The following is a 138,618-nucleotide window of genomic DNA, read 5'->3' on the forward strand; positions in this document are numbered from 1 at the left end:
ACTCTGTTTTTTTTTATTTTATTCTTCTTTTGCTCCTTATATTATTTCACTGCAAACTCATCAACTAAAAGCCAATATATCCGACGTGGGTCAGGGGACATCCTCATTGGCCACGCGATCCGCCAACGTGAGCCACTCACTCCAGATATCCACCGGAGGAATCACTCGACGGTCTCCACGTGGCAGGCGGAGGGACTCATTACAGATCCTGCGGGCCCACGTGGCAATGGAACAGCCAATCGGAGGCCGCCCCTCCTATCCTTTAAGATAAGCCCATGCATACATTAACTTGGTTTCTATGTCCTCGGATTTTCACACACGACGCCTCAATTCCCTCCTCCACCTCTCACGAATCAATCACGAGAATGGCTTCGGTGTGCGCTTCCTCAGCCATTGCTGCTGTGGCCATCTCCTCTCCGAGGCAAGCTCTTCTTCACTCGGCCTGGAATCTCATAAGATCATGTTATAATATATGTTCATCATGATGTGTATATCTGTATAATCACAAGGCAATGAACATCGTAGAAGGCCAGGTGGGATTGGCTTAGATCTCAAAGATAGAGCGATTTGCTTGGTGCACCTAGTCTTAGGAATGCTGAAAATCTCTATTTTTATCTTTGGAGTCCCTAATAATGATCGTTGCGCATAATTCAGTGGCCAAAAGAATGGATCTTCTTCATTCCTGACCGGCAAGAAGTTGAGCGTGAGAAAGTACACCGCACCGGCTGCGGCTGCAGGAAGATTGGCCACCGTTTGCGCAGCAGCTGATCCCGATAGACCTATCTGGTTCCCAGGAAGCACTCCTCCTCCGTGGCTCGACGGCAGGTTCGCTCCTCGATTGTGCTTAATTTATGGCCATGTTCTATTGTCTCTTCTCTGTTGTGTTTACAACCTGCTTTTTAACAAGAAGTCTGATTTGCTGCTTTGAATCACTCTCTGGGCAGCCTCCCGGGAGACTTCGGCTTCGATCCTCTTGGTCTCGGTAAGTCATAGGAGAGTGTCAATCTAAAGGCATGCATTCATGTTTGGATCTAATTGACTATCTTATAATGAAACCAAAATTTTCCATTGACAGTGCATGTAGTAGAGATCCTTAAGAAAAATTAGGCAGCTTAAGCAATTATTGGAACTTTAGTAGGATCAAGTGCTTCCATAATTGGGTTTTGAACACTACTAGGTTGTCCATAAACTTAATTACTCAGTAACCTTTATACTAACCTCATGAAAATTTCCCGATTTTAACAAAGAGAATCATGTCTAAACGGATCTGATGATGACAGCGTCTGATCCTGAGAGCTTGAGATGGAACCAACAAGCGGAGCTGGTCCACTGCAGATGGGCAATGCTAGGAGCCGCCGGCATTTTCATTCCCGAGTTGCTCACGAAGCTTGGCATCCTCAACACTCCTTCTTGGTACACCGCCGGGGAGCTAGAGTACTTCACCGACACCACCACCCTCTTCATCATTGAGCTCATTTTCATCGGCTGGGCTGAGGGCAGGAGATGGGCCGACATCATCAAGCCCGGGTGCGTCAACACCGATCCCATCTTCCCCGACAACAAGCTCACTGGCACCGATGTCGGGTACCCCGGTGGGCTCTGGTTTGACCCGCTCGGGTGGGGGTCCGGGTCGCCCGAGAAGGTCAGGGAGTTGAGGACCAAGGAGATCAAGAATGGGAGGCTGGCCATGTTGGCTGTTATGGGCGCTTGGTTCCAACACATCTACACCGGCACCGGCCCGATTGATAACCTCTTCGCTCACCTCGCTGATCCGGGTCATGCTACAGTTTTTGCTGTAAGCTCAGCTACACCCACATCTATACTTAGACTGCTCGTTTTATAAGACCTTTGCTAGAAAAAAAAGACGGTACATGTTTTGACAATTCTTGTGGTGGGTTATTGCAGGCTTTCACACCCAAGTGAGGAAGAATTCGAGAGAGAACGAATCGAGGATGAATTGGAAATCCTTTTGCAAAGGAATGAGGGTGAGAGAGGTGTGATTATGTGAAGGAAGATTGTGTAATTGGGAAAGAGAACTTGTATTGGCTCTCCTTCTCTAGTCTATAGAATGGTTGTGCAATGTACAAATACCTCTTTGATGAAGTTAGGCCTTGACATTGATGATTAAATGGTAGCGAAAACTCTCTATGCATGGTGGTACACTTTTCTCTATAGTAAAATGAAGAAGCTCGCATTTGAACGAGCATTTCATAAACCATACAAAAAAGCAAATTGGGTTAACATGTTCCACTGGGACAAGTCACCCATGTTTATGTGACAAAAATTAATTTGTTATACAACCCGTTTCATCAAATTTATCAATCACTAGTTTATGGGTGAAATTATGATCGACCTAGCAAGCCACATCTATAACATGCTAAATGCCGTGTCAAATAAATGTAGATCAAAAAAGACTTCTGAAGTGATTCCCAACACACCTTCAGATTAATAAGTTACCACAAGATTGAAATGTTTTAACCCGTTAGAAGAAAATCTACATATTAGAGCACCTCAGCTATTAATGTGTATCTAAACTTCCTTGAGCTCCATTTTTCATATGAGCACTGATAGGGAATCCGAAAAGTTGGCCGAAGACTTGATCCGACAACGCTCATGGCAAGGGCCATCGTCACATGTGAGTAAGCGCGGTCTTTTTTCGGAAGATGAAATTGGGGAGTTTTAATCATATTTAAAGGGCTAGGTCCGCCTCTTGAGCTCAGCACATCTTATAAAAAACAGAAGAAGAAAAGTCAAAAAAGGAAATATTAAGAGGAGGTGAACGTTCTTAATATAGTGAAGAGAGAAAAAGGAGCGTTCGCACAAAAAAAAGAGAGGCATTGGGCGACACTTCAGAGGAGAAGAGGCAATCCAAATTCGAGGTGAAACTTCGTTGGAATTGGCTGAAATTTTAGTATGTCGTTCGTGAGATCATGATTTACAAGTTGATCGGTCTTGTTCGTTGAAATCCTTCTCCAAATTCTCTCTCAATTTCTTGTGTAGTGGTTAGAATTTTATTGCTCCTTTTGTTAATTCACCTTTGTGGTGATGATATATTGTTGTATTGGTGATGTGTTGAACCTCTAATTGTGTGTGACTAGAGATGAACTATTCTGTGTCCTGCTAATCTTGGTGATTAGCGTAAGTTTTTTGACAGGTTTTTCTGCTTCGTTTTTAATTTTCAAGACTATATAAACTGGTTTGGGATTCATGTTATTGCAAAATTGTAACCGGTTGCTGCTGAAGTCGATTTGACATTAGTCATTTGAGTTATGTGAAGATATCGATCCCGGACAAATTAAAGTTCTCAGTGAATTATTGTCTGTCTCTTCCCGACATTGGGTTACCCAAGAAGCTCTTCGTTCCCACTTCCCCGGTTCAGAACTCTCTCTCTCTTAAGCTCAGTACAGCCTGGATGGCCTAAAACTATCATATATTTGTTCACAAGCAATGTGAATGGCTTTCTTCAAAGAAAAGGCACTTCCACTCCGCGTGGCTCCCATTTTGATAGTGTGTACATTTCCTATTTGATAAATCAAAACATAGATTCACTGGTCCGCCGCCGTTGCCGCCACAACTTTGAACCCATCATCCTCCCGCATTTTCCAACCGTAACGTCCATCCATACCTCTCGCTCAGAGCAACCATTCATTCCACGGCTGCTGCTAGAGGCCCCAAACCGGCACTGCCTCACACTCGCACGATGGGTTATTACAAGAATCCTGTGACACCTAAAAAATAGGGAGTAACTGTCAATGCCACTCCTCCACTACTTTAGTGCGTACAACCACCCCTCTACTTCTGTGGGAACGTGTGAAGGAGAGAGAGACAAGGAGGGAACAGTTAAGAGTTAATGTACTTTGGGTTATTCCTCTGTTTTTTTCTCTACGTTCTGGGTGAAATAGAACTTGGGGGTCTGGGTTATCTCTTGTAAGGGAATCTTGGGTGTGCAGTATCTCTGTGATCGTGAGAGTTGTATTGAGAAAAGATTCACGGTTGAGAGTGCGACCCACTGTTTGGTGTTTGTCGGGTTGAGGGGTGTGCATTGTAATTTCTCCTGTTATACAAGTGAGTTCCGTGTGCTTGCCCCATGGATGTAGACAGACTTATCTGTCGAACCACGTAAATTTGTGATCTCCTCTTTATTTTGCTGCACTTGTTTTGCTTATCACTTCGTGCAACGTACGTACCGGTTACGTGAGGTGAATTAGCGCAACAATTGGTATCAGAGCCGACGGTTCGAGAAGCCTGTGCTGCACGTGATCGACGTCAACGTACGTGTTTCAGCTTTGTGCGATGGCTGCATCAACTTCTACAAAGTTCGAGGTGCCAAAATTCAACGGATCCAACTATCCATTGTGGAAGCTGAAAATGCAAGCGGTGCTGGTGAAAGATGGTTGTGCAGTTGCTCTTGCCAGTAAAGACGAAAAGCCGACAGAGATGAAAGATGAGGATTTTGCACAGAAAGATCAAATGGCAATGGCGGATCTACTTCTGGCGTTAGATGATTCTGTCCTCTTCAATGTCTCTGAAGAAACCACCGCCAAAGGCTTATGGGAGAAATTGAAGAATCTCTACGAAGGGAAAACAATGTCAAACAAAATTTTTCTTCGTCGGCAATTATACAGTTTAAAGATGAAGGAAGGCTCCTCTTTCCAAGAGCACCTGAACAGGTTCAACACCCTATTGAGCAAATTGATTTCCATCGGCGTCAAAATCGAGGACGACGAGAAGGTAACACTTCTTCTATGTTCTATGCCTAATACATGGGATTCCTTGATCATGAGTCTCAGTACTGGAGTGGATCTTGACATGGATTCAACTATAGCTACGTTGCTGACGGAAGAGTCTCGTAGAAAAACTCTCGAGAGCACTTCTGGTAATGCTATGATGGCCAGAGGAAGATCCATGGACAAAGGTTTCAGTGGGAGAAAGAAGTCAAGGTCCATGTCAAAGAGGCGAACTTTGGGTCCTTGTTGGAAATGTGGACAAAAGGGTCACATGCGTAAAGATTGTAAATCCAAGGAGAATCAACAAAATCGCAAATCTGATTCCCAAAATGCATCAACATCAACAAATTCCCAAGGAAACATCGTTGAAAATGCAGACTTACCTGAAGATGGCGAGGTGATGACTGCAGTTCCAATAAAGAGCGTGCAACATCAATGGATTTTGGATTCGGGCGCTTCTTTCCATATGACACCACATAGAGACTGGTTCCATACGTATTAGTTATGTGATGGAGGTACGGTATACATGGGTAATGATAACTCATGTCAAATCATGGGGATTGGAGATGTTCGTGTTACCATGCTTGATGGCATCACGCGTACAATATCTGGTGTACGGCATGTACCAGATATGCGGAAAAGTCTACTGTCGCTGGGAAAGTTTGATGAAAATGGCTATAAAATTATTCTGGAAAAGGGACGAGCTAAGATCGTCAAAGGAGCACTTATCGTGGCGAAAGGAGAATTAATAGGCGGTTTATACAGGCTAATTGGAGAGACCATAGTCAGTGAAGCCATAGTTGCAAATGCTGTGACAGAGTCGACAACTATCTGGCACAGGCGTTTGGGACACATGAGCATGCAAGGACTGAAGGTACTTCTTGATCACGGTCTTCTTCCTGGTTTAAAGACTATTAATTTAGAATTTTGTGAAGATTGCCAGTTTGGAAAGTTTCATAGAACTCCCTTTCGTCGTTCCACAGTAAGAAGTCAGAATATTTTAGACTTGATACATTTTGACATTTGGGAGTCTCCTGATGAGTCTTTGGGTGGTGCCAAGTACTTTATTTCATTTATCGATGATTTTTCCAGAAAAGTTTGGGTTTACATCCTTAAAAGGAAAAGTGATGCTTTTGCTTCTTTCAAGAAATTTAAAGCTTTGGTAGAAAATCAGAAAGGAACAAAAATAAGGTGTTTCAGAACCGATAATGGAGGAGAATATATGCTGCAAGAGTTCTTAGATTTTGCAACGAGCATGGCATTCAAAGACATTTCACGGTCCCCAGAACTCCACAACAAAATGGAGTGGCCGAGCGTATGAATCGTACGCTAATGGATCGTACTCAAAGTATGTTGTGTCTTGGTAGTATGAAGCGAGTTTTTGAATGAAGCTGTATGTACGGCATGTTACATAGTGAATCGTTCCCCAACAACTGCTCTTAATGGACAGATTCCAGAAGAGGTATGGTCTGGAAAAACTGTTGACTATTCTTTCCTCCGTACTTTTGGTTGTGATACTTATATGTGGGTTCCTAAAGAGCAAAGGACAAAGCTTGAAGCGAGGTCCAGAAAGTGTATTTTTCTTGGCTATGCAGAAGGTGTAAAGGGGTACAGATTGTGGGATCCTACTACCCACAAAGTCGTTATCAGCCGAGATGTCGTCTTCAATGAAGATTCGTTGCAAAAAGACAAAGAAACGCCAAATGCTGACTTGTCACAAATATTTGAACTTGAATCATCAAAAGAAGTTCAAAATCAATTTGAAGAACATTTGACTGATACTGATGAAGCTAGTGGAGATGAAGCTGATAGAGAGCATACAGACAGAACTGGTAGTGAAACTCAGGGTGACCAAGGACCTCATAGGAGGACTACTAGACCTCCAGTTTGGCTAAATGATTATGTGACAACTTTCGCTTGCATAACTGAAGAGGGAGAGCCTTGTACATATCAAGAAGCTTGTGAGTCCAGTAATGCTCCTCAATGGAGGGCATCTATGGAGGAGGAAATGGAGGCTTTACACAAAAACAAAACCTGGGATCTTGTCAAGTTACCTGAAGGACGAAAGGCTATCGGTTCCAAGTGGGTCTACAAGTTGAAAAGAGACAATAACGGAAATATTGAACGATATAAATCTCGTTTAGTGGTGAAAGGTTATGCTCAGAAATCAGGTATCGATTTTAATGAAATTTTTTCTCCAGTTGTTCGTCTAACTACTATTCGTACTGTGTTGAGTGTGGCAGCTGTGCTTGACTTAGAGCTTGAGCAGTTGGATGTAAAAACAGCCTTTTTGCATGGAAATCTTGATGAAGAAATTTTTATGACTCAACCTGAAGGCTTTATTGAAGAGAACAAGAAGAGTTTGGTTTGTCGACTGAACAAATCGCTTTATGGCTTGAAGCAGGCGCCAAGATGCTGGTACAAGCGATTTGATTCTTTCATTATGAGTTTGGGGTTCAAAAGATGTGAAGCAGACCATTGTGCCTATGTTCGCAATCATGGTAATGGTGGCTTTATAATCTTGTTGTTGTATGTTGACGACATGATAGTTGTGGGTACTTCGAAAGAAGGTATTGCATACCTCAAAGCTCGTTTGGCTAGGGAATTCGATATGAAAGATCTGGGAGCCGTAAACCGAATTCTTGGGATGACCGCACTCAGAGATTGTGAAAATAGGAAGATCTGGATAACTCAAAAGAGCTATGTGGAAAAGGTTCTGCGGCGCTTCAATATGCAGAACGCCAAACCAGTTAATACCCCACTTCTTATTAGTTGTAAACTGTCTTCTGAACAGAGTCCTAGCACAGAAGCAGAGAAGACAGAGATGGCTCGAGTACCGTATGCGTCGGCAGTAGGGAGTCTTATGTTTGCCATGGTCTGCACCAGACCAGACATTGCGCAAGCAGTGGGAGCAGTCAGCAAGTACATGGCAAACCCGGGTCGAGATCATTGGACTGTGGTGAAATGGATCCTTCGGTACTTGAAGGGTACCTCTGATATGGCTATTCATTATAGTAGCCAAAATTTACAGTTGGTTGGATTTGTGGATGCAGATTTTGCAGGAGATCGTGATAGACGAAGATCTACCACTGGGTACTGTTTCTCTTTAGCTAGTGGAGCAATTAGTTGGATGTCTAAGTTACAATCTGTGGTGGCATTATCTACTACAGAGGCTGAATACATCGCAGCAACAGATGCTTGTAAAGAAGGCATTTGGTTGAAGAGATTGCTTGATGAGCTAAGAATCAAACAGAAAGTCATCACTATTCATTGTGATAGTCAGAGTGCATTACATTTGGCCGTTAATCCAATGTTTCACTCTCGTACGAAACACATTGATGTCAGGTACCATTTTATTCGTGATGTAGTGGAAGATGGAGTTATCTCTTTGCAGAAAATTCACACCAACGACAACGTATCAGATGTGCTGACGAAGCCTATTGCGAGAGAGAAGTTTTTATGGTGCAGAACTTCTCTTGGGCTTGTAGTTATCACTTGATTGGTGATGGTTGGGCAAATCGGAGCTGTGAAGCCTATTCGAGAATAGTCTTCAAGTGGGAGAATGTGACACCTAAAAAATAGGGAGTAACTGTCGATGCCACTCTTCCACTACTTTAGTGCGTACAACCACCCCTCTACTTCTGTGGGAACGTGTGAAGGACAGAGAGACAAGGAGGGAACAGTTAAGAGTTAATGTGCTTTGGGTTATTCCTCTGTTTTTTTCTCTACGTTCTGGGTGAAATAGAACTTGGGGGTCTGGATTATCTCTTGTAAGGGAATCTTGGGTGTGCAGTATCTCTGTGATTGTGAGAGTTGTACTGAGAAAAGATTTACGGTTGAGAGTGCGACCCACTGTTTGGTGTTTGTCGGGTTGAGGGGTGTGCATTGTAATTTCTCCTGTTATACAAGTGAGTTCCATGTGCTTGCACCGTGGATGTAGACAGACTTATCTGTCAAACCACGTAAATTTGTGATCTCCTCTTTATTTTGCTGCACTTGTTTTGCTTATCACTTCGTGCAACGTACGTACCGGTTACGTGAGGTGAATTAGCGCAACAAATCCGACTTATGGGCATCTCCTATGCCCACGATTCCCTCAATTAGACTCACGGCACATGATATAGAGCCACATTTACTTAACAGGTGCGCGCGATTAGATACATGTTAGGACAGTGCATGTTAGAGCTCTTGCCCGAGAAGCAGAACTGCCAGGAGCAAGACCTTATCCAGCGCAATGCAGCATCCACTGAGCCTTAACCAGGGGACTGGGAAAAGTTGGACAAATTGGACAGAACATCTTGTTTTGTCGCTGGTTCTGGAAATACTACATCAGGCCGCACCATTAACGTTTTGTTCTTTCCTTTCTTCCCTAATGAATCCCACAAGCACCGTCAGTTTGAATCACAGGAAGAGCTTCCGCGCACGTAGTTTTGCCTTTCATTCTTTAAGCACTGATGCATTCATTCAAAGGTAGAGAGCTACACAATATTGACAACATTTATCCGAAACTATGAGGAAAACAGTGGTCACTGTATGTTAGGAGCCTCTGTTTAAGAAAATCCTAGCTAGTTACTAAGATTATACCATCATCATCATCATACAAGAATCTGAATTTGCAGTATTCGCATCTGATTACATCCTAATAGCATACCCCACCTCCTTCATCCAAGTATCTTCCCAATTTATATTACATAACTTAATCCCCTAAAGGAAAGCGAGAGAGAAAAAAACGAATGTATCAGAGACGAGGGTTGCTCTGAGAACTACTATATAATGACCGGAAACATAAAAGTTACACAGAAGCCGCCCCCGCCCCCGGCCCACTTAAGACGGAGGAGCAGGAGGAGGACGCCTCACCGAGAGCTGGACCGGCAAGGGCCGGCCCGTGCCCGTCCCTCCGCAGCTGCTGCACGCCATCCGGCCGGACCCGGCGCAGGTCCGGCACCCGACGTCGCCGTCCGACCACCGGGAGCACATGCACGCGACCCGGCCCGTGCCGTTGCAGCTCGGGCACCGCGGGAACTGGCCGGCCATGGGCTTCTGGTCCATGACCGACTTGACGAGGACCGCCCCGGCCAGCACGCTCAGGCCCGTCGCCAGCTGAGTCAGCACGATCGGACCCATTTCGCCGGCGGAATTCTCCGGACGGCGGCGTTGGTGGTGGCTGGTGAGAATCGGAAGAGGAAGCACAGAGATTTTCTTTTGCCTTCTCCGGGTGGCTGCTCGGATAATAAAATAAAATTTCGGGGTCTAATTTTTTTAATATATAGGGGGGAGAAAATATAAAAGCGGTTTTTTTTTTTGGTCATATGAATTAAAAGTGGTTGCGAGATCGCACACGTATCCGTGTTTTCGCTTTGCGAAGCGCTGGACCTCTCGAGATTCTCCTCTAGATTTACAGCCGCCCGCGTTGTATTTTCGTGCGGCCCGCATGGCCAAGTGAGCTTCTTGGGCAACGGGTGGTCAAAGCGAGCGGCTCTCGTCGACGGCCAGGATCGCGTCGCGAGGAGCGCCGGCGGACGGTCCACATGGAGGTGGTGGGGGGGGGGGGGGGAGGTTTCGCTGCAATATCCTTTTCGCCTGAATGAATTTATGTTTTGTCGGGGAGGGAGCTGATGATGTCTTGATCCTGCCCATGACTTCCACGCCTTTTATTTTGGCCGGGGAAAGAGGAAAAATCAAAGCTGTGTTTTTTTTACGTCTTTTTTTTTTTTTTTATTATGAGTTTCGGTGCGGATAAGGTCACAGGATTTAGGGAGGAGGATAAAAGGATTTGGAAAGCCCGGACATGTCGGGCCTAAATCACCCGGCCACGGATGACTCGAATTTTGTAGATATTTTGCAAGGTTTTTCCCCCGCCCATAATTTCTAGGGAAAAGTTTAAGAAAAAAAAAAAAACGCACGCCCGAAACTATACTTTACTGCGACACATTTATCCTGAATTTTTGTCGCTGATACAAATAATCTCGAATTTGTACGTGCGTGACACATTTACCCTCCATCAAGGTTTCATTAATTAGTACTGTTAAAAATCTGTTTACATAAACGACGGAAGGCAAATAATACTGATATTGCGTCCACGTGATTTAAGTGAAATAAAAACGACGTCATTTTGGCTGGATAATTATTTTTTTGTATGATAAAAAAGACGTGTTGAATTTATCACCGCAGCAAATAGTTGTGCATTTTTTTGTGTACACATTTAAAATATCATGTTAAATTTATATCGTTAATAAGACGTCATTAGTATCAAAAGATTGATGAGAGGCACAACTTCAAATCGCAAAACGTCTCACTTTAAGTCCCGCTTGAACTCCATGGGACTCAGCTATTAATTAGTAGTTTGATTCTTTGGAGACATTATTTGTCAATCTCTTACTTTACTGAGTTATAGTACGCTGTAAATCTTTCTGAATTGCACGACCTCTCATTCCGAGCAATCATAAAAGTCACGATGAACACTCGGTGGATCTCCGGTCTTTCTCCGGTCAATCGTATGGATTGATCGAGTCAAAGATTGTAGGAACTAGTTGCGTCAAAATTCAGGATATCTCGAAGAAAATTAATTACTTTAAGGAGGAGATATAAGAATGCAATAGAAGCCAAAGCACAATAGACTGCACATGAAGTAGAAGACAACCTCAAAATGATCCTATTCCGACACGTCTCGGTGCCGTGGACGTATTGCAAAGGTGAAGGCCGTAAGAGTGCTGTTCCGTTACGGAAGTTGAGGAACTAATTATATCTATAAAATTATTTTTAAGGAAATTAGGAGCACCAATGTGGAGATGGCCGAGTTGGTCTAAGGCGCCAGATTAAGGTTCTGGTCCGAAAGGGCGTGGGTTCAAATCCCACTCTCCACATTATCTTCTTCTTCCTTTTTTGTGTGTGTTTTCTCTTTCCTTACAATATTAGGTCTCATTAGACAAAACCACAGCATGCATTAGTGTGCTCTTTAAAATTTTCAATTTTATCGGTTGCATCGAATAAAACATATATATAGTATGTTCAATGGTGCACTATATAACTTATTTAGCTTGATTCGTTTTGACATATCGGGATAAGTACACTGAAAATCCTAAAATTTGTCACGAACGCGCAATTGAGTTCTAAAACTTTTAAAAAGTATAATCAAGTTCCACAACTTGTTACAAAAATGCAATTGAGTCTTGAAACTATAAAAAAGTGCAATTAAATCTTATAACTTGTCAAGTCAACTTGTTAACATTTTTTGTTTATTAAGTTTGATGGAGTTAATGGAAGGACTTGATTGCACAAACTTGACAAGTTTCATGACTTGATATAGGATTCAATTGCATTTAAGTGACAAGTTTTACGATTTCCAATACATTTATCTCTTGATTTATCCTAACCAAATTGACATTTTAAATGACCCTTGGTTTATGTCGGTTCAGCAAATTCAACTTGTAAAAAATTGAATGCGCGTCTCACGTTGCCATCCTTAACGTAAGCTAGTCACCACTCATCATCTACCTTCCTTGAAGATTAAATTGTAATGAATGAATGATGTATGTAAGATCGCACGTGTCCCTTGAGAATTATCTTTCTCAAGTGACTGTAAAAATAAAGATTTTATTAGAAACGTTCTAAAGTAACTTTTTAAATTTAATATTTTGAAAATAGAAAATGAATATGTTTTTAAGTAACATGCTTATTAACAGGACCAAACTCTGGGAACAAAATTAGGTTTGAGTTTTAATTTGTATCGATGAATTTTTGTTACTTAATAAGAACTACAGAGAGGGTTAAAAAAAAAGCAAAGCAATTAGTTAAAGGTATACTTGTCGAAATGGGTCATAAACGTATTTCTTAACCAATATTTAATGACCTGAGTTGATACATGAGTTAGTTATATTCGGTAAAAGGGTCATAAATGTATTTAGAATGGTAAAACCCAAAATATTATCAGTGCTAAATGGATTCACAATTTATTTAGACTTAACCCAATCCACCTCTGTGATTCTTTTTCGTGCTTGCTCACTTTTCGCTCTCACCTTAGTTGGGCATGAGTTTTTTAAAACTGAGTTAAATATGGAGGTGTATTAACAATATGAGTCGGACCGGTACGAGTGATTATGGTTATATTGCATGGAAATGGACCAAACCGGGTGAAATCATTCAATTTGGGTTGGCCCATTTTCGACTTGAGACCCGACCCACTATGTTGACGGGTCTAGCAAAAGGGTATAATCGTCCGCGTAAATTTCGCAGCTGGCGCCCGAGCTCCGGGGTTCGAGGCGTCCCTGACCGGAAAGCCGAAGCAGAGAAAAATCTCCTCCTCCTTCCCGAAACGTTTTCAGGCCAAGAGTTCTGCACTCACGCACGCACGCACGCACGCACGGACGCTCGCCCGAAAACCCAGAAGCCAGGAAGAATCGAAGAAGAAGCCCGAGACAGAATCGCACGAGATGATGGCGTGCAGGACCGCCCTCCGCTGCGCGCTCCTGACGGAGCCGTGGAAGCCTTCGCTCGCGACGCCCGCCTCCTTCTCCCTCTCCCTCTCCCTGGCGAGCGCCGCCTCGTCGCCCCCTCCGCCACCGCGCAGGCTGGGCTGCGGCCACAGGCCTCCCTGGGCTCCGGATTCCCACGCCGCGAGGCGAGGCCGTGAGCTGAATTGCTCCACCGGTAACGGTTCCTGGTCCCCGCCCGAGAACTCGGAGGAGTACGATCAAGAAGAGCAAGGTCCGCCTCAGGAAGCCGTTCTCAAGGCCATCTCAGGTCCGTCTCTCGTCCGTTAGGGTTGTTGGGGATGGTGAGATTGCAGATTGCGTAGGAAGTTGCGGTTTAGCTTCTGGCTCCGGTTTTCGTGGGAAAGCTCGGTCTTTGATGTAATCTGTAGGAATTATTTATCTCATCGGCTTCTAGAATTTTCTGTCGTTGTAGAAGGATTGGGAATTTGGGAGTGGCACTGGCATCGATCATCAGTGTTTTCTGCTCAGCAGTCAACATTTGCATTCTCATTGTCGGGTTTCCTGATTAGAAAGACGTAGTCATGTGTAACTATGCTATATGCTAAATGGAGAACAAGAATTGGATGAGGGGCGGCATACTTGTTTAATATGCTATCATGAAAATTCAGAGGTCTACACTTTTCTGCGTGATCGTAGAATTTTCTAATAGTTGCAGCATTTACTTTCAGAGGTTTCAAAGGCGGAAGGGAGAGTAGGGCAAACAACAAATGTGGTTATTGGCGGTACAGTAAGTGATGATTCGACCAACGAATGGCTTGCTTTGGATAAGAAGGTAATGACCCTCATTTCCACCAATTTAACTGTTGAATGTAGATAGCTATGGTCTTTTTTGGCATCTTTAGTTTTCCAGAGCAGTCCATACTGCTGTGTCGGAATTAATCTATCCCAGTGAATTATAGATAATCGCATGTGAATATTGAACTATTAAATTTTTTGGCAGATTATGAACCGGTTTGAAGTATTTTTCTGATCACACACATAGGACATTAGAGGCAATTGAGTGAGGATGGTACTCTTTGTATCCGTAGCTTCTATAGAGCAAAGATTTATTCTTGACAACAACTGGGACACTGCTTGTATGGTGGAAACTGCAAATACCTAACCATAAGAAGAAGTATGATGCTATAAGAGCATGTATTCAGATATGAAGCTAATAGCAGCATCCTGCTTAACAGGTTAACACTTACCCGACAGTTAGAGGGTTTACTGCCATTGGAACTGGTGGTGATGATTTTGTGCAAGCTATGATTGTTGCTGTTGAGTCTGTCATCCAACAACCAATTCCCAAGGTACTCCTTATTTCCAAGATTTGGAATTTGCAATGAGATAACGACGTTGATGAGATAAAGTTGACACAAGCATCGGATTTTGGCAGTTCGGCTGTGAATAAGTATTTTAGTTTTCTGTACAGTTCAGTTATAGTTTCATGTAGTTTGAACTGGGGAAGTTTTTAATATCTTTATGGGATTTAGATGCATGATGCAATTTTTTGGGAGCATCTTCTTTCTGACCATTCAGATCAAGTTTTAGTTAAATTATAAGGGGATATTGGTCCTATAACTTATGCCAATTGTGCAATCAAGTCATTTAACTTTTGATCTAATCAATCCTGTCCTTTGAATTGTATGATTTGTGCAATCAAGTCTTTTCACTACAGAATACTTAATCGTGCTGACGTGGCTGCTGACATGGCGCGTTTAAACTTTTAAAGAAAGAGAAAATGGATCGAGAATTTTGAACATCAAAATAAAATTTAGGAATTTGAGGAAAAAAATCCGAGAGAGAAAGAGATTGAGGGAGGGAAGGAGGTGGCCGGTGCAGCCACCACCAGCGAAAGTCCACACCACCACCCCTGCTCAACCCCAGCAACCCCTTTCAGAGGTCACACAACCCAAGCTAGGGTATCACGTGGCCAAATCTCACGAGACCCTCACTTGAAGAACAAATTGTCTTTCAAGTTTTTGAGATTCTTGGCTGCAATGAGATTATGAGAGTCACCTGTACTTCGTAGCTTCAGAGGCCATTGAGCATATAGGAATGTAGTGAAAAATGAATACGCCGGAGAGATTTACTAATTTGAGACTCAAATATAGATTTTGGATAATATCCATGCCCCCCTCTCTCCGCTATAGCGTGTCCAAGGCGAGATTTAGCCGCGCGAAACCCTCACTTGAGTTGCGTGACCTTGTTGAGGGCTTGCCAGGGCTGAGCTGGGTTGGTGGTGCCGTCCGTCGCCAGTGTTGGCTGTCACCTCTTTCTCTTTCACAGTTTTTTTATCTCATTTTTTTTTCTGGATTTTATTTTGATTATTAACTTCTTCACCATTTTCTTTTTTTTATGTATTTGTGGTTGCCTTGTTAGCTGCCGCGTTATCATGATTAAGTATGTTAATCATTGACAAGGTTCAATTGCACAGATCATACAGATGAAAGGACTCAATTGAACAAAAAAGTTGAAGGACTTGATTGCACAATTGGCACAAGTTGTAGGACAAAAAGTGGAATTATCCCTAATAATAAAAACTGACATGGCAAAATCTTGGTAGGTGTATTGGAATAGTTTTATAAAACAAAAATAATCATGTCTACTAATGATGATGAGCGAGCTTGATGTGATTTAGCACAAGTGTTAACTCTCTTGCAATGAAGACGTTCGTCTTGTGTATGTTATTCCTCCCTCAGTTGTGTCTCTGCGAAGTAAATTAATAACTCGGTACTTGTTTGGATGTGAATATGGGTTCAACCTTTATTTATTTCTGGGGATAATCTAGCTTAAGGAAGAGAGTGACAGGATTGTGTTGCTTGGGAGTCGCATTCACAATACATTTTACTGGTCAAGTGTTTTTGGAGATATTTCAGCAATCAGTCTCAAGATAAGGTAGATTGTGAATGTCATATTAAACTTACTTGACATATAAAAGATAATTGGAATGGAAATGCACTGGTCAGATGAACTTATGATGCAGTAATCTGGTGTAGTGCAGATATGCACAAGCTATTCTGTTGCGATGATTGTGGGTTATAAAGGAAATTCAGTCTTGCAAAATGCTGTAGGGCCTGCTGCCATTATACTGACGAAGTAGGGTCCTTAAGAGCAATCTACAATTACTAAACATATCCTTCTATTCTTGCTAAGTATTCAGTGAACATATCTTAAAGAAGCATGTGTTTTTTGCCATCTTCTTGATTTATTAAAGAGCAACCTACAATTAAATAGGCTCAAAGATGAAACTAGAACTACGCTTGAAGGTCATCGGCCCATCTTTGGAGGCCAAAGTCTTTTGGCTTATAACAAACTTAATTGTCAATACAGCTGATGTTTGAGGGGCCCGGAACCCTGGGCCCCCTTCATTCGTCTCTGGTTCCATCTGTTGTTTTGGACTCCATGAGGTCAAATAGTATTTTGTTTACTTAAGTCTATATAAAGTCACGATGGCAGATCAAGCATGCTGTTGCTGTTTGTTATCAACCCCAGAATTTTGTGATTTTAATATTGCCCTTTTTAATCCAGGCCTTGGGTCTGTTGGGACGGCATTATCGATGTAACTTTGAACTCTGTTTGGTCATTGATTGATCGTTCATTTTCAAGCATTATGTAATTTATCTTCCCAAGAAATGATAACTCAATATGATAAACTAAATCTTCTCTAATTGTGCTCTGCAACAGGGCCGTGTGAGGCAAAAGTCTTCATCAAGGGGCAAATATGTGTCTGTAAATATAGGACCTATTCATGTTGTTTCAAGCGAGCAGGTCTCTCTCTCTCTCTCTCTCTCTCTCTCTCTCTCTCTCTCTCTCTCTGTGTTTGGGGGAAACTTTTTCTAAGTGAAATTAGATTAGGCATGGATGTTTGAGTAGGATCCCATACAAGGTGCGCAGCCTCAATTATGCAAAACAGGCAGCATTATACCGCTATCATACTGCGGCCGTTACTAAAGTTTAGTGTGTTAAGAACAGTGAATCCATATTGCAATTTTATGGATTGAAAAAAGAGGTCCATTAGTTAAGTGGGTGAGTCATGCGTATGTAACAAGCATTCTATTCAGGTCAAATAGCACAGTGTCTTCGAGAGGATGTGATCGCCAATTCACCATTGGTAATTGAAACCTCAGCAAATTTGAGGGCTTTTACAAACTTAGATGAAGCTTAACGGCTATCTTTAGAGCACAGTTGGTCACAACTTTGCCTAGGCATATATGATTGCCTTGCCTTAGACTAGAAGAGACCTTATGTTTGTTTGGTGTTCGGAGAATGCTGGGTTTAGTCTAGTGTAATATAGCGATTGAATGCCAGTGACACAATGATTGAACATGAAGTTTTGATGGCTTCGCAGGTTCAAGCAGTATATAATGCAATGAGAAGAGATGAGCGGATGAAGTACTTTTTGTAGTCTCCAAGTGTATAGTGCTTTTATGCTTTCAGGCTGAGTGTAGATTTTTAATCCTTGATTTTCGTACCAAGTCTATTTAATTGGTCCATTTTTGCTCTATCATCTTGTGATGATATTTCAGATTGATTCAGACTAGGCCAATTGCATGTAACCTCAGTTTATTTGGAAGGACTATTTCGTCCCTTACATGACTGCATACTATTGGAGAGACTGTCGTCAGCGTCTGCCATGTTTTTTATCGGCTTCTTTGTTGCTGTTATCGCAGAATCCCTGTTGGGTATAACCATATCGGTTTGGAGTTACTGATGATGTGAATTTGAGTGAATTTGAGTTTACTAATTTCAGCATGAATGGTAACTGATGACGTGAATTTGAGTTTACTAATTTCGGCTTGAATGGTCGACACTAGAAGCATCTAAAGAAAGAGTGTGGTTTGTGAGAGAATTTCCAAAACTTACACACGCAACTATTCTGACGACATCATCAACTTGATAAATTATTGCCCTGCATAAAAATGGGGCAGGTTTTAGTTTCTCTGCGCCGTGATGTTGGAATGCGAAGTAGCACTTTTGCAGGAAGTAGGGTTGAACAGTTCATAATTGAGTTCATATTTAGCTATCAGAATTCGTTTTCCTTGATACCTCCTGATCTCCAACTTATGCTGACATTGTTAGCATGTGGCCGTGTCTTTGGCTGGCGTGGTGAAATCAAGTTGTTGAGGAAATCGAGGTTGGTGATAATTTCTAACCCTGATTACCCATTTCCTCCTCCTCAATAGAAGGAAGGTTTGGTCGCTTTGCATGCCGTCGCAGTTTGGTAGCATTAGTCACCGTTGGTTAACCTTCTACAGACCCGAAGGCACGAGATTACTACTTACTTCACCAAAAAGAGAGTGCGTGAATATGCTTCTTCTGTTTTCTTGATCGAACTAGAGAAAATTTATTGTCAATCTTCATGAGAAATCAAATTAAATATGGTAATGAAGTTGTGCTGGGGTTTAGTAGTTGGAGAAAATGCTGCACAGATGCCTTGGCAATAAAGGTCCAAGCATTAAGAAACCATATCCGTCGTTGTTGATCGTCGGCACCTTTGACCGAATTTTGTAAAAGACCAGTCCTGATGTACCATCAGTGACGCAGACCAACCACTTTCCACTGCGGGCTGATTGGGACGGCCGGGCCAATGTCCAGAATTGCCTCCACCAGCACACCACCCTTTTAGGCTTCAGTCTCAATGTATCTCCAATCACGCCGCGAGATTGAATTTTGTAATCCCAATATGCAGTGGCTGCTCGCCGGGCTCTCAATCTTCACTGTCAAGGAAGTCAAAGATGAGGTTCCTAATTACTTCAGGTGGATGTTGGGTGCTGGGTGAGAGTTGCTGTACATATTGGTACCGAAAGGTGAATGATCCCTAGTGCAAAACTTACGTGAAACTGCGTACGTGAGGCTAACTTTAAAGTGGTTTTACTACTTATCGAGCCCCTGATATCTTGGTTGTTCGGTTGCTCTGTTTCGTCAATAGTCCGAGACTGTTCCTGCTTTGACCTCAAATTTTACATCCTAGTAGTAGTAATTTGGACTCTAGTTGTGGTTTTGTCAGTCAACCGTCCGGTCGTGTGGAATCTTGAGCAAGAAAAGTTAACTTCTCGTCGAGTTTTACTGTTTAACCAATCGTTCCTCACTGTCAAATACCACCGGGCCATGGAACAGAGTTAAAGTAGCTGTTGGCTTGGCCACAAGCAATAAAGATCACATCTTTGTACGGGAACCTGGTGTTGCCTGCATTAGGATATGATTTTCGGAGAGTGGTAATTGAGGCATGAATTTTAACAATAAGCTCCTCCAATTAATATAATATACGGTCCAATGGGTCGCGGATCGTCCCTTCAAGATTGGCCCTTCTCGAGTCCAAAAAGATTCCAATTTTACTTTTCTTGCAGAATGGGTGCCTCGCGAATGGGCCCTCCAAACATTTCTCGACGTCCTAAATTGTTCAAGCAGTCGCCGTCGTTCTTTAAGAGGACCACATGCATTCTTTAATCATATGCAATTAGATGTTAAATAGTCGCAATTTGTACATTTCGTAGCCGCTGACTTTGGACCAACAGAACTCCCTTGATTGAGACCTTCATGACGACTATATCTCTAGAAGCGAGCAGAAGTAAAAACAGCAGAAGTAAGAAAGTAGAAACGTTCCCGAAGCAAGCAAAGCTTTGGTCACAGATTTGACTGCCAGCGGATTTGACATTGTGAATTCGCTCAGGGACTCGACAACCGTGGATCCCAGAACGATTACACACAGTCATTATCTCAGTCGTTTGTGAACTTTAAATCTCCGAGCTATGTGGGGAAAGAAACATGGAGAGAAGAAGGGATTGAATGTTAGAATTGACGTACAATCAGATTGGCTCAGTACTCTGTTCAATCTTCCTTGATGTGGGACATAACTTTCGTCACCGTCGGCGCTATTCTCCTTGTCACTTCTCTTGTTTATGCTTTTATAAGTGCATCACCAATCGCAATAATCACTTTCCATTACCACCTTCCACTTCGACTTCCAGATTCATACCATTTAGACTTGGCATCTTTCCTTTCGCACGCCACTCTCTCTCCTTTTCTTTTCTTTTCCCCTTGACAAAGCTAGGAGAATCATGGGAAGAAACAGTGAAGAAAGCGTTGTTCTTAATGGAGATTTGAAGGTAACCCATCTCTCTCTCTCGCACTCTCTCTCACTCTCTCCCATCATCAAAACTCCTGTCTGTCATCTTTTTGGTAGATTTCTTGATTGTTTCATGAACATACTCGAAAAGGGGTTTGATAAAACTTTCTTGTGCTCTTAATCAGGTCATTGTAGATGGTGATGGTGAGCTCGAGGCATCGCCAACAAGGCCGTCGAGTCAAAGCAGCAGTAGCAGACCGACTAGCATGGTCATCAAGGCAAGCTTTTCTTAATCCATTCCTTCGCCATCTTGACCGAAACCAATCTCTGTCTCCTAATTTCTTGTTTTCCATTTTCATGGCGATCAACAGAAAGTAAACAGTGTGATTCCAGCTCACCTGGTCGCGGAAGCCATATCCACGCTGCGCGGGCTCGACCTGAGATGGTCAGGCCCCATCACCCCGAGCGAAATGCAATACGTCGAACAGTACATCCTCACCAAATATCCCCAGTACTCGAACGGCCTCGTCGAGCCTCACGCCCTCGACGTGGACAGTCTCTCCGCCGCCGACGACCCCGACGCCGTCGCGGCCTCCGACGACAAGCGCAAGTCGCCGAGAAGGGATTCCTCCTCTGCTTCGCCCTCCTTCAGTCGCAGCTTCTCCGATCTCGACCGGACCCAGCTCGAGCCGTCCAGGCTCCTCGACATCCTCACGAAGAAATCGTCGCCGCAGGCGAACTTCATCTCCATCCCCGAGATCCAAGCACGGAACCGAGCGCTCAGGCACTGCGGGCTGACGGAGGAAGATTACCTCGTCCTGTTCGCGCCGAGCTACAGGGACGCGATGGTGATGATCGGGGAGAGCTATCCCTTCGCCCGGGGGAGCTACTACCTGACCATCGTCGGCGAGGAGGACGACCCGATCAGGGACTTCGCGGCGGCGAAGGAGGCGAAGGCGGTGCCGGCGCCGGCGACGTGGCTGGACCTCCGGATCAGGGGGTCGCAGCTGAGCCAGTACTTCAGGAAGAAGTGCAAGCACGTGCCGAAGGGGCTGTTCGCGTACCCGGCGGCGGTGGACGGGACGAGGTACTCGATGCACTGGATATCGGAGGCCCACCGGAACTCGTGGCACGTGCTGCTGGACGCGGCGGCGATGGTGTTCGCCGACGACCACCACCTGGCGCTGGCGCTCCACCGGCCGGACTTCGTGGTGTGCACGCTCGAGAGCGTGCACGTGCAGCCGTCGAGGATCACGTGCCTGCTGGTGAGGAAGAGGTCGTTCGAGACTTCGCTGTGAATTAATTTGACTGCTGGTGAAAGTAAACGAGGGACAAACATATTGTCTTTTTTTTTTCCCCAAAAACAAATTATATAAATATCCGAAGAACTTGATTTTTATATTTTGTATTTGATGTATTAATGAAGTAAAGATCCGGAGCTTCATAATTTTCGCCGCATCTCTCAAATATCTATTCGGACCATAAACAATTTTGTGGACAATACTCAACATAGTTACCACGAAAATTACAATTTTTAAAATCAATACTGTAATTAAGCAAAGCTTCTTTCGTACGCCCAATTTCCAATTTCTAATCAACAAGAAACTTTCATCCAAAATTTAATGATCGATATTCTTAGTCTAGGGGAAAGTCCATCTTGTTGTGATAAAATAAACAAGAACAAATAAGTTTTAGCTAACATAATAAAAATACCAATTGCCGTTGCACTACTACCTACTCTAATTATTTCAAATAGCTAAGAAACAAATATGTAAGGAATAGAGATGTTCCAACCCCTGAGTTATAAATTACAAAGAAACTAATAGATTTAGATAAGAAGCAACGTAAAATAACCCAAATTCGATACCAAAATATTCAATTTGATAACTTGACGAAAAATCCTATAAGTTGACTCGACAAATTCTACGTGACCATCTCAAAAAAAAAAACACACACGAAAAAGAAAAAGTTCAGAGTCTGTCAGACAGCTGCGTGACCATCTCAGGCAATTTGCATCGCCTGGGAACGATCCTCTACAGCACGGGCAGGTCCAGGGAACCCACCAGAGCTGTTAATCACGCTCTGATCACACAGCCACAGTTCATCCACCAGACTTTGGTTCCTGTCTCCTTAGGTATCAAGGACACAGAGGTACGAGCCTATAGAACAGATCCTGTTCAAGTAAGGTCGTGCTCAGTCTTCGCTTCCTCGCTCCTTAAGAACCGTTCCACTTGTCAGTTCTAGCTCGATGTGGGATATCTTTTCTTCCGCCAAATCAGTGCACACGCCTACATAGTCGAACCAGCCCATGGGCCTAGTTTGTCTTCGCTCGCGCTTCTTGACACGGGCCTCGCACAAGATTTTACTGGTATTGCTCCGGCAAGTGGACGGACGACGCACAGATTTAACTTAATCCTTCCTACATATCTCTTTGATGCGACCGTCGGTCTCAACGCTCATGTCCTAAGATCTCTTCTGCGAATGCACTTCTCATCGTTCAGAAGTCAGTCATGTTGGGAAAAAATGTACAACGTTAATTGGAATGAACAATTTACTTAAAGTAATTGTTTGATGCCGACATTAGCCCGGACCTGAGAAGTCAGTATCGTCTGTTACGTTTTGTAGGTTAAATTAAATTCTTAATGAAGCATATTACAAAGTGTTATTAGTAACAAAAACACATTCTAGATACTTCGCCTATATTAGCTTAGAAGTGGTGCTGCTTCTTACAAAAGTTAGAATTGTTCTCTAGAGAGCTCATGAAATAGGTACAAACATAATACCATAATAGTGCCGAGTAAATTAGAACTTCTCGCTGAAACAAGAGGTTGATATATGTGCGGTATATTCGATTATATTATTAGAGTGGCAAGTTTAAAGCATAGCTACTTGAAACTTTTATAGAATTTTGAGGTACTTGCACTAAATAAAGGTTTAACTCGAAAGAGACCTTTATGTATGTATATTAGTCTTGTGGAAATTTTGGCCGTATATTTTTAATGTTTTATTTCAATTTTGTTTTACAAACAAAGTGGGAGATTGTTACCTTACCAAAAAAAAAAAAACACAGAGTGGGGGATTGTTGATAGTTTGATCGTAAAACAAACAACGAGATGCCCTGTCCCACATCGAAAGGATGTGAGTGCGCATGTAGACGAGATTTGACACTAATCAACGATTATTATTTTTATTTATTAAATTTCCAATTTATTATTATAATATAACTCTTTTGTCCTGTTGAAACAGTATGACTGTTCGCAATAGAGTGACGGTTATTTTTTAATAATTTAATTTCGAATTTTGATTTTCTGCCTAACTTTAATTAGGCTCTCTTACAATCTTTGGAAGGTTGTGTCTTTTCGGACATAACTTCCTCATATTTGAAAGGTTGTGTTTATTCAATACATATAACTTCTTCAACATTTTTGTTCATTATAAAAACAACCATTTTCCATTTCTTCCAAAAAATATACAGACACATTTTCTGATTGTTTCCCTTGAGAGACCCTAGAGAAATACTATAATTGCTATTTGGTATTCTCATTGAAACTTTATTGTATCACGGGGGATTTTGGTCGATAACCATTAGCAACGTTATGGGGTAAATAATTCTTTAAAGAAAGTGATATAATGCCTCAAAGTTTTACTTCATTGTTTTTCCCGATTCATGTTGATATTTTCCCAACAAGTCATTCATGCGACAATAGAGCATTGGGTCGTGGATGGTTTGTCCCCGTGTTCGAAAGTTCTGCCAAGATTGTTTCGAACTGCTAGTGGGTAAATAAGTTGGATGTCTCGAAAAATCGTCTACTTATAAATTGAGTTAAGGCCATGTTGCAAATTGCCCTTCTGCCGAGTGAGATTTCACGTTCGAGCCTCAGAAAACGCGAGAAGTTTCCGGGGTCTTTATGAAGATCAGGACACGATTTCCATCAGCGGGGATGGTCTGCTATCGGGACCAAGAAAGCAACGACGACGAACGAGGTATGAAGGGGTCGTACTGCCGTTGGCGCTCAGAGGTACCGTCGCTATTATGTCCTTCTCCCCAGCTGCGCCTGTGACTTTGGTGGGCGCTGGGTAGTAAATTCGGTGTACGAGTCGGGATTCCCAAAGTAAAGCTTTCATTGCACTGGGGTCCAGCCATCCAAGCTGTCATTGCTCTGCGACACATGGTTTTTGGTCATCACGGGTGGTGTGGTCCAGCCATCCAAGCTCAACTCTTCGCAAATTCGCTAGGGGGACTCTGGTAGCAAATCTCGAGTTAAAAGGTAGGTGAGAGAATGATGGTCGCTGCACGCTTAATTTTTCTCATTAGTAGGGATGATCGATTTCTTGATGATCAGGTTTTACCTAGGAATCGGGAACCGAACCAAAAATGCCGGTTCCCGGCTCTTGGAATCGAAAAATGGTACACTTCCCGGGCGAGCCAATAGAATTGGTCGCAACAGACGAAATCAAGCTTGAAGACGATCAATTAAGCCTCACTCAAGCTCCACCAAACTCAACACAATCAACGAGCTAAAACCCAACCAATCATACACACGAAACTCTCCCGCAAGAGAGCCAAAAAAAAGTGAAAGAAGAAGCATATCTCACGAAGGGTCAACGTTCGGCAACAAAAAGAGGGACCGACTTACTTTTCAGATTTTTACATGCATTTCATTTAGGCAATTTAACGAACACAGACATGATTAGATCGAAATCAAGATCTAGGCGCAACATCGAAAATGGAATATGAAGAACGGCAAGAAAAAAAAAATAGAGCGTTGGATATTTACCTTGATGAGATGCGATTGCAATCACGATTGGCCAAAAATAGAGCAGGGAAGAGATGCCAAACTCGAGACGGCGAAATGGAGGTGTCGAGCGAGAGGAATGTGAGCGACTTAGGCGAGACGGGGGCGTCTAAGAGTCAAGTGAGCGTAGGTGTTAAGCAAGAGGGAAGCGAGCAATGCAGGCGAGAGGGTGGCGTCCATCGTCTAAGAGTTGAGTGATCATGAATTAGGGCGAGAGAGTGATTGAGAGTTCGTGAATTAGGGCGAACGACTCGGGTTTATGGCTGGAGGGTTTATGAAGGATTATGGCCTTTTAGTTTTTACAGATTTGTAAGAAATAAAAAAAAATCGGTTTAATCCGGTTGAGCGGTTCCACCTATCAAATCAAGAATCGAACCGAAAATCAGTGATTCCAATTTTTTGGAAGTGAGAATTGGGCTGGTGCCCCTGGGACCGCCTCGATCCAGGTAGTTCCTTTTGCTCACCCCCACTCGATACTATAACTCGACAAAAGAAATTATTTATTGGGCTTTTTATCCCTTGGGCATTAAGCTACGACTCGCTCATATAGAAACAGAAAGGTTTTCCGCTGGCAGGAGGGATGGGATCTCGTTATCTTTATTTTAGTTTTGTCTGCTCTGAAGGGGGGAAACGCATCAATTTAAAAGACTAAATTGTTATCACATGACAAAGTAACGGTAGAAAACCAGGACCAACGCTGAAAAAGATACGAAATTCGGAAGACTAAAACATGGAATTTGGCGAAATCGAATGGGAAGATGTTCCAATAATCCATCGTGCAAACACCCGTCGCAAAGCGAAATTTCAATCCTCGGAACACGGATTACAGGGTTCGCAAGAAAATCAGGACACATTAGAGGCGTCACATATTCGCCCATTCGATTACTCAAACATGTCTTAAGGACATTAGGCAACGAAGTTCTTTTCGATTTTGGAGAACAGTTGTCCGATGCGCATGTGTTATGTCAGAGACAGCGAGCGAGCGAGCGAGCAGCGACGTTGGCGAGAAGTACGAGGAGGCTCCAGACCTGTGTGCAGATGGGCAAGACTAGACTACGGCTCGACGCTCATTTAAAAGCGTCGCTGCTCTTCCATTACTCCTCCCGGCGACCTGCGCGCCTGCACAGGCACGACCGACCACATCGAACGACCAAACCCCATTGGCACTAAATAGCGCCCCAACTGCCCATCTTAAAGGCTTCACTTAATACCCTCCCGACTCCACAATTAGACTCCGCCCGAGTGCCCTTGTCTTTATCATTTTGGTCAAACTGTAATGTCCGATCCGAATTATCAACTATCTGCGGCCGATGAACAAAAGATTGGCAACCATCTAATCCTGATCTAATTCGCAGCCAGCTCGTTCAAACTGCGCTGAGTTTGATTATGCAGTCGCCGTTAAGTTTGAAACTCTCGGGAATGGTCGGGACAAGCAGGCGAAAATGGCTTCGGCGCTCTCTCTTGATATGGCGGGAACGTTCCGGGTGCATATTGAACAAGAACGGTTTTACAACCTTGTGGGCTTACGAGGGTTAGGTGAAAGAGTCAAGTCGAGTTATTTATGGCGTGTATAGCATGTGTTTTTTCCGGCGTTGGTCAAATGTCGCACTCATTATATGCGAAGTTACCTTAGATAGATGTCGCACATGCTATCGAATCCGAAAACAGTCGGTTCGAGTTGCCCGGCATAGCCTCGAGATAAAACCGCATCTAGCAAAAGCTTTTGCCTAAGCGGAACTCCACGAGATTACATGCAGATTGCGGACCAAGGAACCACTTCCTCTGCACGTGAAAATGTTGCTACAAAACAGACGAGACGACAATATACATGAAGGCGTCGTGCCTTGTCATCTCTCTACTCTCATCCGCAGCCGTCGGATCATCGCGTGGGCCCCACACACCGATCGGGCGGCCCCAGTTCGATTCCCCAGCTTCAACAAACTCTCATTAATGCCCCCCCACATCATCCCCTTCCCTACCGCACTGTGACGAAGCATTCTTTATCGCTCGCGTCGCATGCACACGCTCTTTCTCGCTCTCTCGCGCTCGCCATCTTCGATCCCCCCGCCCCCCCCCAGTTTCTTCCTGCGCAGCGCCATGAGACCCGGCTTCTTCCTGCTGCTCGGCGTCGCGCTCGCGTGCTCGGCCTCGCTCACGCCGGGGGCGGCGGCGGCGGCTGCGGAGGCGTCGCCGGTGGCGCAGCACTGCGTGGGGGACTTCGACAAGGTGACGTCGTGCCTGGACTTCGTGCAGGGGAAGGGGGCGGCGCCGTCGAAGCAGTGCTGCGCGTCGGTGGGGGAGATAAGGGAGAGCGACCCGGCGTGCCTCTGCTTCTTCATCGAGCAGATCCACAACGGGAGCAGCCCGATGATCAAGAGCATGAACATCCAGGAGTCCCTCCTCCTCCAGCTCCCCTCCGCCTGCGACCTCAAGAACTCCAGCATCAGCGACTGCCCCAGTAAACCCAATCTCTCTCTCTCTCTCTCTCTCTCTCTCTCTCTCTCTCTCGTGACTGGTTTTGCGTGATTACCATTTGCCCTCGAAGGCTCGAAGTTCAATGAGCATGCGGCGGTCGGACGTAACAGATACTGAAATTTCATTAAAATCCTAGGAAAGAGAAGAGTCTGTCGTTTCACTTGAAATATCTTAAATCATATATTTTTGAGATACTTTTGCCTTGTCTCTTGGCATCTTTTTTACTTCCTTAAAAAAATGAAAGAAAGAGAATTATTGCTCGAGAGGTTGAAGCTTATTGCGGAAAATGATGACACAGGCATAAGGTGCCTAGTTAAAGATCGATAACATTTTCTCGAGTTAGGTTAGCTCGAGGGGGCGACGCCAGAGATGTCGCGACTCTGTATACCGAAATTTGTTTATCGAATGATTTGGTGATTTCGCGTTGCTTATTTAGTTTGGTGAAATTCATGCGCAGAATGATTGTACGTGAATATGCGTACTTGGTATTTGTATTAGTGAAATAGATTGTAGTCGAGTCGTGCCGAGAAAATGTCAAAGTGCGGAAGCCACGGGATTTTAAAATGTAATCACTAAGTTTGTCCAAGCGCTGTCGTTTTATGAAGAAACATTCGATGTGTTTTGATGAATAGGCGAGTTTGGAAGATGTGTCCCGACGACGATTATGATCAAATACGTGCTATTAACTCTGGAATTCCATGTTCACATCTGCAGAGCTTCTGGGCATACCTCCATCGTCTCCGGACTACGCGATATTCACCAACGCCTCTTCGTCGACGGCCGCCCCGGTGACCGCGGGAACAGGAATGCCGTCGTTGCCCCAAAAAGCCAATGACACCTCGAGCGGAGTCGTGCACAGGTGCATGAGCGCCATGGCGATTCTCGCGACCGTCCTTTTCGCCTTGTTTGCCCGTTGGTTCGAGGTTTGAGCGGTCGGCGATGTGGTGAAGGTTCATCGATCGCGGCCTAGTTACAATTTGTAGTGAAGTTTGGGATTCCTCGTCCTCGCTCTTCTGTAGAGTTGGGACAATCTCTTCTCGTTAATTTGTACTTGGTTTAAACATGCTTTTCCTTTCTGAGTTTGGTGTTATTGACCTTGTTCTGTTTTGGTAAAGGCAATTCCTGTCCTATTCCTATATGCTAATGTGGACTTCAGTTGGGTAAAATTAGCCACGAAAATGATTTGTGAACCAAAATAATTTGTTAAATTCGGGTCGTGAAATTATTTTGGGTGGTTTACATTCTATTCCCCGAAAAAAAAAAAGGGTACAATTCATCTTGAAATATTTTTAGAGGAAATTACAAAACATGATCCATATATTATCGCCATTTTTTTAGGTTTGATTCTCATAATTTGTGCAGCGACAGATTTGATTTGATCCCCAAACTAATATTCGTTCGGATTTCAAGACAAATTTTCATGTTCTGATCGAAAAATATGACCAAGGACCGGAGACGATGTGGACTAAACAAATCAATAATTGAGGAAACATACAAAAATGGTATATGTACTATTTGTCCTCGTTCAACTTCAATCCCCATGCTTTGTTTTTTTGACATTATTGGTCGCCAAGGTATTCTTTAATCCTGATATTGGATGGATTTAGTAATTTTCGGTCCATATGCAAATAAAGATCGTGTCAAAAGTTTAAAATAATTTACACACATTACAAAAACTAAAGAGATAACGGCACAACTGTATAATATGGCTCTTGAACTTTTTAATTTGTTCAATGCGGCATTTGAACTTTACCCTAATGTGCAATTGTATTCTTGAACTGTTAATTTATTCAATGTGATCCTTAAACTTTTAGTACGTATCCAAATTAGTCCGTGGACCATATGAAAATATCCAGTATTATCCTTCTATTAATTTAAGTTCATTGAAAATATTTAGTTCATAGACTAGTTAAGGACGATATTGCGTATCGAGCTAAAATTCATGGATCACGTCGAACAAATTAATAGTTCGGGAACCAAAACGAACATTGGTCAAAGTCGAAGAACCGTCTATAAATAATTACCCTTTTTTTTAAGCACCCAAATATGGGAAAAAGAACTTTGCCGTTATTATCAATTTTTTTTTCCTTTTTCGGTACAAGAATTATATCAATTATTAACTCGAGCAATTCTGGCCAATAAAAAGAAAAAAAAAAAAGAAAGAATTTACTGGAGCAAAAATTGCATCATCCTCACAACGCGGGGGGGGGTTGTCTTTGCGCGCTCTCCAAGTCTCCGCTAGCTAGGGCAACAACCAAACCAAAAGAGCCAAAAGAGCTACAGCACCAGCAGCAGCTCCCTCCCTCTCTCTCTCTCGCATCGGAAATCGGAATCTCGAGCAGAACATCTCCGGCCATCGCCATGTCTCAGGTGAGCTTCTCCTTCTGATCCCTGTCCCTTTCGAAGGTCCTAATCGAGCCTCGTCGTGCGATCCATTCGAACGGTCGAATCTCCCGCTCCCCGCCGCGTCGATTTCGAGAGAGTAGGTTTTCGACTGATCCTGTGGCGAAAAATTGGACGTTGCGCAGGTGGACAACCGCAATTCTTCAGCCGTCAAGCGCGCCAGAACGGACGGTACCCGAGTTCTCGCCCCTCGTGAACGTTGTTTTTCTTTTGTCGCGTTGGTTTGTTACTGCTGCTGCTGCTGTTGCCTTTTGCTGTGCAGGGGGAACATGTCGGTGTAATCGAATTCCTAATTGGTGCTGTCTCGTTCTTTGTTTCGTCGTCTGTGTTGGTACTGTGCGGGGCCTTGTGGCAAGAGGGCGGAAAATTTTGTGTTCCATGTTAGAATTAGCGCTGGTGAATTAGCGGCGGGTGTTTCTGAGGATAATTGTTGTTCCTCAGATTTTACTGATCGAAGCTCCGGCTTGTCTCGATCACGTTCTCTCTAGTTTTAGTCTTGTAATCTAGTGTTGGGTGCACAAAAGGGGCTGCTGTTTAGTGTTAGTGTTGTCTTCTTGAAGTTGGTTCTTTCTGATTCATGTCAACCTAATTTGGCTTTGCTCGATGTTCTGTAATGGATTTCTTCGAGCTAGCTGGAAGTTGTTGGCATTCGTACGTGAAAATAAGCATTTTCTGTTTGTAGGTAGCCGCAGGGAAGATGATTGGACTTGCCCTAGTTGTGGAAATGTTAACTTTTCGTTCAGAACAACGTGCAACATGCGAAATTGCACTCAACCAAGGCCAGCGGAGCATAATTCGGTGAGAAACTTTATATTCCGCCCGAGTGTTTGCTAAGTAAATTTTAAGGCCTCTTCTTTTCAGTCGGTACTCATTTAGGTCTGCAACTGTAGTGTTTGGCATTTATTCTGCCGCTATCTGAATATCACTTTGTTCTGTTGCGCCATATATATTAGTGCCGATCGTCGTCAATAGACATATGATAGGTTGAAATAGCTTGACGATATTGATTATTTTAGTCACTTGTATGCTTATGTCTGGTGACAGTTTGACTAGTATTTGCAAATGAAGTTACTGATCTAGTACTTTGCATGAGTTGCGATACTAATGTCCTGTCAGTTTGCCTCGTTGTAGCTCTCCTGAGATTGTTATCAGACAGTTGAAAACAAGAGATGTGTTCGTTTTCCCTCTTTTGTTTGATTCTGCACGTCCTTTGGTTTGATCATGAGTATGCCATTTCTAATTGTAATGTCTGTTTATTCCATGCAGAAATTTGCCATGAAGCCCATGCAAGCACCCCAGGGTTTTTCCTCCGCATCACCATACATGGGTCCTGGGTCTCCTTCCTCTATGTTTATGGGTGTGCCACCCTATGGTTCTTCTATTTTCCATGCGCCCTCCATTTCTCCATATGAGGTACCTTTTCCTGGGGGCTCTGCTTATCCTTACAATTATGGCAGCCGTCTTTCTCCTGGCAGCCCTTACAGATCACTACACCTATCTGGACCAGCACCATATTCAAGTGGACCCATGATGGGAAATGGTATGTTCTGTTTCAGTGCGGTCATCATAATGGTCAAGGTTCCTACTTAAAAATGCCTACTTGAATCATGAGTATGCCATTTATGTTTTTGTGATTCTGCAATTTTTCATCTTACATTTTACACAACATTTCTCAATTGATTGTTCTGGCTCCTTTAAGATATATTCCTTTATTATTTGTTGGATATATTGAGTATGGAGAGTTTGGAATCATACAGGAGTCCATGTAAAGACACAACTTGAACCATAAATGATTCTTGTCTATTGCAGTTTGTCGTATGCGCCTTTGATGTCTGTTTTTTTTTTTTTTTTTTGTCGGTACCTTCTATGTCTGGTTGGATGCATGATAATGTTTACATTGTTATTCCCCCACTCTTATATTCGGCAGTTTTTGCTTTCCTTAGGAATGTATGGTATGCCCCCTATGATGGAGCGATACGGATTACGTTTGCCCATGGCACCTAGTGGTATGGTATGTATGAAATTTCGCCTGATACTGGATGACAAGTTATCTCGTAGTTTATTCGTATTCTACCACGGGTGTTAAACTGTTTTATTCACGCAATAGAACTCTATATTTGTGTCTCCACACAGGGACCAAGGCCAGGCTTGTATCCAGATGATAAAACTCAAAGAAAAGGTGGAAGTTTGTTTTTTGAAACTTTTCATCAGATCAAATACAAAAGGGTTTCTGGCATTCGCATCTCACAAAATATAAACGTGGTTTTAATCATTGTAGATGCAACACGAGATGATGATTGGACTTGCCCGAAATGTGGAAATGTCAACTTTTCCTTTAGAATAGTTTGCAACATGAGGAAGTGCAATACTCCAAAGCCTGGATCCCAGGTCTGTGCTACATTTTCTATCAACAAGGTGTAAATACCTGATCGTAAATTTCTGTCATGTCAAGTTTACTATTGCCTGTCTCATTAAAATTATCTCTTGATTCCATTTGGATAAAATTCAATATGGTGTACTCCTCTTGATTTGTTTATGTAGTGCTAATTTCTTTCCTACCCATATTGCAGGTTTCAAAGTCTGATAAAAGTTCGAGTAAGTCATTTTATTAGCAAATGCACGTACTTTTTACAATTTTTTGGTAACTAATGAATGCATAACATGCTCCAGAACAAAAAATGCCAGACGGAAGCTGGAAGTGTGAGCAATGTGGAAACATAAATTATCCGTTCAGAACAAAATGTAATAGACAAAACTGTGGGGCTGACAAGCCTGCTGAACCTGAAAAGTCCCCTTCCCAGGACAAGGATGAAAATGAACAGGTTTGTTATGTACACTTGATATGTGTGTATTTGTTGTTTGAAATCATTGTTATCTTTGTAAGCCACCTTTTTAGTACATACTTAAAGAATGCAGAATATTATTCCTTTTGTTTCCTACTCCCAATTCCATATTGTATTGGTGAATTCTTCGAAGGGCTAATTGCCAACCTTGGCCTTGTGCCGCTGCTTCAGCCCTCTTTTAACTTTTTATATCGAATGGAACAATTCTTTTATGCCCTTATTGATAAGCAGTTATCTACTTTTCCAGTGAGTACTAGGACATACATGAGGGTTGAGAAGGTCCAGAGTTGTCGTCCAGCATTGCCCAGTATGGTTGTCTCAAAGTCAGTCTTGTTGTCCTCGTGTTGCAGTTGTTTTCAAGTTACTCAACCTTCCCATGAAGTGTGCAGGTCATTGTAATGGTATGGTTTGTCTTTGTGGATCTGTTTGATGAATAAGGTGCCAGCCATTTAGCATTGGACGTATTATCGAGGTTGGTTCCAGTTGTCGTAGGTCATTATGCTCCTGCAACTAAGTTCTCATTTCCAGTTGGTGCAATAATACCAATGTACACTTGGTCTTTGTCGCTGGTTAAGATAGGGGTAGGGTGTTACTTCTTTTCCTTGGTTCAGTTATTATTTATGTGGTGAAGTATTTTCATTGTCGAAAGTCTGGAATTTATGAGTTTCGAATTGTAGTGAAGTCATTTGTCTCTAGCTATTATGACATTGAAGTCACCTTTACGGCAGTGCAGTGTGCTGATATTGATAATTTCTGTTAGGAAGTGGTTTGTGCTGCATCCAATGCATCAATGCTAGGCTATCATGACCTTTTCAAGGTTTAGTCGTGAAATAATAGACTTGATCGGGGCCAACTGCTAGTGGTATAATTCCTGTTTCAATGTGCGAAACATATCTTGCTTTTGTGAGGATAGTTACATGTGCTGCAAGGGGAGTCTTGGAGTTTGAGGCTATCCTCTGGGTATAGTGGTTCCGTCACTTTTGCGTTGCTTCAGTTTCAACTTGTTTTCTTTCTCCTATGGTAAATATGCAGAGTGGTCCCGAACACTATTCTTGCTACAGAGGTCAATTCTACTTTACCGAAAACAACAGAAGGGTGTCATCCATAGTGAAATCTACTATAACAGAAGCGTAGGGTTTACTTTGCTATGGATCTATGACTTTCTGCAATTTTCTCATTATGGTTTTGAGCTGTACTTTTTCGTTGGTTGCTTCCAAATCAAGTCGTTGACGTGCATGCATGCGTGAACTGACCATTACACGTCTTATGAGCAATTTTAGATTTTTCTGCTTAAGCTATTAGCTCTCTCTACCATGGCTTTTTAGCTTGATGGATTGCAATCACTCATCAGTAATTGAGGCCATTGGTTGTATCTAATGAAACGGATTAGGATATTGCTTTGTTTAGGTCAAAACCTCCATTTTATTTTATAGGAGAAGGCTAAGCGTCTTCTAATCTGTCTTTTAGCTTGACTTTTAGAGTTAGAAAATTTGAACTTATGATCGGGCATTTGAAATCTCTTTCGAGCATATAAATAAGTAACATTTAAAGTTGCCTTAATTTCTTTTCGTAAAATTTTGTCGGGAACTCTAGTACCTGGTTCGGGGGTTGCCAAGCGAGTGTATCGTTGCTGCACCTTGAATGTCGTTTCTACTCTTTTCGCGGACAGCCCAGTTTAAGTCGTTGGTGAGGACTTGCTATGCTCGATTAAGCAGCATCAGGGCGGGGCTCTTAGACTGGTGAGCTAAGCACGTGTTGGTTATGTATATGAACTAGAATCTCAAGTTACGGTTATGACGCCACTGTACCATTGCAGCATCTGGTCATGAACATCAGAGGATTAAGTAATATGGGAGGATCTACTCGTGATTTAAGTTCTAATGGGGTCATGTCAAGTGGAAATCGGAACGTGGCGTAAATGGTTGCCCCAGGCGTAATTGCTGGCTGAGGGATTCCTCCTAATAATTGAGAAATGATTTCCTTGAAAGAAATGATAAAGTTGGGTTAATCAGAATGAAATTGACGGTGAAGTTTCTTGTATACGTAACGGGTTTTCTTCGAGCGAGTGGTACAAAAGTGGAGCATAGCTCGGCCGAGGAAAAACGTGACTGGATCTTTCTTTTCACTGATTCCGTCGGTGTTCTGAATCCAACACCGACACCGGAGACTTGGGTTGACCAAGGAGTCGATGATACGACGTGCCGAGGTTCCTCGTTGGATAAGAAGAGGCACTTCGAAAAACCTCGTTGCTTTGCAAGCTCACGTCAGAAGAGAAACTTGGTTTTTCGACTAAGTTTTCCGAATTTAGGAAGAATGAAACCGCACGAGGGCACGTGACAAGCATGTGCTAAGTAATCATTCAATGATGACTCTTCCGCAAAGCTCGCTCGTCACACCCACAAGAAAAGGCTAAGAAAATGACGTGGAAGAAGCCAGCCATTAGAAATGCTTGAAGACACAAGATTTGCTAGCCAGTTGACTGTGATGTCTCTCTTGGAAAGCATGTAGCCCAGAGAGATATGCCTATATGGCCTATAGGTCTGCAGGTGCGTGTCGTGCATCACGCATAATGCTTTCATTCCACCATCCATGCCCCACCGTATTCGACAAGTACAAAATTGAGACTTTACACCATGCGCAAGCATAAACACGACAAGTTTCAATTCGCACAGTCTTTTCCAAGTAAAAAGTGCGTAAGCTAGTTCCAACATTTGCAAACAACTGAGAGTACGAGACATGTTAACTTAGCGATGTTTTTCCCTTTTTTACGCAAAGTTTCATGGAATTGGTGCATTTAGGTCGCTTGATGGCCGCAGGAGCTTCCAAAGTATATATTCACCCCATCGCCAAGTCAAAATGGAGCTGACTGACTCTGTGCTGGCACAAGAAAGATGACAACATGCTACAATTACCTGCAAATATAACGAAGTTAAGCATGCACACGACCGCATTTGCATATGCAATGAGAGAAGTTCACTAAGTTGTGGGCTCACCTGAAAATGCAGTTTCAAATGCCCACATGTAGTTAGTTCAGTTGGACAGAATCGAAGCTAAATTCATGCCGTGCCTCCGAGAATAGGCACTCTTGCACACCGTTGCCGCCAAAGTTGATGATGCTGCTCTCATTGTGAGGATTCAAGATGTTTGTTTGGGATTGCTTTGGCCGCTGTTCAGCATGCCAGTATCCGGATGAAGCCAGCCTAGAGCTTTGGCCAAAAGCATACATCGCTGGCTGATCCGCGCTCACGCAATTGTTATTTGTATGAAAAGAATGCTCATGTGATGTGGGTTTTTGTCTGATTGGACCATGAGAATCGGTTGACAGAAGAGAGAGAGCACGTTGAATATTTTGCGATGCGTCCAAATTGGGAGATGCCAGAGATTCCCCTAAACCTGTCCAAAGTAGCAAGTCCAGTCATAGCTATGGGGAAGGAAACACAACTGCTCGAATAATTTTAGTATGACCGTCAGATTCAAAATCATGTTGAAGTAGCACTCTATGACTTTGCTGTCTTGACCAGTTGACATTTCACAATACTTTGAAATCATGCATGCATTAATCTGCACAGTCCCATATCAAACAGTGCGAATGTGAAGCTCCTCAATCATCTAGGTGGTTTCATGGGAAAAAAACAAATTTAGAAAAGCTTTCCGAAAGTTTACAGAACTCTAATCTGAAGATACTGACAAAAAAGCTTTGAGTAGAAGCAAGTTGCCAGAGCAAGCATCCAAGTTCTGTCCAATCAGAATCATAAATATGGTCTCTGCTGAGAAAGTGTAAGGTCTAAGTGCATCTGCAGAGCACATCCAAATGACACGAGGAATAGTGATCTTTTTCCATCGATAGACCACATTAATGTCAATTAAGGAACATGGGTTTGTAAATCAATCGATAGTGTAATCAGCTAGAACATGTCTAATTTACAAGATAAAAGCTACCAGCATAGTTGTAAAGCATTAAAAGATAGCAAATCATACCTCCGCCAATAGTTTTGACTGGCATGCCTTTTGATGATAGAAGTTCGTTACAACCTTTACCCAATCCAGTGGGCTTGAGGGTGTTTTGTATCCCATTGCTTGAGATGGTGATACAGTCACCAACACCCCCGACTATTGGAAGCTTCGGACCTTTCTCTATGAGCTTAGTAGCCTGTGTATCTGCCCATTTCAAACCATCAGCAGACCTGGTGTGGACAGCTGGAGCTCTGCTCAAGACTGGATTCAACTGCTGCAGCCCACCTGGATAAATATGTACGGATAGCACGTCATATTTATGCAAGGAACAAAACCAATGTCACCTCGTGCATGGCATGTGGCATTGATGACAAAGGTGCTTGGATGCGTTTGACTATAACCCAATATATCTAGCACTTGCCATCTTATCGATGCAAGCTCAATCAAACAGAGATCATACGGACAAGATAAGATGAAAAGGAGACACTGGGTCCTTGTGCACAGCATATCACTCTTAAGGATAGAAAAATAGACTATAGATTAAATCTTCAACAATCAATCGAAATCAGTACCAAAATCAACTGATATTGCAATGCAGGTTCAGTTCGATATCGCCATCAAAATGCGTTGTATCTAAAAGTTCATAAACTTCTATCCTACTAGATTGGAAGTTGCACTTTAAACTACTGATCCGAAGTCCCACGTCTGGGGCCAATCAATGACAAAAGGACTTTAGGAGAGCAGACATTCACTTAGGCCCTCCAAACTCAATTTCAAGCAGGATAGAACTTATCCATTACAGGGATGCAGGAACTGTCCAAAATGAGTAGTATTTATTATCATATAAAGGATAAGGGGAACATCGTAACAATATTGTCAGGTTAGGTTACGCTGCACTCGGTAAGCTCATCAAAGTTAATACCTCAATCATATACTCCAAACCAATAGAAACACCAGAGGGTTTCCATGTGAATCTGGCATCTACTTAAGAAAATAAAAAGTAGTAGAAGGGCGATGGTTCAGAAATTTTCCTAAAAAATAAAGGCCGTCAAGCAGAGGGGGAAAAACATTTGAAACAAAGTCACAGATCATACGACAGTCAAAAGCTTCAATATGAATGCAGGTTCTATTTTATGTAGAGACATAAATAAGAGCAATACAAGTGACGGCTCAGAAAGCTTTCCTGAAAAAGACACGCCCTTTAAACATGAAAATATTTGAATGCGGTCACTGGTCATACAACAGAGTCCAAAACAATGAACTCAACCATTTGGACAATAAGGTTATCTGAAGGATAATCAGATTCCAATTATAGTAGATGGGTCGAAATGACGATGCAACAGAAACACCAAAAGCATACATTACAGTACCATAAAATAGCGCAGACAGTCTAGCTGGATTCAACTGGGGCACATCTGGCTGGGGCTTGCGACGTCTTGCATTGTGATCAGATAGGCGCTTGCGACAGCTACGCTTCTTTTCATCAAAGTCAGATAGCCCATGAAACCTTGATGTTAGAAATTAAGTTGTAAGTTAAAGCTCAAACCATTCGAAACTGAATTGCTACTTTCTTCTTGTTATTGATAGAGTGCACGAAGGACCAAATACAAGTGATCGGCTACAGAGGCATAAGGAAACAGAAGTCAGGCAATTTTTATGTCTTTTGACTCACTATCCGAAGACCATAGGAAGCATTACCTGCTGCATTGCTGACAAAACCGACGCTCTACACCATTGACAATGACCTTAGGGCATTTAGAGTGACTCTCACAAACTCTATGCTTGCGGTGGTAATCTTTAGCTGAGGAGAGGTCAAGGTTACAGCCTTCAACCTGGCAGCGTGGGGCAGATGTACCCTGACAGTTGGACTTGTTTCTCTTTGCTGGAGTATCAGGTGACTTCATGACCAAAGGAAGGTCTGGGGTCTTCCCATGGTCCTTGTCAATAGTATGTTCAAAATAGATTCTTTTACCGAGCTTTAGACTGAGCAATGGCTCACCAGAGCAGACTGAAGACTCGAGCGCCGGTGGTGACATTCCGGTAAATTCATTCATTGCCAAATCTTTCTTGCCACTTTGCAGAGAAAAACCGTCACGTGCCTCCACAGAGAATTTCGAGACTTTCACTTCTTCTGTGGATGAAGAGTTGACAGAAGCTGATTTCGAGCTCTTAGACACTGAAGTGTAACCCGGATCGATGCTGGTACAACTGCTGCTGCCGCCGCCGCCACCACCATTCTCATACAGAAATAAGGATCCGGGGTCGATCAGTTCCTCTGCCTCAATTCCCCAATCAGTCGCTCGCAGTGGCTTAGAGGTTTCGGTTGCTTTTGAACTGAACATCACAAGATTCTCCCATTCCCACTGCAGAGGAGGTTTTGCATTCCACTCCATCAGCGAGATTGGACTCATCAACTACTTTCGGCGTAACCTCCCTCCTGTCGATGGACGGAATAGCAACGGGCACCAGATCTGCATCCATTAGCCCATACGCGATTAGCTGTCTCTTTCGCGAAGCAAATAACAGGAAACCAAGCAAATATTTATTCATGTGTTTGCAGGAAAATAGCGCATCAAAGGTACCAAAAGAATGGTCAGACAACACAGGAAGCGACGGACGGAAGGAGATGTTTACAAACATCAGAGTATATATTTATTGAGTTCCCCGTGACCCTTATCGAACTCGCGAGATGCTTATATTCTTCAGCCCAATCGGGGAACTGCGGGTCGCAGCTAACGACGCGCCTAACAAAGAATCAAAGTCTCGGTTACGGAGAAACGTCGACGACGACCATCACAGAGATCTAACGGGGGGAAAAACACGAACGGGTCATCCCCAGAATCTCTGAATCAATCGGAAAAAAAAAAAACGACAAGAAAAGATGGTCAACCCCCATAACCGCAACGACAACGAGCAAATCCCATCGCTCCTAGGGAAAAAAAAAAAAAAAAACAGCAAACCCGATTCGATTCCTCGGCGACAACCAAAAAAGCACAACTCCCCTCCTCTATCTTAACCTACTGTTACTCCTCCGGCCGGCATCACACGGAAAACACCGCACAAAAATTATCAACTCGACAGACCAACGAAACCGAACCGTGAACAGATCCTCCTTTCTACTGGTCCATGCTCCCAAAACAATCACTACAGCAGCAACGACTCCACCCGCGGGACTTTTTGATCATACAATCAATACAAAAAAAACAGAAGAAGACGAGCGCACAGCGGTCCTTTCACTCTGCGCTTCTTCCTCTTCTTCTTCTTCTACTACTATTTTTCTGCAGATTCCAACAGAAATCTTTCAACCGGAGCCAACGCCGCCGTTTTCTCGCAGCTCAGGAATTTCTCGCGGCCCCCCAAAAAAAAAAAGAGATAAAGAAAAGAAAGGGAGAGGAGGAGCAGCAGGGGAATGATAAGATGGAAAACGAAAAAGCTAAAAAAAAGGCGGACTGCAACTTTTTCCCCTCCCCACTGAATACCAAATCCCGAACTCGCTCGCTCGCTCGCGCCGCACGCTCGCTGTGTTTCCGTCCATCAAACTGGGACGCTCCCCCCCAGATTTAGCAACCTCCCTCACCATTACTCTCCCTCTCTCGCTCTCCATGGATTTATTTCTCCTAAACCCCCCCCCCCCCCCCACCCCCCCCCCAAAGAAGAAAGAATATGGCGGCTAGAGTGGGAACCGCTCGCTCGCTCGCTCGCCGGTCCGCTTTACTACCCGGTTTCCTTCCGTGTGTCCTCAAATCCCGAGGAGAAACAGATCGGGGAAAGGAGCTTGCTTTCTCCCGGGTGGGAAAAGAAGAAGAAGAAGAAGGGATCTTACCGGAGGAGGAGGGGGAAGGGAAGGGGGGGAGGGGAGGAAGCCTTCGGGGTCACGCGGCGGAGTGCTTGGCCAAATGGAGAAAACTGAACCAGATATAGAAAGAGAGAGAGAGAGAGAGAGAGGCAGAAAGGACTGAGAGAAGAGAAGGGAGAGAGAGAGAGGAGGGTCTGAGTATGTGTGTGGGGGTGTGTCTCAGCTTTTAGGACTGGGGGAAAGCACAGAGAGAGAGAGAGAGAGAATGAAAAAAAAAAAATCATGGGCACTCCCCACCCGCACTGTTCTCGCACACACACCACCGCACACGCACCAACCCCTCCCCCCCTTCCTTCAATAACCACAAGAAAACAAAAACCCGAAAAGGAAACCCCACGACACAAAAACCAAAAAACAGAAACCGAAAAAAGAGACGGCAGACGACGGAGGAGGCGGCGGAGGGAGGGAGGGAGGAGGCAGGTGGTGGGTGGGTGGTGGTGGTGGTGTTTTTTACTACTCCCCCACTTGCCCTCTCGCTCTCTCTCGCGCAAAGCTCACTGGATACAGCCTTGCAGTTTTTGGACGCTTTGGGTTTTCTCTCCTTTTTTTTACCCCCCTCCCTCCCACCACCACTGTTCACCCCCCTCCCTCCTTTCTCTCGCTTCTCCTCTCCTCTTTTTTTTTTATTCTTTCTCCGCGACGACTCAGACCGAGTCGACTCGGGTCCAGGGTCCGTTCCTTCTTTCTTTTCTTTCCCTCGTTTTGTTTTCTTTTGCCTTCTTTTTTCTTTGTTTTGCTCGCTCGCCGATGACTTGGGGTCAAAGTCGAAATGCAGCAAGCCAACGCTTGTAAGATTTCCGACCGTGGGGGGTTATTTCACGACCTTTCAAAGCACCTTCTCGTCGCATTTATGTCGAGTCGAGTCGAGTCGAGACGAGACGGCACTTTCGTCGATGGGGAGAGCAAAACTGCGAATGAATGGAGAGCGTCTCGTGAGCTCTACCCGAATTCTCTAAACCGCGATTTAAATCATTGCATTACAATAATTTTTGGACCCGGAATCATGAACTCCAAAGCACAAGGGCACATGGGTTTTTTCTCTTCTTCTTTTTCTTTTGGCGGAAAAACAAAAACGGAACAAAGCAAAATCGCGTTAAAAATAGCAATTTTGGGACTCCACCGGGCAGCGAGATGTTTGCTCTTCTTCTTCTTTTTTGGACACAAAAAAGGAGATGCCTTCAGGCTTTGAGTCATCTCAGGAGCAACTTGGACTTCTTTGGTAGGGGGGGATTAAATTAAAGGGGCGAAAGAAAAAGAAGAAGAAGGAAGAAGGAGGAGGGGTTAGTGGTGGGGGATGCGATCGAGACATGATGAACACAATTCAGTAATCACCCTACTTTAGGGCGAAAGGTGGGGCTCCCTCGCTTTATTAAAGAATGTCAATTCGGCATGAATTATTATTATTAATTTTATATTATATGCGTATATAGGCGGGGGAGGAGGGGGGGGGGGGGGGCGGAAATCGACCCTCAAACTGCTTAATATTAAAATGGCATGTCCCATGTGGAACGAGGTTGGCACTAAGCTGAGATTAACATTAAGATAAAGACGGCCACCACCTTTGATGCGTGATCGCGTGTCGAATCGGGCGGGTCCACGTGGGCGTGCTAGGCCTTAGATCTTTTGTTTTTACTCGCCCTTTTGCTTTGTACTTGTTAATAAGCAAAAGCTCCCCACCCCCCACCCCCCCACCCCTTACTAAAAGTCGGAAGGAAGGTAAGCAAAATGATGCCGTATGATTCGGCCCGGACGGCTCCGAGAGAGGAACTTGCTTTGATATGCCTTAAATTGGATAAAAGTAAAAGGGCGAGAGATTCTCGGACAAGGGGCTCCTGCCTCCTTTAGAGTTTTAATCATTTGTTATGACATATGGTACCGTATGTAAAAATTGACGGACGGGGGCGGGGGGGAGGGCGCGAGTCGCTTTCAGAGTAGGATTGCTGCCCTCGTCTTGATCTTCATCTGCATGTGCTGCATCATCTTGTCCCTCAGGAGCCTCCTCAGGATCTTCCCCGAGGGAGATTTGGGGATGCTGTCCACGAACTGCACCGCCCTCACTCGCTTGTAGCCCGCGACGTTGGAGGCGACGTAGGCGATTATGTCGTCCTCGCTTTCCTCGGCGCCGGGGTTCAGCACGACGCACGCCGCCGGGATCTCTCCCGCCTCTTCGTCGGGAAGCCTGGAGGACACATTTGTGCGTGAGGGAAAACGGTCGGGCCTTTCCACGACTAAATTAATCGTTTTTTTTCGGGAGTTAGACATGAATGGGGAACCGATGCGACAGGTTGTACTTACGGAACTACCGCTGCATCGTCGACGGAGGAATGAGTAAGGAGAATTGCCTCTAGCTCAGCCGGAGCGACCTGTAAACATATGGCATTCTTATAAACACTTTATCTAACTTAGAAAATACTAATGGAAGTTGTGATCTTTCCTACTGGCATATCACTGCTTGAACTTAATGTCCCCGAGACAGAAACACAATCAGCAGAGTGAACACATTCATATGCATAGACATTCATTTACGAAGGTCAATATATAGCATCAGCCAAGTTGAACCGTAGTCTTACTTGGAAACCCTTATACTTGATCAGCTCCTTGATGCGATCGACGATGAAAACATCTCCGTCGTCGTCGATGTACCCTATATCACCCGTGTGGAGCCACCCATCCTTGTCTATGGTCCTCGATGTCTCTTCCTCGTTCTTGTAGTAACCTGAGAACAACATGCTCAGATGCCTGGCATAAATGGGAACCTAATGTGTTGGTATGTTCTGAGAAATTAATCGAATTGTACCTCGCATCACGCATTGGCTTCTGACGCATAATTCCCCAGGCGTGTTCTTAGGCAAAGATCGGCCGTCCTCTGGATCGATGAACTTGATTTCCAAATTTGGGAGGACAAACCCCACTGAATTTTTCTTCGCGATGCCGTGATCTTTTCTCGGGTCCCCATGGGTGAGCGTTATGCAGCTGTGCTCGGTTAGCCCGTATGCCTGGAAGCGAAATAAAAATAAAGTAACTTACGCGCAGTATGATCGAGAAGGAAAGCAGATTAACACATACGCACGTACATACATACATACATACATACACATTTCAAAATGACATTGCTTGCCTGTAAAACAGACCTTAGAATCTCATTGCGGACCTTAATTCTATTTCATCTTAAAGAGAATAGCCACACAAACTGATCGAGTCCTCGACTTATATAGCCAGTAATCAGTACTCACCTCTTGAACCTGGACTCCTGGGAACTTATTCTCGAAAGCAGAGAGAATCTCCGGCGCTAGTGGGGCCGCTGCAGTCATTATGGCGCTGAGCTTGAGCTTGCTGAGGTCGAACTCATCTACTATTGTGTCCTTTACCAGAGACAATATAATCGGAGGCACAATCGGCGCGAAATTGACCTCATGTGTGATGAGAGCATTGAGAAAGCTCCGGAGATCAAACCGATTCATGACCACGACCTTCCCCTTATTCTTGAGGCTGGCACAGCAGATTCCGGTAATACCATATATGTGAAAGAACGGAATCAGGCCGAGTATTGTGACGTGACCCACCATTTCGGGCGGAACGCTGAAGAGCGTGGAGCACAGGTTAGCCACCAAGTTCCTGTGAGTTAGCATCACGCCTTTTGAGATCCCCGTGGTACCCGAAGAGAAAGGGAGGGCACACAGATCGTTGTGGTCGACATCTTCTTCAACTGTACTGATGCTTGCACGGTCTCCTGCTTTGAGCAAATCATCCCAGTTTGTGGCCGTATCTATTTGCTCTCCGCCCAGCACGATGACCGGAAGGCCAAAGCTTTTCACCTGTTGGGTCAGAGTGAATGGAGACTAGACGAAGTACAAATTCTGCTATCTATGAAGGATGTGTACAAAAACACTAACACGAATTGTTCTGTTTAGACTCGAAGTCCACAGATAATCGGTCTTTGCCACGAGGTGGATATAAAACTCAAGGAGTTCATGTCAACCCGGCAAGGACAATGGTGCATTTGCTGTAAAACGGGGGAAGATACAGGATAGTGCAACACAGTGTACAGATGTTAGCGTTCTGTCGGAGAAGTCTACCTTTTCATAATTTGGTCCATCTGTCACAATTAGCTTGGCGTCGGCAGCCTCCACCTGCTTCTTGATTTCCGAAGCATGCATCGTCGGGTTGGCACCCGAGAACACAGCACCGGCTGCCATTATGCCGAGAGCAACGATTCCATAATCAGCGACATTCGGCAGCACCACAATGACCACCCTCCCCTTCCTCAGACCGAGCGACCTTAATGCTCTAGCGAACCTCCTGGTGTCCCTAACCACCTCGGCGTAAGTGTACGATCTCCCCGACACGGAGTCCACAAACGCCACCTTGTCAGCATACAGTTCGGCACCACGGAGAACGAAATCCGGAAGGGTGGAGTTCGGGATAGGGACTGCAGGGTACTGGCTCCTGAAGATGTGCTCTTCGCCGTGCGCCGCGTCCTTGATGTAAGTGCCCATGGTGGATGTGCCCATTGGGAAGGGAGTAGCGAGCTGAGTTTCTTATAGGGAAGGAGAAACGCAAGATAGGCATGAGTTTGGCATGATGCATTTGTTGGTACAAAGTTGTTCGTTCACGGGGGAGTAATGGGTTTCAACCAAGCAGCTTCTACACTCACCTGAACGACATCCTAAATTCAGAACTGACTCGGACAACTTTCCAGATTCCGCTGAATCATGCTTGCAGTTGTGGGAAAAGTTTCAAGAGTTGCAAGTGCGTGTATTCCGTGGAAAAACGAGGAGGACAGAGGCTAAAAAGAACATTTGTTTGTTCTTCCCAACCTCACCTCGAATGTGAATGAAGGGACATTGAGTCGGCAACATCAAAAGACACCAAAAAGAACAAAATAAAGTGGTAATGGAGAAGAAGGGCATGTTATTTTGTGTGTCTTTCTATTTAGGAAGGATTGAGGTGGCCGGGAAAGCAGCACTCCGCATGAGTTTCACTCGCGCAAGCGCATAATTTCAGCACAGTCGCTACTGCTCCTCGTCGAACCAATCTTTGTCCTAGTTTTGCTAGCTCCTACTAGTTTCTAAAGCTCTTGGCATCTTGCTAGTGCGCCTCATCCCCAGAATATGATGGTTATCCATATTATCATCAAATCTATTCTCATGTCACGACAATGCAACTTTTAGAAATTGACCATTTGAGTTGATGATGCCTTTTCAAGCTTCTAAAGAATATCAAACCTTAGAGGTGAGTACAATTTGTTCCCAAAGACAGCTACTCAAGCTTCCCGACAGATTTCGTTCGCTTTCAACGACAACGATCCAGGCAATTTGACGGTGAAGAAAAGATTCGTGCGAAGTTCCTCCCAAGAACACATCTTCTAAAAGGAGGAGAGAATACATTCAAAACAAACTTCCGTCCACACTTATCTTTTGGCTAAAAAAACAAAAGAACTCTCCACAGCTATCCAAATTACTCCTAAACTCATCCAGTCTACTCTGAGTGAAAGGTCTCTACACGTATGTTATTGCTATCTATCTTCGGTTTTCACTTATGCTTCACAATAATTCAGGTTTTGCCTAGATTATCATGTCCTCAATCATTTCAATCTTCAACTTCCAACATTCCGAGTAGTAAGTCAAAACCGTCCATGAGAACCTTCGTTCCAAGAGAGCTATGGCTGATTGGCATCAAAGATCTAGCATAGTAAGAGCTGAGACAGAGCTGAGACTGAGAGAACCAACGAAACAACTGGATGTATATTATTCAGCTTATGGGTTTTCCAAAGCAACTGGGTCAAGTACATGCAAAATCAGTTCCCTACAAACTAAGAGAGAACACATATGACATGACCCGACACAACACGAAGTTATCCATCTGCCTTCCTTAAAGGTTGCTTGTCTTATGCCATGCCCCCAGTTGTTGCTGTCCGGATAATTTGGAAAAGAGCCGTTCCGCAACAAAAGAATCAACACAAGTAGCGTGTAAAGAAAGAAACCATGCATAATCAAGACCTAATAAATAATCATGAACTGCAACCAGTGCGTGCAAAAAGATTGACTTTGTTCAGACGGAGCGAGCAATAACTAAGAAACACAGATGATTCACCAAACGGTCACTAATAGTGGGCAAGGGAAGAACAGCGGTACATTCCATTTTCCTCAAACATCATCAGCTCAGCCTGTGAAAACTAGTTGACCGGACAGAAGAGGTGTTGCCACCTGAACGACAATCGAGAGCATTCATGCCAAAGTAGAACGTCAGTAATATGCCTAAAACCGCATCGCTTGTCACGAGTCAAACTTCGAGAAGAGAAAATCTAAACCTTGATGTACATTGCAGTAAAGGGATGAAAACGAACACCTCCAACCTAGATGTACATTGCATGAAAGGATCAGACCAACCACCACCACCCCCCCCCCCCCCCCCTTTCTCTCTCTCCCTCTCTCTCTCAAATTAATGAACAGAAGCAAAAACATGCAGATGATCATGCCTATGCACACACATTGCTGTTAACTCTATTTCTGGTCAGATTTACAAAGCATATAAGGATCAAATTGCTTTCACGAACAGAACATCGAATGTGAACTTACATGAGCCAATGACCACAAATATGAAGAACCCGAGCAAGATAGGTCCCACAGGGTAGTCCTGTCCCTTCTTGACGGTCGTCTCAGGAACAGCTCCTCTCTTCGTGATGTTCTTCTCAAACCTATCCACCTTCCGATCCGCGAAACGCCTCGATGTCGTCTGCACAACCATATCAATGCCACGCAATTCAAATTCATCGCCGCAAAAGAACGGCGACCTCATGAGCCACCCACCCCCCATTTTCATGGATCTACCAGGAGCTACGGACCAAAATCTTCCCAACCAATAAAAGAACCCGCCTTGGCCACATGCGCATCATTTATCGTTAAGGTCACCGCCCGCCCTCTTGCTCATCGAATTTAACAAAATCAAAGCCCAGACTCAATCGATTTCCTCATCGCCCGACATGCACTGCCGATTACTAACCCAACGGAGCGGAGATACAGCCGGCATTCAGCCACAAAATGCCTCAAACCTATCTAATCGACTCAGAAGGCATTCAATCTAAAGAAGGCATCGATCGATCGCACCCTCAAGCTACGAGACCAAAACCGTACGACTACGTAAAGCAACTGATGTCGCAATTGCGCATCTCCCAAAACGAAAAAGAAAAAAAAGACCCTCAGAAATTGCATGAATTAGCAGATCAAAACCAGTATGATCAGAGAAACCCACTGAAACAGAGAGAGAACGAACAGATGTTGATCTACCATGATTGCAGAAGCTGGAGAGCAGCTAGAGGAATTGAAGGTGAAGGTGAAGGTGAAGATCTTCCTGGCGAGATCGACCTCTCTCTCTCTCTTGCCTGCTTCGTTTTCCTATTGGTTTTTTGTTGAGGGATCGGACTCGTTTCCGCGCATTAAATAGCTGCGAGCGAGACCTCTAGAGATCCGCCGTCCGCTCCCTCGTTTGGCGCCTTCAAGCGTTACGAATGGGATTAGGCGAAGGACGGTTAATTGGGGGACACGTGGAGCGCGGTGAGTGGGTGGCACGGGGGCGTAAATGGCAATTATCGGTGAGCTGAGATGGAGTGGGCGTTATTTTCCATTTTTTAATCTTCCTAAATGGCAAGTTCCGTAAATACCAAATTCGAACTGCCCTGATTTATGAGCAAAATATTCGGTGATTTTAAGGAGTGTCGTGACATTTGCTGACGTGACGTGTATTTTTTTTTTTCTCTTATCCGGTTAAAGCTTGATACATGAACACTGATCTGGAATTAAAAAAAAATGGGTTAATACCACAAAAACCCTAAGCTTGCTGTGACCAGTGGCACATTTACCTCAAACTATTTGCATCATAAAATCCCTTCACAGAAGCCAGGACACTTGTGAGGAGATTTACTGCACTTTTTTGACATCAAAACCCCAAACAAGTACATCTTGTTTTTACCTGAATCTTACACAAAACTTTTAATTTGAGGATATATGTGAAAATTTTCATCGAATTAAAATTTTAATATTATTTTTTTATTTTTTCGAATTTTTATTTATTTTTTTTTTTTTCCTTTTATTTTTTTTCTTTATCTTCAACCTCGGGGCCCGCGACGCCGGATGGGAGCGGCGAATATTTTAATCAAAATATTATTAATAGGACCGTCCGCTGATCCGGCGAGGCGACCCGCCGAAAAATATATTTAAGGGCGCCTATTTTAATAAAACGAGGTCGCCTTGCCGAGTCGAGCGAGGCTGGCCTCACGCCGATTTTAATAAAATATTTTAATGCGCGATTAATACCGCGAGGTTGAAGTGAAGAAAAAAAGAAAAAAAAAAAAATAATTAAAAAAAAATTAAAAAAATAATATTAAAAATTAGTTAGTAAAATTGATTACATTGCAGGATCGATGCGATGTCAAGGTAAAATGTCAAAAAGAAAATATATTTTTTAAAAAAATAGTTGAGAATGTGTCATTGTTAAAATATATATTTTTAAAATATTTAATAAAAATATTAAATAAAATAACAAGAATGTGGATTTTCTCTCTCCCCATATGAGAATCAAGCTTGGCTGTCATCACCGCCCAAGCCGCGCGCACCAGATTTGGCTCTTGGCATTGCTAGATTTGATCCCTTCGCCACCCAAGAAGCCAAGGAAGCCGTGCGGCGGCGGAGGAAGCACGGCGGTAGGCTAAGGAATGTGGCCATGGCTCTAGATTTGGTGACAGGCGAAGTATGGCGCGAGCGACGATGAAAGGGGTGACTCTGTTTGCGAGCCATAGCAACGAAGGAGGGGTCATTTGGCCATGGACCTCCTGATCTTCCGACGCACGCGCTTGATCGTGAGCAACTACGAAGGGGTTGGTTCTGTTTGCGAGCTGTAGCAACAAGGGAGGGGTGGCTCAGCCATGGACCTCTCGATCTACCGACGGACAAGCCTAACCGTGAGCAACAACGAAGGGGTGGGTGGAGAATGATCGTAGATGGAGATTCGTGTTGCTCGGCCATGGACGGCCAACGACTATTAGCAGTCGTAACTAAGATGGTGGCTTGACCATGGACCCATGGTTCCATATCTCACCTCGTCAATCATGGACGAGGGGCAACGAGAGAGGGGTGGCTTGGCTATGGACCTCCCGATCTACCAATGAACGAGCTTGACCGCGAGCGACGATGAAGGGGGTGACTCTGTTTGCGAGCCGGCGACAAGAGAGGAGTGACTTGGCCATGTATCTCCCGATCTACCGACTGATGAGCCTAACCATGAGCAACGAAAGGGGTGAGTGGAGAATGACCAAAGATGGAGATTCGCAATGGCTTGAGTAGTCGCGACTAAGATGGTGACTCAGCCATGGACCCATGGCTCCAAATCTCACCACGTCGACTCGCTCACTGGCTAGATCTGGTTCGCTCCGTCTTCCCATGATCGACATGACTCTGGCCAGATCTAAACCGTAGCAACGAAGGGAGGAGAAGGAGGAAAAGAGAGAAAAATTATATTTGTATTATTTTTTTAAAATTCCCGATCACTGTCCATGTGTTAAGCTCTAACTGGATATGGGAAAAAAATGCACACTACATCAACAAATGATGTAGTGCTTTGAAATTACCGAATATTTTCTCCTTAATTTATTGCTTAATTTGACCTTTAGCGAAAGAGAGAGAGAGAGGACGTCATTCATAGTTCACAACAGTCCAAAATGGTATCTTTTTCCTGTACGACAACACCATATTATTTTTGTTCGTCTTTTTGGCTTCACTAAAATCACGTCGGATCCAATTGTCCGTTGTTGTCCACATCGAAGTCTTAGCGCGCGTATTTACAACTGCAAATAGTATTTGATTCGTTTTTTTACCGAATCGGTTTAACGTAAATACGTTTGTTTAATTTTTGATTAGGCACAATTTTATCAAAAATTGTTCTGAATCGCTGGAAAAGCAGAATCGAATAAAAAAGTAGCTTCGATTAGAACAATTTTGAGAATCAATTTTTTTCATCTTCCTTTTCTTGGTTTTAATTTAGCTTCGATGTCGGCCGAGGACCGCTCTCCGGATCGACGAGAATAAAATATTTTAATAAAAATATTATTAATAAAAATATTTTCCGACTATGGCTGACGAGGCCATGGCCATAAAAAAGAAAAATATATATTTTTAATAAAAATATTTTAATAAAAATATTATTAATAAAAAATATTATTTTACCCGCCATGGCCTGGGTGACCAGGCCATGGCAAAAAGAAAAATATATATATTTTTAATAAAAAATTATTAATAAAAAAAATTATTAATAAAAAAAATATTTTACTAGGCATGACAATGATTGGCCATGGCAAAAAAATAAAATGTATATTTTTAATAAAAAATTATTAATAAAAAATTATTTTACGGCCATGCAGTCGATCAGCCATGGCAAAAAAAAGAAAAATATATTTTTAATAAAAATATTTTAATAAAAATATTTTACAGTATATGTTGGCGACGAGGCCATGGAAAAAAAATAAAAATATATATTTTTAATCAAAAAATTTTAATAAAAAAATTATTAATAAAAAAATTATTTTACCGACTATGGCCCAAAAATAAAAATGTATATTTTAATAAAAAATTATTAATAAAATATTTTAAGATTCTGACGGCCATGGCCTAAAAAATAAAATGTATATTTTTAATAACAATATTGATGTAGTTTTGAAACTGTCGCCAAAAAAAAAAATATTTTCTAATTAATTTATTGCTAAAAAAAATTTGACCTTCATAGCGAAAGAAAGAGAGAGAGGAAGTCATTCATAGTTCAAAACAGTTAATAAAAAGTATCTTTTCCTGTACGACAACACCATATTATTTTTCTTCGTCTTTTTGGCTTCACTAAAATCACGTCGGATCCAATTGTCCGTTGTTGTCCACATCAGAAGTCTTAATAGCCTTTTTAGACGGAATTGTGTCAGAAGGTAAATTTGCCGCAGTTATATAAATTTTAAATTTTTTTGGAGACGAGAAATTTTTTTTAGGAAATCCATATCACAATCGGTATAATTTAGGATTTTTGGCAATATTTTCGCTTTTAAATTCACGTATAATTGGTCTGCTAGATCACGACAATGTAACGTGACTAAATATTTCGATACATGGTCAAAATCGAATCGAAGTGTACCTGGTCGCTCAATATACATGGGCATTTTCTTACAAGTCACTTGATAGTTGGTTTTAGCGCATTAACACCGGTCTGATTTTGTTCTTGGAATAAAGGGTGTTTTCCCTTGAAATGGATGGGACGCTTGAAGTTGAAAACGCTAAGACGTGAATAGCCATCAAAAAGGAACCGATCGTATATGTAACCATGTATGTAGGAGGATACCTGTTCGGGCTTTGACAAAGGTCGATGGGCCGTCCAGTTTGGGCTCCAAGTCATGCCTGAAGCCAGCGAACGCCATCAACAGTCAGCCCAAACAACCCAAAACTCAAAAAAAAAAACGAAGAAGACAATATACATATGTGTGTGTGTGTGTGTTTTCATGGGTGCTTATTACATTTTAGCACAAGACTAAAATCAAGAACCCTCTCCATGAAATAACTTTCATTTCAGTATGATCAATCCCGGAAGCAATTTTTTTTTGGTCGAATAAATAAAAAATCCCGGAAGCAATTTGCACGTACACGTTCGTAGAGAGACTTTTCGAAACTATCAAAACCAACATGCATACGAGATTTCACAATATGCCTTTCAAACCCTCGAAGAGGAATAACCCGATCGCGAATCAGTTCGAGGGCAGCTGTTTCTAATACAGATGTCTCCTTTACATTCCGTGACAGGAAGTCTCAAAGCAGTGTGAATGCAGGTATCCTAATCTCCTTCCTCTTTTTTCCAATTGCGTGCACGTGAGTTGGAGAGAGCTCCATCTCCTTTGTTTCACCATCATTCCAAGTGGCATGCTTCGGGGCCCTACGCGGTTGTTCATTGCTGATGATACACCCCAAGTTTCCTCGTGGAAAAAGAGAGAAGGCAAAAAGGTTGAGATGGAGGGGGACTTCATGTAAACAGCTGGAGCGAAGTCAGTGAAAGCGCAGCTGCTGATCATGTCCATGTCCATGTCCAATGCCCAAAGAAACCCTGTGGCCCTTTCAATTATTTGCGAGCGCCCGCGCCCTCGTCCCCACAAATCATGCAAGAACCGAGCGAAATTATTTCGGACAGCAACAGCGGTGGAGGAACGCAGCAACCTTAAAGTAAGCGAGACTCTGTGCGGAAGGGGAATAGCCGCAATTTTAGCTGCGCTCTTTCGGGGGCCGTCCGTGGCCTTTTGAGCGGAGATGAACTGGTTCGCCCCAATGATGAGGTCGTGCTAAAAGATGTAACTCGTTGCTTTCGCATTGGCTTGTCACGGCAGGAAAAGGAAAAACGCGACGTGGTTTCCGGACATCGACGTTCCACGCTCCACTAGATAAGTGTGCGGTTCGGTTCGGTTCGGCCCGATTTGAATGTCGAGTCAAAGCCTACCGAATGATTTATTAGGATGGAGAAACCGAAAGCGATTTTCTTAATTTGGTTCAGTAGATCATTCTTCTTTCTTTCTTTTTTTTTTTTTCCATTTCTCGGGTCATTTCATGAATTCAAAATCACTATAATAGCTTAGGAATGGTACCGGTTTCATGAAGAAACCAAAGCCTATATATAAACTTATAACTAAAAACATACGGCTTCGCACGAAATGATAAATCTAAGGCACTTCGAGGTAAGCTAAAACTATGCGCTACTTCCTTCCTTATAATAAAGGTTAAAAACGATATGCGAACCGACTTGATTTAGATTTCGAAAAAGTCGAGACCAAAGCGAACAGTGCGAAAGAAATGTTTGGTTTGGTTTGGTTTGGTTTGTAAACCATTCTTTTGGAAAAAGTCCTGTCGAGCGGTTTATATAGCCCCTTTTGCCAATTCAAAAGTTCGTGGAGATATATTATATGCCTGTGAACTTTATTCCCAACTCTGTATTTTAATGGTGCGTGTACATGGATATCATTTTCCCACTTCTTTCGATCGAAGCAACAATGATTGACGCAAACCCGATTTGCTGGCCTCCAGATTGCGACCATCCGCGTGGACCCTTTTCCCCTTTACTTGTATCTTGATCTTTGTTGGGCGGGGGTGCTCTTTCATGAGAAGCTTGGTGCGTGTGGGTTTTGATGTCGTGGATACGTGTGGACTTGGGATACGCACCAGCCAGAATTAATCGGGAATAAAAAATGGCACAAACGAGTCTCTCGGGCACGACTCGATCGATTGCTGTTAGACGTGGCGGACGGAACCAACCACGGCGTAAGAAACGCGACGTGACACGAGGGTTTTCTGAGGATTCCGAGCCCCGTCGAACGCGCCCCGACCCGATCCGATCCGTCGGGACGACATCGTGACAACGCCGTAGCCCGAAACAAGCGATCCGAAACGCTGTCCAGCTGTCGAGGACGGGAGCCGAGTGCGCACGAAAAGTTAATGCCCCCACGACGACATGATTCTTGATGATGGCATCATGACTACTTCAGCAGCCAAAAAGAAAAATGAAAGAAGCGGGGGGGGGGGGGGGGTCATGGACCACCCAAGGAGGAGGGAAAATTCTCGAACTCAAAAAGCGCCATGGAATCTAAAGTAGGCAACCAATGCTGGGTTCACGCCTTCACGGGATTGTTCGGACGGGCACTAAATGAACTCGTGTGCCGCTTCGTGCTCTCGGTAAAAGGCCATGATGCAATTGCACGTACGTCCGTCGTCACATCTATTCCCCAATTTTGTGTCTTGCTCCTTGAAGCATGAGCGTCGAGAGAAGGAAGCAGATCGTTACCGTCATAGATAGCATTAATAGTTGCGCCTCACTGCGATGAGTTGACTTGTCACGAGGTGATTCTTTTGTCGCATTGCCTTAACCGTACAGATTGATTGATTTTGATTCGTTTGATATCTCTAATTTCGTCACCTTTAAACTCCCGGTTTCCATTGAGGAATCGTTTTGGATTCGGGTAGTAGCTCGTGATTTTCTCGTGCCATCTCTAGTCTCTTGGATTAGTCTTGCTTAGACAAGAGATTAGTCTTGCTTAGACTCGGATCCATTGGACTTGATCCGTTGTGGACATCCGTGTTGCGCCTCCCATATGTGAGGCCGAGGTGGTTTCGACAAAACGAATGGTGTGATGGACTCAATCCACCGGACCCTAGTTCCATGTAAGAAACTTTCCTGATCTTTCGTGGATGGGGCCTACTTTCGACTGAATTGTGATCATGGATTTAGTCAATATGGGTTATGTCAGGTACGAGTTAGATTGGGTATGTGTCATTAGATTTGTATTGTATGGAAATTGATAAAAAATGGTCAAATGAGTTAATTTGGGTCGGATCATTTTTTTTTTGACCCGACGCTAGCCTTACATATGACGGGTTTGCACCAAGTATTCCCGCATTCCACGAGATACATATTATTAATACCAATGTCGGACTTTCATTCCCTTCATTCGCCAAGCTAAGGCAAACGCAAACCAAGTCGTCCCGCCCTAGAGCTTTTTAGGGCTTCATGCTTTGAACTTCAAGTCTCACTTCAAAGTAAGATCATAGAGATGCCCCTTCGCAATCTAATAAAAAAACTTGTCAGGTTGTTAGATTATTTCGTAAATTAATCGTTTTTGCGTGTGTGTATGTATTTATATCGAGTTATTTCGTCGCTCCCATCTACGACGCGTGAAAATCGCTGTCGTACATATGACGGGAGTATCGGTCCGCTACTGAAATTAACAAAGTATTCCAATTATTTTAATAGGGACCCTTTACTCTATCTGTAAAACGCTATCAAATTCACATTCAAATTTCTTCGGACCAGATGCTCCGACGTTCGTAACCATCTGACGGCTCCCCGGGCGCCACGTGGGTGCCTCCGGCAGCAGCAGCCGGCATCGAGGACGTGGCTCGCGAGAACAAAACCGTGATTAAACAAAGCGCGGGGATATTTTTGAAATCATAAACGATAATTAGTGGAGATAAATATAATTAAAAGAGAAAGGCCAGGGGGGGAATGATGAGATGCTGCCGCGAAGCGCTTTAAAGCTTTATTCTCTTCTTTGCCCATCCGCGCTTCGTCAGCCTTCCCTGCCTTCCCTCCCCTTTTTCCTGTTGGCCGTGATTAAGGGGGGTGTTAATTATCTCCGATGCTTGCTTAAATTGTGTTTTTCATTATAAAAAGGAACAAAGAATTTCGAGTCCACGTCAGATTTGGAATTTTATTTTATATTATTTTTTTGACTTTTTGGTTGAAGATTAGGTGGAGCAAGACTAGCAATTTATCTTGCCACTTTTGATTAACACAGTCGAGGCATGACAAAAGAAATGGTTAATGCCATGGAAAACGCCAAATCGGTACGCTCGTGATAAATTTATCCTAAACTAATTTTTTGACCATCAGAAACTCCAAACTGGTACAGTTGTGATGAATTTGCCCTCTTTTAGTTTCTGTTAGATTTTACCGATGATTTGCTGAGTTAGATGATACGTGGCGGTTGACGGGTATACCGATTTAGGGCTATACCCTTCATTTATCACAGATGTACCTGTTATGGATTTTTTTTTGTGGTATTAATATAATTTAACGGAAACTAACGGAAGGTAAATTTGTCACAAGTGTATCGATTTTAGGGTTTCTGTTGATCAAAACATTAGTTTAGGGTAAGTTTGTCAAATGTGTACCGGTTTGGAATTTTTTTATGGTAAAAAAATTAGTTTTGGGTAAATTTGTCGCAAATGTACCGATTTGGGATTTTTCGTGATATTAACCCTAAAAGAAAAATGCAAGTGATTTCATGCTTAGGGTAAATTGTTCTATTTTAACTATAAATGCTTCTATTAAAACACACAAAGGAAATTTGGATTATTTGTCCATATTTCATCAGCCGGAAAAAAAAAAGATATGTTTTTGCCAACCTGAGATGAAGGTCGACCATTGTGTTGAGATGCACGGTGAGGCGTGTTAGAAAAACCACCCATCGGAGATGTAGTGTGGTCAGGAGTACCTGAAAAGTCCTAGCGGGCCCATAACTTGTCGGCTTGTGTTTTTGCGTGGACGTAGGCTCGATCGGATATGTCGAATCCTCAGAAATTACAGGAGACAAAAGGACAGAGGTAATTCGAAACCCTACGGATATCGATGATCATGGGAGACAAAAGAAAGTTACTGTCGCCGAAGACGAATTCCCAGAGGAATTCAAGTGGTATTGTTGGTATTTGTTTAATCTTGTGCTCCCTCCTGGCCATCTCCACAGTTGAAGGCATCGGGCTCCCGTAGCGTCGACCCAGCATCAGGGGTGAGCGGTTCCCGATCCGGTCCTGTTCAATTCAAGAATCGGGAACCGGACCGGCTAGTCTTGGGACTGTGGACCGCCAGTCCGGTTCCAATGGGACCAATCACTTATTGGCAAAGGCAAGAGGAAATTAGGGAAATTAGATTAGGCTTTCTATTTTTTTAAAAAATTTTAAAAAGTAAATAAATATATATATAAAAAATTAAAAAAATATATATTTATCGGTCCGGTCCCGGTTTGGGCGGTTCTTCTTGCTCACCCCTACCCAGCACGCCGGAGACGCAAGATTAGTCGGTTTTTTCGCGGCAAATTCTAAAGCTTTTCGGACTTCCTTTATTTCACCGGAATGCTAAGGGACCCCGTGAGCATTAGTGTAGTCCGGTACGGCGCCACGGCATTGTCGTTGTCATTACAGCGCACATTGTTCACTACACCCGCATGAGACAAAACCGGAGGACCTATCGGGATTCATACCGCACAGCCGCACGGCCTCCTTACATTAGTTCCTCGTAAGTGGTCGCCAAAGGAATTGAATTCAATGGGCATTGTCGTGTCAATTAATAGATTCCTTTATTATAGTAAGACGTGAACGATGTCCTTTCTTTTTATAAAAAAAAAATTAAAAAAATTTAAAGTTGGGGGTGGGGAGGGGTGGAAAGTGGGTTTCCTTCACTCGAAACCTTATTATAAATTTGGGATCGTACGGGTCAAGGAAAATGCCGCTATCTGGGCAAGAGCATTGGCTCGAGCCACCTAATTGCAACCACTTTAATGGCGCACCCCCCCCACGAGCCCCACTTAATCATTGATTAATGGGGGGGAGCTCGTTCTCGAATTGCGTCGTTGCAAAGTTGGACATTTTTGTCACGCGTTGACTTCGCGGGCTACTGGCCAATGGAAAGCACGAGGACAGATCTCGGCAGCTCGATTAAAATTCGAGTTTTTCCCCCTGCCCTTTTAAAATCGAGGCTCGGTATCACAAAAAAAATCTTAAATCGGTATAATGAATTTATCAGGAATTAATTTTTTGATTACTAAAAAATCTCAATTTGGTACGTTTACGATAAATTTACCCTCCTTTAATTTTCATTAAATTGGATTAATATCGCGAAAAAATCAAACTGGTATGCATGTGACAAACAGAGGGTAAAACCCCAAATTGATACACCCGTCAACTACCACTTGTCATTCAACTTAGCAATTTGACGGTAAAATTTAACGGAAACTAACGTAGATTAAATTTGCCACAAGTGTACCAATTTTGGGGTTTTTTATGGTCAAAAATTTTGTTTGGGATAAGTTTATTACAGGTGTACCAGTCTGGGGTTTTTCGTGGTACTAACCCTAAAATCAATTCGTTTTTCGTTCTTTATCGTTTTTTACTTTCTATTTTTCTAGCCCGCGTGCGTTGATGAATAAGTTTCGCCCTATTGAATTTGATTTTTCGCACGCCGCGACAAGCGACAATAGTTAATTAACTCTTTTGCTTCATTATGTAGCGGCGATGGGCTTTAGATTTACACCCTCTCTTCGATTTTTAGCTTAAGCTCACGTCGAGCACTTAACTTACACTGTATTGGGTACGACTTTCTAATGATAACCGCGGTTATGAAAACAAGTGTGAACCGATTTTACCAAGCATTATTTACAGCTAGTTAAAATTTACGTACAAGCGATATCCATTACTATAAAATACACTTGGAACATCATAATGTGGTCCGCGGTTGATTGTTGACTTTGAAAATCGGATTGCTTATTTGCTTTTGCTTAGGTATTCTCTATTCATTTATTAAACAGCATGATGACGGTAGTTGTAAACATTTTAAAGTAAGTTGTGGCTGACTTTAAAACGCAGGTATGGCCGAAACTGCCGTTTGATATCTCGATATTTTGAAAAAAAAAAAAAAATTCCCTTTTAATTTTTTGTTTGTGGGAAATGCCAGTCTTCAGCAAATTTTTTTTTTTGTTGTTGCTCGAACAGGTATGCCAAATTTCAACTTATATAACGTAAACTATAGCAGAAAATAAAGAAGAAAGTCTTGTTGATGTTATTCACGCCGGAGGAGGTTCGCTTATACCGGATATGTCATCAATTAATTGAGGAGACATAGTCAAGTCCCTTATTCAGTGTCTCCTAAATCTACAAGAGACGTTTTTTTTTTTTCTTTTTCCTATCGATTGTCGTCCATATTCAACATTTGTGACTATAAAAATTAAGCACACCCTGTGTTTGGCGCAAATGATAACTGTTCTATAATTCCTTAAATGAGTTTCTGAGTAAAAATATACGTTTGATAATAAAACAAAATTTCTGTTCACAAAAATTCGTTCGATAACGATACAAAATTTTTCCCTCTCGAGTGGCCGGCGGATGGATAGCAGGCGGGTGGCGGCTAGTGTTGGGCGGGTGATGGGTGGCGCCAGGAGGTGGTCGGCGTTGGGCGAGTGGCGACGAACGACGGCTGATGGCGAAGGACGACAAATGGCTGTAGGAGGCAGACGACGGAGGATGAGGGGTAGCAATGGGAGGTGCCTGACAATGGGAGGCGGGAGGTGGGGGGCGGGCAGCCGGGAGGGTGAACGATTATAAGAGTTTTTATTTCTTATTTCTATTCTAAAAATAAAAAATTCTGTTCCAAACCTATTTTTAAAGTCAAAATTTGTTCCAGAAATAGAGAAATGAAATTGCTTTACCAAACGGATTTATTTTCCAAACTTGTTCTCGGAACAAAAAAACCAAAAAACAAAAAAATAAAATAATTATCATGCGTGCCCTTTGTGTTTTTTTATTCAACCTAGAAACTTCGAGTTTGGGGCTTAATTTGAATTCGCAATAAGTCGGACTTAACCAACAATAACGGGGCCGAGATCGAGCTTACAAAATATTTCGTAAACTCAAAGGTGGCTCGATTCGAATAACTAAACTAAGGTTTCGTCTGTTTCGCGGAAAATACATGGTTTGGAAAACGTTTTCCAAAAAACGATCGATTGTATCGCTTGCGAAAATAAATGAATGCAAAACACTTTCACTATATACAAAAAATGTCCAGACATGATTTGTGTCAATAATGATCACATTTTTTCATTGACTACTTATTTCAAACTAGACAAGCGATTATTTTTTTTTTGAAAATGTTTTTCTAAATCATTCGTTTTCCGTGGAAACAAATAGAGCCTAAATTAAGCCCGGAGTTTGGATTAGATGATACGACACGAATAATCGATTAGGGTTATTACTACAAAAAAGCCCAAAACTAATGTACCCGTATCAAATTTAGCAAAAACTAATGTTTTGACTACAAAAATCAGTACATTTATGACAAATTTACTCTCGGTTAAATTGGATTAATATCACGAAAAATAAAAAACTGATAAATCTGTATTGGTAAAATCCTAAACTGGTACACCTGTTAACTGTTACGTATCATCCAACTCAGCAATTCGATTGAAAGGTTTTTATTTTTTGGCTTTTTTTGGGTCGAATGAGTTGGTAGTGTTGATAAAAATAAACAAAAGTTGGGTGTGGCTTTTGGCGACGGGGGAGAGGTTCGTGGGTGGAGACAAGATCCCAGAGCGACACGTAAGCAAGGCTGAAAAGGGTCGTCCCTGATTGGGCGGAGGGGCGGCGAACCGGTGCGCTGACGTCGGACGCAGCTGGTCGCAACGTGACAAAAGTAGGGGAGGTTCGCACTTGAGTCACCGACCGATTGGCCTCATCGCTTCAACTCCTCCTTCACCCAAAAAAAGAAAAGAAAAGAAAAAAAAGAAGAAGAAAAGAATATTCCCTACTTTCAACTTCTGCCGCTATTCCTCCCGCGTATTTACGCCTCCTTGCCACTGCTCTCTTTTGGGGGTATCATCGTCGATTGGCTCCTGATTTTGGGTAAAATTCGTGGTTTTTTTTTGGGGCACGATGAACATGTCGCGAGCGTTTCGATTCGATCTAATAGGTTGACGATGCGTCGATTAGATTGAGATTGAAATGCCTTCAATTCGACGGCGATTGGGCCGGTTGCGTGATGATTTTGCCGTGTTTAGAGACGAGGGAATCGGGCGAATCTTCTTTTCATTTTCCTTGGAATGAAATGAGTTTTATTTCCTCTCGTCGGTCGCGATAATACAATGAAGAGATTGTCACTTAGAGCGGGGACTTAGCCTTAACGACAATCCGCTCTCGCCGACACCTTAAATTGAAGAAATCGTTTGATTTGAGCATAAAATGTGTTAAAAATGCATTTGAGATAGCTAAGTGGGTCGACATAGTTTTTTGTCGCGTGTTTCCCCGTTCGCGGCACGAACCCCTTTACGCCGGAACCCATATCCGTTTAGCCACAATCTATACGAACGAGTCGTTTCAAGAACTGTCGGTCTTACCTGACCAAAGAAATCTCGGCAGTCTGCGATGCGCCCAGTTACCTCGGGCGATGCATAATCGCAGCTTCTTTAGAGAACGAATCGTTCCTCAGTTAACATGCTCAACAGAACCCATCTAATCCTTCTTCCTAAATATCCATCCAAAGGGTCTAGGACTCGAGAAGAGAGAGAGAGAGAGAGGGAGGGCTTAGCGAGTTGAGGTAGGGCATGCCCCCAAACCCCAAGAGAAGCGCCATCAAATTAACACCTCTCATCACCACCCAAAATTTAACCCTATCTTTAATCATCGCAAGGGCGATCGACGGACACCATCATGTAAAAAAAACCCAACACAAAAATCGCAAGAATTAGATCGATCCGACAGTTATTAATCCCCCCCACCCTTTTGGCAATCCCTGTTCGAGAACAGTGCTTTAGATTCCCACAACAGCTAAGAAACACAATAACACCGCGAGAGGTTCCTATCGTGGCCACGCCCCCACCCCCCCCTCCTCCCCTTTTCTATTTATCCCATTTGGTTTAAATTAAACCAACTCGATTTATTTTGTCTATTCAACTTTAATAATAATAATAATAATAATTTATTTTTTTATCTCGAGCTACCCTTTGTCCTCGAATTGCAATTTGGGCGAAGTAGCGGGGGCTGGGGGGGGGGGGGGGCATCCGATGCCCAATTTGGCCGAGTCGGCACGGGACGGTCCCCGAAGTTTCTGGGGCCCATGCAGGGGTACTTTGGTCCACTGAGAAGTACAGCCGCTCCACACAAACTCTCCATCGAACAAATTTGCGAGTGGGACGGGGACGGGGACGGGGACGAGGAGCTAGCGTGTAGAACCTGTGCGGTACGCCTCTTGCGGATAGTGGGTGGGGGGGGGGGGGATGTGAACACAACCCCAAAAAGATTTCTTTATTTCTAATTTTAAAAACGAATAATCGATTCGCCAAATTAATCGATTACTTTAATGAAAAAATAGTAATGCTCGAGCGAGTAATGTGATTATCGCGCTTCTAACAGTACCGGACCATGTTGACATGATGTCGAGAGTTATGACCATGGACGGGCGTCGGGCACTAAACTTGTTTTGGACGGTGAAATTTTTACGGCTTATCCTTGCTCACTCCCTGTCCTTCTGTCCAATAGGCGAAATTTCCGCTAATAAAATATATATAATGATATATATATATATATATATATTTGATTTTACTGGAATTTTTTAAAACGTAATAATTTCGTTCTTGGGATGGAGAGAGTACAGGAAGCCGGGAAGGGATAATGGCCTGTGCACAACACCAGCGAACATCATATTCTTCTATTGTTGCTTTCGCAAATTCTTCTCTCCTTCCTTTCTTTCTTTCTAGCTTTCTTTGCTCCTGCTGCTCCTCCGCCTCGGCGTCGTCCCTCCGTGCTCTCCCTCCTCCTCGGCTTCCCGACATCTCCCATAATTCTTTCTAGCGCCATATTGTTTTCGAGTCCTTGACTGTTTGGTTGTTGTTCTGTTCAGTAAAGTTTTCACTTCAAGAGGGTCAGTACATATCCACATGGTGGATTTGTTCCCGCTTCGTATGATTTCGGGTTATTAAAACTGCTGCCCCCTGACTAGATTTCCGGGAAAGATTCCCCGTGGGGGTTGTGTGTTTCGGTTTCCGGTTAAAATAGGTAGATTAGTTATTCTTGTTACCAATTAGCAACAGCCCACCTCTCTCTCGTTCTGGGGTTTTAGTGGGCGGTTTAACGGGGGGGGTGTGAAATCACACTCTGCTGGACTTGGAAATCAAGAATTCAGGGTCCTTCTGATCCATTTGTCTTTCTGGGTTGGTGAGTTCGGGGTCTTTCTTTTGGGTTTGGTGCTTCATCTGGCATTTCTTGAGTTGTGGGTGTGTGTTCTTGGCTAGAGGTAAGAGCGCCCTCCCCCTCCCCCACCTTCCTTCCTTGTTCCTTTTTTTTTTTTTTTTAACAAATCTGGTCACTCTTCTGATTTGGCCCTTTTAAGTACTTGTTGCTGAGCTGGGTTGAGTCCCTGTTGTGGATGAGTTTGCTCCATGTACTCGGTTTCGGTCTGAAGGTGGGGCATCTACTATGGGTGCTATGTTACTGGGTCGTGTCCTTGATTTCCAAGAATTGGTTGGTTTTTGGTGGTGAAATGACCAAGGCTGGTTTTCTTGGCGATGGAGGCAAAATGTCACTGAATTGGTTGGAGAAGGTATTGGGGAATGCTTACAAGATCCACCACAGCCCTAACAACCAGCAAGCTGGGTCTAAGAGATTCAGGAAGACTTGGTGGAGGAAGTTTTTGTTCATATGGGTCATCGGTTGGATCATCTTTTCGCTCTGGATCTTCTGGTACTTGAGCTCGCAGGCCGCAGAGAAGAGGAGAGAGACCCTCGGTAGCATGTGCGATGAAAGAGCTAGAATGTTGCAGGACCAGTTTAATGTCAGCATGAACCATGTCCAAGCCATGTCCATTCTGATCTCCACTTTCCACCATGGCAAGGACCCTTCCGCTATTGATCAGGTAAATCTTGTTTTCTGAGTGCTTCAATCTAATAAAGTTAATTTGTTTTATCCCATTTTGTTTTCTACTTGCCTAAGTCAGATAGCTTCCCTGATCGCAGGACCATCTGATATTAAATACTGTTCGCCTTTAAGAGGGCTAATTTCATATAGATGCTTGGTTTGCACCGATATTTGTGAATTTAGCTGACTTGATAGGATGCCATATTCGGGACATTTCACTTTTCTGAATTCTACTTGGAAAGCTAATGTGGGCAAATGCTTTATCATCATGTTACTGAAATTCTAAAAATTAATTTCTGTCTCAATGAATCTGATCTTGACGTACTAGCCGATTTTAGTTTTCTTAATTAGTGATCAGCAGCAAAAGCTAATCGTTTGTGACTGACAGAGGACCTTCGCAAGGTACACGGAAAGAACTGCCTTTGAGAGGCCTCTCACAAGTTTTGTCGCCTATGCCGTTAGAGTGCTCCATTCTGACAGGGAAGAGTTTGAGAAGGCACAAGGTTGGAAAATTAAGAGGATGGATACCCTTGAAGAAACCCCAGTTCCCAAGGATGACTATGATCTTGAAGGACAGGAACCGTCCCCAGTTCAGGAAGAATACGCGCCAGTCATCTTTGCACAAGATACCATTTCACATGTTGTTTCTCTTGATATGCTTTCTGGAAAGGTGAATTTCCTTTCAATTGTATGTGGGCAGATTCTAGCCTTAGTGGCAACCTATACTAAAACCTACTTATACCGCGTGCCTCGTACATTTTTCTTCTTATGCATTGTCATAATTGGCATGTCGTTTTGAGTTGTTGTGATCTTTATTCTAGCATTTTACAATTTCTCCCCCCACCTTTTGTTTGATAACATTTTGCTCGTGGGCTTTAATATTTTCTCATAATTTCCATCAACTAGGAAGACCGTGAAAATGTTTTACGTGCAAGATCTTCTGGAAAAGGGGTCTTGACGGCTCCATTTAGGTTAATTAAAACAAGCAGCCTTGGAGTTATATTGACCTTTGCCGTATACAATAAGGATCTGCCACCAAATGCCACTCCTGAGGAGAGAATTGAGGCAACTGACGGGTAATGTTCTCCTTCTTGGTTGGTTCTCTTGCTATGAAGGCACGCATAAATAGGAGTGATGACGGGGCTTATCAGGCAGATATTGTGGCTTCCTAACATTTGCAGTGCTCTAAAGCAGGTACCTTGGCGGGGTCTTCCATATTGAATCACTAGTAGAGAAGTTGCTTCAACAACTTGCGAGCAAGCAGACAATTGTTGTGAATGTATATGACACCACCAATTGGTCACATCCAATCAGCATGTATGGTTCAGATGTATCGGAAGATTTTCTAGCGCATGTCAGTACTCTCAATTTTGGAGATCCGTTCAGGAAGCATGAGATGCGCTGCAGGTAATTGTTTTCGTTCCTTGCAGATACTTATGGTGTTCATCTAACTCGTGCATTGCTCTTTTTGACTATATGGTCAAGAAGCCCCTTGGCCAAGGTGTTAGATGAGGTATATAGTGCTTTAGGTCCTCTCATGGCCGGCCTAGCCCCTTTTTCTGATGTGTGGTCCATGCATCACTTGGACTGTTGGATATTGGCTTAGTTGGCTAGAGGCCCTTACTATCCGTTCAGGAAAGATGTCATGCACTGGAAATAAGTGAAAGTTCTGTGATTCACTGAGATGGAAGTTTCGGTGTTTATCATAGGATCTGTGATAGCCACAATTGTTGTGATGTTCTTGTGAGATTTTGTGGGAGTACTGTCAACTTTTTTAAAAGCTTAAGCTAAGCGTGGACATATTTAACTGGGGAGGCAAATAGGGGTCTAGGAAAGATTTGAACTCAGGACCTTCTGCTGTGATTCCATGTGAGATTTTGTGGGATCACCGCCAACTGTTCTAAAAGCTCAAGCTGTTAGATGAAGGCGTGGTTTAATATTTAAATATTCTATCAGTTCTAAATTCTGCAAGAGGGTACCTATATTATTTGTGGGAATGATCGATCCCTGTGATTTATAGAAACTTGCACAACTGACTTTTTAATGCAAACAGATTCAAACAAAAAGCACCATGGCCATGGCTTGCAATAACTACGTCAATTGGCATTCTTGTGATTGCGTTGCTTGTTGGGCATATTTTCCACGCAACAGTGAATCGAATTGCGAAAGTTGAAGATGACTACCATAAGATGATGGAACTTAAAAAGCGAGCGGAGGCAGCTGATGTGGCAAAGTCGCAGGTAATTCACGTTTTTGTCGATTATGTTTTGATTTAAAACATACTGAGCGATGCAGTAACAGATTTTGTTTTACCCTTTATAGTTTCTTGCTACTGTTTCGCATGAGATCAGAACCCCGATGAATGGAGTTCTAGGTGAGTGCGTGGACAAACTGTTTCTTTAAATTTTGCTTGGCATATGTAGGAATATATGTAATAAGTGAAGACCTTCACGTCCCATCATAACATGACAATGCTTGTATCGCAGGAATGTTGCATATGTTGATGGACACAGATCTAGATGAAACTCAACAAGATTATGTTAGAACTGCACAGGACAGTGGAAAAGCTTTGGTTTCACTTATAAATGAGGTCTTGGACCAAGCGAAGATCGAATCTGGTAAGATTGAGATTGAGGCTGTGCAGTTTGATCTAAGGGCCATATTGGATGATGTCTTGTCCCTCTTCTCCGGGAAATCTCAAGAAAAAGGAGTGGAGGTATTGACTGCCTTCGTTACATGGTACTGCTTATTCACCTGAGTCATTATCTGATAATTTCCACCCCTTCAAATCTGCAGCTAGCAGCTTACATTTCTGAACATGTTCCGGAGATGTTGATTGGTGATCCGGGGAGATTTCGGCAGATCATCACAAATCTTATGGGCAACTCAATTAAAGTAAGCCAATTGTTTAAGTGTGGTTCGCACATTTTCTGAGAACTTCGTTTATAAATCTGAGTTGCCAATATCATTCATGAGTAAAGTATCAAATTTGCCTGTGACCGACGCTAATGTAGAAATTAGAATGGTCACTGCTCTTGAAATCATCAACAAATGGAGGAAGAATTTTCAGAGAGGAATATGCCTTTTGAATGGAAGATTCGTAAATCCAGTCACACAAACTGACATTTAGTTTTCTAGGCTTTTCTCCTCTTCATCGTGTCTCAAATCTGCGGGGGACCATGGCAAGGGTTTCTTTTCGAGGATTTTGCTAAGCTAAAGCTTTTGTATCAAGGGTATAATTTTGTCAAGCTGCAACAAATGTGCTTTTGCACATTTAGAAAGGGAGTTTATCATATTTAATTTTCCAATGATGTGTGAATTTATTGCATTCTATTCATCTTCAGTGTCTCGTAAATATGAACTTTGAGTTAATAGTCGGTTCATAGTGCCCTTAGAAACTCATTTAGAAACCCTTTTCCAAACGTTGTTCTTGAATGGCAAGCAAAGACAGAAGTCAAAGGCGAATAATATATTGTACTTCAAAGTTTGATCAACTTGTTCCGTCAACTATTCATGGAAATTGTGTATCTCTTCAACACATTGATTTTTTTATAAGTTGTTTTGTTGGGTAACCGTATGACTATTGCTTTCCTTGCTAATTGGAATATGACTACCAGACTATGTGTATGTTCCCCTTCCTTGCTCATTGAAAAACATGACTAACAGACTGTATATATTCACCTTAGTTCACAGAGAAAGGGCATATCCTGGTCACAGTCCATCTTGTTCATGAGGTGATAAACTCAATTGATGCTGAGATGGAAGCAGCGACAGGGAGTACGCTGAGCGGCTTCCCAGTACCAGACAGACGACTGAGCTGGGAAAAATTTAGGACATTCAGCCAGGAAGGGCCTGTGTCTCCAGTGCCAACATCCTTCTCTAACCCAATCAATCTCATTATTTCAGTGGAGGATACAGGGATAGGTATTCCTACAGAGGCTCAATCCCGCGTTTTCACTCCTTTCATGCAAGTGCGCCCATCAATTTCTCGAACACATGGAGGCACGGGTATTGGGCTAAGCATAAGCAAATGTCTGGTTGGCCTCATGAATGGGGAGATTGGATTCGTAAGCATACCCCAGGTAGGATCCACCTTTACCTTTACTGCAGTTTTCGATGATGGCTGTTCTATCTCAAAAGAGTGCAAGGGCCAGCAAGTGAAAGGACGAGGTGACTCTGGCGCCTCCTCAGAGTTTCATGGTATGAAAGCACTGGTAGTTGACACAAGATCTGTCCGTGCCAACGTATCAAAGTATCATATCCAGAGGCTTGGTATTCATGTTGAAGTAGTTGCAGACTTGAACCAGTGCCTCCACGCCATTCAAAGTGGGAATGCCAGAACAGATATCGTGCTCTTGGAATGGGAAATTTGGCACAAGGACTCTGGTTTGTCGGCTATCTTTTTGGATAAATTGAGGGACATGAAGCCAGGGGTATCTCCATGGCTGTTTCTTCTGTCTAATTCTATCGGCTCTAGTAGGATGAGTGGTGCAACTTCAGATGCTACTGGTCCATTCGTGATCATGAAGCCTCTAAGGGCCGGTATGCTGGCTGCGTCTTTACAGCGAGTCATGGGAGTCGGAAACCGAATAAGTTGCTCTAATGGGGAGTCTCCAAGTCTGTATCTCCGCAACCTTCTCCGCGGCAGAAAAATCCTAATCGTGGATGACAACAAAGTAAACCTCAGAGTGGCTGAGGGAGCTTTGAAGAAATATGGAGCTGATGTGGTTTGTACAGAAAGCGGGGAAAAAGCAATTGCTTTGCTTAGACCACTGCATAATTTTGATGCCTGCTTCATGGATATCCAGATGCCAGGAATGGATGGGTATGGCATTTCCTGCTCAAGCACTTCTTTTTTTCATTGAATGTTGTAAAGAAAACGTATATGCTCGTCAATTCAGAGATTTGCTGTGTCTGATGTATTGGATTCGGATACCCTTTTCTATGTCAACTAGGTGGTGATAATGGATAAGTGCATCTAATGGTTTTATAATTCCTTTGTTCAGATTTGAAGCTACAAGGAGAATTCGACTGATGGAAAAAACTCTGAGCGAGGAATTCCCACTTGGAGAGTCATCCTCAGAGCCACGTCAAAATATCTCGAATTTCCACCTACCAATCTTGGCCATGACTGCAGATGTGATTCACGCTACTCATGAAGAATGCACAAAGTATGGAATGGATGGATATGTTTCAAAGCCATTTGAAGCGGAACAACTTTTTAGGGAAGTTTCGCGCTTTTTCCCAGTCATCATTGAATCGAAACTTGTAGAGAGGCCACCATAGAAGGCTACTTGTTTTGGTGAGCAGAAATCTTGGTTGTTGAGGCACTATGGCAGCCTTCCGGTGAACTTTGAAATTCTTTAACAAGAGTGAGTTTTCTCTAGCCTCTCCTTAGATATACACATTTCATGATCCTTCCTGCTTTTAGAGCAGTTGGATTTCCTTCTGATAGATGCAATTGAAATTTGCTGATATATTACGTGCGAAACCACATACCTTCTGTTGATTACTTGCGCATGTTTGGATTTCTCAGGTGCGTCTTGTCACGGGAGTGTGTATATAAAGAAGCTAAGGTCACCCGCTGGAGTTGAGTTTTCATCGATTTCCCTACGAGTGGCGTCTTGTTTCAAAACCACTTCAATTATTTATCTGTACAGCTGATCTAAACCGTTTGCAAGACTACGGTTGGTAATTAGGCAATCTGAAGTTCGCCATTGAACTCCGGATCCATGGCTGCTTGGAAACGGTGCAAGAATTTCTCTGACATAGATGTATATCTGTAGACTAGCACATTGTGTACATGCATTTAGCCTTAGAGATCGTAGCCAGAAGGTTTGGTTAGACCGCATTCCCTTAGAGACAGAGCATTCCATGTACATTAGTCGAATAAAGAACATCAGTATTCACATTCATGTTTACCCCCACAATCAATTTTGTTTGAAGCATGTAAAGGGTTGAGGCCATAACTGATGTATAGTACAATGTCTCTCTTCGTCGGCATTTTGTCCTTTTAGCTAGTTTGTTGGAACCGATTCGATGTAATCAGATTGCTTTGTGTGAGCAAGTACACTGTACACATAAATCAGAGGCAGAGTTAAAGAAATTTTTTCCTATTCTCTAGCTTTCGAGTAACGACGAAAAGGCGGGGGCATGAACGGCATCCACGGGCCACCTCGGTGGATCTTACTGATGGCTTAAGCTGTTGAATGGATATAGTTCCTTTTATTTCCTCCGTTTCAATCATCGCTCCCGTCTTATTTTTGCTTGAACATGAAAATGCAGGCGGGGCGGGAAGGTGAACACCTTCTCAGATGGAAGACAACGGCGGGTAGGCGGCTCTTCGGGCGATGCGGTGATATTACCGGTCGATTAAGCACCGATGCTTGCGTACCAACAGCCAAATACTTTTTTCGCCTAAGTTCCACTCGAACGTAGAAGTGCTCCTTAAGACAACCTTTTTGAGAGCGTGATCCATTTTGCTACAGCAAACGGTAAGTTCTCGAAATTTTGCGGACATTGAAAGTGAATTCCGACAATCTTGCGAGCCGAGGCAAAAAAACTTACGACGAGCCCACGGCCATGAATCGGTGCGTAAGATCAACGCTCAGCTCGCTCGCGAATAAAAAGGACCCACCATCACCACCAAACGCGCTCTCCCTCATCTCTCTCCTCCCGTTCAATGATCGCCCGCTCCCTCGCGTTTCGTTGCGCTCTCTGCATCGCGCGGGGATCATCAGGCTGAAAAAAAGGAGGGATTTTTAGGGGAGGGGGTGGGTGGTAGTGGGATCCAGGTGCGGCGGGAGGAGGGGCGGGTAGAGGGAGACGGATGGATCCAGACGCGGTGGCGAAGGCGTTCGTGGAGCACTACTACACGACGTTCGATGCGAACCGGGGGGGGCTGGCGAATCTGTACCAGGAAGGGTCGATGCTGACGTTCGAGGGTCAGAAGATCCAGGGGTCGCAGAGCATCGTCTCCAAGCTCACCTCCCTCCCCTTCCAGCAGTGCCAGCACAGCATCACCACCGTCGACTGCCAGCCGTCCGGCCCCGCCGGCGGCATGCTCGTCTTCGTCAGCGGCAACCTGCAGCTCACCGGCGAGCAGCACGCCCTCAACTTCAGCCAGGCGAGCCCCCCTCTCTCTCCTCTCCTCTCCGTTCCGTTATTCTCTGTTGCCTTACGTGAACCCCCGCTTGCTTCTTTTTTTGAGTTGCTAAATCTGGTATTAGTAGGGTTTGATTCGGAGTTGTCGGAACTTGTCTGGAAGGTTGTCCTTTGTTGATTGATGTGCGTGTGCGTGTTCGTTGATCTATTGGAGCTGTGGCTGTGGTTGAACCTGTTTTGTCTGACTGTGTATGTGGATTTCAAGGTCAGTATGATCGATCGGGTGTAGGTTTTGTTGTGTGGTGACTGCTGACTACTGGAGTGGAGTTCGTATCAGCGGATCTGCTGGGAGTGCAATTCCTCGTTTTGGGTCTTTGATAGGATGATTGATAGATGCAGATTATTGCAAGTGCTTGGTTATGATTACTTGATGAGTACCTCTTTGCTCTTCCTATGATCCTGTGGTGAAGGATGTTCTAAACATGTCTTGGGGAAACGGTGCTAGATTTCTCGGACTGGCTCATTATCAGTTAGGACTATCTTTCCCTATTATCTTTCTCCATGACACTGATATGGGTTGGGCTGTTAGCTGTTTCTGATTGAAGCTACTGAGGCTTAATATGGCTCTAGGGCTTGATTGATGTCGATGATATGGAAGTCAACAACTCGGAAAAATGTGAGATCATACAATGTTCTGCGAAATTCGTTCTCTCTCTTTAACTACTTGATTAAAGACTCGGTGGAGGTTATGTTGATTGCCGGAAGCTACCATGCATTATGGTCCCGACCCCAAAAATTTTCTTCCCAATGTCCAAGCGCAATGTCAGGGGCTGCGGCTTTGGCAAGATATTATCGCCATCCTTATTTTGCTGCTCGACTCGTTGATTGTACGTGGTGATAACATAGCTGCGATACATTGTCAATTTGTTGGGTTGGTGGCCGAATCATCATGTCGGATGAAGAATGAAGACCCTGCGTAGGTTCTCTTTTGGAACGTTCTGCTAATTTCCGGAGTGTACATCCGATTCTCCATGACAACATGCATAGACACCTATATAAATCATTCAACCACACGGTAAAAACAATTGTTGATGACCAGCTATTTTGAGGAGAAAAAAAAGGTTTGGTCCAATAAATTCAATGCCACAAAAGGCTTATATGATACTTTAACAGACCAATAATAGCAAGCATGTCGTTTATTCAAGAGACTCCAGTCAAATCACTGTGAACCACCGCACTTGTAGACTCAAAGGGAGACCTGCATTGCTTTGTAGGTTGTTCATACTTGCTTGGGATTCTGCTTGCTCATTAGCAGTTGATTGAGATTCTGGTGTTGTCTTCAGCGTCGGACCACTAATATCAGTACCTGTGATCCTTAATAGTCTAGCCTTCATTTGCTGTTGTCTGCAAGTGTTTTGATGGAATTGAAATCACTGTTGGGTAGGGATGGTAGGTGACCGCCTTCTTGGCTCTTTGGTTTGTTCATCTTTTAGAGTTGGCATCTGCTGACTAACTGCGGTCGTTGCAAGTTTTTTTCAATTGCTATTGTGGTATCATCCATTTTTCTTGCCGTTATGAGTGCTGTTGGTTTTAGTCTCCGAATGGTAATTCTCTTATGATTGCCTGCAAAAAAATGTCTTAGCTTGCTGGATGATATCAGTCCTTGTTCCTTGCAGTCAACTATTTCTTGACCTCATTCTCTACGTGCCTTTTTTTTTTCAGATGTTCCATTTGATGCCGACGCCCCAAGGAAGCTTCTATGTGTTGAATGATATCTTCCGACTGAACTATGCATGAACACAACATGGGCTTCTTGTCCACAAGAAGTATCTGTTGCTTGGATGTCAAGATTATACGATCCATATGATTGCTACCGTCTGGTGCTTGAATTTTAAATTGCATCTGGTTTTTTTTTTTTTTGGAAGGTTGCGTTTAGCATCATCCAGTGTTCTCTGTCTCTTGAAGAATATGGATTTGTTCATGGTGATTGGTTGAAGTAAAAATCGCTCTTCTGTTTATTCCTGTATTAAGAGTTTGATAGAATCGTTTTACCTTTTTTCTTTTGGCCAAAAGTTTGGTCGGGTCAAGCTTTGAAGTTTTGAGATACATGTTGCAAAATTATCCAACTTTGGATTTGCCAGCATTGCAAGTTTGTTCTCTCTACCGTTTAATGCTGCCGGATAGTCTGTCAGTTTTCTCATCGACAGTGTGTGGCTTGGTTGTGTGTGACGCGTCGAAACAGATACAGTCGCAGCATGCTTTAGTGTTTTGCCCAATTGTATCGCCAGCATGTCCATTGCTGCGAGCAAACCTGCACCTGTCGAGTGGTCAGGCATGATTTCTTTCCTGGTTTGTTCTGCAGTTGGTCCCCGTAATCTTTCAGCGGGTCGAAACGTCGAGCATATCTAATGTATTCAAGCTCGTATGCCAAAAGTGACCACAAAATCCCATGACGCTGATCATGGGTACGAGGAAGCAACAAGTCACAGAGACACACAGAGCAACCTCAAATGAGAAACATCAAGGTAGTGCCTCCCAAGAAAGCTGAACATTTTCCAGATGTCCCTATATTTCAAGCACTTCCAGGGGAATGATTTCCACCGTTTGGAATCAGATCGGGTACATCTAAATGCGGAAGCTCCGGCATCTTGAGAGGAGGTATTCCCATCGTCTCGCTTTGCCTCTGGTCGGCGTCCTTGTCCGCGTCGTCTCGGCCTTTCATGGCTGGGCCTTTGAAGAAGTCGGTTATCGCGCTCCCAAAGGACCTGAAGGGATGGCTCAGGCCATCTCTCACCTTCAAAATGAGGGACACCTCCGAGAATTGCCAAGCGACGGTGAGCGCGATCATGGCCGAGAGAAGCCAGTGCGTCACCGTGTTCTGCCTTTTCACCTTCTTCAGCTCTCTCATTATCTCCTCCGGCGAAGCCTCCATCTCGCCGCCTTCGTTCTCCTCCTGAGCTTCAAGTTTAACTGCCTCGATCGCGGCATCGCTCTTCGCCTTGACCTCGTCGGCTGCAACCCCTGTATCTGCCGATGCCTCAGGTTTCTCGATCGCGCGACTTGCTTTCAATGATTCCACCTGCTTGAGCGACAGGGCAGATAGTTCATCACTTCACGGATCCTAAGCTTCTTAGACTTAACAGAGACCTCAAATTTAAGCACAAATTCAGTATAATATATATAAACAACCCAGCTCTGGCTAATCACTTCCTCGGCGAAAGATATGCCATTAGGGTCTGTCCTAACGTATTTGCCCAGGAAAGCAAATGAAACTTGACTTGGGTCTCGGTTATTGTTCATGGGGCAGCGGGCCAATGTCATCAACTTATCTAAATGTACAAGAGACAAACCGGATATACATCGAGCTGGGATTGACTTTACCTGAGAGAGCAATTTGGAGAGGAGCAGGTGGTCGTCGTCGTCGTCGTCGCTGGAGGGTTGTAGTTGTCGCTTCCTCTTCTCCTCCTCCTCCGTCGTCTCCTTCTTATCCTGAAGTAGCCTCTGGATTGCGGCTTGAACCAGTTCGAGATCAGGGTTTGGGTTGGTTTCCATGTGTCCCGCTGTCTGATACCCAAACGATAATCCCTCCCTCGGCTTCTTCAGTTCTCTCTCCTCGCCTCGATCAGTCTCGATACAGCCCAGCGTAGCCAGGCAATCTGTGTGGATGAGGTGACGCGTGGGGGCAGGCTATCTCGATGTGTGCATTTTTGTCCTTTCTTCATTTTGGACTTTCTTATGGCTTCTTTAATTCTCTCTTTTCCCTCGAGATTGAAAAGTTCCTTTTAGGATGATGGTACTAGCGGCCTCTATATCATTTCAGTTTTGTTCAATATCATCCATTTGACCTTATTTTTTTGGTCTAATATGATCCCTGACCTATTCCTTTTAACTCAATTTAGACCTTTCGTTAAAATTGTAATTGGAGATTCTAAACGTGATGAGTTGGGATGAAATCATGAAAAAACGAAAAAAGAAAAAAGGGTTAATACCACGAAAACCCCGAATTGGTACACTTGTGACAATTTTACCCCAAACTAATTTTTTGATCACAAAAAATTCCAAACTGGTACGCCAGCGATAAATTTACCCCAAACTAATTTTTTGACTACTGAAAACCTTAAACCGGTACATTTGTAACAAATTTACCCTCCGTTAGTTTCCGTTAAATTGGATTAATACCACAAAAAATCACAAATTGGTACACCTATGACAAACGGAGGGTAAAACATAAGACTGGAATATCAGTCAATTGCCGCGTATAATTTAACAAAGCAATTTGACAGTAAAATAAAGGAAACAAGCTGAGGGTAAATTTGTCACAGGTATACCGGTTTGGGATTTGTGGTGGTCAAAAAATAAGTTTGGGATAAAATTGTCATAGGTATACCGGTTTGGGGTTTTTCGTGGTATTAACCAAAAGAAAAATCACAAATCCTAGGTGATTATGTGAGAGACAGTAGAATGGGGAAGTAATGGCAGCGAGGGCCAGCGAGTAGTTGTTGGCTTCCGGCCGGCAGTGAAATAAGGCCGCCATCAAAGACCCGCACAAAAGATAGGGACAAAATACAGGGAGATAGAAAGACAAAAGTGGTGGTGGTGGTGGTTTGCAATCACCACCTAGTCTATTTGAAGTCGGGGGGTACTCAGGCTCACTCCGTCCCAGAACGTGATATGGTTGAATTTAAACGACTGTGTTCGAGTTATTTTCATGTTGTGTTTTCAAGGAGGCGATGCCATATCAAGCTACTCTTTAACGTTTCGTTGTCTCGGGAGGAAAAAATTTGTCCATAAGGCTCTTTAGGAGATGCAACTACTCAACCTCTCTATTCCGGGGAAGTCCCGTTCTCGTCTTGTGTTGTACATATCGCTTATCGTCATTTGCTTATAGCACTTTGATCTTATTACAATCTACATTGAATCATAATAATTGAATTCGGCAAACGCCGGTAACTTTTGGGACATTATGCGCCCAGATAGACTCGCCGCCGATTGTGGCCCCGCGACCCCAAGCGGCATGAGCCTGGCTTGGGATCGGCGTGCCCTTTTTTCAATTAAGTCTTTTCTTTTGTGCTTTTATCTCTTTTGATATCTTATTTTTGCCAGTTTGGATCTATGTATTTTGTTTTATCTTTTTTTACAGAAAATTACAGCCACATAGGATGATAGATCGGACACTTAGCAGAAAACTTAACAGTCACGTCCGGTTTCCATTTACCTTTTTAAACGTAACGACCGATTCGAACGACGGAATGTATAATTGAGCGACCACATTGACATTAGAAAAAGTATAGAAATGATATCGAACAATTCAAAAAAGTATGCGGGCTGACAGTGCCATATTCCTGTAATTACTTTCATTTTAAAAAAGTTAAACCTGACGACGAACTTAAATTCTTTTCTTAAAATTCGGGGAAAATCAATCTTTAAGTAAAAGAAATCCTGAACTCTGAAAGATGGGAGAAAGCAAAATGTGAAAGTGAAGAATTACTCTGTTTTGACCAGTTAGTGTTTGGTTTGGACGCAGAAGATTCGATGCCCCTTTTGCAGTATTTCTCGCGCAAGAACTCTGAAAGCCTTGTGGCCCTCCGGTCCGGTGTGTGGAGCTTGACCTTCTTCTGCATGGGAACAAGATAGTCTGCGTGCATTTGTGAAGATTGGTCGAGCGAATGCCAATAGACGAACGACAATAGTAGACTCAATTAAAGAGGAGGCAAAATCTGTAATTTATAAACTTATAGGGAAAAATATATAAATCTAACTTGAAATCTGGAAAAGAAAACGTTCAACGTACATATGAGAATATCTTACACATATACATGGATGATGGTTAGAAATGGTTCCATATAGAAACGCAAAAGAAAGAGGGTCATGCTGTTTTGAGTCTGGTAGATGATCGTATTACATCAAGCAATCCAGTTCTCCTTTTCATGGCGAGTTCTTAATTCCAGAATCGCGACTTAAGTGATTGGGGACCAAAGTCGAGTCGAGTCGCGTCGAACCGCAATGTCGGACCAAGAACTCTTCGACAGAGGTTTCTTAAATCTGTTGCAACTGAAGCAATGGCCTGTTTCATTTTGCTTGGACATCACATATTCTGTTGGAACAGGAAGCTAAAGAAACCGCAGCAGCAATCAGCCTTCGTGTTATACTCCACTTAGCAAGCATCCCACCCCAAGTTATCCTCTTCACGTGCCAAAACATGCTTATGAATCAAAAAAGTGACTTGCCTCTCCTCTGTTTTTCGAATTGCCAGCTCTTTCTATATAAGTACCACGATCTTCCAAGATAACCTGCGTAAAGAAAAAAAACAAAATCAGCTTCCAAACTGTCGAGTTATTTAGAGAAGTGGTTGATTGATTAGAAGTGACTGCGAGAAAGATGGAGAATTGGGGCCCGGTTTTGGTGTCGGTGTTGCTATTTGTGCTCTTGACTCCGGGTTTGCTGTTCCAGATCCCCGGAAAGCAGAGATGGGTGGAGTTTGGCAACTTCCACACGAGCGGTGCGTCGATCATGTTACATTCCCTCCTGTACTTCAGCCTCGTGTGCGTCTTCTTGCTCGCCATCAAAGTTCACTTGTACCTGGGTAGAGTCTGGGGTCAGAGCGTGCCAAATGATATATGTTAGCCTAAGCGAGTTGTGACGGCGACACAAATGATTTGCTTTTGGCTGTCTTGAGGGGTTACTATTTTGGTTTTGCTTTCTTCATGTTTGTGATTTGCTGGGGGCCTTGTGATGTCTTGTTCTTTGCTGAGATTTCTCAGCAAGAGCGGCTGGAATTTGATTACATTATAAAAGCTCTGCCATTTAATCTGCTTCTTAAAATGTATTGAGTGTTCTCTGCTAAAAAAGCGTCATTTCGCAATGTGAAATGAACTCCTAATCAGTCGTCATGGCAAAGCAACCTATGCCAGCCTAAATTGCCGGTTAAACCGTTGCCAAGAGATCAGCAGATCAGCCCAGAACATCGATCCATCAAACAAAAGTTAACACGCAACTTTGCCATGATCATAACAACCATCAAGAAGCTTCAGGAAGTGTCTCGTCAGAAGTTCATGTTTCATATTCCATGCTTAAACATAAATATTCATCCGCAATGGAAAAAGCAAATAGGTTTTTCCCAAGGTCCAATGACCTCCTGCCACGTCTTTTGATGCCTCTGGAGAGAACCCAAAAAGGATGCAGCACAATAAATAAGTAAATAAAACACTGACCATGAGATTAAATTCCCCCATCAAACGACATTCCTTTGTTGCTGCTCCTGGATGCTCTATATTTATAGCGCAATGCACTGCTTTACTCGGTGCGTATTCCTTCTCTTTTATATGTACACGAGAGACCTAGAGCACATCGTTGAGTTAACCAGGAAGCAGGAGCAGGAGGGGGAGGAGCGAAAGAAATGGCGGATTGGGGACCGGTGGTGATAGCGGTGGTGCTGTTCGTGTTGTTGAGCCCGGGCTTGGTGTTCCAACTACCGGGGAGATTCCGTGTCATCGAGTTCGGGAACATGCAAACGAGCGGGTTGTCTATACTTGTTCACACCGCCATCTTTTTCGGTCTCATCACCGTCTTCTGCATCACCCTTGGTGTGCACATCAACACTGGATAGCCATCGTTTCGCTACCTTCCATCTCCTGTGCCGCGTCTCGTCGATTCCTTATGGTACTTGCCGCTCTAATGATCTGACCATTGAGACGAGTTATGAGTCTTACGACTAGGGTGACCATATGATGCTGGTTATTCACATTTCACATTACTTTTGATTTGATGCTTTTGGATACGAGTGGTTTGATGGGTTCTAAGGACTTGGTTATTCTTGTCATTTGCTAATAATTCCTACACAGGATGTATTGGTGTATATTAGTTCAAATCCGTCTGGCGCTGGAGCGTGTGCTATCATCAAACAGATAATTTCAATATCACACTGATAAAGCACCTTCAGTATGCTCTTGCTAAATACTGTACAAAACTTGCTAATTCAAGCCAATTCATGATCGACCACTTGATGAATTTCATAATCAAAGTCTTTGTATCAAGTGAATCGTGATTGCTCATAATCATCAAAGTAGTTCAGTGCAAAAATAGTATGAATCTCCAGGACAGAGCTTGAGTTTTGTTCTATGTTCTCTTTTTTTTTTTTTTCAGAATTAAAGGATCTCCATTTTTCCGACCTTGGCCTTGACTCTAACATCATTCAAAATGCCGCGTATCTTGTCGTCAAATGTACCTGGACGGTATGCACGGTTCATCGGCCGATAGTTTCAGTGTTCTACAAAATCAAAACTTTCTGTCTTTCGAGTTCTTAGGCCACATTGCTAATGATGATGAGATAGTGTAAAAACTTGGGAGCAAGGGCTGTATGCTCCAGAGCCTTTTCCCCAAACCATCGTCTTATTTGTGTGGCAAGCTAGCTCTTATCAATAGAATATCAATCTATCAAGATCTAAAGAATCCCTTAAAGGGGACACCTTAGAGAAGCCGGTAAGAAATTGAAAGCAAAGCTTCTGGCTCACTCTTTGTCCCACTACTTCTTTCCAGTCCACAATTGAAGTTAATACCAAACAGACAAGACGCAACAGAACACGATACCTTTATACCCGTGCGAACGACTAAACGATTTATGTGGACACTCCTCGATCTGGAGACGATCCCTTTTATGAACTTGTCGACATCGAACCCTTCTTTCTTTCTTTATTGATTCCATCAATAAAATATCGCCACGTGGGACTATGTCCCTTTCGGATATCGAAGCGTTGGCATCTCACTTAAATCTAACTAAATTGGACTTTTATTTCAAAGACCCTTTCCTAAACTCCTTTATTAGTGACGCGAACGAATTTAGCGGTCACGCGCTGATCTTCTTCCGCTGTAAATCGAACTATGTCAACCTCAAACTGATTGACATCGCATGTCGACGACAACGTTTTAGCTCTCATCGGATGGGATACACATACACGTACAAATAAAACAGGCAAAGTCCAAAGGTTGCAATCCCCACTTGCACAAAGGTACAACTGAGGGGCATGGACACTCCCCGGAGATTCAGGAAAGAAACCAAGGAAACCGCCGCGCAGGTCCACACCCAAGTGGGACACGCAAATGATTAAGTACACGCCATCATCTTTATCCTCCCACACATACCCATCCCCATACATCAAAATTAAAATAAGGTTTGCAACATCAATTATTAATTTTTTTTTTCCACAACAACCACCCTTTCCTGTGAGTTACGTCAACGTTTAGCTAAAAGAAGCTTTGCCAGCAACCATTGATCCCTCCATATGTGAGCAACAATGGGAGGACCGTACCTTGAACAGAAAGGGTTTCCCATGGTATCTGCCAAAGAACCACCACCCTTTTACAACCTACGAATTCCAGTCAGCCCAGTAAATTTTTAAGGCTAGACTCATAACGAAGAGAACAGAAGCAGAGAAGTAACAAAGATGACGACGAGATAGAGGAAACTCAGAAAGGGCTTTCTGAGAGTGAGATTTCTCATATCGATAAGCTATCTTCAAGTCATTTTAGTAAGATACCATTTTAGTTTACAGCCGACGGAATAAGCTATATCTACATATCATCTCGAATCTCTTCCCATCCATTCTGACTTTGGGACTTTTAAAGAGGAACTTTTCGATACTTTCCACTTGTTGTTTCAGCAGCAGCAGCAGCACCGCCAAATATAATCACATGGCGCTAATCATCTTTGGTGATCATAACTTACTGGTCCTCTCTTCTTTATAAATTGGTGTCCTTTTCACAGCAGCTTCCATGCTACATCAACAGACATTTCGGGGAAACGACATCATGATTAACGAACTTTCAAGAGAAAATGGTGAGTATTGATTAGATGATGCAAGCTGAGGTTAAATAAAACACGATAAAGACGGAGGACTCGAGTGACTAATCACTCCAACAAAAGCCAAAAGCAGAACACTGTGACGATGAAGAATTGCTAAGGTCATCATTCGTGCAATACTCGTATTTGTTTTGTTGAGAATAACTTAGCAATGAAATCAAATAATGTACGGACAAAAGGAAAACTAATCAACTACAATTTTGCAACGTACGTGGAAAAGTTAATGGCATATCATACTACTCTGACTCTGAGCATTTATAGTTGGTTTTAACATATACTATTTAAAGACAAACAGCAAACTCATCCAAACTTTACTCAGAAATTGGCTCCATATCGCTGACTCAGGCTAGATTGATCTACCGAAAATTGTAGAGTACATTCAAATGGTTCTTCTTTTGAAAAAAACATGCACTTCGAGCTGCTTCCAAGGGCACATGAAAACATCAACAAAGCAATTAACTACAAGCCCAATCAAACCTTTGTTCTGCAAATGTCATTACCTTAGGTTCCAAACTCAAAAAACTTATGCTTCTCTCTGTTTTTTTTTTTTTTTCCATCAACAGACATTCGACAAAGCAATTAACTACAAGCCCAATAAAACCTTTGTTCTGCAAATGTCATTACATGAGGTTCCAAACTTGAAAAACTTGGGCTTCTGGTTTTTTCCATTAACAGACATTTTGCATCAAGATATTGGTCCAACATAAGGCTCCATATAAGACACCCAATTTCCTCTGTTTTTTTGTCCACTTCCAATTCTAATATAGAATGACAGGATGCAAGGAGAATATTCAGTTCTATATGAACCAGGGTAACTTATGCCGAACGTGAGGCATTCAGTTCTAAATGCAAGAATTCGCATACAATACAAGGGACAAAATGTGGCACTAAAGAACAGATTTAAGTATGCATTTCACGCCTAAAAAATGATAACCCCTAATTCAATGGCCGACCGCAGATATATACATTGAAGAACAAACAAGCATTTATAGAACCATGATGACCAAACTACTTCCAGATATCTCTTAAGAAACAACAAAGCAAGATACACGGGATATTGTAAATCCGCAATTAGCAAGCACCAAAGTTCAGCAAAAAGTTTTCTCTTTCACCCTGCTCCACAATACTAATACAAATACAGAGAATACCAACCAAGCAAAGCACAGAGCACGGAGCAAACGAACAGATAGAACCGATTTGAGCAAAGCGAATCAGCAATAATCCATCCGATAACAACAAACTCTCAATTCGTCGCTCAAGAACTTCATCAAGAACAACAAACAGTGGGCAGTGGAATCAAGCTCTTACAAGTCACGTCCTTTCGCGAGGCTGGCGAAGCCGTGGCATAGCAAAGGACAGATCGCCCCAGGAAGGAGAGAGCGGACACGATCCCAGCCACGTACAAGAGCATCACCAGCCCGAGCACCCAGGGCATCAACACGAACCCTATGAAGAACGTCACCGACCCGCACAGCATCAGCGCGAGCGAGAGCCCCAGCATCAACGACGCGAACCCCGCGGGCGTCATCTGCGGCGGCGGCGGCGCCGGGGCCGGAGACCCCCCTCGCCGCCGCTGGAGGGCCGTCGGAGAAGGGGGCCGGCGCCGGGGGCGACCGGAGGAGGCCCAGGGCCAGGGCGGAGAGCTCGCGGAGGACGCTGGAGAGTTGGTCCGGCCGCTGTCTCCTCGTCATATCTCAGCCTGCGGAGCCGAATCAAAGCAGGAGCAGGAGCAGGAGCAACGGTGGTTCACGGTGGCAGGAGGGGAATCTGGATAGAGAAGAAGAGAGTTTTTCACGGTGGCTTCGATCCGTTCATTATCATTGCTTCTGATTTCTTATGGCTTAGCCGTGACGTACTCACGCGTAAGCGAGCAAGGAGTGCAGCTTGGCGGTTTGGTGCTGGGCCACAGGCCGCACGTCATCGATTCGCGTGGGTCACACTTTCCCTCCTGCCGAATGGATTAGATGAATGGCACAATTGTATGGAGTGGAATTCAATCTCGAGCTTTAGACATTTTGAATTGGAATCGATTTAGCCTTAAACCTTTGAAAGATAGTATGATCGAGCCCTTTCAATCACGTCTCGCCTGATTTATCCGGTCATCATTGATCGACCTATATGTAATCATGTTGTGACTGAAATTGCCAAACATATTACTTTTTGGGACTCTCTCCTTCAAAAGATGATGTTCCAATCCTTCTCCCTCCTCCTCTATTGCCTTCATGAACCCATGCCCTAGTCTCTTTTCCAATTGCAAGCCTAATTTTTTTTTTTCCATTATTCCCCAAAAAGTGGATCCCACTCTAATAGCTCCGAATATAGGACTTAGTGATCCCGCGAAAGCGGTTACCTGGTGGTAGGGTCGTCACTAAATGGATCAAAGGGACCATGTCTCTATTTGATTTGGATGATTCAACTACTACTACTACTAGTAGTACTAGAACAACCTACACATGAAAGCAACAATCACTTCAGGCTTCATGTTGTCAAAGAGTTGAACAATGAAAATAGATAGAGAATGCCTGATCGAATTCATCGTACTCACCACCTCAAAGCCCTCCAGACTCTAAAGGCCCTTAAGCAAATTCAAATAGCCAAATTTTTTGGAGAGTTTTGGAGGGATGCATGCATTTCCAAAGATGTCTAAAGACCTTAGCCTGAGGTAGATATGGAAGTGCTTTAAGCAATTTTCGAAATGTTAATACATTTTTTTCTTTCAATTTTACCCTTGCTAAACTTTCATAATTTTATTAATGCCCTCGCCTTATGCAATGTCGCCATTGAAAGGATCAAATTGCCGGTGAGCGGCCAGCCAACTAGATCTGGCACCAGTCAACCTCGCCTGAGGTCGTGTGATCCAAGCAATCATCACCTAAGGTCATGCTACCTCAGGCAAGGCTGGCCGATGCCAGATTTAGCTTAAACCTCGAGCTGAGTCCAAACAATCTTCTAATCAAACTCGAGCAACTCGTGAATAGTTTGACTTGCTTAAACCTCTAACTTCAACACAAGAAGTAGCTACATAAGGGCGAGCTAATTTTTTGGATGGGTAGGGTAATTACTCGATCTTGCAAAAGGGTATTGTTAATGAGTGCTCGTATGACACTTATTAAGCAATCTTTATGAGAAATTTTATAGATCACACGCTTCGCAAGATGCTAATTCGTCACAAAATGTAACATATATATATATATATATTAAATTAATTCATCGCCGACAACTCCCTTGAAAACATGTCAAGTGCCAGCAACTTCGAGTTTTTGAAGTTTGAAACCTTCTTCATGGAGTCCTAGAGCCTCCTTGGAAGTGACCCTGCGGTTTCCAAGATACCTACTGAAAACCTTTCAAACGAACAGAATTACATTACACGGTACGAACACTTCGGACTGGATTGACCCCCAAGGGGCCCATTATCTAAGACCTCGTCGGCCCAGAAAACTAAGACATACTTCTAAATCCCAGGACATTGCGATCGCGATCATTAATAGCGCGTGGTCTCTTTTATTAGGCAGAAGAACATTAATTGGCAAGCGCGATTAACGTTATTTATTCAATTTTAATGCAGTTTCCTCTCGTGGTGTCGGATGGCACTTATGTGTTTGGTCGGGTGCAAGCATTGAAAAGAAAAAAAACACATATGATCGAGCGAACAAAGGGGACTTTCGAAAGACGACGTGTATGTCGAGTGAAGCTATATTGAAGTGCTCGACTTTGTCGCGTGACCACTTCGATTGTTTTTTTCTCTTTGATAGGAGATGAATTAGGCATGAAAGGTATAGGAATTGAAAAGGTCAACTGGTTAACAGAAGGAGCCATCGGGAATTTGGATACATCATTTTCACAAATCAGGATCTCACATGTATCGTATGTTTTTTGACGGGTTCCCACGTTTAACATTTGAGGAGGGCAAACCGTCAAATCAGATGGAGTGCGAAAGGAGCAATTATTGAATGAAGTGGGTCCACCAGATAAATTAAATTATTAGGTTGGTAGGTCCATATGGAATATGATAGGTCAACTGTCCAATTCTTTCTTGTCCAATAGCTAGGAAATTATGGGTGAATTTGTTTTGATAAACATTTAATGATTAAGGAAAATATTTTCCAACGAGAGGAAAATAATTAGCTTTCGTTTATTTAGTATTTACGGAAATTATTTTTTTTCTTACTAGAAAGGAAAGTCGTTTTCTCTCAATTTAAATTTGTTGTTTTCAGTATATCAAAAATGTTTTCCGTAAATTGATTAATTTTTCATCATCTAAACCACCATAAATTTGGAAAACCAATTTTCCGGGAACAATTTTTCTTCAAACATACAAATCCTACGGTAGTCTCTCTTCTTATTGATTTTTCCTTATGCGTTTTCTATATGTTTCTAGTGATTTGGGATAATTAAGACACAACAATGTAGCACGAGCTATATTCGGACTTAAGCATAACAAATTACTTTGAAATCATTCGGCGAGTGTGAGCTCACTTCAGCAAGTCGTGACTGGAGTTTCAACTTGACAAGAGGATGGGACAATAATATAAACAATACCAATGATCCCTGGTGGTAGTGTAAAGGCTGTGACGATAACGATTGGTTTTTTCGTATTATCGACCTAACTGTCTCAAACCTCGATAAATCATCCGATTCGAAGTCTGTATGGGGCTCGAAATGAGAGTTATTCTTATTTTCATGAACTTCTTGAGTGTGATGATCAATTTTCTTACTATCTCTTGTTTTTCTCACTTATGTTGCATGGCACATTGAAACTTTCCTTTTCATTTTGTTGAAAAACTCACCAGAAAGTTCAATCGAAAATGGTCTCTTTTCTTTTTGGATTAATATCACGAAAAACCCCAAACTGATATACCTGTGATAAATTTACTCCAAACTATTTTTTTGACCACAAAAAACCCAAAATTGATACACTTGTGATAATTTTACCCCAAATTAGTTTTTTGATCATAAAAAATCCCAAACTGGTACATCTATGATAATTTTACCCCGAACTAATTTTTTGACCACTGAAAATCCAAACTGGTACACTTGTGAGAAATTTACCCTCCGTTAGTTTTTGTTAAATTTTACTGTCAAATTGCTAAGTTTGATAACACGTGATAATTGACGGGTGTACTAATTTGGGATTTTACTCCTATGTTTGTCACAAGTTTACCAATTTGTGATTTTTCATGATATTAATCCAATTTAACGGATATTAACGGAGGGCAAATTTGTCACAAATGTACCAGTTTGGAGTTTTTAGTGGTCAAAAAATTAATTTGGGGTAAAATTGTCACAGGTGTACAAATTTGAGATTTTTTGTGATCAAAAAATTAGTTCGGGGTAAAATTATTACAAATGTACCAATATAGAGTTTTTGGTGATAAAAAAAATAGTTCGGGGTAAATTTATCACAGGTGCACTAGTTTGGGATTTTTGGTGGTCAAAAAATTAATTCGAAATAAAATTATCGTAGATGTACTAATTTGGGGTTGTTCGTGATATTAATTCTTTCATTTTTTCTTTCTTTTTTGGAGAGTAGAAATTGAATACTTGACTGACACGTGGCAAACAAAAGGTTAAGAACAAGGGGATTGCCGACACGTGGAAATGAAGCAGCCGGTGCCCAAGAAGCTCCATCCGCATTTTATAAGAGAATTAAATTAGAAAAATTTTGCAAATATGAATACTGTATTCCTATTCAAAACAAGACATTTCGTATTTAGTATAATTAATAAGCCGTGTATAGAGTTTGATTTGTGTAGGTAGCGATTGATAGAATTACTTTTTTTGCGAAATTTAAAAAATATACTTTTTTTTTTCTGTTTTACTTAAGAATGAATCCTTTCTTCGATATTAACAACGTAACAATATCTGCTACGTGTTAGAAACTTCGAAAATGTCCATATCTATAAGTTCCGAAAGACCTTCGGCATTTCTTACCAAATCAGAAGTAAACTCTCAAAAAGCAAAAACGAAATTGTATCGTAAAAACATGGATACTCCAAGCGAACAAAAAAAAATTCATTTTATTCAAACACCCTCCAGAAAAGAAACTTAAACAGATTTTTGGTCCTTCACCAATGAGTTCCGACTCACACATCCATTTACTTTTCTTATTCGTTTCGAGGCAGTCGGTTCGCTCAGCCGGACGGGTGTAGATGCAATTACACCATCATGAAAACGCCGTCTGCTTATCAAGACGAGCTGTACATGTGCATCAACTGAAAATTTTTATCGCGTCAATTCGCAAATTCGATTCCAAGTCGCCAGTAATTTCGTGAAGAAATCCTCCAGCACGTGCGGAACGGGATCAGTCGCAGTGGACCCACCTGGTCCAACATATTAGTTGGGCTCATTTGTACCATAATTCGAAGTCCGGTAGAAGTCTCGCCTTTCGATTCAGTGATTTAGATTTCTGAGAATCCAATTGGCCCGAGCCGCTGATCTGGCGGGTGGCGGGTGTCAGAGACTAGAAAGGGGGAACGCAGTCAACTCGTCTATCCTTGTTTTTCGGGGACTGAAAAGGTTGTGTATATTTTGGTTGGCAAGTGGCAAAGGAAAAAATGTTAAGAAAAGGAGAATCTTTGACACCTGCGAAAGGAGCAAAGGTGCCAAGGAAGCTCCATTCACAGTTAAGGAAAAAAATCGCAAAAAATTTCAAACTATGATATGGAATTTTTTTTCGCGACATCAAAAATCTCAAATTATATCTACTTTTACACATTTACCTTGAACTTTTTCTTGTGACATAAACATGCCTAATTTGTATCAATGTGACGCATTTATCCTCGATCGAGGTTCTGTTAGATGGCTTTTGAGAAAAAAATAATGTCGTTTTTATTTAACTTAGGTTATGTGGGTGGTATGTTCTCATTGACAGAATTTTGACGGAGAGTAAATGTGTCTCACAAGTATAAGTTTGAAAAAGTTTAAGACACACGTGTCATGATGGACATAATTTAGGGTTTTGGGTGGCTTTCGCCCACGCATTTATACGACAATTTTGTGAATGGGTCACGCTATTTTAATCGGAAAGATAATGGTGATGTATAGTCACTGTCTTGTGCCATGCGTGGCGTTATTTTCAAAACGAATCCCACTTCTTATCTAGTGTACTTAATAAAGTCACTGATATTTCTGCAGGTGGTGGTTAATAGAATCAAATTTCTCCACTTGTAATCTTTTTCGTATTAAAGTGAGATACCCCCCCAATGGGGAGGGATTTCCGAAAGAAGGACAGAGTCTCACCGTGGTGCAATAGCGCTTCGAAGAGCCACCGGGCAAACCTAAGACGGGTCCAAACGTAAGGCGGACTCTGCTCTATTTATCCACTTTTTAGTAACTCGAAGCACCCCACCTTCAAGCGCACGCGCACGCACTCTCACGTCTGTGCCCCTCTCTCTCTCTCTCTCTCTCTCTATCTCTATCTCTCGTGGAGAACTGCGCATCCGAAGCAGAGTTCGCGATGGAGATCATTGCAACGATCGAGTGAGTCGAGGGCTGTATAATTTGTTTTGGGACGTGTCTTATATCGTCTCTCTGTCTGATCAGAAGCTTTGGTAATAATGTCAGTTGATAGTTTCTGGCTCGTTGCCCGCGGGATCGGATCGTGTTCTCGGACGCAGTTTTGGTCGAGCGGATTCGAGAGGTACGGCATTCGATTCCTTATGTTTTTACGAGCCTTCCCTTCCTTGTTTCAGTTGCGTGATGATGATCTCCTGCTTTTGTTGCCACTTTCCATTTCTTTTCGGTTGCTTTTTTTTGCATCGTCGCGGTTGTTTCGTTTGTGTGAGCAATAGTTAGACTCCCCTTACAACCACTTTTGTCAATCATTTCGTGCGCTCGTCCCCCACCCCCGTCTCTGCGCATTCTGATGTAAAAAACGACGGATGAGAGAAACACGTAGAAATCGCGCACGCAGCTCAGCACGATTACCTGGTCCGTATAAGATCGATGAATCGTATGCTCAAACGTCCCATGTCGTAACACAAGTGAGAGAAAAAGATTCGATGCGCAATAGAAGTGGAGAAGCCATGACATTTGTAGTGTGTCGGCTCGACGATGGCGGATCATCGTGTTTTCGTAGAGTTGCCATCGAGTCTTGAACTCAGCTTCTTCTTCGTGCATAGGCATGTGCATGGATTGCTCGGTGTCTGCAATTGTGTAAGTACAAGTGTCCACCTGAGGTTGGTGGCAAAAGTTGGCACGAGTCGGTGGATCATTCATAAGATGAACTGTAAATCTCCAACCAAATTGGTTTGATGTTGCCATGTGACACGATCGGTGTCTCTAACCCAAATAATGCCATCAATAACCAGTAAACCATGGTCGAAAGATCTGTAGCACGACACATACAGAAAAAAGATTGATACAAGTAGGAATAGCTGGTACTAAAGGATCAACGATTACCCACCCAGGGGAGAAAAGTGTGGGAAAGAGTAGAATTGCGGTTACCGAGCTCCGATCCATCTTCCCCTACGAAGCATTCTTGTTTGCAAACCGACGGCGAACCGAGTCTTCAGACGGAGGGGAGTTTATCGGGCCTATTATTCACTATTAGCCTTTCTCTTACCATTTAGCCAAAGCATATCTAAATCAACGAAGACGCCTTGTAAACCCCAAAGTTTTGAAATGGTGGAATGGAGAAGCGCTTCTGCAAGAATCACATAACTGAACAAAAATAACCACATTGCTGACTACAGGGCCCCGGTTTTGCTCGTTGTATCTCTCTTGTAAGCTGTGTAGAAAGGCAAGTGTGAGCTAGACAATGTTTAGTTTACTCTTATGATATCCTCCAAAAAGTTAATTTAGACTCTGCTTTTTTTTTAAAAGAAAAAGAAAAGCCCAACTCTCGTCAGAGAGTAGAAAACAACGACGCCTTGTTAACTCCAAGTGAGAAGCGATAAAAACAATCTTGGTGAAATAATAGCCCACAAAAGTTACTTTTATTAGACGTACACCATCAGGTTTGGTACATCCAGCAATTAACAGTACATCCTCTCCGGATCAGAAGAGAGGATAGAATCGACGACATGGCCACGGCCACGGCAGTCATGAAGAGAATCACTTGTCACCAGCACTCCACAGATCACAATCTACAGATCATAATTGACCTTACGAGTAGCAAATTCTCTCGCGTCTTAATAGACAACAACATACAAAATCAAAATGGCAGGTAACCTCGTGCATTTTGTATCGGCGAGGTTGTCGGCAGAGTTTCACTTGGTCGAAGCACGAAACTTGCTGCAACTGCGACCGGCCTCGTGGTTCTTGAACTTGGGCATTGCCGTCTCCTCCGTAATTATTGGAGAAAATTGAGTGTAGCTTGTTGAGATTGGTCAACGGACTGGTTGTCTTCTAGCCCCAAATGTCTAATTGCAGCCTCATTCGAGGGTTCATCATTCGCCGTCATGGACGCTATCTGCACATCATATTGCATATATATCAATGACACGTATACAATTTGCCAAAGAGTATCTTGAACAGAAAAGTTGAAAGACACACCTCCCTCTCCAGTAGTTCGTTCTCTTCTCTCAGCAACCTTTCCTGTAGAGAATACCAATGCATCAAACTCGATATAGCTGGAGTCTCTAACATTTTGATCTATTTTTTTCTCTATTGTATGAAAAGTTGCACCAGTTTTAAATTTTTATCAAGTTTTATCAACACTTTCTTTGTCTATACTGTCTACAGAGTCAGAATCTCACATTCCTTCAAAGCTGTGCACCAGCAGACTTCAGGTGACACTTGAAATATCGCCCTGAACTACTGGACAGGTTAATACTGTCGTTCCTTTGAAAGTTGTTTTGTTTACCTTTTGGAAGCCGATGATTACACTTCCGAATAGTTTATATCTTCCACAGGATTTATACCTCTATATTGTTGATGCTCTGTCCTCATTACTTTTCTGTCTTCTTTTTGAGTGGTGTGCTCTTGACTTCTTATGTACATATTCCTGTGTTACTGGGTAGACTTGTTAGCTGGATGTACTATATGTACTAACCAAGTAACATATCCCACACGAGACCTAAGCCCCAATGTAACTTCAACTCTGAAGTTGGATCGATTAGATTATCAACATTTTTCCCTTGGCAGAGAAACAAGCTGCTTTCAACTGCAATATGCAGTTAATCTTTTGCGGCATTCTGAAAGTGGATCCTCCAATATAGTTTTGAAATGGAGGTAATCTGGGCAAGAGGAGAATGACCTAGCATATTTCAAACTCTTTGCCAGAGCATGAAAAACTCCCAGTAATGGAGTTTAGTGTTGTTCTCTGGAAAGTGGAAAACCCATTAGGACATGTAAACTTCTCAAAGAGAAGTGACGATAGGACTCGACAAGAAATACAGCAGCAGATGATCCGGTTGAGCTTCCTTAGGATGCTCTAAAGAGGGAAAGTTTTCTCCTCAACTCCACAGGATAAGGTAGGAAACCTTTTCCTCTCGGTCTGCATATTAAGACATTTTCTGCTGACAGCAAGAACGAATAGTGATTCCTTCTGAGACTTGGTTAGCCTGTAACCAGGCAGCAACATCATTGGTTAAAATTGGTGGGTTACGGACCTAAACCAATACATGTAAGGAACTATTTCTCGCACAATAAATACACTACTTCTCAATTCTTTGTAGTGTGTTTTGTCAGATGGTTCAGCCCCACTCTCTATAACCCACCAACCCAATCACCGCTCTCTCGATGCTGTCACTGACCAATTCTGCAAAGGTCACTCCGTCTCTGAGCATTGCTGGCAGCCACCCCACCCAATTCCCAGCGGCTGCCCTACCCCATGAAAGAGAAGAAAAGAGAGGGAGAGAGGTAAACAGACATTTATGAAAGCGAGGGGGTAAGAGATAGTTGTGGAGGTGGCAGCCTTAGTAGTCGTCTTTACAGGTTAAATTCACATGGTCGTGAAGTGAAGTGCACTTATGGCCACCTAAGTCCGCCCCTCAGTCCCTACGGTCAGATAGAATGGCTTGACACTTGCAGAAGCTATATCCATCAGAATAGAAACCTTCGAGTGGCATTTTGAAGAATCTAGATGTACATATAGTTCTGCTCCAGAAATTCAATTGATACAGGAGGAGCTAATTAAAAGAAAGGAAGAAAGAGTTGAAATTGCATACCTGATCTTGGAGAGTAATGACAGACTCCGTCATCAGCTGAGTCTACAGAAAGAATTACTGATAAGAAACAAGTCATCATGCAAGAATTGTGCATAAGTTGCACAAACAACTGGATACAGCTAGAAGTCTATTGCATAAGATCAGTCAAGCCTTATTCTGCCACTCGAGCAGCAACTGTTGCCTTATTTGGCCACTCAAGCAGCAACTGTTCACGGCCATTGTGGAGAAATCCTTTACAAAGGAGATACATAGATCTGAAGATATAACACAGTGCCTTCAAAGAGTGGAACAACTTTGTCCAATTAAATCAAATCTAGAAAACGGAATTGAGGGTTGGAACAAGCATACTAGAAAAATTCTTGAAATTCTTTGGGGATTATTGATTGGTGCTGAGCTACAATGGTGCGAATTAAACTCTTCTATGGTCAATAAGATCATAAAAGGTTTATCAATCCCAGTTTGTGCAAATCCAGAACATGTGACTGGAAGTCAAAGCAACTTTGACCTCATTGTATCAAATTTGAATATTCAATTAACTAAGTTTGGAGAAACTCCACGCCTGTATTTGTCCACATGTTAGTGCCATTATACTACAGACCCCCATTACAATTTAAGAGAACCGTGTAAATATCCGGTGATCTACCCTGGAAATGTTGCACAAAGTGACCTCAACGGTAAACTAATATACTTGACGTGGAGTGGGCCCAATGTTGCTAAAAAAATGTTACCATTCAGGAGGGAGAAAGTGAATGTCAATGGAATCTTAAGATTATGCAGGGACAAAATTATAAATTAGGAAGAAGAGTTGCAAGTCCGAAGTAGGTTCATCTTAAAGAAGTGATAAATTAAAGTTCAAAAAGCTGATCACGAATGGTCCAGTGATACAGCATCATGGAAAAAAATTCTGGAGAGAACAATCCCACGATAACTGCAGTTAACATCCACAGCCACACCCTTACTCAGACGAACTGTAACTGCCAATAATTAGATAGATCAGTCAGCATAGAAAGCAAAGATTTATGGGCCCCAGGTTAATCTCAACAGCACTCGCATTGTATTGCAATTTCATAGAATTCAAAGATATTGTGCCTCAGAGAAGAGGGATTAAACTTTCGCTTGTTGAGGAAAATCAGAGACGACACCTTTCTGTGTCGAGTCTGCACGATAGCGGCATCAAGTTGTTCTTCCAAATGCACAAGATCAGTCACACTGACATTGTCATCATCTGGCCCTTCCACGTATCTGCAACAAATGGAGGAGGAAAGAATGGTAAACAAGCTTAATCCTATGCCTGATGAGCTGAAGTTGGAGAAGCCAAAGTATATTGCCTTTGAACTAACTGCAGCAGCTGTGAGGGTGATAGCAGGCTTGATTCTCCAGATGGGCATCCCTAAGAAAAAACGATCATTAAGGAGTGGATTTTGCGGCTACAATAGTAGTTGTGTCCTAGAAGATGGATAGCAATTAAGCGCAAGTGTAGGGAAAAGTATGTATGCAAAGCTACACAACTTTAGTCAACAAGAATCGTGACTACAGACAACACGTAACTGATTCAATGGCATGTCTAATCTGATAAAGATGCTCCACTGCACCATTACGTATTAAACATTGAGTCTTTCCAAAGAATTAATCAATTAAGTATTGAAAAGACCAGACAACACCCGCCAAACCATTTTTGTAAGTCAGGCTACTAACATGATCCAATTTAGACAGATGGAACTCAGATTGTGATTTAGCATCTAAATCAATGATAAATCTTAGACGGATAGAATTTGAATGAAGACCTTTTATGGTTTCCTCTTTAATGGGATTTAAATCCGACTGATCCTTGGTGTCAGCTCTATTGGCTTTTTCCTCAGATCCCAATGAAGTAATGCTTTAGTATCAAGCTCTCAGTACAAAATTAGTAAATACCTCGTTAGCATCTTTGGAGCCCTCTGCTTCTTCTGAATGATTCCGGTAACGCTCAAGGATCTCAGCCAAGCTGAACCAAGGACTCAGTGCATTTAGTACTATAAGTATCAAGACTGTAGATCACTAGATTAGAGCCAGACGCGAGGCTACACTAATCTATGACAGAGTCTCAAAGAAGGTCAGAAAAGGAAGCAACATCAGTCATGAATGATGCCAATGACGTAGTGATCAGTGCACTGGCAGGAAGGAATAGAATGGCAACATCCAAATGCAGGAAAAGCTAAATATAGGCATGAAGAAATGTTATAGAAAAATAGATAATAGCTCCAACATGTTACTCCAGGACCAGCAAGGGAGATATTTGACGAAACCATACCTAGCCAGCGGCACATAAGAACAAAAGTAGGAGAAGGATATGCCCTAATCACCTCTGAAGGTGATTCCAGCTCCTCAGACATCTATCTACAGAGAGTATAGCAGAGTATAGCAACTTGACTAGACTTATGTAGAATGCTGAGGGTGTGACGGGTGCAGTCAACCATTCCAATTCGTAATCGATTACATTCATATGGCAGTGATCATCTTGTAGAGTATGAATGGTATAAACTGAACAGAAGCATAAGAATCGGACTACATCCCAAAATTACTCAACCCAAGCCCTTCTTCCAGCCAAAAATTCAGAAACATCAGTATTGACCAGACTGTAAAACTCAATGAGATAGATCTTCCACATATAGATGAAATTGTTACATCAGAATATTCTTGCTAGAATCTGGAGTTGCCCAGAAAGTTCGACCGTTGTCACACAAAGTAAGTTTTATTATAAAAAGCAAAGAATTCGTTCTGTCATCAAGGTTGCAGCAAAGCTGATGTCACATGTTCCGCTTATAAACAAGATTGCTCCACATTCTCTAACCCAAAAATGTTTTACTTGTCCAAGAGCCAGCACGAAGGTTCATATGTGAATAAAAAACCAACACACATTCTTTAAAATGACATCCAACTCAATACACATTCTTAAAATGACATCTACCTCAAATATTATATGAAGCAAGCATCCCACAGAGACAGCATGTGATTCAGTAAATGGTCAGTTGAGTTTAATACACCGGGAATCTGTCTCTTCGCGGTCTAACCAGTTAATTTCCTAAATATGTGTCGTCCTCTGTCTGGCCATTAATTTCCTAAACAACATAAAAAGAATGTAGGTCCCTTTAAATTCTTAAAACGTAGTCCAGACATTTGTCTTTAAGCCAAGTGATGAGATACTTCTTCTGGGAAAAAATAAAACCCAAAACCTGATCTGGAACAAAGATCCAGTTTTTAACGACCTTTTGATTGAGCTTAAGATTATAACAGCAAGATCAGCACCGGTAATTGTGTTTTGACCATAATCCTCAGTAACTCCCAAAAGAGATTGCCTTTTGACTTCACAACCACTTCTTTAAGAAGTCTATTGAGTGGTGGGATGCAAAGGTCAGACAAGCAAACAATTCAAGCCAAGAAACAATGAAAGGAGAATTTAACCCCATGCCTAAGGTATGCATAAAATAATAAATCTCGACTATAAGCTGAACCACTGAATCTGACTTTATGACATATGACCAGCTAAAACCAACAGAGAGAAAAAGCCCTTTGATCCATTGCCAAACAGCATTAAGATGATATTCAGAGACATGCTAGAGTTGGCGAGTGACATATAACCCCAGCAGCCTCTTGAGCTCACCATACCAACTTCGTCTTATAAAATGGCAAGACCATATAATCATCACAAAGCATCAAGAGATTTCTGTGAAAAAACAAATCGAGAGACATTCATTCAAATTCAAAAACAAAGCATTTGAGTGTATGAATGAACAAATAAATTCTACGCCCATTTCAAGATTAGGAAGATATAAAGTTCTATCCTTATGCAAGCCGATTTACACCTAGCTAACCAGATAATTCCAAATGACAATGAGAAATAACATTTTCAAAAGTTGATAGGAACCAAATCTGATATACGGCAACCGGGCTTCTATCAATTGCTATGCATCATTAAGTTAAAACAGAAACAAAGGCACAACCTACCAGGCAACTGCCCACCAAAAAATTAAGGCCATTAGGAAACTCCATCAGCAATTTTTGTATAATAATAGCTCCACCCAATCCTCCAACCATGCAATCTTACAAGTGAAAGAAGAGATGGGCATTGAAACTCTATTGGAAAGAGATAACTGGAGAACAGATAAGAGTTATATATTGATGAAAGCTTCATCTTCCATGTCTCAAGGTTGGGTTCGAGGTTGCATAATAAAGGAATGGGCCTTACTCGATCACGACATGAATTGAGAGCCTTACTCGATCATGACATGAATTGAAGCAGACCCAAACGACATGCTTATATCAATTCAACCTAAGTAATGATGCTTCAAAATGGATTTTGGCGATGCCTTGTTCAACTTATCAATAATATAGAATCTTTAAGTGGTTTTCAGTTTAACTGGTCACGCGGATTAACAGGTTTGGTCTTTCATTTATTGGCAAGCATAGTCATACAGTCCTAGTTCTAAATGATGTCTAATGTGTTACCTAAGGATCGATTGCTTCATTTGGATACGCCACGTCCATGTTCCAATCATACCATCTCCCACACAAATGAACCTTGGATGGAGCCATACCTAGTGTACGTGGATGGGACAATTTGCATGTTTCTGCGATAGATTAGTTGAGGTGAAAGGCCGGAATACCTCGTACTCTTTCAAAAATTAGCGTCCAACACTTATTGGCCTTAAGTAGCTTTTAATGATATCGTTGAAGATAAGTTATTGTCAACTTTCCTTTGGCATTTCAAAGGAAAAATTCTTAACATGTCTCAAAAGCAAATCATGGAAAAAAAAGGAGCAAAAACAAGGATTTAGGTAATGAATAAACCTAATTATGAAGTGGTTCTTTGTGTACATACTTAAGTCAAAATATTAAAGAAACATGATATGACCAACTTGATAGGCTCATAAAAGATCTAGCACCATGTTGTTGTGGATTTCATCATAGAAAGCAATAGAAATGCACATGAATCCTGTTCCTTCCCACATAGAATGAAAGACATGATCGAACTCCTGACTTTATATTGTTTGTACGTTTAAGTGTTACTTTCTTGCATTAGATTCCAGAAAGTTGTGATGTAACAACTGGCAAGACACATTTTAGTAGTTCAAACATTGGTTCCAATATTTTCAACCTCACAAATGATCTAGTAGGCTCACTTAGCCAAAGATACCAAACAACTCGTATTTATGATTTCTGAGGAAATTGTAGCCCTACCCAAAAAGAAAGTGAAAAAGGAAAACTGCCAAAGTTTATCTTTCTCCAACAGCATTAAAACTATCAGATGAGGTTGCAAGCCTATTAACTCAATGTACTTAACCAAAACAATGATGAGGAAAAAGGAGAAAAATATTAAGATGAGGAAAGGAGAAAAGAGGCAAGGTTTATAGCTGATCATTTGCTTTGATCAGTAATTTGACCACCAATTAGGAAATATCAAGGGAATCATTTACCGACGCCATATTTAACTTAAATTCATCAGAGTCGTGTTATTTGACGCCATATCCAACCTAAATTCATCAGAATTGTGCTATCCATCAACACGTCTATGTGTACTTTTGTGAAGACATGTCAACCTATTTGTTTAGTCACTTTTAATAAATTTTCACTCAATAGCCATATCAAACATCAAATCACAGTTAATAGTTAAAAGATAGAAATTCGGATTTTTCAGCTTTTCAAAGAATTAGAAAGATTCATTTTGTAGGTAATCAAGTTATACATAGGTAAATCAAGGTTATTTCACAATTACCAATACTGAACTAATATTTGCGAATGATTAGTTCCCTAAAAGAGAGTACTATCATAGATTCAAGCCTATATCAATGGAGGAGACTTCCTGTTTACAAAGTCATTGCTGACTCTTATTGTCAACCTTGTCTAATCTCGAGTGTGGTTTATGAGAGTGTTAGTGTGGGTGACTTCAACATTTCCAGCATCACTTTAAACTGAAGAAGAGTTAAGAAAACTATGTCATTTACTAGAGCCTTCATCAATAGTGGCAACCATATATTCATACCATTGAAAGAGAGCTACGAAAATATGCTTTGAGAAATATCAATATCCACTTTGTTCTACGAACATAACAAATAATCTGCCAATACAAAATAAGTAATCCATTCTATCACACCACCTAATCCATTGTTCATTGGTTGTCAATGCACATCCTTCTTACTTAAGCCCTATTTGTTTCGCAGAAAATAAATGATTTGGAAAATATTTTTCTAAAAATAATTACTATAAATAATTAGTTAAAAAAATGTTTTCATTATCCACGACAATTTATGTCTAAACATTTTTATGGACGGTGAAAATATTTTTATTTCGTTCATTTTTATAAGCAATACAAGTGATCATTTTTAGGAAAATATTTTCCAAGTCATTCATTTTCTGCAAAACAAATTCACCCTTATTAATGCCACTTTAATCATCATAGGGATGATTATAACAATGATAATTGTTAATGTGTATTTGCAACCATCCTCTCAGGCTCAAGTTGGTCAGCATCTATTTATTTGTGACACTTAATACAACACTCCCTCCTCTTATATCACAAATTCTCTCTTTCTCCAGAGCAAGACTTACCCAGCCCATATTAGTTCTTATTGAAGGAGCTGAACCTGCAATACTTAAAAAATCTAATTTCGTCCTTATGTATTTACCCAGATGACCTATGATTGGATGTCTTTACAGGATCATATGATTACCTACTTCCTAGGCAATAGACTTTTCATACGAAAAGCAAGATTATGAATTCTTCTGGCTCATGGATGGATGGCCCTATTACTTGACTGAAAGTTTTTCTGCTATTTATGTTATCTTGTTATCTGTAGTTCAATAGAGCTTTGAACAATCATTTTGCTTCAGCATAGCACGTATTAGACATGAAAGAAGACAATTGTTTTTAGCAGGCGACTCTGAGCAAAGTCAGATGTAAGAGATCCATGCATTATGATTGTCATCCGTTGAAGTTTGACTAGAGGAACACGTGACGAAGTCCTTTGGTACTTGATGCCATCATTATTGAACAATTCCCACGTAGACTACTACATGGTCAGTTTGGCTAAAGACTAAATAAGCATAATTCTAAATTCATAAAAAGAAAGGACCACAACATATGTGAGTATTTAACCGTCAAAATAAATATTTAGAATCCACAAGCAATATAACAGTATCAGGACAAACTCAACAGATTTTGCACTATAAGTGCACAGCAACATAAGTCTCATCCAAGTCAAAATTGTCATTGCACTTTGGTCATTCCCCTGACACAGTTACTTGCAAAAAGAGTCACGTTAACAAACAAGACCAACTTGTCTCGTATGGTCTTGTATTTCATAGTCGCTTCCATTCGAAATAATTGTTCAAAATGTGCTGCACGTCCTCTGACTAAACAAAGAAAAAATCGTAATGAAATTGATTATAAGAAAGAATCATGTAGGAATTTCATAAATATTAACAGCGATTACACAAACATTAGAGTATGCTAGAAAACTAAAATAGGTGAATATATTAACTCTATCCTATAGTTGGATTGCGTCACTCAATAAAAGCTAGTACCGTGTATTTTGATTACATTGACTGCATAGTCTATTGCATGATGAACACGTTCAACCAATAACATTAACATATACGACATGTTCCAGAAATTTTACATGCACAAACTTCTAATAAATATGCTGAACATGTTGAAGCAAGAAGATAAGCATATATAACATGTTTGAGAAACTATACACGTAGAAACGTCTAAAAAACAGTGTTTAAAAAAAGTTAACCACAATCTTATTTCCCAACACTTACCCAAAAGCAAGTATAATTAGTTGACCCATTTATGATAGCGGCATAAGCAAGCTCAATTGAAATGCACCACACATCACGTAATCATCTTGTTATTCTTATTTGTCTTCAAATCAAATTACCTATGTATCGTGAGTATCAAACGGATCTGTCTTCAAATCAAGGCAAGTTCTTTATGTTCCCCATTATTTCATGTTGTCACCGTTTGTGTTTTTGGCTCAATCAAAGGACCATGCACGGGAATCAAGGAGTATATCGGCCAACTCAAGCGCACAACATCCCAATACAATGGCACGTACACAATTCGCATGATCGTTTGTTAGAAAGTATGAAAACGGTCATAAGATCTTGGTAGTGTTAGCCGATAGTCCAAACAGTGTACATCAAGGGGCCATCGTGTTGGAGAGTTTAGTAGTTGAACCCCCTATATAGCGTACAAGTATTACCTATTCTAGCAAGAGAAAACAATACAAGTGCTCTCCACAAACCCGAATCAAGGCACTGATAAAGGGCTTGGGATACTTAAGAGTACAAAAAGTGTCAAATTCAATAATCGTTGGGTTCACATGGGCTACATGTGAACTTGAATGGATATGTAACCGTTCACATGCACGTGTGAGTTTTGTTAGACAAATTCCATACATGAGAATTATTGTAGTGTAGAACAATTAATATATCCAAGCTGGCCCATAATTCATTGGCCTAAGCTTTTGAATGAAGGTGGGTCCAATTGAATATGTTAATAGGCTCGGACTTGAGCTCACTCCTGGCAATCTCCTCAAGCAAAAGGTATTGGGCCTTTGTTGCACGCTATCAACAACTTGTATAAGAGTCGATGGTAGATTTATGGACCCCAAATCTATTCAAGTTAAAATATCTTAATGCAAAAGGATACCTAGATTAAGGGGGAGCAACCTAACACTCTGCTCACGTGAGAACGAGATTGCTCGAATACAATGTAAGTTGTGTTAGAGAAATCCCACGTTGGAGAATTGCTGACGTGTAAAGTAGTTATTATATCCTAGTTTGCCCATAACTTATTTGCTCAAGCATTTGAGTGAAAGTAGGTCCAACTGAATATGTTAACGGGCTTGGACTTAAGCTCCCTTTGGCGATCTCCCTAGGCGAAAGGTAACAAGCTTATGCTATACGCTCCCACTAGAAACCTTTAGATGTTTTAGGCTCTGAGTATCATTTAGCTAGTGGCATGAGCTTTTTCAATAAGGTTTGGACGAAAAAGACTGCATGAACTGTTGTTAAATGGGTCAAACTGGTGTCAAAGTGTAAACTGATCATGGGCCAGTGGGCTAGCTTTGCCCACCCGATCCACTAAGTCCAATATCGGAAAGTGCCACCACTTAGGCCTAATCATGCCGGTATAACTCGGACTTTTGAGGAAAAGGCGCAACCTAGGCAAAAAATTGTAGGCTTAGAACAACTTGTTCTCTTGAATACCCAAATTCAGCGCTAAGGAATTTATCGACACTACATATGGTATTCATCTTTACTTGGTGATGAATAAAGCATACCACTTTGACGAACCTTGCACAGGTCTACCTAAGGGTACTAAAAGTCCAAATATCAAACTGTATAAGCCTTAACTACGCACCTCTCAGAATTATGCATGCCATGGTTAAGTATAATTGTTATAAAATCGCCGATGCCATTAGTAGATCATCCATAAAGCAAACATTAATTGAAGCAATTCAGTTGAGAACAGTATTATCCCCCATTGTGTAGCTTTCACTACCATTATACATTATTAGAAGTGATTTTCAAGGAAAAGGCTTGATTGATAGGGAGACACAATGAGAGAGAGAGAGAGAGAGAGAGAGAGAGAGAGAGAGAGAGAGAGAGAGAGAGAGAGAGAGAGAGAGAGAGAGAGAGAGAGAGAGAGAGAGAGAGAGAGAGAGAGAGAGAGTATACCATGAAGATTTTCTAGTTGATAGGGAGCTTGTTCGTGCCAATTCGAAGAAAATTCTTTTTTCATGACAATATGAAGTCCAAGTATCAATCAATTTCGTTATCATGTTAGATCCAATTATTGAATAAGTGGATCAATCATTAAAATTTTTCTTATAGTTATCAAAATATACCCGATAACTGTTATTGACAATGAAAAATCCAAATTTATGTTGACCCTTCTTATCAAAATGTGTTGTATAATTTAGCAAAGTACTAAATTAGAATGGTGTGTGAATTGCAACACATTGAACCAAACAAAATTAAGGAGATATATTACATTTTTTTGGGTTGAGCCACCTAACGCAATACCAATAGGGAAAGTTGCTTGTGGTTGAAGGAATTGAAGAAAGTGGAAATGAACATGAGGGAAAAAGCTACATGTCAAAACGATCTAAATTCTCCAAGGTAAAGTTGATAAATTCACGGTGTTTCTATATCGTCCAAACATTGAGAATTCATTTTAGTTTTGGGCTTGTTCATTTTAGCTAAGCTAAACTTGACTTGGTCACCTTTTCATTGAAACAAATGTCACATTTCGGCGCCTATTATATGTGTGTGTTACCATACCAAGCTTTATACTATGCCCATGTAGTTGAAGAGCAAGGCTTTGTGGCATTGGGATGAAGTGTGAGAAATGCATAAGGGTTGACAAATTTGATTCATGGGAATAGCTTTAGGGTGTTTGCGCTAGATTCTCAGGATGGCATGATTATCATCTTAAAGAATTTCTTAAGGCAGGTATTGGCCGTGCACAAACTGATTGAGAGCTAATGTCGAACTCTTGATGATGACCATGGCAGGCTAAAATCAGTTATGCTAAGGTGATCCGTATGCCTTGCTCTAGATAATTACGAAATGGTGGAGGATGCAACTCGCCATATTGTCCTTGGGAACAAATTATTTAGGGAAGGCTGGCCTGGTGCTCTTGGCTCATCAGGCGCTGCACGGCCTCATCCTTGACCAAGAAACTTTCGACCAATGACCAGTAGCATTAGAGTAAGTTTCTTAGACTGTACGGGTCGATGCCAAGAAGAGATATGTTGCCACATCTCCAAAGAGGAAAAACCTCCGCTAGCTTGCTGATATTAGGAGATGCCCAGTAATAGAAAGAGGGTGCTACCAAGGGAGCACAATTGGTTCGGAAGCTACACATGTCAAGGAAAGCATAAGTGACAGAAGATTAACCATCGACTTTGGTACGGGAAGCAACTGATAAGAAAAGTGGTATGTTTTGCTGGTGAGCGTTTACCATTCATGAGAGTCCGAAGAGAGTGGAGTTGCTAGTTAAAGAAGTAAGAAAATGACAAAATAGCCAGCTACGAAGGTTATGTGGAAATTAGGTGGGGGAGAGTGCCACAATCCGATTTTTCCCATATCCATGTGGGTTGAAGAATGGGGCTCCGTGGCATCAAAGAAATAAGAGAGATGCAGAAGGGTTGACACTTCCGGATGGGAGTGGAGTGTTTTTGTGCTAGGAACCCAGAATGGGATGATTATCTTCTTGAAGGATCTTTCAAAGCAAGTTGGTCCTATGTACAAAACAATAGGGAGATGATGTTGTTCTCTTAATTATGGCAACGGCAGGTCGTGACTAGTTATTATGCTGAAGTGATCTGTATGTTTGGCTTGAAGAGACCGGATTCAAGCTAAATAGAGTGTGGTACAATTGGATACAAGGATGCGATTCGCAAAACTGTCCTCGAAAACACCTATTTAAGTAAAGTTATTCTGGTGCTCTCGGCTAATCAAGCAAGCATCACGGCCTCATCCTAGGCCAAAAAACTCTTTGCCCATACCCTCCTACTACGATAGATGTATCAATATTAATTGGAATTTCATCATAGAGAAGTACCATAAGATGTACAATCCCTTCTTTGAAAAGTATGAGAAGAGGCTAGTGGAGCGACTCCGAAGACCTAGACACCCATCCAGAGCCTTAAAAGCACGTGTAAGATGTTCTTTTAAAGGAGGAATATAGAAGTTACTGCATGTCTCATTTTAGTAGACTCATACCAATATAATGGATATTCTAAAGAAAAGTTACAGGGAAAAAAAAGTTGCCATGGCTTAGATATCGTTCTCGAAAGAAGAGCAACGTCGTCAGGGGAAAAGATCAATAGACGAGGCTTGGATTTCTTCACGAAAAAACAAAATATTCATCATGATAGTTGAAATATTCACTATTTTATGATAGGCAGACTCTATTTTAATCTCATTGATAATGAAAAGTAATAACACAGACTGTGAAGTTTTACGCGAACACTATAAGATAATTCAAGTTCTTCATTAGAATTCTACGTTCTAGAAAATGTATCGATAAATCATGGGCACCTCAATTTCTTGAAGTAGTTGATCATGAAAGGAACCAAGTCATCACATGCACAAAATTTTAAAAAGTTTTAGTGAGATTTAACTCAAATAAGAGTCTTAAAAGAAGTGCGATTCAAATTGAAAGGATAATCTTACCTATTGAAATTGGACTCCTATCAATTGCCAGGATTTTAGAAAGTTTATTTTTTATTACATAGGCAAGGTATCATAATTCTTGTGAGTAGGAGTTTTCTATCTCATATGGCTCATTGATCAATTTTTGTGGTTTCATTTTTTTTAATAAGTTAACCAAAAGCGAAAGAAAAGAGGATATTCCATGAGCTTATACATATGCATTTGCTTGTAAAGCTTATACTTTAGAAAGTGATTATTATTTTAAAGATTGAGCGATGATCCTCTACAGGTAGATACTGAAGAAACCCAAACCTGCAGACGCTTATGCAGCTCTACAGGTTACTTGAATTATTGTACATTGTGAAGTCCTTTCAAGTTGTTATTAAGGAACGTCCTCATTTTCTGTCAATTCCATTATTCGAGCATTGACAACTACAAGGTGTTAATTTAACAATTGCACGAGGGCTTAAACGCCATGACTGACTAATGATATAGCGATGGCATGTGTCCATTCGCTAATTCCAGTGGATTGAAAAGGTATATGAAGACGAATGTTATTTGCTACTTAAATTGCAGCTCTTTTGGAAAGTTGAGAGCAAACATATGCAAAAAACAAACCTTCACAAAGATGCATGTAGATGACTTCACTTTACTTTGGCCTAGTGTGGCGACCAAGAAATTCCTGAACAGTTGGTATGACAGCTGTTCCTTAAACAAACTGTCCCCCCAACATTTTAAGCAAATAATATGAGACAATATATTGCTATGTTTCCATTTCAATCTATTTTGAGTGAATGCGCCAAGAAGAAGCTTAGGGTACGACTAGCAAGAAAAAGTGTTGTTTGGTGTAGCTTATCGGAAAAAGGATCACTAGAGATTAATGAAATATTTTGTTTGGTGAAGGCACCCAATGGAGACAAATTGTATTCCAAAGTATCCTTTGGTGTGGCTTAGCTTATCAGCAAAAACCACCACAATAAATTAGTGAAAAACTTTTGTTTGGTGAAGGAAAGCAAAGGTGGTGTAACGTAACACTCATGAGGGGAAACGCAAGTCTCCACAGCTTCGTCAAAAGCTTGGTTTAGGAAAAAACTAGAGAAGTCAAACGGTGGGATAACGTGTCCCTAGATACTCATAAAAATCTTGGTTTGGACAGGAAAACAAGTGAAGTAAAATGGTCAATTTCGCTACGCAAGATTTGACCATTCACGTAAATCTTAGAGAATAATGGTAAAGTTAAGAAACATAAGGAAACCTCAAAAAGACGAGCAATGTGGTTATTGGTTAGTGAGTCTCAAAACTCATAAGTTGTTTGAGCGAAAAAAATAGGTATTTAGGATAAGATGTGAGCAATATAAAACGAATGATACAATAGGACGAGTGCGAAGTTTTTGGTGTTAGAGGTCCAAGAATTGTATAATTATTTTACTCACGAATCTTTAGATTTTGTATTGGCCACTCGTGGACAATAGGTAGGGAGTTGATGCCACTCTTCCACGATGCAAGTAGAAACCATTACAAGTCTTTCCTCGAGGAATTGGAAGCTCAAACATAGCAATACAAGTATGATAAGTACTGGTAACAGAATTTGCCGTACTGCTATTAGGAATCAATACGGGAAGGCAGTCTATCTTCTAACTAGCCAGGTACATCACGAGTCCATCACCACCTTGACAAAACCGTTATGTCAATGACTCCAAGCACAATCCCTTCAGGTGTTCAATCTTCTCCATCTACGCTCAACGAAAACTAGCAATGTACATATATGTTAGCCTAGTGTCATGGTCCGATTTCTCCCATTACCTAAATGGGCGTAAAAGTTAGGATTTTGTGATATCGGGGTCAAGAGTGAGAGATGCACAAGGGTTAATAGGAGCGACGTCGGGATTTTGTGCTAGGATCCCAAGGATGGGACGATTATCATCATAGATGATTTCTGAAGGCGGGGTTAGGAGCCAATGTTGCTGTCCTCATTATGGCCATAACATGCTGAAACTAGTTGTTATGTTGAGGTCATCTGTAAGTTTTGCTCAAGAGATTGGATAGCCGAACTAAATTAGGTGTGGCATAGTCTCCTATGAAAATGCTATTCGCTATACCATCCTTGGGAACCCTGGCTCATCAAGATCATGAGGCGCTGCAGGGACTCATATCGATTAGGAAGCTTTCATCCCACAACACAAGTGTACCAATCCAACTTGCACCTTCCTTATATTCAACATAAAAAGTTTACAAAGGTCCTTGCTGAACCACCTAGCTTTCTCCCCAAGTGATTCCTTGCCAAAAGATTTTAGGAGATTGCTTCCCAACTCTTTCCATGTTTGCCACTAATCTTTCTACTTTGTTTTTTTTTTTTGGTAAGGTTAATCTTTCTACTTTGTATATTGCAAAAAGACCAAAATATGTCATGCATGTTAATCTAATTCTCATATGCTTCACAAGAGCACATTCATACTTATCATAATCGTGCAATATTCTTTAACATCTTAACTACTATGATGAAGGTGGTCACGCGATCGTTTGAAACGGTAGCTATCTTCTCACAGGATTCGCATCACCAATACAATTTCCCAGTTCTTTCACCTTTCAAAAATCCTTTCTTCTCTCTAGAGTCTACAACACAACTACTATACGTATGCTTTGCTTCCTAACACTGGAAAGGTCGACGTGGCAAAGCTCAAGAAATCAACAATATTGCACTATAATCTTAACCTTTTTTAACTGTCAGAACGAGGGGATGATGTTCAAGTACCAAGAGAAATTTTGACAAAGAGAATGCTCTCACTGAGAGCCCATACCTAGACCGCACGAAAGTGCCCGAGACGGACGACAATCCATTAACGTCCCGTGGAAACTCTAAAATGCGAGAGATAATCATCTACGAGGCATGCACCGCCAAAGACGATCCACTCATCGCATCCGATGGATGCCAAGGTCAAAGCTGACATGTTTCAGCTTGAATGTCGGACTGAAAGGACGACTCGAGCAGCGTCCCCCGCAAAAAGACAGTGAATGAGGGGAGGGGGACGCAGGAGCCAGCAACGAGTGGTCCAACACAAACTGTGCAAATTCAATAAGATCAATTATTCTCTTCGACGTCATCGAACCCTATCGAGCTTCCACCTTTTTTTTTTTTGGGGGGTCAAAGAGCTTCCTCGTTAAAAAAGCAAAGAGGATGAAGAAGAAGAAGAAGAAGAAGAAGAAGAGGAAGAAACCAGTGGCGTGAAGTTCTAGCAACCGGGCAAAGAGAAAGCGAGTCCCAATCGAGTATTATATGTAGAATCGAACCACCAAATCACGCTATGCACCGCGCAAAAACCGCAGTGCAATGAACAAAGTAGCGAACGAAACGGGAGGAGAATCGCAGTCAAATGTAGCACGAGGCGAGACGGGTCTACTTCGTATCCGTGAAAAGGGGGGACGCCCAATTAATTAATGGAAGAGCCGAAGCCCAAAACAAGCGGAGATTTCCATAAAAGGAAAGAAACCACGGTCCCAAAACGCGGAAAACGAGATTAGAACGGCGACAAAAGAGAGAAGGAATTATAAAAAGAGAAAACCATCTCCGACTTTCTAGAAATCACTACTTAAGAGGGAGAGGGAGAGAGGGGAGAGGGAGCGCACCTGTTGTTGCCGCCGCTGCAGAACACGTACTGCTTGCCGCGGCTGGAGAAGACGAGGAGTGCGACCTCGACGTCGCAGAGGACGGAGAGCTCGCGCGCCTTCTTCATCAGCCCGCCCCGCCGCTTCGAGAAGGTGACCTGCCGGCTGCTGTTGTCCTCGATCCGCTTCATCACCACCTTCTTCCTCCCCATCCCCTCCCCCTCCCCCTCACTCACTTTGCCCTAGTTTTTTGGCGCCGACTCGAGAGCGAGAGAGAGAGAGAGAGAGTAGCCGGCGAGATGACAGAGAGAAGGACGAAACACTCGCAAATCTCTGTCACTCTGTCACTCTCTCTCTCTCTCTCTCTCTCTCTAATCCCCAGAACAAATGAGGAAAAATATCAAAAGACGCGACCGTCCGTTCTGCTCGTACCCCCTCCCCCCCCACCCAGGCATTTATGTTTCGATGTTTTTTCGATTTAAGAAATCGGCCGGCGGAGGGACCGTCGACATTCGAATCGGTCCGTAAAAGGTGTCGTGGTCCGGTAAATGGCCCGGGACACGTGTCCGGCCCGCACGTGCCCCCGGGACGGTTGCGGCTCCGCGAGGCGAGGGTACGCTCAGGCGCAGGCTCAGGTCGCGTACTTATCCCGTCTTAAAAACCGAAGTGACTTTTTTTTTTGTCGTTTTCCCTTTGTTTCAATCGAGATCTCCGCGGCGCAGGGTTATTCCGTTCGGTGGAAAGGTCTTCCGTAGCTAGTCATTCGGGGTAATAGCATAAAACGCCCTTAAATTTTGACTCAATATACAGTACGATTCTAAATTTTTAATTTATTCAGTATAATTTTTGAATTTTATCTTAACGTGTAATGTGATCTCTAAATTTTTAATCCGTTCAATATGATCCCTAGATTTTTGCTATATGTTTAATTTAGCTCCTGAACATTATGAAAATGTACAATATTATCCTTCTATAAATTCTCAAGTCCGGAGATAAAATTGATTATTTTCATAAAGTACGGAGATTAAATTGAACATGTAACAAAAGTCCATGGATCACATTAAAGTTCAGGGACTCTATTGTACATTAAGGTAAAGTTCTAAAACCACATTAAATAAATTAAAAGTTCGGGAATCACATTACACATCGAGTCAAAGTTCGGGGATTATTTGTGTCGTTTTCCCTTCTTCGTCCAACTTGGGCATTCTACTTTGTTGTACGAAGGCACGCCCCCAAAAAAATTATGCTCACGTGTCAGATGTTTATCTACATGCGCGACGACAAGATTCATCTAACATGTGTGCATACCTATCTAGATACATGTAGTTGTTTGACATGCAATTTGGTCAAATTTGAGGCCGGCTGAGTCTCCGATCAACAATTCGACTAGCACTCACAGATGGAGCATCGAGGCATCTAGATTTTATGACCCGAATGGACCCTCCGATGTTTTGATCAGTAACTAAAAGGGGGACGACAGAGCTTGGAGTTTAGACTGCAAAGTTGACCTATGCGTACCAAAACGAGGGGGCTCTTGGGCAAACTTAACTCTTGGTTCCGAGATCGGACTTTTTCTTTTTTCGTCTTTCCTATTATTTCTCAACTCACTCTCAGACTTTTACGTTGTCTCCTTGCAGGGCGTGGGAGTCGAAAATCACATTTAAAACTAAACGTCCCCACCTCTAACTCCCTGAGAAGGTGGGGAATCGAACTCCCCATTTCCCTCTTCTCAAGTAGGAAAGAAGGTCACTGGGGCAAATCCCAGTGGTTCGAGATCGGACTTGTCTAGATCGATTGTATCATATCATCTATGCGAGCTTACAAGAGCTTTTGCATTTTGGTGCCGGTTGGGTCGTCGCTTCCTTTAATTAGATTGACGTGCTTAGGCCGAGGGGTTTCGACGAGGTTTTCTCGTGGATTTTTTTTTTTTTGGTTGATATCTCGTGGAATTGATGGAGGCCTGTTTGTCCAAAATTTAAATTATTCTCGATCAGAATTATCCTGTCAAGAGATTTCTCTATTCTTTTGGGCAAAGTGTGGACACTCACATATTCGTTATTGTCATATATTGTTCCTACCATTTGGTTACGATGAAAGAAGAGCGACGCCTACCGTTTGCCATGTTCGACCACGATCTTTCGAGAAGTACCTTTTTGTGAAATATTGTATTCTTTTTTTTTACCTTCTATTTATTAAGTGGAAAATAATCTTCTGCAGATTTGAATTTTTCGTAAAAAAGTTCTTTAAGACAATTTGTCCTCAACATTAGGGCTCCGTTTTGTTTCGTAGAAAATGAAAAACATTTCCCTAAAAATGATCTCGTATCGTTTGAAATGATTAATCAATGGGAATTATTTTTATTATCGACAACAATTCATGTTTAAATATTTTTTCGGATGATGGCAATATTTTTCGTTCATTCATTTTTTTAAGCGATACAAACGATCATTTTTACAAATCATTCTTTTTTCCACAAAACAAACGGAGCCTTGGATAAAAGATAATGTACTTCGAGAATTTTTATAAGACATTTATTTTGCAACTCGGACTCGTTTATTATTAAAGTATATCTACATCTTAATTACCGGTGGTAAGTCGAGAGTTGGTGACCAGATACAGCAAAACATTTCTTATCTCAACAAGTCAACCAATACCTCTACCTCTGGTCAATACCACAAAAAATCTCAAACTATTACATTTTACCTTAATCTAATTTCAAGTCACAAAAAATAACAAGTTAGTACACCCATATTGATTTTTGTGAAACAAAAATCAGTTTAGGGTAAACGTGACACGATTGTCCTAATTTGAGTTTTTTGGTGACACGAAAATTAGTTTGGGGATAAATATAGTATGAGTGTGCCAGTTTGAGATTTTCGGTAATATTAACTCAAAAGAAAAATTTTTAAAAAATTACCCAGCATAACGATTCGGCCCATTTCCAGTTATATGTGACGTAAGAATGTCTCGCGTGCCTTAAAGCCGAAGAAAGCAGAAGGCCTTTGTAACTGTGGGAAACGCCTGATGCATTGGAACTGCAAGGATGCATTTGGTAACCATTTTATCCCCGGAAACAATTTCTTCTTAGAAATGATTTTTTTTATTCCATTCCCGGAAACAATTTCTAAGCATTTGAAGACGTTTGGTAACTGTCCAAAATTTCTATTCCTGGAATAGAAAAAAAATAGAAATGCATTTGGTAACCGCACAAAATCTATTTTTATTAATAATATTTTAATAATATGTTGAATTTTTTAATATATATATATATATTTTTTTTTCTTCTTCTCCTTCCTTGGCCCTTGGCCAAGTCGCCGGCGAATGGCCACAAGCCAGGGCCGATGAGGGCAAGGGTCCAGCCCTCGCCAGATCCGGTGAGGGCGAGGGTACAGGCCAGGAAAGAAGAAGAAAAAAAAATTTCTTTTCCATTTTTGATTCTGGATTCTGTTCCAAAACTGATTCTGATAATAAATTTGTGCCTGGAAACAAAAAATTTACCAAACGAATTTTTGTTCTTTTTTTGTTCCAAGGATCAAAAAAATAGAATCATGCACTGTTTGGCCAATTACCAAACATGCTCCAAAAGTCATTCTTGATCGTTCGTGATTGGCCACGTTTTGACCGGAACACATCGTTCGGATGTGGGCGAATATCATCAGACAAAAACACAGTTTGTCATCAGTACGGCACAGTGCTCGAGGAGAAAACCAATCATTTTGACAACATATCAGATGATGCAACCCACATGTTGTGTCTCCATATCTGATAGAACTCACCATTTATCGGTGGAAGCCATTATATTCGATCGTCCAAAATGCATTTTAGCCTTCGTAATAATAATTCCCTCTTATCTTTGGGAAAAGTTAGATGCGTAAGATGCGGTCGCGCTTAGCATATTGACTTGTTTCGTGACCGGCACGCGAAATATTGTCGAGCACATACTGTGCGACGCATGAATTTGTGTGTATAGCGATTCATCTACTGAGGGATGAACGCCTATTATAAGCGTGTTTTTGTGTCTTTTTATAAAGTCTGGAAACCGATCGCTCAAAATTAAAGGAAAATTACAAATGGCTTCAACTAGTTATTGGAAAAAAAATCTAATGGATTACTACCCGATTTGAATCTGTCGATACTCCTTTTGCTTAACAGCTTCATTTTTTTAAGAGAAAAGCACACCGATTATCATGGATTTAACATATAATTTGGGTAATTATACTTCTCAAATGCATGCTGCTATTACCGGGTCCATGCCCCTGCTCATTTATCTCCTTCCATTTTGCAGACCTCACCTGTGCTAATCTCCCTATTTGATCAAGCATCTTACTGTACACCTCACGTTAAGTGCCTAGATGCCATTTGCTAAATGATTAATCAAGAAATAAACAAGGTCAATACAACCGGAGTCGCAATCTTGAACAAAAATCCTCGCAGCAAATTAGGAAAAGAGACAACATGGGCCCAAAAGGAACGAGCAAAAACACAATAAGAGGCCCATTGTCGGAAAAATGTGGCACTTGGGCCTTCGGAGAATTCTATCATGTCGGTAAGACGACGGCTGACGGTATGGAAAATTTCATAGGAACCCCTTATATTCGTCACGGTCGAAACCTGGCATTATAGATTAAACGAATTCATAAGGGCGGCAATAATACGTGAACACACACAGAATCACACTATGGATTAATTATTTCCGAGTATTCCCAAACTCGCAATCATAATTTGCATAACTTTATCGTCACATGATCTTTTTCATCGAACTGTCATAGAAAACAAATCGAGGACGATTATATATAAGCAAAATGAGCTTCTCCCCTCATGGCAACCATCCTGGCATGTAACTACTTGAGCTTGGACCTGCTGTGACTACGGATGCAGAAGGATCTTGTGGGTATCTGCAGCCACAAAATTCAACTTAGTTAGGGGCAAAATAAAAACTTTGATATTTGATCAGTGACATGTAAAGAGAGCCATATCAATTCTACATAAAGCCAAGCCCAGATAGAGAAGAAAAAAATATAGTTGAGGGTATTGCTGTGTACTCAATACCACATGATGTATGTGGAGAGGTCATAAAGAGAAGATTAACATTGAGGGTATTACTGATACAAAGACGGGGGAGAGAGAGAGAGAGAGAGAGAGAGAGAGAGAGAGAGAGAGAGAGAGAGAGAGAGAGAGAGAGACTTACCCAATTTGCAAGGTGGGTTCACAGTCTAAGGGATGAAAGAAGACATCACCATGCCCATGATGTGGTGGAGCCAAGTGCCGACCGCCATAAACCATTTCCTCCGCAGCGCCCGGGTTCATTTGCAGTGCAGTTGCTTGGTACCCTTCCATTAGCTGCACAAACCAAATGCATCAACTCGTATTCACCGACTCATACACTAACGCTTATTTTCTTCCTTTCAACCACATTTAAATTCGCACGTTGCTTTTAGCTACTGCTGAGCTCTCCTCAAGATGAATCTTGTGCAACATGGTAAATGTGACCAGTCTTGCAATGTTATATATATAATGTATGCGGCACACAAGCAATTGCATTTAGCGAAAAAAGATGGAGACTAATGATGAGAACAAAGAGCTAGATACTAATCAAAGGATCATGGCCATATAGAGTTTTTTTCTTGTCAAATCTTTCGGTTACTAAGAGAGTTATGCTAAACTATTCTTAGCATGTCTATCATTCTCACCCGCTGCTTCAAGGTCCGGTTCGCTTCGTTGAGGTGCTGCTCCTGCAAATGTATGAAGCTCCAATCGTAACTACCTGAAGGCTAGAAAATAAACTGAAGAGCCAATCTTATCATACCTTGCGTTGAAGATCAGTGAGCTGGTCCAGCATATACTGTGTCTGGTAAAACCAAAGGACAAGGTCACTCAGAAAGTGTATCCATCACAACTTTTATTGTAGCACTAAATTGCATAATAGATGGGCTATCAAGCCTTATTATCGTCTGGCCACATAATAGCAAACTTGGACAAATGCCTCAAAGATTGAAGCATGCACACATCCTTGGACAAGCGTTTTGAATCATGCCCAATTGCCTCAACCTTAAGAGATAGAATGTCCGCTTGAAAAGCCACGAGTTCTTTCTATTAATGGCTGGTTTTTATTTGGAGATGCCTAAACTCTTTGTTATAAAATGCAGACTCTTCTTAATCAAGAAACTTTGAATAGATTAGAAAACACAAAGCGCTGTATATATAGGATAAGAGAAACTGTTTAATGAGTACCCGGGTGGAACGAATCTGCTTCAAGGATGAATCAAGCTGCCTCTCCAGAGACTCCAATTCTTTGCTGCTCAGAGGGCCTAATTCTTCCCCAAGAAGATTCCTAGCAGGGTGACAAAAAAAAAAAAAAGACAATGCACAATCGATGATTAGCAAATTCTATGTGCGTTTATGAGTGTGTACATTACTGATATTGGAAAATGATTCGTGATAATATACCTTTGGGTTCGCTGTAGGGCTTCATAGCGTGCTTTAAGTTTCAGATATTCCTGCTGACTGCTTAACTCCTAATTAATTGCATTTCAAGCAAAGAAACTTGGATTATAGCTCAAAAGGTAATCATACATGCAAGCACAACACTGAATATCCTCACTAGTAAGACGGTACTTTGTGCACAAGTTTGCTTCAATTGAAATGAAACTATGTCCTGCACGTAGCAACACTTTCAAGTGACATTTCGCATTTGATAAAAATCCAACACGAACACCTGGAAAAAGGTACTTAGTTGCATTGGTGAGGTTTATGCAGTTTCCTTCAGATTCTTCCATGCAAAATGAGTGCTATAAATCTCTCTTTCACAAGCATCACTAATGTAGAGTTTGAGAAATGAACAAGAATGCATAACGAGGAAACCAAAAAAAAAGGGTCTAAGCATACTTAGTTTTCAGAGCTTGGCCAACCAGAAAAAAAGAAGACTACCAACTTATGAGGCACTAATAAAAAACAACAAAAGGGACCAGCATCACGTTGCACCACTTTGACTTAGATATCAAACGACACTCTAACTTGTTCACTAGATTTTGCCAGTAGATATGGCAAACAGCAAAATTGAATGTAAATACCGTACTACATTCACCTATATTACTTCCTTTCTCTTTCTTTTTCCATTTTCAGGGAGGGGTTTCATGGATATACGTAATTCAGTTAGATTGGAAAGTCTCAGGAGCTTAGGGATAATACAAGAAGTTGAGCTGGAGCTTTTATAAAATGCCCTTTCTTCCACATTAGTCAATCGGAAACTATATGTGGCATCACAATCCAAAGCGCTAAACTTGCAGGGTTCCATATTCAGATGCATAGCCAATAGCAATGGTAAAAAGTTTAAAAGGATGCTAAAAAGCTTAGCAAACTAAGGGGAATATAAAAAATGCTACACATGTACTAAATGGGTTTACTGTAATTTGTTTACTATCACTAATAGATGGAGCTCGGCAATTCAATCAGATAACCCTACCGGCTACTTCGTTTTGGAACCCATGTTTTGTGGAACTGATCAAACTTAGTCACATGTACATAATGCCGCATAATTTACTGAGAAATTTTTTTTTGTTTTCAATACCCAAGAATTGCTGGAACGAGAAAAACAATATCCTAAAGATGGGATCATGGTGGTCATTACCAGTTGTGCTTCACGGGTAGAGATACTAGGTTCTGGTGCTCCGTAGTTGCATTTCTGATACCTCTCCAAGGTTTTGAGCATGCTGCTTTTCATATGAAGATCAATGAATGAGGAGCAGAAAGTGCAACTACAACTTAGATTGACAAAAAGGTAAAGAACTTATATTGCATACATGCAATCAAAAGCCTCCATTGGAAATTAGGATGGCACGAAATCCTCCTCATGGAATGAAACAATAATTTGAATAATTTTGTACCTTGCAAGGCCATGTTTTCATGTGTAGTCACAAGAAGTTAACACTAGGTTGCCTGAAGACTTGATTGATTGCTTCGCAGTGAGTACTTTATTGGGGGTGTAGACTTATGGTGCAAGAAAAGAGATCTATTTCAGCTATTGAGAAACTCTATGACAGCTTCCCTATCTTCAAGATATATGAGAATGCGCATACTAGATCATGTGTTAAACTCCAGTACTATATGCATGCCTACCCCTTAATTAACTTGTACAAAACAACGATTACACACCTAAAGCAGAAATGTGAGCGTGTGGAAAATGTGTGCAGTACTAGTGTGAAAGTGGTATATACACAGTATATAAAAGCAAGTAAAATGCATGGTCTGTCAAGAGAAATATTGTAGGAGATGTGTTCATAGTAGCATATGACTAGAGTACCACAAGATCAAGAAGTTATTTTGTCTATCCTCTTCTTATTCATCTTCTCAGTTTGTCAGGTACATTTTCTCTTCCCCAATTCTAGACTAAAAAAACAGTGAGAGGATTGTAAACTCACATTCAATCTACACACCAAATCTTAGTACCCACAATGCTTGAGACTATGGAGCTCTCAGTTTCAAATTCTAACAGCCACATACCCCAACCCCAAGAGAAAACTTGCCATACGAAAAAAAGAAATCAACATAAAAGATCGGCAACCAAAACTTAAGTTATAATATGAATACTTAGCCAAGAGTAGTTTATGCAATTATTTAGATATCCTAACAACCGAAGAGGAACCGTATCATTTGTGCTAACATTTTCATTCTTTATTTCCTTGGCAAATAGATTGATGCTCCTTTCACAAAATTGTTCTGTCAAGAAAAAGCGAAACCTCTTTTCGAATTTTATATCATCATTTTAAACAACCAGGATATGAACTTGACAATAGCAAGTTCTTAAAACATGCACGCGACATTGTATCATTAGTCAATTTTGCAACAAATACTTTTGTAAAATCGAGGATATTCTTGGCTTATTAATACGTAAATTCATCCTTGTTTCACTATCATGTGATTGAAAAAATTTCAAAGAGATATTTTATCCAACACGATTGTATCATTGTACAGCCTTGCTAAAAGTAGAGCTCGGTCAATAAATTTGAAACAGAAAAATTCAGGCTTGTCATTTTTCAATATATGACATGCACCCTGTGACTTTTTATCTCTCATTTTTCAACAAGGTCTCGATCAGAACTTAGCTTGTCAAATCCAAATCCTTGTCAGGGTATAATGATCAGTATCGTGCGCCATTTTTCCTATCTGAACTAGCGAAAGCCATCTTTTCAAAAGAGCAAAAGTACAAGATGTATATGATATGCCCCTGGAAATTGACTGATTGATTTGCATTGACTAATTTGCAGGAGGAAAGTATAAAATCTGGAGGTTAATACACGATGCTCCATCAAGTGGTTCCTCAGAAATGGTCAGATTAACCATTGATTTTCAGAGGCACTGGAATTCTTTATTGTTAGAGAGAGAGAGAGAGAGAGAGAGAGAGAGAGAGAGAGATCTGAAGACTGAAGGAAACCCTAGACCTCACGCCAACTTTGGGAAGATGATAAAACCCTAATAAAAAAGTTCATTATACCTGCCTGAGTCCAAGAAACAAAGCATGAGAGAGAGAGAGAGAGAGAGAGAGAGAGGGGAAATTTTTTTGATCTGGGTAACCCAGTTCTTCTCCTACGAATACAAGAATTGAAGTTCCTTAATTTCCGTGTTTTACGGGCAACAATGAACATTGACATGTCTCGCTTCATCGGAGAATGAATACAACTCTCAAATTGAGAGCTCCAAAAGAGAGAGTGCTAGTGGAGGGATTATGGTCAAATGAAACTTAACATGAAGGGAATCAACAGGAGGTACTTGAATAGAGAGAGAGAGAGAGAGAGAGAGAGAGAGAGAGAGAGAGAGAGAGAGAGAGAGAGAGAGAGAGAGAGAGAGAGAGCAAAAGGGTATGTGAGCAAAAGGGTATGTGAGAAAAGCAATCCCTGTATGCCAAAACATGAGAGCAGACCAACGTTTTCAGTCAGCTAGGCTTGATCAACATCTGGTTGCTCGGATCGGACCATGTTGACACAGGAAAAAACTTCGAGAGACATGGAAGTTTCAGACATTGGCAACCGAGGAGGTAAAACAGCACAGTAAATGGAAGAGAAAAAACAAGACTCGGTGACAAAGAAAAACAAAAGGAAAAAAAAAATAGAGAGGAGAGATAAACACGGCGCGTTCGTATTTTGCTTCTTTTTATGGTTTTCCAGTTGCAGATCTAACAACACAGCAACACCCAACCTGCTAAAAACGCCAAGACATTCACGAAAACGGCAAGGCTCGAGCCTGAGCACCAAGAAAGGTCGACTTTTACCTTCTCCCAAAAACCCTCGACCGAAGAACAGAAACCAAACACGACGGGCAACAGCCTTAGTTTTCTCGATGGGTTTTTCCCCCCAGAAAAGTGACGCCGGTTTGATCAAAACACGTCAAGAACGAAAGGCGGAGTTGCGTTTCGTTTTGGTTTCTTTTTTTCTTTCTATCTTTTCGGGTGGGGGTGGGGGGTTATACCTTGAGCTACTGCAAAACTCGTACAGCTTTCCCCTATGGGAGAAGACGATGAGAGCAACCTCGGCGTCGCAAAGCACGGAGAGCTCGTAGGCTTTCTTGAGGAGCCCATTCCTCCTCTTCGCGAACGTCACTTGCCTGTTGATCTTGTTCTCGATCCTCTTCAGCTCCACCCTCCCTCTCCCCATCCTCTCTCTACACCCTCTCTCTCTCTCTCTCTAAGCACAGGGAGAAAGAAGAAGAACAAAAAAAGATGCAACCCCACGATTGTTCTCTTGTTAAAAATGGAACCCCCTCTCGGTTTTCCAACCTCTCCCTTCCTCCTGCCCACTTATATACACAACCTAAACCGAAAAAGGTCTCTGACCGAATGAAATACTTTCGCCCATATGAAACATTATTCGCATTCGATGACGATCGACGATGTCGATGTACATACCTACTTTAATAATTCGAGTTTTCGAAGTAAACGATTCTGAATTTGTAAGTTCATTTTGAGTATTTGAATCTTGGTCGTAAGAAAAAAGTCCATCCCTTAACTCATTTGGTCAAATTTTCATTGTCTTTCTCTTTGGGTGTATGTTGAGGTATGCAAAAAAAGTTATACGTACGATGGCCGTACGGGCAACCAGGGTTCTTGGTTCCTTGGGGTAGCTCTTCTGATCGGACGGTGGAGAAGACGGGAGGGACGCGTGGATGTGCGCGCGTGTGGACGATGATCTATCGTCGGACACGAGACGAAAGGTCCAAACAGCGAAAGGCAAGGAAGAAAGGAAGATGAACGGGGGAAGGTACAAAGCACGTGCCACGTGTCGAGTGGTGAAGTGGGAAGAGACCCCTCTCTCGCTGAAGCCATTATTTTTCGGGTTGGAGGGGAAAATCACGTGACCGAAGATGAATTCGAGCCGTCGTGTCACGCGTTCCAATCGAATTAAAATAAGAAAGGCAAAAAAAAAAACAAGAAAACCAAAGTGTGTTTTCGATTCGATAGGCACAAGATTTTCGGCAATGTCCAAAGTGTGTTTCATGTTGTGACCTTCTGTGGAGCCAGAGCGAATAGTACTTCCCGATGATTACATGCACGATGCGTAAGAGCCTTTCAATTTCGTCTTAAGAATCCAAAGAAGTTGCTCTCTACAGTTTTCGTGCACCGGTCGCTTTTCTCCACCGTGAAAGATCCACCCTCTTTTGCTTGGCAAAGGCACGTAGCACGTGCTCAACACTCGTGGTGTCATGGAGAAGATGTTATTAGTTAGGGATAATCACATAAATAGTCCATGGACTTTGCCCAATGTGCAATATGGTCCTTGAACTTTTAATTTGTTCAGTATGGTTTTTGAACTTTAACTCAATGTGCAACGTGGTCCATGAACTCTGAATTTGTTTAATGTGATCCCTGAACTACTGTTATATGTTCAAACTAGTCCTTGAACTAAGTGAAAGTGTTCAATGTTGTTTTTGAATTCAAATTAACATAATGACAGCATTGAACATTTTCATATAGTCTAATGGCTAGTTTGAACATGGACTAAAAGTTCATGGACCATATTAAACGAATTAAAAGTTTATGGACCACATTGAACATTTACATATGGTCTAGGGACTAGTTTGAACACGCACCAAAAGTTCAGGGACTACATTGGACAAATTAAAAATTCATGGACCACATTGCACATTAAATCAAAGTTCATGTTCATGGACTATTTATGTCATTCTCCCTATTAGTCAATTCATCTGCCATTATTCGGTAATACGTAGAGACGTATACAACCTTCTCTATCATACTCGAGCATACTAATGTGGTGCAACTTGAGAGTAGGATCGCAAAGGTTCAAATGGCGTTTCCATTTTTAGTATGTTTTGTAGGTTCATGAAGAAGCCTGGAGGCACGAGCTAGGACCTAGGGCGAATTGGGGGAGCTTGCGGGCGAAAGAGAACGCTCGGCTACAGGTCCGACCGGGCGTTCCCCCCCCTAAAGGCCCCAAAGTTTTGACCGGCGCCATCACGCGGTGCGTGTATGCCAATGATGAGCATCAGAAGAGACCGACCTCGCCACATAACAATATCGTGACCTAATTATAGGGAAAGTTATCGAAGTAATCTATATTGCCATTAGGAGAACTCTTGGGATATATGATAAGCCATGCGATTTATACTTAAATGATTCATTCGCTCCTAAAAGAAAACATCCAATGTTTATTCTTTCAGACGGTCTTCGTTTTCTGTTTCTTTTTAGCTTCACCAGACAAGACATGCACAGATGATGTGCAGATGCAAATGACGGGCAACGCTTCTATGTTCTTGTCATCCGCGGACGATAATTGAAACGCAAGTAAGAGACAAAGAATGAAAAAACCAAAGTAACATACTTTAAACAACGAAAAAATACAATCTCATAATTTCGAGGTGAGGTAGCAAGAGGTCGATCCGTGACGTAGCCTTCGTAATTCACCTCGCCGTATGAATGCTCTCCAAGACGTCAACTTCACACCAACGATGCCGAATTTTTCGACCAAAGACGACACGCCTTTTGGTTAAGTCCTAAACTCAACGACGTGAGCAGGAACCGACGAGAGCTAGCATGTGGCCGCGGCGAGTGAATTCGGCTTTCGTTTCGGTCCTGGAATAATTGCACCCCGAGCGGACGAGTGTCGGGTCCCGATTGGCTCCCCGCGGCACGCCCGAGAGAACACAAATCCGACGGCCCTCGCTCGCCGGATCGCCTTCCACACACGTACACGCGCGCGGGGAATTTTTCCCGAGGTGCGCCGAAAGAAAGGAGGAAAAAGCAAAAGGAAGAGAAAGCAACCGGACATAAAATTACCGAGGGGGAGGATGTCCATGGAGAACAGCGACTAACACAACGTTGGGTGGGGACCGATCAGGGCAAACATCGAACGCGCCGAGACAAAATCGACACATGGGGTTTTGAGCCGTCGCGGAGCAGCGCGGGGGTGCGGGTGTGTGGTCCAGAGGGTGACAGGGACGTTGGGCAAGTGGGTTGGGGGGTTGATATGGACGGGGAGAAATTATTGACCGGGGCAACGATTTTAATTACGGTATGAAACTAATGTCGGATTCGTGTCCCTTTTGAAATGGTGCACCGAAGCCGATCCCGAATTTTTTCTCTTTCCTTATTACAGTGGTGAAGGGAACCGGGACAAAAAGAAGTCGTCTTCCGAATATGGCTTTGACATATCGAAAGGGGGAGAGGGCAGCCGGAATTTCAGATCTGGTAAAACAAATCTCGCGAAATGATTGATGGGGTGGATACGTATGTATCATATATATATATTATACATACGTATCCACCATTGCTCGCTCTTCCTTGAACAAAGGGTCAGCTTGAGAATGCTCTAAATGGGTATTTCCCGAGCTCCCCCCCCACCGAAATTTCTTGATGTTCGGAAGCCCTTCGTGCTTAAATCCCGCGAGGAAATTTCGGAAAACCACGTCCGAAGTTTGAAGGGGGTCCGTTTCGCGTCCGACGAAATTACCCCGAAGCCGCCGGCACCACCAAACGGCTCTCGAGCCGCTTTCATTTGAAGCCCGGGGATTCGATCTTGTAGAATTTCTTTTCAAGCTCGGGGCTTTCTTTTTGAGAGTTCAAATTCAACGTACGTGGAGAGAAACTCGAGATCTAAAACGGATCCCACGAGATTACAGAGGGGAGGGGAGGGGACCAGAGGGTGACGAGGAAGCGAGGGGGGGATGAGAGAGATGAATGTTGCTGTTGGTGCACTGCATTTGCATTCAATGGTGGACGATGATGAAGTGTTTCTGAGGGGGCGGGGCCCCGCCCCACTTACCACCACCAGTAGCTGTAGCTGTAAGTGGGTCAGAGGGAGGTACCGTTTCCGGACAGGCAACGTCAGCATCGCCTGATGTAACACGCGGGCCATTTTCCGTTTCGGGCAAAACTCCTCTTTAAGGAAGTCTTTTCGTTCCTCCGCCTCGGAGCGAGAGAAGAGATAAAAAGAGACGAAGAGATAAAAAGAGAGATTTTTTTGCCCTCGCTCCCACTCCAATTGTCCATTTTGTCCAATCGCTTCTGTACTTTTTCCCACCTCAAGTCTCTCTTTTCCCATTCGGTCCTTCGCCCGACGGACAATTCCTTCCTTCTTTCCGAGATCTGAAACTGTTCTTTTTTGGGATCGTTCATGCATGAGGGCGATTCGCTTCGCTCCGTCGAAGATAAAAATGATGTGCGGGGGTGATTAATAATGCATCCTCGGGTCATTTATCGGGGCCACGCGATTGTTTCGCACGAACGAGCAAACCCACCCACGACCTCGTTCCTTGCGGTCCCGAGTGAGAGTTGATTTTATTCGGAGAAGCAACTTTTCATCTCGTGGTTTTGGCTTTTTCTAAAGCGACTTTGTTTAGTAAAATACCTTTCGGGGGGGGCTAATTTAAGTGCTCCGAGTGGCATCGGTCGGTAGATATCTCATTTGTCGCGTGAAAATTTGGTACCGATCGATGAAAGTATATCGGAAGGACGGTCTTCCAATAACAAAATAAGTTGGGTTTTTTTGCTTTTCGGAAGACCTAGTGTGCTATCGGTCTCAAGTTTCAAACAAATGGCTACCACATAATGATTACTAAATTAGAACGTCTATATTGTTACAGGTCTCATTTTCCAATGCTAACATAAAAGAAAGTAGTTTGGAATACACCGCCGACATAAAGAAAGAGAAAATATCTCGCACGTGGTGTCATTCGCCATTGATTTTAAGGATTACAACCACCTTTTCTCTCAAATCAATGGCGTGTGATAGGGGCGAGCATGATTTCAGGGTAGAATCAAGAACTGGATAATCAGACTAGTGGGAATCGGTTCATATGCAGAGTAGGTTCCAGTGTATGCAGGGTAGGTTTCAGATTCTGAAAATTGAGAAACCGATTCTGACAGACAGGCAACTTAGAACAAGTCCTTGTGTTTTTCTTGTTCTATATTTTCGCACAATCCTGCGGGATTCCATGGTGTCTGATGATGAGTGTGTAATTTGGAATCACTAGTCTGAACTTCTATTTCCGGTGATTTCCATGAATGAGACTTTTACTTTATCAATGCTTTATACTTTTCGTAAGTCTAAATATGAGTTGTGGTCACTGGATTGTAGCAGCAAATGATAGTCATTGGAAGTGATGATTCACTGCAATCGTTCAATTAAGAATACAGGTGGAACCCGAGTAGACCTTAGAACCCATGATAAGGTAGATTCAGGTTTTAGAGTATGTATGGTACGTTCAAGGTTCCAAAAAATTGGGAACCAGTTCCGACAGATAGGTTCCAAGGTCAGTTCAAGTTCCTGGAACCGCTCACCCCTAGCGTATGAGGCAACTTTTGTAAAATTTCCTTTACACTAGCGGGACATGATATAATTACTCGAAATAATTGATAAGTTGATTTGTCGAAAAAAAAAATGTGACAAGCTCTAATTGAGCATTTAAATAAATGCACATAATAAGATCGATATGCAATATAGCTTCGTATATCAACTTTAGTGAACATCCTTCGTATTTCGAGTGATACTCTTCTCTTTTTTTATTACTCTTTTTTCGGGAACATATACAAACGAAGTATATGAGGATTAAGGCTCCGTTTGTTTCGCGGAACATAAACGATTTAGAAAACATTTTCCTAAAACCGATCAATGAACGAACAAAAAATATTTTCATCACTTACAAAAATGTTTAGATATAAATTGCCGTCGATAATGAAAATATTTTCAATTGACTAATTATCTCATGCCATATAAACGATCATTTTTAGGAAAATAATGTCCAAACCGTTCATTTTCCGTGAAATGGACGGATCCTAAAGCTGTTGTTAATTTGATTCTAACGAAAATCTAAATTCGTAATTTGCAGGAGACGTGAGAGATAACCCTAGGCTAGACATATCTCCATGAAGGGGGCCCCACTTGTTCCCTACTTCCATTCCATCTTCCGCATCGGAACATAAACAGGTGCTCAGAAACCAACCCTTAATCACGTCCTAAATCGCTTATGCAGCAACCTTAATCTCCGGAACCATTCCTCACCTCTCTTTCGTTAGCGTGTCCCGCCCGCCCCGCGGAAAACCGACGCGACAACCACCTTTTTATCCCCGCTCTCGACACGATCCTCGTAATTAATCTCGGCTAAAAACGGCTATGCACGATGGATCTGATGCAGGATTAAGGAGCAAAAGATGGTTGGATTAGCCACTTCAGGACGAGCACTCGGCATCTCGAGCTGCTTGGAGTTTCCCACCGCCGCCCCTAGGCGTATGCAAGGCTTTGGTTGCGTTTTTTGCCCGGTTCTCATTTGAGGTTAGACAAAACCGTGCTTGAGAAAGCGTGAAGGGAGGATGATTATGGCTAAATTAAGAATGCGCAGATGGATTATCTGTCCGTATGCTTTCATGTTAAGGAGGCGATGGAGACGAAAAAAGGTGGGCTCGATCGATATTGGGCCTCTCAGGCCCAAATAGAGGGCCCTCTCTGATGCCTATAGCTGGCCCCGCTTTATTAATTTCATAGGATTTTCAATTGGGGTTCCGAGTTCAGGATGTAAGCTCTAGAATTCGGGCGTCATGTCTAGGGAGATGTATGAAAGCTGTTGGAGGGAAATCCGCATCGAAACATTTCCAAGGTCGCTAGGCGGGGGAAGCGTTTCAGGTGCTCTTGGGAGTGCAACGGGTAATATTCAAACTACATTCATTCTTGAGCAAATTTCGTCGGCGATCGCTAAATTTTAGCAATGAAGTCACTGAGTTTTGAATTCGATAACTCGATGCACGTACTTTCATTTCTCTCATGTGGGAACTCTTTGTGATGAGATGTACGACTTTGTTGCATCGCCATCAATCTTCAAAATTTGGGATGGTTCAATAAAGGTGAGCATGGTTTCAAGTATACGAACATATCCGCAAGGATATCAGGGAAAGTTAAAAAAAAGGAGGGACTGAACAGTGAATTGCAGAATTTCCAATAGTGCAAATAATTTCTCAAGTGGCGGGTCAAGTGGTTCTGTCATATAGCCTAATTCCAATAAAAAAACACCAATTTTATTATGAGTGACAATTCCGGTTCAAACTTTTTTTTTTGTCTCATAAAAAATTATAAACTTTCACTTAAATCTCAAATTTGACCCGAACAATTTGAAAATTTCACATTACGGAAGTCAGATTTGGGACTCGAGTAAAAATTGATGCTTTCTATTGAGCCAAAAAAAAGGTTCGGGCCAGAATAATCATTCTAGGTAAAATTGGTGTTTTTTTTTTCTTTTTTCGAGTTAGCCCTATTTTTACTACGCATTTACGTACTTTTTTTTTTATTTTTAAAATCTTGTGTGTTCATTGAAGTAAATGGCACCAACCCTAGCTGGACCCGGGGCTCGTCTCTATAAATCGCCAACCTACCAAGTGGGAACTCGATTCTCTCCCGTTTTGCTTTAACAAGCTTGTGGGAACCACCGCGAAACAAAAGAAAATCGAATGCCATTACTAATCGTAATCAAAGCATCCCTCTTTCATTTTCCTTTCTCGTTCCTTACGTAAATGTAAGCTCGGCACGCCCGATTAACGCGACCGGGAAGCGCATCTCGGATCCCTTCCGGCACCGACCGCGCTCTCGACGGGATGGAGGTCCGCGTTCTCGGCACGTCTTGATTCGCATCGCGCCGTCGCGAGTAATTGACCCTTTTTCCCCGATAATTTTCCGGGGTCACAAGGGAACGTATCGGGTTCGATTTCTACGTGCGACGACGCCCGATTGGAATTGCGACATAGGACAGATGGTACGCAAATTCTCTGGAGGCCGACCCTACCAAGGGATTAAACTTGTGAAAGTCGTTTTCCAATTCATGAATACTCTTCTGCAAAATATTTAAAGGGACAGAGAAGAGTGGGGGCCTGCAAAACGTTGGCGGTCCTCATCAAGCTGATACGCATGAATCTCTTTCTGTGCCTGTTAAAGGCCACTATACTATACTTAGATTGATTGCAATGCTACGAGGATTACTTGGTCCACCTCACCGTCTAATCGAATAGAGAATAAAGGATAAGATGATGAGCGCTCTCGTTTAAGTACCAAGAAAGTTATAAATTTATTATATTGGTACTAATTTAATCTTAAACCTTTCAATTGGATCTAAACTTAGTCATAAACCCTTTTACATTGGTATCAATTCAGTCAATCCGGCCAATTTAGATAGGAAATCGCTAACGTGGACGCCACCTGTCCTGCATGGCATGGCTGGCGCTGACGTGAACATTTTTATTAATATTTTAATAATATTTGATCTTTTAATTAATTTTTTGAATTTTTTTTTTCTCTTTTTTTTCGTTTTTTTTTTCCCTTCTCTTTCCTTTAGCCTACGCCCGGTGACCGGCCACAGGTGAGGGTCATCCTCGTCGGATTTGGCGAGGGCCGCCCTCGCCCAGGCCACGAGGGTCGAGCCCTCGTCAAATTCGATTAGGGCACGAGGGTCCGGCGAGGGTGATCGTCGTCCGCCCTCGCCCGTGGCCGGTCGTAGGCCATACAGGCCACAGGCCAAAGGAAAAATAAGAAAAATAAAAATAGATGAAAAAAAGGAATAAAGGGAAAAATTAACAAAAAATTCGAAAAAAATATTAAGATAGCATTTAAAATGTCTACATCAGCGCTAGCCATCCGCCATCTGTGTCATGTAGGATAGCCAGCATCCACGTCAGCAATTTTCAGCTTAGATTGAATTTGTACCAATGTAATAGGTTTATAACTTCTTTTGTACTTTTCCCATTAATCTAATTATCATCATTTTTTTGTAAATAATTAATCATCATTAAACTCACAGTAAAAGTACTTGCTAATTAACTAAATAAAACCAAAACTAATCCTAAGATACCGCCTTTCTTGGGATGACATCGAATTTAACCTATCCGTAAGGTGGCAAACGGACCTCTGAAAAGTAAGCCGTCCGTCCATGCACATCAAGTAAGACTACATTTACAGGATTTCGGGCAATAGACCTTGTCTATCGGGTAGGCAAGCATGGGTAGACCTGATCGCCGGCGGGCTCAAGCGGGGCCCGCCCTAGTCAGTTATCGCCATGGCCTTTGCCCGGGCCCAACTAGTCGAGCCCATTTTGGTATCCAAGCCCGCCCAACAAGCGGCCCATGATCTAAGTATTTGGCAGTTAATTGCTACACATTAAAGTCACGCTATGCTCAACTATAGATGTTTATTGGTTGCGAGAAAGAATGCGGGGTCTTGACGAATCTTTTCCGCGAAGAAAAGCATTTCCCATTCAATTGACAACACCGCATCGAGGAAGAACATTCTCCGATCGTCACACACGGTCGTGTACATTTGTCTTGATTCCAATTATATAGAATGGTAAAGTAGAAATACTCGAAAAGCTTCTAATAAACGATTGGGATCTATCTTTCTTTTGTGATCCAATGACTAACGTCACCAAAGGGTTCGGGACTGTCGTCATGCTTCGGGCAGTCGAAAATAAGCATAGATCCTTGAGAAGACGATTGGGAAAAGAAGGTATCGGCAGAATTTTCTAATATATAACGACGAGATTTATAAAATTTGATGTTGGAGGGTCGGAGGACCCCATGATTCATGAGCAAGAAGCATCTATAAACTCTATTCGAGCATATTAGGAAAAGGAAAACTTAACATGTAATAATGCAAAAAGCCATGATGAGATCATCGTCTCTTCAGAGCATTTATGGATGATAAGCTTGATCGGAGCCAACACCATCGAGCGATCGGAGCCGCTGTCGGACACTGTAAATGTAGCTCGTGGCCTTCAAGTCCACATTGTCATCGTCGACGTGATATGAACTTTGTTGTGCATACCCAATACTCGATCCAAGAACACGATTGGCTTTCGCGACGGTCGACCCAATCTGAACCGGCGTTGTCGACGGGAGGCTCGACATGCTCTTCCGAGCCGTCGAATGGTATTCATACTGGCCGTCTCTGGCGGCGGGCGGGCTCGGCTTCACCTTGCTACCGCCGCCGTGAGCCGGCGGAAACGACTTGGCCAGTCGGGAGAGCGGGTTGACTAGGTTGTTCTTGAGGAAGCCTCTTCTCTTGTTTGCTGTTTCCATCTTGCTGGGAGGGATTACAAGTGAAAGTGTTTGTCGTTCTTGTATCTGCTCTATGATGGAGAAGCACGTCCCTCGCGCATATATATACCTAAAAGAAAGGGGGGTTAATCAATCAAATGATGGATTAGTTTTAGTGTGAAGGAAATCTAGAGGAAGGAAAAAGAATATTCTTCCTTACCGAAATTATGCAGGAGGCGTGAAATAAAGCATCTGGGGTTTGCATGTAGAGCATATTTATCCCTTTAAAGTTTGTCCCTATCAAAGCACTGAAACGCGGGGTTATGTGGTGGGTCGGCTATTGATTATTCCTTTCATTCGTGCACTCCAACCCTCGAGTCGATCAGAAGATAAGGTTGGGAACTACCGGCAAAACTCAGGAAGGATCATATATTCCAACAAAAGTGAGGTCTAGGGGATATGTTGAGAATTGGCGGTCATTACAGTGATCTAAACGGAATGTTTGCCTTTTTGATCTGATCAAGAGAAATATTGCCGAGAGTCCGGCAGTGGATATCATTTGAATGCGAAACTAGGGTTAGAATTACTTAAGAAGAATGCAAAAAGGCTCGGTTAAAATGTTAATGATAGTAGGGGTGATCAGTTCCAAGATGTTTAGGTTCCAAATCTAGAACTTAGAATTTACACTATCAGGGTCGGTTCTTCGTTTTTAGAATCGGGAACCGACTTTATTAACCTTGAAATTGGCTTGGAACCGAACCAGCAAGGGTTTTTTTTTTTTCTAGGAAAATTTCAAATAAGAGTCTCAAGCACATATGTTTTCTTAAAAAATGATCCGGAGTGAAACTTGTCTCAAATAAGAATCTCAACTTGTCGGCCAGCAAGCATATGCCTCTTACATGCTATTTACAAGGGCCTTTTTGGTCCCAAAGCTTTTTCTTTTTTCTGTTCATCTTCTACTTCTTATCCTTTTCATTTCTCTTTGCAAGCATCTTCTCCGACGGTTCGTTCCTCCTCTGTTTGCCCTCCGACCGCGGCCTCAACCTTATCACATTTGTCTCCTTCCACCGGCAACTCCATTTTCAATTGCCTCAACCACTGTCCGCTCTCGTCGGCGCCGAGGGTCGAGGATAGGGTTATGTTCCTCGACCAAGTGTTGCTTCTTGTCCGACGTTGCGAGGAATTGGAGTGCGTGAGGCTGAGTTGGACGAAGAGACCACAATGGTGTTGTGAAAGGGCTTAATTTGAGGCCGCACAGGAGAGAATGCCTCCGACTATATATTATGGTGAAGCAAAAGTGAGGAGGAAGAAGATGATGAAGCACCGGCTTTGCCATGGCCTGAAAACAAAAGAAGCAGAAGATGAACAAAGGGAAAAAAAAAGAAAAAAGAAAAATAAATAAATAAAATGTGATCGCGGACGAAAATGCCCACAATTGTGGTATGGAAAGTAATATGTGAGAGGCACATGCTCGTTGGCCAGCGAAAATTTGGCCGGATTGTGAATTAGGCCCTTATTTGAGATTAGGTAAACACTTCATGCCATTACTTAAGACAAGTTACATTTTGGGACATCTTTTGAGAAAACATGTCCATTTCGGGTCCTTATTTGAAATTTTCCATTTCTTTTCTTAATTTTGTTTTATTTTATATATAATAAGCATGTGTCAAATATGAATACAATTCTTTTTACTCGAGGATAATATATCAAACATATTCAAGTTTAATAAATATATTTTTTTTTGAGAAAAAAAGCAAAGACATTACTTAGATTTGGGGTAAATCACTTCAAAATCGATATGGATCCATATTCTAGGATTCTGGGTAGAACTAGCTAGTTCAGGGTATAGAACCGGGAAGGAACTTGTCAAGGCCAGTTCCTAGATTGTGAAATCGGGAACCGGCCCAATAGCTCGCCCTTGAATGATTGTTAGGACAGCAAAACGTTTTTTTAAAGTGCGATAATTTCGACGATTTGAGGGTGCAGAATCTAGAACATGAGTAATTTTGGGTTAAAAGTCAGTACTTTTATTGGATACACATAGGAACAAAGGTTGGCCCAAGGACCCACAAATTAATATCTTGAACCAAATAATCCCTTTTTAAATGCAATTTATTTCCCTTTTTTTTTTTAAAAGAAAATTTGCCCTTTTTGTGCTTTGATGTGTTAGCATTAGATTGTTTCATGCCTTTGGAACTGTGTTAAATCAGGATGTGGATTACGACGAATTTTTAAACTTTGGCAATAGATGCTCCGACAATTGCCGACCATGATTCGGTGCTTCTTCTATCTTTCCATATAAAGCGATTAACGATACGTTTGAGAGTGTTCATCACTTCATATTCATCAATATGGAATTTTGCTGACATCCTCTCCCTAGCCATGCAAAGCAAAACCTACTGCCCCTGCAACAAGAGATCCAGTTCGTACTTCTGTTACGTCTTTTCTCGACAAAATTGTAATTTTATGTATGAGATGTTCATGTTCTTGGTGATCTCTTTCTTAGTTGCTAGGTGCTATCTAGTAGCTAGATTCGTTTAATTGAAGTTGGGGTGCTGTTTAGGTGGGGGGATTCAATTTCAGATTGACTTCAATACCAGTACATTAAAACCTAAGATGGCTCCGTGTTATAGTGATCTCTCCCTGAGGTAAATTTTGCAGAAAAGATTTAGACGAGACGGGCCGCGTTTTTCTTTATCCTTCGAAGAAATTTCTTCCCTCCAAGTTTCGTCCGGTGGGTTGTAAGTACGGACATTCACCTACGTTTGTATTTACATGAATCTGCATGTAGGCGTTATCCACGACTCATGATCTACAAATCGAACGTGTGATCGGAAGAAATTTTCTCCGGTCAAAGTCGGAGGATAACATAGGTTCAGACGCCGGACGGAATGTTGGTAGCCATTGAATCTGACGAGTAGCAGACAAAAGAGAGAGGCTATAAAGCAAAAGGCGAAAGGCAATTTCCCTTCTTCTTTCATAACTACACCCAATGTCCCAAAAACTGTTCACATGTTCAAGCCTAAGCCTATCTGTGCTTGAGGAGCTGTTTGTATCGAATCTTTGATCAATTTGGCTAACTTCTTCGGATCGAATTACCTTTTCTCTTGTCGATGAAAATCGTCAAAGAGCATTTTATACACTGCCTATGGCTAGCCGAGGCGATCACGGGCATGGCTGAAGAGCAAAATGAGTGTGCATGAACAGGCAATCCCTTCTTGAACCCGACTTACCTCGATCCATCCATGTCATCAATTTTCATATATGAAAAGAATCTATTGATATTTGACAATGATGACAAACCGATAATTCGAGCTGCACGGACACGAAAATCTTCGACTTGTCAATTATGACACAAAGAGTCTGAATTTGGATCATTTAGTTCGATTTGGTTGTTGTGTTTGGTTTTGTTAGTTAGTTATGAAATCGCCAAAATTTGCACCGAGTGGTTTGTCTTGATTTGAAAATTTGACCGAACTAACCCCGCTTCATATGAATAGGGAACACAAATTCCGGTGCTCAAAGTACTTCGTGTTTGTCAACAGAAAAGTGAACGCTCTGTTTTTTTCTTTCTTTTTACTTAATGTAGAAAGCAGGTAAGTACCTAGTTTTAGCGTTGACCTTCTGCAGAAAGTAGGATATATTTCGTCAAGCCAACCTTCTTTAATTGCAATTTTCGTCAACGTAAAATTCGATTGCTTCAGTTTTAGCCCTTCCTATTCCACAATCCTCAAAGCCTCTCGAGCCTCGCCATCTGAGAACCACCCATGCAAACTAAGCAAGCAAGAGGAATGAGTTGGCTATTTGCTATGCATGTCTCCTGTTTGACCATATTATGAGAAGGCATTTCGTGCCTCGGCCATGTATCTCAACGCCACGTGCTGATAAAAATGAGTTCAGATGAATGTCGTCCCGATAATCTGATCGGCTTGTTACACCGTATTAGCAATGGAGCCGATACCTTTTCTTTCCCCTACAAAGCTGCATAACGTAGAATGCATCCAACTCAGCCTGCAACCGGGTAAGACTTAGACTTGAGAGTGTCCTGAACTACCTCCCGTGTGCAAGTGCGTCCTCCACTTTTGGACTGAATGCATGAATGATGGCAGTGAGTGCGCTCTACCAAATATAGGTAGTGCTTCTGTTTCGTTCCTTTCATCATTCACAGCAATTTCCGGGAAGAAAAATGCACTTGTCCCTTCTCGGGCATGGTAGACTAATTCCAACCCCCACTAACCGCATAGACCAGTAAGTTTGCAATCAAAAGCGCCTCATGGATACTTTTCAACCAATGTTTGACCAAACACCTTGAAAGTACACGTTCCAAATACCATTTCCACAAAGCAAGGCGAGAAAACGCGCATACTCAATTCACCCAGGGTCCTAGAACCAAAAGTGACTCTCCAAGCACACATATATGTCCAATTTAGATACCTCATACATACGAAAGCAGTCGAGAGTACACTGCCCAAGGAGATACTTTCAGATAACAATGCGAGCGAATAGAACCCCCGGATTATCGGGGTTCGAATTCTATTTACATGAACATTTAATGAACCTAGTAAAACTTCAAGGTCTGGGAAAAGCACTGCATTTATTATGTCTTTAAGAAACTCCACCGGACTATTCTAGTAAGGGCAAATACTACTCCCAAGAGAAAGAGGGAGTCTGGTGCGGTCCATTTGCAGATAATCCGGCGTGCTCAGATTGGAATAACCCATGATAATGGAGTTCCCCATTGCCGGTGCTCTCAGAATCCAAACCAGGACTCGCAGGCTTGCCAAGTCCTAATCTATTATAGCGCAAGTCGGTGGTCAATGATTGAGCAGAGGTGGATGGGACGAGCTGCATCATGCGGCTCAAACCCTTCTCGGAAGTCTTGGCTGGTGGTGATGACAGAAGAGAGAGAGCACGCTCGGAGGCAACAACTCTGTTTAAGCCACTGGAAAAGGATCTAGCATTGTTACCATCACCACCAGTTCCGGTAGCGGAATTGGGGTCAAGGACAGGCTTACATATCGAAGCTCCGAGAAGTGCGGCACCAGTTCCTTGCAAGAAGGGAAATTGTATAGGCCCTTTGCAGTGAGATGAGGTTGATCCGGCGAAGGAGAGATTTCGGTCATTGAAGTTAACGAGTTGAGGCGTGTTGTAAGAAGTGCTGTCATCCTCTACTTTGACAACTCCAGGCCAAGAGCAGCTTGCTAAAGCACTAGCTGGAAACATCTGCGGACCACTGAAAGGCGAAAATCTGGCACCTAGAATAGGTGTGTGCACGCATTAGTTTTAAAATTTATTAAGCTGAGGAATGCGAAAGAAAGATGGACAAAGATCTTGTCTTTTAAAATTGGGATAAAAAGAGAAGTTGTGGACCATGGTTAAGGACTTTGAACCTTGGTGGCTGGGGAGGAACCGGCCAGTAGTCAGGGACAAGGGGTCGGGCTGAGGCTTCCTCCTACGCCTGTTGTGACCATCAAGACGTTTCCTGCAGCTTCGCTTCACATCATCGAACTCCGCTAATGAATGAAACCTGTCCAAAAGAGTTCAACACATAGGAGGTTCGTTTATTGTAGCGCACACTTCATATACATGGTTATGGCTGTTTTAAGAGAAAGTCAGAAATAGCTCAAGTAAAAGATACATGCACTGATTCGAAAAACAGGCATGATGCATAGCAGAAAGCCCAAAAAAAGGAAGTACCGCAAGAAATGAATACTTTTCTAGGAGACATTGCTTTTACGTATATAGCTGTTTCTGATGGCAAGTAGCTTTGTGCTCAGAAATCGTTAGCCACTGGAAGACAGTTTCAAGAAGTTGACTCGAAATGCATCACGCATTTTGATTTTCTAATTAAATGCTTAATGGCCAACAAACCATTTGTACATCCTGAACAGGTCACCAGTTTGAGCTCAGTTCAAATGTGAAACAAAAGGCATGTCAATGTCTGATTTCTAGGTCAATCATGCCATTCCACTTGAATACTTGATAGTAAAGCTGAAGATGTGATACCAGGGCATGATGAAACCTGTCGAATAATGAAGGAAACAAGAGCAATATAGCTGATTGAAAGAGTGACCAATGCAAGTTGAATGGACAAAATTTTCCATTTCACAAGCTAATGCTAAAAGAAAGGCAGTCAATTAACCAAATAGGAATTGAATTGAGTGTTCCTTAGACACTGATTAATCCTCACCTGCTGCACTGCTGGCAGAACCGTTGTTCCTGACCCCTAATGATAACCTTAGGGGTTTTCGAGTGTAGCTCACACACTTTGTGCCGGCGATGATAGTCTCTGCACTTACTAAGGTCAGACTCACATCCATCAACCAAGCAAGAAGCAACTTGGCTACCAAAACCAGGAGGTCGAGCCCGCTTTAACGATCCATTTGATGACGAATCCATCAAAGAAGCTCAAAATTGTCCCGCTTCTCCTGAGATTTCTCCTCCAAACTCCCTCAATCCTGAGCTTCAAGTCCACAAGGCAATCCTCCCCTCTGTTATGTAGCTCCACGCGGCACGACCCTAAAACTGAACCAATCCGTTAAAATCCTTCTTTGTCTTCAATCTAGTCCCAACTCCAAGGAGCTGTGAGGTTGTAGTCCATAAAATTTCCTTCTCTGTTTCTACTTTTTTCTTCCCCTTACTTGAACTCTGTCTCATCCTATCATCCATGGATTATGATGTGCTTCAGCCCAAATAACCAGACCAAAAGCTACAAGTCTACTTAACAGTAAACATTTAGCTCCATATTATGCTCACAGAAGAAAGAAGGACATGGCAAGAGAGTTAAACCGTTTCCATCATATCAGTAAGTAAGATGTTAAAATTTTCTTTTCACACATCAGATGTGTACTGCGACATTTGTTACTTGTAAACTATCATGTGTATACAAAACATAACGTTTTCCGCCAGATGCAGGCAAAACTGTTGAGTCTGTGGAGTTTAAAGATTCAAAACTGTCTTTACCAGATGCATCCATGCTCAAGAAATTTTAGACCAAAGAGAAAAGTTCCATAAGGAGAGAGTGGTCTGCTCAAGAATCTACACTTCTCATCTCCTAGAACATAAAATCTTGATTCATCAAACATGATTATTTAAGATACACACAATGGGGGCATGTTACGCGTGGACAGTTTTCTAATCATATCAAAATCACTGGCTCCAGGAAAAGGTTAACTTTACACAATTCACAATGATTTGCAGCACACTAAGTCCAATATCGACAATAACCGTGCAGCTACAGAATTCAAGATCAATTTCGAAATCAGACTTCCGTGCATTCTCTTCAAAAGAATAAATTTAACACAAACATAGAGAGGCACACTATACCCAATTGTGCACTGACATGTTGAATTGCAGTACAGACCCAGTTAAAAAAAAATCATAAGACGGCTATGCAGCAAAAGAAAAATAAAAACGACAAGTAACCTTCACAAATAAAGCTCCAGAAAAGGTGGAATCCCGGGCACCTGAGAAATCCCAAGAATCAAGGTCCCAAGAACTGCAGAGACATCTTGGTCACTTGCGACCTGCCTAACAGCAGGAAAAACCTCAAAAGTCAGAGAGACTGCGAGTTGAGGACCAATTAAGCAGTAAATTCAGAGGCTGACATACATGAGGATGGGAACGATAAAAAATAAGTGCGAAAAATTGAAAGAAGAAGATGACCTTCATTTCACAGCCACGAGTGCTTCCAAACCCAACAACGGTTTGCACTATGAGGCACCAGAGAGAGAGAGACCGGTTTCTATAGTGGAAATTATTGAGAGGCGCAACAGAGAAATGGATAATGTGTCCAAATTTGGTTGAGACAGTGGGTGTGAGTGTGTCAGCCTCAGAGAGAGAGAGAGGAAATCGGAACGAAAGGGTCAAGAAGCAAGAGAGCGTCGCGAGCCTCCTCTTCCTTTTTGATCTGGTAGCCTCACCTCCCAGAGAAGTATGCAAAAACAATCCAAGGAGAGAGAGAGAGAGAGAGAGATGAAATAATAATAACAAAAGCCCGAGAACGAGTGGCCGGGAAAGGGACAGGGTGTAGTTACTTTCAACTTTTCAAGTATTGTGTTCGAGGGCATGATAAAAGTACACACAGAGAGAGAAAGAGAGAGATAACAATGGGGTTCTTTTGTGTTGTTTCACAAAAGTACACACAGAGGAAGAGAGAGAGAGAGAGAAAGGAGTCCACGATGGAGTTCTCTTGTGTCGTTTCCCGTTCCCTCCATCCTCCTGCCTTGCTGGGCTCCATCACGAGGGAGATCGATAGAGGGAGATCCCTGTTGTTGCAGTCCGACTTCTTCTTCTTCTTCTTCTTCTTTCTTTAATAAAAAAAAATTCCCTTCCTTCATATTAAACTTCCTCTCCACAGGAATTTAAATCTGCTTAAAACTAAGCATGGTCCCTCGGTCCTCTCGACTCCAGTCTTGATGAATGGGGGTAAGCAAAACCCGTTTAGGACTATGCCCTGAATTTCTTATTCCCTAGTTGGAGAAGTAGCCAATTAGGGCCGTTTGGCAACGTGCCAAACAGTGAAAATTTCTATTCTTTTGTTCCCAGAAATAGTTTGGGAACAGAAATGCGTTTGGTAAACTTTTTTGTTTCCGGGCACATTTTTTCAAAAATTTGTGCCGAGAAAGTTTTGGAAGAGAAACAAGAAGTAAAAAAAGTTGCTTCTTGTTTTTTAAGCACAATTTTGAGAATCAGTTTTTTTTTTTCTTTTTCTTTTTTTTCTTTTCTTATTTTTGTGTTGTTCTTCCCTGGGCTAGGCCAACCGCCGGCGACCGGCCACAGCCCAGGGCTGGCGAGGGCGAGGTCGAGCCTCGCCGTCGGTCGTGACGGCGAGGTCGGCCTCGCCCAGACACGGCGAGGCTCGGCGAGGCCGAGCCTCGCCGTCTCCGGGCGAGGCCGACCTCGTCGTCGCGACCGACGGCAGGCCGAGCCTCGCCCGGCGGCGAGGGTCCGGCTTCGCCCTTGCCGGCGAGGGCGACCCTCGCCTCCGCCGGCGGCCGGCGAGGGCCGTGACGCCCTCGCCGGCCTTGGGCGTGGCCGGTCGCCGGCCCCCCGGTTGCCGGCGACCTGCCCTGGCCAAAGAAGAAAATGGTAGAAAGAAAAAAAAAATTTAACAATTCAAAATATTATTAAAATATTATTTGGGAACACAAATTTTGTGTAGTTACCAAACGCATTTCTGTTCTTTTCTACTCTAGGAATAGAAATTTTGGACAGTTTATCAAAATCCTTCAAATACTCAGAAATTGTTTCCGGGCACAGAATAAAAAAAAATCATTTCCGTTCAGAAATAGTTTCCGGGCACAGAATGGTATTCATACGTACCCTTAGCCCTGGGCAGTCAGGTTTTGGAGTGTTCATTCTAGAGGGGAAGAAAGTGGTCATATCGACTTAAGGCACGGACGGACGGCACCTAATGCACATACAACCCTCTTTTCCTCATTGTTTGTTTGTTAAACCTCTTTTCTCGCGTTAACTATAAAAAAAAAAAAATACTAATCCGACCTTTCGAAATTGCGACGAAATTTCTTTGAATAATATATGCTTCAATGTTATGAGGCCCCTTTATTTTTTTCAAGTTTTCGTTTCTGGCAAAAATGCGCCTTGAACTTTCTTGCCAAAATGAAAAAAAAGAAAACATATTCTGGTTTTACAAACTATAGCAATAGATAACCTTACATATCCCCTCGTACGCATTTTGAACAAGCCCAAGATGCTCTGGAACCAATTTGAGTCCAATTCTTTAAGAAAAAATTAGAAGAAGTTGAACGTGAAAGTCATTCTGCGTAAGATAATTCTCCATTTCTTACGCTCATCCTAACTTTGAAGTGGACGTTTCTACTTGAAAAGAAAAAAAAAACAAGAAATGAACTTGACCCCAGAGGAACAACTGTGTCGGTCGAAGTACTATGCACAATAAATACGCTGTTAATTTTTCATCAAACTGACCAGGCATCGATGTTTTTTAGGGCCCGTTTGATAACGTGCCAAATATTGAAAATTTCTGTTCTTTTGTTCCCAGAAATAGTTTGGGAACATAAATACGTTTGGTAAAATTTTTGTTCCTGGGCACATTTTTGCAAAAATTTGTGCCGAGAAACAGTTTTGTAAGAGAAACAAGAAGTAAAAAAAAGTTGCTTTTTGTTTCTCGGCACAATTTTGAGAATCAGTTTTTTTTCTTCTTTTTCTTTTTTTTCTTTTCTTATTTTGTGGTGTTATTCTTCCCTGGCTGAGCCGGCCGTCAGCGACCGGCCCTGGGCTGTGGCCGGTCGCCGGCGACCGGCCATGGCCAAGAAAAAAATGGGTAAAAAGAAAAAAAAAATTAAACAATTTAAAATATTATTAAAATATTATTTGGGAACAGAAATTTTGTGTAGTTATCAAACACATTTCTGTTCTTT

General features: G+C 42.2%; 14 protein-coding genes, 2 long non-coding RNA genes, 2 other non-coding genes and 1 pseudogene across 26 annotated transcripts; 9 read left to right on the top strand and 10 right to left on the bottom strand.

Annotated features, from left to right (window-relative positions):
* The first annotated feature begins 264 nt into the window (after nt 1–264).
* On the top strand, nt 265–2,129 carry LOC115671783 (chlorophyll a-b binding protein 7, chloroplastic). The gene is made up of 5 exons (XM_030593422.2): nt 265–421; nt 655–825; nt 945–982; nt 1,281–1,795; nt 1,906–2,129. The coding sequence occupies exons 1-5, from the start codon at nt 276–278 to the stop codon at nt 1,921–1,923; spliced, it is 888 nt and encodes a 295-aa protein (XP_030449282.1). The 5' UTR covers nt 265–275; the 3' UTR covers nt 1,924–2,129.
* Nucleotides 2,130–9,311: 7,182 nt separating this feature from the next.
* On the bottom strand, nt 9,312–9,969 carry LOC115671785 (uncharacterized). The gene has a single exon (XM_056309291.1). The coding sequence runs from the start codon at nt 9,849–9,851 to the stop codon at nt 9,552–9,554; it is 300 nt and encodes a 99-aa protein (XP_056165266.1). The 5' UTR covers nt 9,852–9,969; the 3' UTR covers nt 9,312–9,551.
* Nucleotides 9,970–11,509: 1,540 nt separating this feature from the next.
* On the top strand, nt 11,510–11,590 carry TRNAL-AAG (transfer RNA leucine (anticodon AAG)). Its single transcript has one exon. It is a non-coding gene; the product is annotated as a tRNA-Leu (tRNA).
* A 1,470-nt stretch (nt 11,591–13,060) lies between these two features.
* Nucleotides 13,061–17,844, top strand: LOC115671784 (uncharacterized). The gene is made up of 5 exons (XM_030593424.2): nt 13,061–13,466; nt 13,888–13,991; nt 14,395–14,508; nt 16,886–16,969; nt 17,550–17,844. The coding sequence occupies exons 1-5, from the start codon at nt 13,157–13,159 to the stop codon at nt 17,604–17,606; spliced, it is 669 nt and encodes a 222-aa protein (XP_030449284.1). The 5' UTR covers nt 13,061–13,156; the 3' UTR covers nt 17,607–17,844.
* A 1,698-nt stretch (nt 17,845–19,542) lies between these two features.
* Nucleotides 19,543–21,644, top strand: LOC115671782 (uncharacterized). Its single transcript, XM_030593421.2, has 3 exons — nt 19,543–20,307; nt 20,453–20,545; nt 20,639–21,644. The coding sequence occupies exons 1-3, from the start codon at nt 20,260–20,262 to the stop codon at nt 21,563–21,565; spliced, it is 1,068 nt and encodes a 355-aa protein (XP_030449281.1). The 5' UTR covers nt 19,543–20,259; the 3' UTR covers nt 21,566–21,644.
* Nucleotides 21,645–22,241: 597 nt separating this feature from the next.
* On the bottom strand, nt 22,242–22,458 carry LOC115672148 (small nucleolar RNA U3). Its single transcript, XR_004004697.1, has one exon. It is a non-coding gene; the product is annotated as a small nucleolar RNA U3 (small nucleolar RNA).
* Nucleotides 22,459–27,062: 4,604 nt separating this feature from the next.
* LOC115671946 (non-specific lipid transfer protein GPI-anchored 1) lies at nt 27,063–28,676 on the top strand. Its single transcript, XM_030593649.2, has 2 exons — nt 27,063–27,521; nt 28,253–28,676. Exons 1-2 carry the CDS (start codon nt 27,080–27,082, stop codon nt 28,465–28,467), a joined length of 657 nt encoding a protein of 218 aa, XP_030449509.1. The 5' UTR covers nt 27,063–27,079; the 3' UTR covers nt 28,468–28,676.
* Nucleotides 28,677–29,817: 1,141 nt separating this feature from the next.
* Nucleotides 29,818–33,479, top strand: LOC115671945 (ranBP2-type zinc finger protein At1g67325-like). Its single transcript, XM_030593648.2, has 10 exons — nt 29,818–29,908; nt 30,067–30,112; nt 30,624–30,739; nt 31,208–31,481; nt 31,885–31,952; nt 32,075–32,120; nt 32,220–32,329; nt 32,512–32,536; nt 32,612–32,763; nt 33,032–33,479. The coding sequence occupies exons 1-10, from the start codon at nt 29,900–29,902 to the stop codon at nt 33,032–33,034; spliced, it is 849 nt and encodes a 282-aa protein (XP_030449508.1). The 5' UTR covers nt 29,818–29,899; the 3' UTR covers nt 33,035–33,479.
* A 1,907-nt stretch (nt 33,480–35,386) lies between these two features.
* Nucleotides 35,387–40,604, bottom strand: LOC115671941 (squamosa promoter-binding-like protein 11). The gene is made up of 6 exons (XM_056309289.1): nt 40,562–40,604; nt 38,437–39,209; nt 38,109–38,245; nt 36,763–37,023; nt 35,778–36,177; nt 35,387–35,696 (listed from the first exon to the last, which is right to left on the bottom strand). The coding sequence occupies exons 2-5, from the start codon at nt 39,147–39,149 to the stop codon at nt 35,810–35,812; spliced, it is 1,479 nt and encodes a 492-aa protein (XP_056165264.1). The 5' UTR covers nt 39,150–39,209; nt 40,562–40,604; the 3' UTR covers nt 35,387–35,696; nt 35,778–35,809.
* Nucleotides 40,605–42,503: 1,899 nt separating this feature from the next.
* LOC115666863 (4-coumarate--CoA ligase-like 1) lies at nt 42,504–46,528 on the bottom strand. Its single transcript, XM_030588511.2, has 6 exons — nt 44,671–46,528; nt 43,828–44,409; nt 43,392–43,590; nt 43,165–43,310; nt 42,890–42,957; nt 42,504–42,773 (listed from the first exon to the last, which is right to left on the bottom strand). The coding sequence occupies exons 1-6, from the start codon at nt 45,103–45,105 to the stop codon at nt 42,521–42,523; spliced, it is 1,683 nt and encodes a 560-aa protein (XP_030444371.2). The 5' UTR covers nt 45,106–46,528; the 3' UTR covers nt 42,504–42,520.
* Nucleotides 46,529–46,734: 206 nt separating this feature from the next.
* On the bottom strand, nt 46,735–48,066 carry LOC115666864 (uncharacterized). Its single transcript, XR_008815991.1, has 3 exons — nt 47,881–48,066; nt 47,173–47,329; nt 46,735–46,800 (listed from the first exon to the last, which is right to left on the bottom strand). It is a non-coding gene; the product is annotated as an uncharacterized LOC115666864 (long non-coding RNA).
* A 14,537-nt stretch (nt 48,067–62,603) lies between these two features.
* LOC115672040 (histidine kinase 3-like) lies at nt 62,604–70,372 on the top strand. Of its 5 annotated transcripts, XR_008816260.1 has the most exons (12): nt 62,606–63,205; nt 63,302–63,823; nt 64,214–64,495; nt 64,732–64,901; nt 65,020–65,232; nt 65,879–66,065; nt 66,148–66,199; nt 66,312–66,541; nt 66,622–66,720; nt 67,512–68,650; nt 68,832–69,197; nt 69,362–69,937. XR_008816260.1 is itself a non-coding variant. In XM_030593787.2 (11 exons), exons 1-10 carry the CDS (start codon nt 63,338–63,340, stop codon nt 69,109–69,111), a joined length of 3,138 nt encoding a protein of 1,045 aa, XP_030449647.1. In that variant the 5' UTR covers nt 62,604–63,337; the 3' UTR covers nt 69,112–69,127; nt 69,362–69,937. The 5 variants fall into 5 exon arrangements, 1 of the variants encoding a protein (XP_030449647.1); XM_030593787.2 differs by having other exon boundaries at nt 62,604–63,823; nt 68,832–69,127; XR_008816261.1 differs by lacking the exon at nt 69,362–69,937 and adding an exon at nt 70,111–70,372 and having other exon boundaries at nt 62,605–63,823.
* A 229-nt stretch (nt 70,373–70,601) lies between these two features.
* LOC115672042 (nuclear transport factor 2B-like) lies at nt 70,602–73,092 on the top strand. Its single transcript, XM_030593793.2, has 2 exons — nt 70,602–70,951; nt 72,652–73,092. The coding sequence occupies exons 1-2, from the start codon at nt 70,655–70,657 to the stop codon at nt 72,724–72,726; spliced, it is 372 nt and encodes a 123-aa protein (XP_030449653.1). The 5' UTR covers nt 70,602–70,654; the 3' UTR covers nt 72,727–73,092.
* A 226-nt stretch (nt 73,093–73,318) lies between these two features.
* LOC115672041 (uncharacterized) lies at nt 73,319–74,601 on the bottom strand. The gene is made up of 2 exons (XM_030593790.2): nt 74,311–74,601; nt 73,319–74,008 (listed from the first exon to the last, which is right to left on the bottom strand). Exons 1-2 carry the CDS (start codon nt 74,479–74,481, stop codon nt 73,502–73,504), a joined length of 678 nt encoding a protein of 225 aa, XP_030449650.2. The 5' UTR covers nt 74,482–74,601; the 3' UTR covers nt 73,319–73,501.
* A 5,782-nt stretch (nt 74,602–80,383) lies between these two features.
* LOC115671732 (uncharacterized) lies at nt 80,384–82,824 on the bottom strand (annotated as a pseudogene).
* A 5,365-nt stretch (nt 82,825–88,189) lies between these two features.
* LOC130137666 (uncharacterized) lies at nt 88,190–90,675 on the top strand. The gene is made up of 2 exons (XR_008816028.1): nt 88,190–88,424; nt 90,476–90,675. It is a non-coding gene; the product is annotated as an uncharacterized LOC130137666 (long non-coding RNA).
* Nucleotides 89,695–108,042, bottom strand: LOC115672087 (agamous-like MADS-box protein AGL31). The gene is made up of 7 exons (XM_056309465.1): nt 107,728–108,042; nt 93,811–93,880; nt 93,225–93,286; nt 93,039–93,138; nt 91,897–91,938; nt 90,281–90,322; nt 89,695–90,197 (listed from the first exon to the last, which is right to left on the bottom strand). The coding sequence occupies exons 1-7, from the start codon at nt 107,916–107,918 to the stop codon at nt 90,078–90,080; spliced, it is 627 nt and encodes a 208-aa protein (XP_056165440.1). The 5' UTR covers nt 107,919–108,042; the 3' UTR covers nt 89,695–90,077.
* A 4,318-nt stretch (nt 108,043–112,360) lies between these two features.
* LOC115667650 (agamous-like MADS-box protein MADS4) lies at nt 112,361–118,442 on the bottom strand. 2 transcript variants are annotated; one of them, XM_056309463.1, is made up of 8 exons: nt 118,168–118,399; nt 115,334–115,418; nt 114,154–114,221; nt 113,938–114,037; nt 113,513–113,554; nt 113,397–113,438; nt 112,895–113,046; nt 112,361–112,601 (listed from the first exon to the last, which is right to left on the bottom strand). In XM_056309463.1, the coding sequence occupies exons 1-8, from the start codon at nt 118,350–118,352 to the stop codon at nt 112,523–112,525; spliced, it is 753 nt and encodes a 250-aa protein (XP_056165438.1). In that variant the 5' UTR covers nt 118,353–118,399; the 3' UTR covers nt 112,361–112,522. The 2 variants fall into 2 exon arrangements, with proteins under 2 accessions (XP_056165438.1, XP_056165439.1); XM_056309464.1 differs by lacking the exon at nt 113,397–113,438 and having other exon boundaries at nt 118,168–118,442.
* Nucleotides 118,443–132,634: 14,192 nt separating this feature from the next.
* On the bottom strand, nt 132,635–136,140 carry LOC115671987 (squamosa promoter-binding-like protein 16). 4 transcript variants are annotated; one of them, XM_056309462.1, is made up of 5 exons: nt 135,884–136,140; nt 135,685–135,744; nt 134,409–134,876; nt 133,609–133,745; nt 132,635–133,473 (listed from the first exon to the last, which is right to left on the bottom strand). In XM_056309462.1, exons 3-5 carry the CDS (start codon nt 134,615–134,617, stop codon nt 132,863–132,865), a joined length of 957 nt encoding a protein of 318 aa, XP_056165437.1. In that variant the 5' UTR covers nt 134,618–134,876; nt 135,685–135,744; nt 135,884–136,140; the 3' UTR covers nt 132,635–132,862. The 4 variants fall into 4 exon arrangements, with proteins under 4 accessions (XP_056165437.1, XP_056165435.1, XP_056165436.1 ...); XM_056309460.1 differs by having other exon boundaries at nt 135,644–135,744; XM_056309461.1 differs by having other exon boundaries at nt 135,685–135,748.
* Between the last annotated feature and the right edge of the window lie 2,478 nt (nt 136,141–138,618).

Source organism: Syzygium oleosum, unplaced genomic scaffold (assembly GCF_021117445.2).
Source record: "Syzygium oleosum isolate NSW1041296 unplaced genomic scaffold, Sole_v2.1 Sole_v2.03, whole genome shotgun sequence".
Classification (NCBI taxonomy): domain Eukaryota; kingdom Viridiplantae; phylum Streptophyta; class Magnoliopsida; order Myrtales; family Myrtaceae; genus Syzygium; species Syzygium oleosum.

Coding starts and splice junctions, on each gene's coding strand:
- LOC115672087 (XM_056309465.1), bottom strand. CDS start 107,918: ATGGGGAGGAAGAAGGTGGTGATGAAGCGGATCGAGGACAACAGCAGC. Junction 93,139..93,224: donor CTGCTGCAGTTAGTTCAAAG/GCAATATACTTT, acceptor CATTTGTTGCAG/ATACGTGGAAGGGCCAGATG. Junction 90,323..91,896: donor TCATTACTCTCCAAGATCAG/GTATGCAATTTC, acceptor TATTCTCTACAG/GAAAGGTTGCTGAGAGAAGA.
- LOC115671941 (XM_056309289.1), bottom strand. CDS start 39,149: ATGAGTCCAATCTCGCTGATGGAGTGGAATGCAAAACCTCCTCTGCAG. Junction 38,246..38,436: donor TTTTGTCAGCAATGCAGCAG/GTAATGCTTCCT, acceptor TCTAACATCAAG/GTTTCATGGGCTATCTGACT. Junction 37,024..38,108: donor ACTGTCTGCGCTATTTTATG/GTACTGTAATGT, acceptor ATATTTATCCAG/GTGGGCTGCAGCAGTTGAAT.
- LOC115671783 (XM_030593422.2), top strand. CDS start 276: ATGCATACATTAACTTGGTTTCTATGTCCTCGGATTTTCACACACGAC. Junction 422..654: donor GTGGCCATCTCCTCTCCGAG/GCAAGCTCTTCT, acceptor CGCATAATTCAG/TGGCCAAAAGAATGGATCTT. Junction 826..944: donor CCTCCGTGGCTCGACGGCAG/GTTCGCTCCTCG, acceptor CTCTCTGGGCAG/CCTCCCGGGAGACTTCGGCT.
- LOC115672040 (XM_030593787.2), top strand. CDS start 63,338: ATGAGTTTGCTCCATGTACTCGGTTTCGGTCTGAAGGTGGGGCATCTA. Junction 66,200..66,311: donor CCCGATGAATGGAGTTCTAG/GTGAGTGCGTGG, acceptor CTTGTATCGCAG/GAATGTTGCATATGTTGATG. Junction 66,542..66,621: donor CTCAAGAAAAAGGAGTGGAG/GTATTGACTGCC, acceptor TCAAATCTGCAG/CTAGCAGCTTACATTTCTGA.
- LOC115671782 (XM_030593421.2), top strand. CDS start 20,260: ATGGGAAGAAACAGTGAAGAAAGCGTTGTTCTTAATGGAGATTTGAAG. Junction 20,308..20,452: donor TTCTTAATGGAGATTTGAAG/GTAACCCATCTC, acceptor GCTCTTAATCAG/GTCATTGTAGATGGTGATGG. Junction 20,546..20,638: donor CGACTAGCATGGTCATCAAG/GCAAGCTTTTCT, acceptor GGCGATCAACAG/AAAGTAAACAGTGTGATTCC.
- LOC115671946 (XM_030593649.2), top strand. CDS start 27,080: ATGCACACGCTCTTTCTCGCTCTCTCGCGCTCGCCATCTTCGATCCCC. Junction 27,522..28,252: donor CAGCATCAGCGACTGCCCCA/GTAAACCCAATC, acceptor TCACATCTGCAG/AGCTTCTGGGCATACCTCCA.
- LOC115671785 (XM_056309291.1), bottom strand. CDS start 9,851: ATGGGTCCGATCGTGCTGACTCAGCTGGCGACGGGCCTGAGCGTGCTG.
- LOC115671945 (XM_030593648.2), top strand. Junction 30,113..30,623: donor CAAGCGCGCCAGAACGGACG/GTACCCGAGTTC, acceptor TTCTGTTTGTAG/GTAGCCGCAGGGAAGATGAT. Junction 32,121..32,219: donor TGATAAAACTCAAAGAAAAG/GTGGAAGTTTGT, acceptor TAATCATTGTAG/ATGCAACACGAGATGATGAT.
- LOC115671987 (XM_056309462.1), bottom strand. CDS start 134,617: ATGGATTCGTCATCAAATGGATCGTTAAAGCGGGCTCGACCTCCTGGT. Junction 133,746..134,408: donor TTCTGCCAGCAGTGCAGCAG/GTGAGGATTAAT, acceptor TCTTTTGGACAG/GTTTCATTCATTAGCGGAGT. Junction 133,474..133,608: donor GTTCCTCCCCAGCCACCAAG/GTTCAAAGTCCT, acceptor CACCTATTCTAG/GTGCCAGATTTTCGCCTTTC.
- LOC115671784 (XM_030593424.2), top strand. CDS start 13,157: ATGATGGCGTGCAGGACCGCCCTCCGCTGCGCGCTCCTGACGGAGCCG. Junction 13,467..13,887: donor CGTTCTCAAGGCCATCTCAG/GTCCGTCTCTCG, acceptor ATTTACTTTCAG/AGGTTTCAAAGGCGGAAGGG. Junction 13,992..14,394: donor GGCTTGCTTTGGATAAGAAG/GTAATGACCCTC, acceptor CCTGCTTAACAG/GTTAACACTTACCCGACAGT.
- LOC115667650 (XM_056309463.1), bottom strand. CDS start 118,352: ATGGGGAGAGGGAGGGTGGAGCTGAAGAGGATCGAGAACAAGATCAAC. Junction 115,419..118,167: donor GAGTTTTGCAGTAGCTCAAG/GTATAACCCCCC, acceptor TCATATGAAAAG/CAGCATGCTCAAAACCTTGG. Junction 113,439..113,512: donor TCACTGATCTTCAACGCAAG/GTATGATAAGAT, acceptor ATACATTTGCAG/GAGCAGCACCTCAACGAAGC.
- LOC115672042 (XM_030593793.2), top strand. CDS start 70,655: ATGGATCCAGACGCGGTGGCGAAGGCGTTCGTGGAGCACTACTACACG. Junction 70,952..72,651: donor ACGCCCTCAACTTCAGCCAG/GCGAGCCCCCCT, acceptor TTTTTTTTTCAG/ATGTTCCATTTGATGCCGAC.
- LOC115666863 (XM_030588511.2), bottom strand. CDS start 45,105: ATGGGCACATCCACCATGGGCACTTACATCAAGGACGCGGCGCACGGC. Junction 44,410..44,670: donor ATGGACCAAATTATGAAAAG/GTAGACTTCTCC, acceptor CTGACCCAACAG/GTGAAAAGCTTTGGCCTTCC. Junction 42,774..42,889: donor GACGATGCAGCGGTAGTTCC/GTAAGTACAACC, acceptor TGTGTCCTCCAG/GCTTCCCGACGAAGAGGCGG.
- LOC115672041 (XM_030593790.2), bottom strand. CDS start 74,481: ATGGAAACCAACCCAAACCCTGATCTCGAACTGGTTCAAGCCGCAATC. Junction 74,009..74,310: donor TCTCCAAATTGCTCTCTCAG/GTAAAGTCAATC, acceptor TCGCTCAAGCAG/GTGGAATCATTGAAAGCAAG.